The sequence below is a fragment of the Melospiza melodia genome, chromosome 6 (genome assembly GCF_035770615.1).
Source record: "Melospiza melodia melodia isolate bMelMel2 chromosome 6, bMelMel2.pri, whole genome shotgun sequence".
NCBI classification, from domain to species: Eukaryota; Metazoa; Chordata; class Aves; order Passeriformes; family Passerellidae; genus Melospiza; species Melospiza melodia.
In genome coordinates, this window is record NC_086199.1 from 65,669,811 (window position 1) to 65,792,857 (window position 123,047).

Here is a 123,047-nt window from a genome sequence, read left to right on the forward strand (position 1 = left end):
CCTACTGGCTCAGCATCAGTCACATTGTTAGCCTAATGCTGAAATTAGATCTTGTCTGTCACTGACATTTGTTTTCCTATCTGCACCATCTCTGTACTGCAGTACTTCCTGGCTCAATTCATGTGGGACCAACAATCCCAGTTATGTCGATACAGACACAGCAGAAAGCTTTTACTGAGCACTCCCTGCAGACAAGGCAAACCATCAAAGTGAGTGTTTCAATATGCCATTGCTCTCTTGTGTAAAATAAGAGCAACTCCTCACTACAACTTGGGGTCTTATTCCCATCCAACACCCTGCACTGGTCACAAACAAGCAATCAATAATAAAAGTATCATAGAATCATATCCCTTATTGCCCTGGGTTTGGCTGGGATAGAGTTAATTTTCTCTGGAGTAGCTGGCATGGGACTGTGTTTGGATTTGTGGTGGAAACAGTGTTGACAACACAGGGATGTTTTCCTTGCTGATGAGCAGTGTTTACAAGGAGTCCAGGCCTTTTCTGCTCCTCATGCATCCCACCAGTGAGGAGTCTGGAGGGGGCACAAGGAGCCTTGAGGGGACAGCTGACCCCAGCTGAGCACAGGGATGTTCCAGACCACAGGACCTCACGCTCAGCACATGAAGCTGGGGAAGCAGAAGGAAGGGGGTACATTCAGAGTGATGGTGTTTGTCTTCCCAAGGCACTGTTACGGGTGACAGAGCCCTGCTTTCCTGGGGATAGCTGAACAGCTGCCCATGGAAAGTGGTGAAGGAATTATTTCTTTTGCTTTGCTGTGTGCATGGCTTTTGCTTTACACATAGAACTTTATCTCAACACAGAAATTTTCTCACTTTTACCCTTCTGATTGTCTCCCCCACCCACCAAGGGAGAGTGAGTGAGTGGCTGCATGGAGCTGAGCTGTTGGCTGAGGTTAAACCGCAATACATGTCTAAATCCATTCCATACCTGTGTCTATGCTGTGTGCAGTCAAGCTGAGATGACTGAGCTGCTGGGACACAGTCATTCAGTTGCTGCTTCTCTTCCTCTAAAGGTTCCTCTCTAGGAAATAGAGATTCAGTCTTTCTGGCCCCTGCATCAGACTTGGGTCATACAGACTTTGGGCTGTGATCTTATATATTAAACACAATTTAGCCATTACATTTATCAGTTAGGAAGCATCCAAGTGATCAGAAGCAGTGGCAAGGAATGAAAGATGCACTTTGCTCAAATCAGGACTGCTAGAGCCACCACACTGAAAATGCTGCAGATACTGAAGTTTTCCTTTTTCCCAGAAAGGGAATGGACACAAAATTATATTTCATTAAAGGGTTCTTGCAATAACCAGTGAGTTTTTCATCCTTCAGAAAATTAGAGAAACCTGGACAATTTCCTGTGTGGGTCATAAATTTCTGCTGAGCCTCCCAGGGTGCAAACTTTTTTCTGTACTCACTACTGATGATTGTACCTCAGGGTGGGAGAAGGGATCTGAGCCCCAGTTTAAGCACACCCTCTTGCCCCAGGAGGTCTGCAGCTCACAGGGTGTTGGCTCTGCATCTGTATAAGCTCCAGACATTTCCAGTGCAGTTGTTTCCACTGGAGCCAGACATTGTGGGCTTCTTTCACATTTAATTGAGAGAACTAGGCATTTCTGGGGATTTAGCTCATCCTGAAGCAGACATTTAAAAGGCCAGATGAACCCTAGAAGTGCTTAAGAGGACTTTATTCAAGAACAGCTTGAGGAACATTAGCCATTGAAAAGACTGTATATTGGACAAAATCCAAATTTCAGATTATCATTTAAAAATCAAACCTTTTAAACGCACATTTTAATGTAAAAACCCCGTTCAACTTACTCTTGTTAGCAAACATAGAATTACTTAATTCACAGTTTTTAAATACCAGCCACGTTCTCAGTAGGAACTGCAAACACCATGTAGGTTATCTTCTTCTGACATCTTGTTGCCTTGTATTTCAGGAGAGCTTTGAAGAGATAAGATGCGTTCCTTCCTTCACTTCTTACCTTATCTCAAAGTAATTTTGTGGTCAAGACCATTTTGAAGGACTGATTTAGAACCTCAGGGTTCAATTCCAAAAGAATTAATTTAAGATCTGGCACTCAGAAAATTCAGTTTTAGCTTAGGGCTTATTTTCCTATGAAGTTTTTAGAATCCTGGCTACTCCATTGCCTCCCACCTTGTGTTTTTAATTACTTGCCTGCTTCTCGTTACCTTCCTTCTGCCCTGTATACAAAGGCATCAGTGTGAGATAGCACCAAATATTTTGTGAAAATATTTAGAAAAAGATTCCCACATATACGCTTAAAAGGCAGCTTTCATTATGTGATTCTTTTATGACCTGGAGCAAAAGACAGGCACTCTACTTCTAAAATAGGCATTAAACCAGAGGCAGACTTAAACTTTCAGACCTTCAGGTGACACAGACACCATGGGAGGTGTAACATTTTACGTTAGCAGGGGATTTACATGCATAATGTAGTTTTAGATCATTTTTGCTGCAAATTACAGCAAATTTTCATTACCTAGACAAATCAATTTGACTTTTATTATTTACTTGTTAGATGCTCTTTAAGGGACAGCTGGAGCCAAACTGCTAGGAGATATGCATTGATCCATTCACTTATTGATTAGCTACTTTACTTCCAAATAATCCTCCCTGTTTACTTGTCTTCATTTACTTTAGATTCTGGAAGCAGCCTGGAAATTTCACACACTGGCCATTACCTCAATGGAAAGTATTGATATGCTGATTGTCCAAAAGGTGATTGGAAGACTTGGTAACAGCATAATCATCTTCCTGCTCTACATGCTCTTTATGAATACTTCCTTTGAACATTGGCTGAAAATATTGACATGTTAGGTAATGACTAAAACTCTTATTTTGAATTAAACTCACCCATTTCCCCCTCAAGTGCAATGAATTTTTAATGAGTCCCTCCAGAAGACACAAGTACTCAGAAGACAAAGTGAAATAAAACTGTGACCTGAGTAGGGGAGAGGTGGGAGGTGAGGAGCTTGTAAACAAGAACTTTGTGTGGCTTTGTAGCTAGAGAACTGTAACTACAGAAATTCCTAACTGATCTCCATATTTATAAATAGGTGTCTTGATTTGACTGCAGACACCAGCCAAACCCCACACAGCCACTCACTCCCTTCCCTCCAGTGGGATGGGGGAAAGAATCAGAAGAGTAAATGTGGGAAAACTCATGGGTTGAGATAAAGACAGTTCAATAAGGAAAGCAAAAGCCACACACATGAGCAAAGCAAAACAAGGTTTTTATTCATCACTTCCCAAGAGCAGGCAGGAGTTCAGCCATCCCCAGGAGATGGGCCCCCTCACATGTAATGGTGACTTGAGAAGACAAATGCCATCACTGTGCATGTCCCCCTTCCACCGTCCCCAGCTTTTTTGCTCAGCATGATGTCATATGGTCTGGGCTACCCTGTGTCAGCTGGGTCAGCTGTTCCAGCTGAGCAACCTCAGCCTACTTGCTGGTGGGGCAATGCACTAAGCAGAAAAGGCCTTGACACTGTGCAAGCGCTGCTCAGAAATAATAAAAACATCTGTCTATTATTAATTATTTCAGTGCAAATCCAAGACATAGACCCATGCCAGCACTGTGAAGAAAATCACCTCCACCTCATCCAAAACCAGCACAACAGGTAAAAATAGAAAGGATGCAATAGTTTGGAAAGTGTCATTATTTTGCAATTGATTCTGCTAATGTAAGCCCCCCTGACACTCCGCAGAATAGGACTGAAAGATAAAACAGGTATCAGAACTTTCCACTAGCATTTCTGATTTTGAACACTGTCCTTTGTATCAGATTAGTTGGAATTGGGAATTTACTTGACTTGAGCAAGCAATGTGGAATAGACAGACCGGTGCTGGCAAGTATGGGGGTGTGTGTGTTTGTGGGTGGGCGGCTGGAAGAGGGAAAACTGCTCTGAAAATGACCCAGCTGAAATTTAACATAGCTCAGAGTAAAATAAAGATGAGGAGAAACAGCTGTGTGCCACCTGAGTGATAAAAATTAGGGGTGATATCCTGCACCTTTCTGTGATATCAGGGAACACAGAGACATCACCCAGTAATACTCCCAAGTTGCCATCACAAGTAGGCTGAGTTGTGAGCTAAGTCCCTTGGTTGCTGTCAGGAAATGCTGCTACTGCCAAGGATTCCAGCCTCCTACAATGGTAGTATGGGATAGCTCAAGAACAAAAGCGTTGCACTATCAGTCCTGCACTGCCCAGGTTATGGACAAATTGTCTTCACAAGACTTTTCATCTCTGGTTTCTGAGTCCCAAACAGGGAGCATTGTTAGAGCTGCAGCTCAGGCCAAACAGGAGCTGCACAGCAGAGAGCCCTTTGCAGACTGGGCAAAGAAAGAAATGAAAATGAATGGGCCAAAGCTTTGGGACCTCCCCTTTTCATAGCACTAGAGCAGAAAAGCCAATGGCTATTGAAAGCTATGAGTCTCTAACTTGCTGAGCCCAGAACCTGGCAGGAGAGGAGGAAGAGGGTTCCATACTTAAGATAACCTCATCCATACTAGAGAACATCACAGATTTGGTCCATCATAACATACATTTAATGAGCCTCTTTCTGGAGGCTCATTAAATCCCTTTTGTGTATACAAACTACAGAGTAGCTCACATCTCTAGAGACCAGTCCTAGAATTAACCATTTGCATGCCTGAGGAAGCAGTGATGAGTGTGCTCCTGAGAGGACAGAGGCAGGCCAAAGAGGTTGGGCCTGAATCCAAGGGTGGTACTGCTGGAGCTCAAGGGAAGATGCATGAGTTTGCCCAGATGCTTTGTGTCACTGCAGGCTCTGGAGCCCATGGTGCACAGGGGGCAGGAGAGGCCTGTCTCACTCTGAGCTCCATCCCAGTTCAATTTGCTTCCTTTCAGAAGGTTGCCAATGTATTTGCACATGTCTCAGAACTGTCCCTTGCTTTTGTTTTGATCCTTATGTTTTAAACAGGCACAGTGATGAGGACCATACCAATGCAAACAGTTACTAGCCCTTCACATGTCAAGATGAGAGAATCAAATGAGTCATTTCAGGGAATCTGAGTGCCTGGTATGACTCCTCCTTTAAAAACTGATCTCCAACCCTGTTTTGCAGAGAGAATATTGCTTCAACAGCCAGGAGAACTGGAGATCAGAACATTACAAAGCCATAATGAAGATGAATTCTCATGGATAGATGGATATAGGCTGATATGCTAATATACCTGTTTAACTTGATAGATGCTAATGCTGATGACAAGTTCATAAATATATTTGGATCCACATTTATACTTTTGCTGCAGTGTGTTAAAAATTTGATTATTATTATATTGAATCGTTCAAAAAGCTGTTGCTAATCACAGCTCCAAACTCCCAGGCTTGCTAAGTGGCAGTTCTGTCACATACAAAATATTGCAATACATTATAATAAATTTTTATCCTTAATTACAACAATCCTGACTTTTCATCATTATCAATCCTGTCACTGAGCATGACACATATAAACTACTAGTATTAATTTTGTTCAGAGTTCTATTTACAGATTGAAGTCAGCAAATTTAGATTGTACCTAGAGAGATTATTGCATTTTGCTCTTTTGCCTCAAACCAATGTCAGCTTCCTAAAAAATCAACTTCTACCTTGTAAGAATGATTGTGAAAATAAATATGGGTTGTATACTGAGCTGATTAGAAACAAGAAATGAAAAATTTGAGCTTCAGCTTACAACATGCTGAGAATTGGTATTTCCTAGAGAGGTCAGGTTCTCTTGGGGATGCAGATCCTCTGCAATGCACTTAGGAATAATCATTTGTCCCCCTAGATTAGAGCTGGCAGGTGTGCCAATGTGAGTTGTTGGAGACACTCCATGACCTGCAAAACCTAAAAAAGAACCATTTTAAACTCAGGCTTGCTGCCGCCACATCTGGAACACTGGGCTCCTCAGTACAAGAAGGCCGTGGAGCCCCTTGATCAGGTCCAGTGGAGGGCTACAAGGATGTTCTGGAGCATCTCTCTTAGAAGGGTTGGAGGAGGGAACTGGGCCTGTTCAGCCTGGAGAAGGCTGAGAGGATATTTCATCAATGTATCTGTACTTGCGTATCTGAAGGGGGTCACCAAGAGAATGGAGCCAGGCTCTCCTTGCTGGCTCCAAGCATTGGGATGAGAGGCAGAATCTGATGCACTGCAAGTTCCACTCGAATATATGGAAGCATTTTACTGTGTGGGTGTCTGAGTACTGAACAGATTTCCCAGAGAAGCTCAGGGGTCTCTCTCATGGCAGATACTCAAAAGCTGTCTGGACACAACCCCAAGTGTTGTGTTCTAGGGAAATCCTACTTGAGCAGAGAATTTGGACCATGTGGTCCCACCAGCGGTCCTTTTGAACCTTACCCATGTTGCGATTCTGTAATTCTGTGATCTTGTAGGAATACCAATGAGTCTTCTGTGATAAGCTTGTTTGAAGAAAATTTCCCTTTCTAGCCTTTAACCACAGTGCACACAGCTAAAAAATGTGGCTTTCTCATAATGGATCCTATGACAACTTGTCATTACTTCAGCATAATTTACTATGAAGCTAATCTCTTTTTCAGAGTATATTCCTTGTTTTTGCTGATTATAGGCTGCATTACTGGCAGCCATTCAGAATCTAGCCACATTCTGAGCAACGTGAAATTATTTATTTATCCTTTATCTTTGTGGTGTAGATGGCTGGTAGTTTCATTGAGAGTCAAAGCATGGGTTGACAAGAGGGACTTGCTTGTGGGCACACAATGTCTGCAGCAGAGCTGGGATCACATCTTGCTTTGAGGGACAAACCCAGAAATCTCCCCTGGTGAGAGAGGAGAAGGCAGTTCATGTAGGGATAAAGAGAATCAGAGTGTGTATTGTTGACCTGAGGCCTGTGTCTATTCACTTACACATACCCAGACTATTTGTTTGTTGGCTGATGTAGCTGGAAGTTCACTAATGTTCACACATATCCCCTCAGATGTGATAGTGCACCTACATGCAAGATAGCTGGAAACAGGATTTAATTAGAATATAAGATAGGCCGTGGTGATCAAACACAGGGCTCAGCTAGATCTGGCCAGCCCCCTTCATCCCCTTTTTCCTTTATTTTCCCACATTTTTTCCTCCTCAACTCACCTCATAGATTTCCTTCTCCCTTTCTGCATTCTTTGCCCTAAACATTGCACAGTAAATCTTGCAGGTTCCCAAAATACTGTTCCCATTGCATCCCTTCACGAATCCTATACCATAGGCAAAACTCACCTTTAGTATGCAAGGCATCTGGGAGACAGTTTCTTGGCAGACGTCTTTCTCACTAGCTACCAAGGTTTAATCAGTTTTATCTGATGTTCTTGGGAGCAGCCAGTGTTGTCTGGTCCATTTTCCCTGATGAAGTTACTGAGGTTTCTCTTCCTGTCTTTGTTCCCCCTGCATCTTTGTGTTAACAGGGATTACACTTTTAGTCACACAACCCAACATCCGAAAGGTAATGAGGAATCACACTGGACCTTTTATTCTGTGCTGGCTAAGAAACTGAGGTGTACAAAATGCTTTCACAGACAAAGAGCTTCCCACCTAATCTCAGCAAGCCAGAAGATCCTGCTTCTTGGGAGCTGCTAAGGAGGCTCCCATCCCCCTTGCTTTGCCTCTGAACCCCAGTTGCTGCATGTAGTCAGGGTGAGTTGGCAGGAGCCCACCAGGTGGTGAGATGGCCACACTGGGGTGCCACACGGACCCCGGGAAGGAAGGGCAGCAGCTGGAGATCTGTGTCCTGGCAGGCAGAGGAAATTCCCAGAGCCACATCCCTCAGGAGTCAGAAACCACTCCTCAGACCCCCTTCTGGAAACTAGTTTCCAAGCTGACTTCTACGTGGGAATTAGCTATCAGTGGTTAAAATACCACTGAAAAACTGACAGAAGCTACATCTAAGTATTCAAATAAAAGCCTTATTTTAAATAAAAAATTTAATTAATCTTTCCAAATGCTGTGAAACCCTTATCAGTAAATCTCCACAAGCTCCTCTGAGTATGTTAAACACGAATTGTAAGAATTCTGCTTGAAACATTATTATTGTGCAGATCAGCTGAGCACAGTTTTAGAAATAATTTGGCAGCTTCTTACTGCTATAAACTGGCTTTAATTCTTAGCTAAAATACCTTCGGCACTAAGCCTTCCTCTCCGGCTTTTAAATACATGCTGCAAGCTTTTTAGAGAGTTAAACTTTATTCTATACACATGCAGATCTACTTATGTACTTGACACTCACACAGGGGAATACTTTACAACCAAAAGGTACCACTTAATGAACTGCTCATGATTTTTGCACGAAAGCAGAATGGCACACAGTAACGTGGGTTTCTTCCTGGTCATCATATACTGAAAAATGTTGTTCCTTAAACAAGGCCCACTCCTGCTCCCACTGAAACCAAATAGGGTCAGGATTGGGCCCCTAGATTGAAAATGCAACAGAAATTTCCCAAATGCTGTGTCTCAGAGCCTTACTAGGATAGTAAACCCTACGGCTGGCTCTGATTTCCCTTTGTACTTGGCACTTCCCCCTGTCCTGGGCACTGGTGAGGTCAAACTTCGAGTATTGTGTCCAGTTCTGGGCCTCTCAATTCAGGAAGGACATTGAGGTGCTGGAGTGTGTCCAGAGAAGGGCAACAGGGGTGGGGAAGGGTCTGGAGCACAAGTCCTGTGAGCAGCTGAGGGAGCTGGGGCTGTTCAGCCTGGGGAAAAGGAGGCTCAGGGGTGACCTTATCACTCTCTACAACTGCCTGGGAGGAGGCTGGAGCAGGTGGGGCTTGGCCTCTTCTCCCAGCCAGCCAGTAACAGAATGAGAGGACATAGTCTTAAACTGAGTCAGGGGAGGTTTAGCTTGGATAGGAGGAATTTCTTCACAGAAAGGGTGATTAGATATTGAAATGAACTGCTCAGGGAGGTGCTAGAGTTACTGTCCCTGGAAGCGTTTAAGAAAAGACTGTACATGGCACTCAGTGCCAAGGTCTAGTTGACAAGGTAGTGTTTGGTCATAAGTTGGAGTTGATGATCTCAGAAGTGATTCTGACTGGCTATGGAAATACCTTGTCTTCTAGTTAGGGAATAAAGTTTAGAAGAGCATGCATCAGAAGATGTAAGGGGAGGCTTTTTGAAAGCAATAAACCCCTTGGTCATTGCAGAAGGTGTTGAGTGAGCACGTATGCCCCTGCAGGGGTGCAGCTCGGACGCAAACTCTTCCAGGTGTTCCTAAAGGGTTCCTGTCCGCCGCTGCACGGCAAGCGGAGAGTTTGTTGTAAGAAACGCCAATGCCACCGCAACCCGGCCGTCAAAACTGGCCGGAGGTGTCTGATGGGTAGCAGAGGTGAGGAAGATGAGGCGGCCCTTCAGCCTGGCGGACAGGGCGGCGGCGGCCGCGGGTGGGCACGGCCGCCCAGCGGGGCGGGGCGGGGCGGCGGCGCCACCCCGGGCCCTCCCCCGGGCCGGCCCCCGCACCGCCGCTCCCCGCCGCAGGCTCCGTCGGGCCGGACTGGCGGAGCAGCCCCGAAGTTTGCGGGGCGGCCGGCGCGGGGCCATGTGGCTGCTGTGGCTGCTGCTGGGCTCGGCGGGTGAGTGCGGGCGGGGGCGGTGCCCCGGGGCGCTGCCCGCCAGCGAGGGGGCGGCTCCGCTCGGCGGGGGAGGGCGCCGGGGCCTCCTCGGCACCCCCGCCTCCCTGGGCGGCTCGTGGCGGGCCGGGGGCGCCGCCGGCCGCTCCTCCCCGGGCTGCGCTCCCCGCGCTCCCCTCCCTTTCCGGCCGGGCGGGCCGGGATGCCCACGGCGGGGGTGCGGCGGGTGCGTGTCGGCCCCTCCGCCCCTCTGGGCGTGCTCGGGGTGGTCCCGGCCCCAGCGGGGGTGAGCGGGGCTGGCGTGGGGCGAGGCGCGTGGAGCGGGGCCGAACCGGGCATCGAAGTCTCCGCCGGGCCGAAGGGGCCGCGGCTCCGCTGGTGCATCCCGGTCCGGGCCCCCTTCTCCTTTGCGAGGCCGCCTCGGGGCCAGGGAGGCCGTGGCGGGTGCGGGCGACCCTGCGGCGGTGGGCCCGCGTTGGGATGTGGCCAAGTGAAGCGCTCGGGTCCTGCCTGGCTTTACTTGGGGTGCGGAAAGGGGATTTCATACTTATTGCTCATATTTGTCTGTACAGAAACTCTTTCTCCCCGCCTCGGTCGGCATATGCCTGTCAAAATTGGCGAGTTGGTGATGTTTTGTGCAGCTTTGCTGCAGGTGTGAATTATTTCTGCAACATGATCTTAGCGGGCACTTTTCCAGACAGTGTAAGTAGCCTGGCTGCATGCTGCTGTGTCTGTTTCCGAATCACGCCTTGGCGATGAAGTGATGACACACAGTGTGTAAAACTCAGATTATCAAGCTCAAATTATTTTCTTTTCTTGTCTTTTAACAGTATTTGTTGTCATGAAGAACTCGTAAGTTTCACAGCTTCTATGGTAAAAGTTTGGTGTAGACGGATAGGAAGGAGGAGAAGAGTGACAGGACTTGCACTGTTTTGAAATTAGACAACTGCAAACTTTGACTGTGACACTCATAAGTCTTTGGAGGTTTAGGTATCTTTGTAAAACTATTTCCGCTGTTCCATTTTTGGGAGGCGTCAGACGAAGCTTAAGTTTGTTTACCTGGATTGTGTTGCCTTCTTCCTTAATTATTTCCATTCTATTACTGCCAAAATTTCATCTAATTATTCACAGCAAGTTACATGTTTCCATGTGTTGAATATATTTGCTTTTAATACCACCCTTAGATTAACACGGAGGGATCCCATCTACAAGATACTGATCTTGACATCGGAAGGTTTCCCAGCCACCCACACCCCATATTCCTGCTCCACCTTGGCTTGGGGGCAGTGACAAAGACCTGTTTCTTGTGTGGAAGTTGGTACTTCAGCTTTTTGACTACTGGCTGTGGTTCTTGCACAACGTTCTTGCAGTTACTTAACCAGAGACTCTGGTTTACTTTGGGGCAGAATCAAAGAAATTTCTGAAACTTCTTTTTTCATGTGTTCTGTTTTTCTTTTGAAAAATAAAGTAGGGGGTCTTCAGGGATTTGTTTTTTAGATGTTGCTTCCTCTGTATATTTTGGCGTCCCTGCAAGCTTCCCACAGGGAGCATAAGTTTGTCTCTGCCTGGCCTTCACTCTGTTTTGAATTTTACTTCTGGTAACTCCTGATATAAAATATAAATACTTCTTTTCCTATTGAATCTTTTTTGGGTACAGATGGGAAACCTTGCAACCCTAGGGATGAATTTCAGTTAACAGAAGATAAACAGAGTATAGTGTCCCTGTCTAAACAGTCGTTCTGCTAGTGTGCAGAAGTAGTTGTTGACTTGCATTGGCAGTGAACCTTTGCAAGGCAAAGTTGATCTTTTATTTTTGTCCTTATTCATAATATTGTAGTTGTATCAAGTAGTGCTTTCCATCCTGAAAAAGCCTATCTGCATGGGAAAAGTTTTACTTTGTTATGATACTCGAGTTTGAACTTACACCAGGCTTGTTAATTTCAGTTGGTAACTAACTAGTAATTGATCAGAAAGAGACTATGGATCTGAAATTTCAGCCTCTGTTCTTTGCACAGGAGCTTCCTGGTTACCTTCCTTTCCTCTTCTAGTCCCCATCTCATGTAAGTCTCATCAAGCTCTTGGGCAGCTCACACACCACGCACCCAGTTCCTTTCATCTCTCGTGCTCTTGCCAGTATAAGCAGGTCAGGCTCAGCTCGGATCCCCTCCTGCTGCCCTGTACATGACATAGTGTGACCCAGTTTCCAGCACTTTGCTTTGGCTCAGTGTCTGCCCAGGAGTTCCTGGATGTAGGTTAGGTCCTGCAAGGATTCCTGTTTCCAGCTCAGACTGTAACAACATTATCAGGTTAAGTTAATATAGAAGGAGGTCTGTTAGAAAACAGACATCTGTGTTTATCTTCTACTGCTTGTATGAAGTAATGGAAGCTGATCTACACACAGTTACAGTGAGTTTTGGAAAGGATTGTTTCAGTGAATTGCAAGTACACTACAGCTGAAAACCCAATAAAATGTAAACAATCCCTAACAGAAAAATGAGTTCTGTAATCCTGACTGCCACTGTACTGTGTATTCAAGACAATTTTTTTAGTTTAAAGAAACCTAAATCCTACTGAACATGTTTTGAACATACCTTTGTGTATTTTTTTCTTTGACCTGTATATCATCCATTAAGAAGAAAAATGGCAGGAGTCAGAAACATTCAGGTAAATTAACTGCTTTTAGAAAGTGAGCAAAAAGGGACACTGTTTTTACTGACAATTACACACCTTTCTGTTTTAACTGAAGAAGGTTTTACAGTGTCAGTCTTTGACTGGAGAATCAAAATGCAGTGCACAGCTGGGATTTCTAAGTATCATCCCCAGGAGTCAGTTCAATATAAGGGCCTTTCTGATACATTAGTCAAATATATAATGTAGATATTATGCCTCTTAAAATATACTCACCTTGCTCTGTATTAAGGGAAGCTTCTGTGTCTTATTCCCTCCAGTATTTTGGTCTAAGATTGTTGGAATCAGGACCCATTCTACAGATAGCATAAACATGAAGGGCCACACGTGTGCTTTCATTACATTTTCCAACTTCACCTCAAAATCTTGCAAAAAACCAGAACATCCCTAAAATCAGGCAGGGATAGGAGCTATTTGAAGAGTCGTGTTACTTCGTTAGTCTGTATTGTGTAATATCTGCTAACTTAAAACTTCCACATGGTGTTAAGGAGATAGCCATTATTTCCTTACATGGGTCTTCATTTGTACTGACATTCAGAGGTATTGCTAATAGTAGAATTTCTTTGCTGAAGAGCTTATGTACTGCATGGCAGGAGTAATCAGCAGTACTGAGTGGTGGTCTCCACTGTTAGATAAGCAGAGAGAAAAAAGCCACTGTCTACTTGAATACTCATGTCTGTATTGTATATTCAGTAGGTCTATTCTGTGTTTTTCAGGCAGTCCTCTTGAAAACTCTTAAACTGAGTCTAGTGCTTCATAACCAGTGTTTGTCTTTCTTGGTACATAAGCCAGCTGTGAGCGTGGGTAGGACATCAGTGTGGGAGAGATGGAGGAAGATTCCTGGAGTTGGTAAGTCAAGAAACTTCCAGCTTGGGACAGTAATAAACAACAAGCACTGGATATTTGCTGAAGATATGAGTCTGCCAGTGGTCCTAATGAGAGCAGCCAGGGGTACTCACTCCAATGCAAAGCTCCCCAGCCATGCTGAGGAGAATGTGGGATTTGTCACAGGAGCCTGTGCCCACACACACAAGTTGTTTTGAATCAGTTTCTGGTTATTCGACATTTGATGTTTGAGGCTGTTGTCAGACTTTACTCTTGCAAGTACATTTTTTGAGCAGGGAGTGAAATAAGCAGAGGATGATTTGGGGGAGGTATGTCCTTGGCTAGATTTAAACAGATTTCTCTTACTCACTGAATGTGGGGAGTTGCGGGGCCCAGGAGCTTCCCAGCATCCCATCTTGCCTGGCACAATCCCTGCAAAGAATCTGCAGTTGCCAGGTTGAGAGGGAGGAAGTATGACTGCAATGTTGCAGTCACATGTTGTGACAGAAAATGAAGATTGTTATAAAGAAAATAGGTAGTAAAAATGCACCCTTTGTACAAATGTGAAATAAATTGTTACAAGCATGCAGTCAGTCTGTAGTGCTTGATATACTGAGACCAGCAAGCTCCATACCTCTTTAGAGAAAAAAGTTTCCTGGTGATACTATAATACATTTATTGTGACAATAGGAACCTGCATCCTGCTTTCGTTCTTATGCTGATTATCTACTGGGTGAGGAATAAAATGGTTCCCTTTGCTGTAAATCTGGTAGACTGTTACAGGGTTATGTTGATTTGTTAAGTAGCAGTGATGAATTGAGCTGAGATTCAAGCATCTCTGTGTTTCAGTGCAATGTGGGAAGGCCTAATTAAAAATTAATTTGTCACCTGGAGAAAGAATTTGTTTTGGTTTTTGTTTGTGTTATTTACGTTTTTTAAATTTTAATTTATTTTTCCAAACTGGTACATTTTACCAGAGTAGTGTCTGTCATATATCCTGTTCTGTGGTTACTCTTTCTGTCCATGTGAGCAGAAATGCAATAATGGAGAAGGCCTGAAAAATCTGTAGCTGAGATCTGCTGTGATGGTAGCCGTGCTCTCCATTTCAGTGTCTCATCTGTTGTAGAAGCTGATGAGTTTTATGAATTGCTAGAAAGCCTGGAAGGCTGTTCAGTTGTCCTGCTTGCTGCAGACTGGAGCTGTGGATATTCTGGCTTTGGTGCAAGACACTCTGTGATAACTATTTCAACTGACATTTTCAGGGTTTGAAAGGATTTGAAAACAGCTTCATTATCAGCTGGCAGGTTTCGAAGATGAGGAAGGAGAAACATCTTGGGTCTCAATAGTTGGTTTTTGGCATTTTTGTCTTTTAGGTATTAAAACAACTCTTCTGTCCTGGCAGGATCTCATAATGGGCTATATCTAAGATGCAGAAGGGAATATTTCAAGTTAAAACAGTTTTAATTATGTATTTTAAGGCAGCTCTCAAGTTAAACATAGAATGACAGATTGCCCTTTGCTTGAAATGTAAATAGATCATGGCTGGAAGTAATTGTATAGTCAGCCATTAGGATAATCAGTTTATCATACATTTACTGACTGCTATAGAATTTTTGAGGAGGAGCTCATATTTATTAAGAAACAAAAAAAAAAAAAAAAAAACAAACCCAAACCAACAACAAAATTGAAAATTAAACAAACATTTTAAGAAAAACAAGGAAACAAGGAAACAAAACACCATGGCAGAAAGCATTTGTCTAAATTAGTTACCTCTGATAGTGAAGTTTTGATTTATATGATCAATGGGATTTTGCATTTGCAAGGACTGTGTGTGTGTCCAGATTAATTGACATCTAGAAGCTTGTAAGCTGCAGTAACTTGATCAGATGTTTAGTTTCTTTCATACAGCCTCTTGTGCTAGTGAAACTGTCAGACTAAAAGGCATTTTAGGCCAACCTCACCTTGCATGCAGTGTTGTCTATCAGGACAGAAAAATCCTTTTAGGAGAGAAGATGGTGTAATAGTAGCTGGCTTGGTGTGTGGGTGTGTTTTAACTTGCACATGGGAAATGCTGAGGCAGTGAGATTTCTAAATGGAGCCCTTGGTCTCTTGTTGCTTATAGAGAGATCCCCACTTACCCACTTCTTGGTTGCAAAGGAACTTGTGGAATCACGTAATTATTTTAGTTGCAGCTTATACAGATGTGTACTCTTTGGAAGTTGGAGAGAAATAATAGGTAGCTCCTGTTAGTGTGAGAAATGTGTTGAAGAATTGGGGAATCATATGGGCGGATAATCAAAAGGCCCCAGAGGAACAAAATGAAAATGGAAGCAATTTGGGGGGGGTGGGGTGGCTGCTGATAATTTTTTCCTCTGTGTTTCTTAAGCCTTCTTCCAGCCGTGGGCTGGACAGCTGTGAACTTGTCACAATTAAAACATATCAAGCAAAGCTCCTCTTTGTCAATGTGTAAATGGTTGAGTAAGTTGCTGTGTCACATGTCAGAGTGAACAGGGAGCTGAGGTAATGAATGGAAGGTGATGTGGCTGTGAAACTGCTAAAATCTGGGATCATTTAGGATTGGGAGCTAATGAACTCCGAGGTCCTGATACTATGTCTTCTTAGCCAAAAAGTTTCTATTTTAAAATGGCTTTGGTATCTCTCAAGGAGCCTGAGACTTAACTTATTAAAGATTGGGAAGTCTATAAGTTTAATATGGTTGAAATATGCTGTTGTGTTATGAAATAGCTTTTTTCAATAGGGGCAAAAAAATACAGTTTTTCAGGTTGTAGTGCTATTTTTATTCTTTAGTAGGGATTCTGATTAGTTTTTTTCCTTTTAAATTAAAGGAGAAATCCCTAAGTACTGCACCTTGCCCTGGGTCTCTGGTGTTGTGTTATCTTTTATCTGCTTAGACAGATTCCAGATGGCTCCTAGGGAATGTGATCAGGAAGATTCCTGGTTCAGGATTCTCTTATTGAAAATTTTAGATGGAAACCAGTTACATCACATGAGGTATCCTGTGTTGGTCTATTTTGAAACTGTTGGGTTTGTTGGATGAAAAGTTAGATTTTAGGTAACATTTTCCTGTGAGGCTTTATCTCTGTTTTCACAACATGTAATAATCTTATGGCAGCAAGTAGGTTGTGGTTCTATTAAAAATTAATATGTGAATTCTGGCTATTAAGTATTTGTGTTCAAATTCCATCACTCCTTGGAGTAATTTCTCTTGCTTTATGTATTTTAGATGAATTTATCACTTCAATTGTTAATGAGTCAGATGATGCTTATAGCTCCAGACAGAACACCATCGCCAGCCATGTGTATATGTGTCAGCTAAAGACTAGTATTCTTCTGTGCAAAGCTGTTCACCGTTTTAGTGCTGCAGGATCTACAGGGGGATAGGATAGAAGAAAATAAAGGTAGTGTAGAAAGTAATCTTACCTCTAAGGAGTTGCAGCTGGGCCAATTAGCAAAGATTAGGAGCAGGCCTGACTTTGACAGGGCACAGCTGTAACCAGTGAGAAGAAGAGTGCTATAAAAGAGTGGGGTGCCTGGTTGAGAAGGGAACTGGAGTCAGTGGCTGCTTTGTGAAGGAGTTGGAGTCAGTGCTCTGAGGAGCTGCCCACGAGAAGCACCAAGACGGTATGGAACTTTTGTGATAAGGAGACAACAGTATGGAGCCCCTGCAATGAGATGACAACAGATCTATTCCAGGTTGTGTTGCTGATCAGGGTATGACTTTGGGCAAGATTTAATTCTTTCCTCACTATATTCACTCCTTTTTTATTTGTCTTTTTTTTTTTTTTTTTTTTTGACACCAGCTTTCCTGCTATCTTTCTTTGATGCTGTTAGTGCTACCCTAATTTTAGTCAAGAGCTATGTGCCACAAATATCAGGCATATGTTTTTACAGTTCAAAATAGTGGGTTTGGCATTTAAGAGATGTTTAGCCTTGCCTGGTGTGGATTTGATGTGAGATAAGTAGATTTTTCTTGATATGATAATTTTTAGTCATGTATTCCTGTTTTTTTCCTTTTCTTTTTTGTTGTTAGCGTAAAGGCATTAAGGTTCCTCAGACACAGGAGTGTTAGGTGTACAAAGATGTGAAGCATGATAGAGACACACAAATTAATGTACTTAGGAAAATCCATGTATTTGTCAAGTTGCACTTTCTCTCCCTTTTGTAAGGCAGGGCAGGAGCTAACAGCTTGAAGTACTGTTGCTTGTCTGGGGTGCTCTGCACAGGTAACCCATGGTTCAGGACCGTGTCAAACCTGCTAAATAGTGCTGCTTGACGGGGAATGCAGTTACTGCTTACATATGGCTACAGAAGGGAACACTTGAGCTTGCAATTTTGAGTTTCAAGGCTGCCAATTCAGTCTCAGGATGGTATTCTGCTCCTGTCTCCCAATGCAAGAAGTTATGTTAAGGGCTGTTAAATGTTTCTGCTTCTATTTGTATAAGCTTCGCTAAAATTCTGCAGCTAAAGATAGCCATTATTTCTCAGATTGTGAATCCCTTTCTTGTCAGATTTAAACTCCTTTCTTTTTCTTTCTTTGCTTGCATCCTTGTTCTCTTGTTGCGAAGCTGCATGCTGATGACTTAGTCTTTACATGTTTCTTTTCATAGATGATTTTTGCCACTTCCTTCCTCCTCTCAGTATCCTTTTCTCTTTTTTTCCTTCTTGCCTCATGACCTCACCAAAGTGTACCCATTGATGATGCATAGAGCTAGCCATGGATTTCCTCATCATATCTCTGTACTTAAAAAGAAAGATGCTGTTATGTATACTTACAATATCTATGCCAAACTTGTAGTTAGGAATTGTCATTTTTCCGTTGCCTCTATCTATTGCAGGTCTTCTGCTTCACTCTCCCACCAGTGCTGGGCTTGCTTTTCTTCTCCCTGTCTTCCCTGTCCATTGCTTAGCTTAGCTGTGCTAAGGCTCGCCTTTAGGCTGTGTTGGACTTTGCTGCTGTGTTTGGGAGGTGGAGTTTAGTAAGAGCAGACTACTTGGGACTTGGTCTTACTTAGTTTCTGGTACAATTTATAAGTGAAATGTGCATCTTAAGCAAATGAGCTCTTTCTCAGGGATCATTAATGAAGGATAGGTAATATTTATGTGACACGATGAAAGGCATGATTTATAAATCGCTAAATCATTTGTGAATGCATTGTTAAATATGTGCAGTCGTAGAGTTGCTTCACCTGCCAAAGTGCATCAGTTCTTCATAAATTAGTAGAGTCAGCATGTGTGACCTTCAAAGGAAACACACTGCAATCAATGAGTTTCAATGGCCAAATAAGTCCTAACCTGTTAGCCAGCCTCCTGCCAATGGCACAAGTTGCTCTTGTGGCTGGGTCCAAAACTGTGAAGTCTTAAAAGCTGGGTGGAACTGCACACTCCTAAACTGAATATATGGTTATATGGAGCCTGATGTGCATGGTTTTTGTCCTGAGGAGAATGGCTGTCCACCAAAAGAGTTTGAGGCTCTGATGGTGATCTTGAAGATACCAAACTAAATCTTCCATGATCTGATCAACAGTAAGAAATGCCTTCTCAAGGCCTTGGCATCATGTAAAATCTGAACATCTTTGCTTGTTTGTGTAACTGGAAAAGCCCAGTATAGATGCTGCAATCAAGATCTGCTCAGTGTGGTAGAAAGCAGCCTGCACTTGTGAAATCCTGGAGTCTGGAAGAACTTACTGCTCGATCGCTATTAAAAGACCAAGTCCTTGAACTAAGTAGGCATAATTCAGAATTGGCTAAGGAAGATCAGTGTTTGTGGTGATTGCTGTCTTTCAAACTCAAAAAAGGCTTTTTCCTTTCAGCAAGTTTTTTAAAAGGTAAAAAGAAGATGGAGAGGGGGAAAAACAATCCATATGGCTGAAGTTCAGTACTTGGTTGTGAGTGAAATGAGAGCATAAATGGACTTACAGGTAGAATTGTGAGAAAAACCAACCCAAAACACTGTGAACTTTTAAATGAGCAGATCATTTATTTTCCTATGTGACCAGGGTTCTAGATGTTAAACTTGACATTAATTGAATCGAGTCCTGTTGGAATTCTGATTTATGTTCTCTAAGAAGTGTTTGGTAGCCCTGTCTTAAAAGGGGAGATCTACATACTCTTTTTAGGCATTTTCAGTCCTGTGAATATACTGGCTTTGAATATCAGCAAGTGTGGAGGGAAAAGTACATCCCTGTGATATTTTTCAGCTTACACATTCTTAATCCAACCACAAGAATTTGTCCTTTTGCAGTCAGATGGAGGACTTCCCTCTCTTATCTGCAAGCAGTATTTAAGTTTCAGGAACCTATTCTTTTTATCTCCTCTGAAAATGGAGCTTCCACGTGCAGTATACAAATCAAGAATCTGCTTCTGTCCAAAGATCAAAGTGGTCTGTATAGAACATTAACAGAGTACTTGGAAGATAAAAAGGACATTGATAGTGGAGTTCCTAAGAGAATTTTTAAACAATATGAGTTGGCAGTACCAGTTGTACCCTGAAAATCTTCCATGAGGAATGTGAGCTTCTAAATTGCAAGTTTGAAGTAGAGTGTTGTCAGATTTTTTCCCTTATAGGGATTACTGTCAGTATCATGTTTTTTGGAGTGTTTTTCATTGCAACCTTTCTTTTCAAAAAAAGAGTCCAGAATAGCAGTGACCTTATTTTGTACTTGAATTATATGTCCAGTAAGGTTAAGAGCACAATAGGCATTTTTCTTCTTCAAATTTTCATAAAATGAGAGAGAAAATGTTTTTCAGTGTAATTTTGTATTTGCACTGCAATTTCAAGTGATTGAAATGCCTGCCCTTTTCAACAACTGAGATATTAGACATTTCATGGAATACTCCTGATTCAGAGGTCCTGCATGTATTCTTTTTTGAGGTAGCATGTAAGAGTGTGTCTCTCTTAGTTACATCAACAGAGTCCACCCAAAAGTGGTGCGTAGTTGATGACATTGGTTTGCACAGCTGCACCTTTTCATCAGTCTCAAGTTTTTCAATAGAGTACAGAAAGGGTTTGCCATCTTTATGCAAAATTGTGCGTGTTAGTTACACAGGAAAGGCCCAGTGTCTCTTCCTGCTGTGGCTTTGGTAATGTTCAGGCTTTCAAAGTTAAAGGCTCTTTACTTATTAATGGTTTCTACATGAGATAGACTTCAGCATCTAATCAGATTGAATATCCTTAAAATTTCTAATGGGATCCTTGAAAATCTGCCAATGGACTATATAGGTTTTCTGATGAATTGTTTTAATTGAGCTCTGCCTTGCTATTTGGTTAACAGTCTTCAGGGTAGCCTCAGGCTGCTTACTTTCCAATTTCCTTGTGTTATCTGTAGATAAATGTCCACCTCATTGGAGCTTAATGGCCAATTAGCTGAGTCAAATAAAATCTGGAAACACAAGAACCAGTGCTGATCATTGGCAGGATATTCATGTACTAACTGAGGTTGAATCCAGAGTTGCTGACCTGCTGACTGCCACTGCTCCTTGTGAGTAGTCTCAAGGGGAAACTGCTCAGCCACAGATTAGCTGGTTTTTCCCTGCAGTGTTGGTACTTTTGTTTCCTCATCAGTTGTTGCAAAATGAGGCAGATTTCTATTGTGAGCAAACTTTCCAGTTGGAGAAGCAATCAGTGTAACTTCCTTTGGGCCTGTATTGAAAGACCTCTGTAAGGCCCATTAGATCCTGTTAAAGTTAGGCCCACATACAGTCATAGACTCACCAAGGTTGGGAAAGCCTTTCAAGACTGGCTCCAGCCTTTGATTGAACACCAGCATGTCAACTAAACCATAGCACTAAGTGTCATGTCCAGTTGCTTCTTGAATACTTCCAGGGGTGGTGATGCCACCATCTCCCTGGGCATCCCATTCCAGTGCTCACCCTTTCAGTGAAAAAATTCTTCCTAATGTCCAGCCTCAACCTCCCCTGGTGCAGCTTGAGGCTGTCCTCTTGTCCTGTTGCTGGTTGCCTGTGAGAAGAGGCCAAACCCCACTTGGCTACAACCTCTTCTTGGGCATTTGTAGAGAGTGATGAGGTCCCCCGAGCCTCCTTTTCTCCAGGCTGAACACCCCCAGCTCCCTCAGGACCCATACTTCACCTTGTTGAGCCTCATACAACTGGCTTTGGCACATTGATCTGGCCTGCCCAGCAGGTCAGCACTCCTGCCCAACTTAGCACTGTCTGCAAACTGGCTGACAGGACACTTGGTCCTCTCAGTCAGTTTAATGCCTCATTGATAGAGGTATTAAACAGGACTGGACCCAACACTGAGCTCTGCAGAACACCACTTATAAGTGGCCACCAGCTGGATGTACATTCCCCAGTAGACCTGGCTATCCAGCCAGTTTTTAACCTAGCAAAGAGTGCATGATTTAGACTTCTAAAATATCAGGTGGTTATCTCCAGTTTGTAAAGGAAGCATGTCTGATATGGGATGTCTCAAATGAGCAGTGGCATTGAGGAAATAGAATGATCTTTGCACCTTTGCCAGTCTGGCCCTTGAAGATGGAATATGTTGGGTGTTTGCACACACAAGCCTTCCAAGCTACTTTGCACATTCCTGTAAGAAAACTAACTTAGCCCAGATTTAGTTACTGTTCCAACATTGTTTGCTTTGGTTTAGAAGGACTGTGTTGGCCTGTTGTGTTGGAAAAAATGCATTACTGAAATGCTGTAGTAAATGTTTTGGTTAGAGAACCATTTGAATGATCTTAACGGTCAAAATTAAACCCTAGGTGTAAGCAGCTACACCAAGAGTAAGTCATTGTATAGTTGCAGGGCAGAGTGATTTTTGGATACTTTGAAACATACAGATTTATAATCTGTTTTCAAACAAGCTTCCCAAGTTGTTCCCTTTTCCCACTAATCACATCCCAGCATTAAACAAAGTAAAGGGTATGTGCAAAAGGAAAACAGAAACTGAACCATACCAGGTGTTCTTGTTGAACCTGTAAGTGCAAATAAGAGGGCAGTTAATTTCTGTATCTAAAATGGTTTGAGTTTCTTAGGTCTAGGGGATCACTTATCTCTAGAGTTACTATGTGAACTGAATCTAGTTGGTAGTTGGAGCTGCAATTTCCCAAACTCCTTCCTGCTTATCTGTTACAGAGTGGTCCTTCCTATTTTAGTCAGAATCCAGGAACTGTGTATCAGCTGCATACCTGCATAACTCAAAGATTTTTGATTATAAAAATGTGTGTTTACTGCTGAGGAATCAATGGAGTTTGCAGACAATACCAGGCAGGGTGGGAATGTTGATCTGCTGGAGGGTAGGAAGGATCTGCAGAGGGATCTGGGCAGGCTGGATCAATGGGACAAAGCCAATTTTGTGAAGTTCAACAAGGCAAGGTGCCGAGTCCTGAGGCACTTGGATCACAGCAACCCAATGCAATACTGTAGGCTTGGGGGGAAGTGGCTGGAAAGATGTCCTGTGGAAAAGGACCTGGGGGTGCTGGTTGACTGGAGCTGAACATGAGAAGGCCAATGGCTTCCTAGCATAAATCAGTGTGGCCTGCAGGACCAGAACAGCGATTGCCCCCTGTACTCTGCACAGGTGAGGCCGCACCTTGAATCCTGTGTTCAGTCTTGGGCCCCTCACTGCAAGAAAGACATTGAGGTAGTGGAATGAGTCCAGAGTAGAGCACTGGAGCTAGTGAAGGGTCTGGAGCACAAGTCCTGTGGGGAGCAGCTGAAGGAGCTGGTGTAGTTTAACCTGCAGAAAAGGAGGCTTTTCTGGGGGGAAACCTTACTGCTGTCTACAACACCCTGAAAGAACATTGTGGTGAGCTGAGGTAGACAGAGTAACAAGCAATAGGACAAGAGGAAATGGCCTGAAGTTGTGCCAGGGCAAGTTTATATTAGGAATAAGGAAAAAATTCTTCACTGAAGGGGCGATCAGGCATTGGAACAGATTGCCCAGCAAATGGTGAAGTCTCAGTCCCTGGAAGTGTTCAAAAAACATGTAGATGTGGTCCTTAGGGATATGATGTAGTAGTGAACTTGTCAGTGCTGGGTTAATGCTTGGACTCAGTGATTATTGAGGCCTTTTCCCTCCTTAATGATGATATGATGCACAGATGGGCTTTAATATTAATAGTTTGCATTTTTTATGATATTTCTTTAAAAACAGTTTATATATTTGGCAGACAACTGATCAGTATATATCTCCAGGTACTCATCTTCTCAGCATCCAAGCAGGGTGGAAACATAAATTATGGATGCTGGCAGTATTCCCATGGGATAGGAGAGCATTAGTAGTCATTAACAGATAAGGAAAACTGAAGCCAAGGAAAGCAGAATAATATGATCATGTAAGACATCTGTGGCAGGGCTGAACCCTATCTCCAGTCATCTCAAATTCCATACAGAAAGCTGCCCTTCCCTGAAAGACATCCTGTCTGCAAGGCTGGACTACATGGCAGGTACTGACAGTCATCTTCTGCCTCCTGAAGCTTATGTCACCAGCATTCCTGTCAGAGAGCTGACTACAAGTCAGCACACTCGCATGGGTGTAGCCATTGTGGTGTTTGAAGGGGCATCGTGGTGCTTCACACCAGCTGGATGATGTATGGCCACTAATTTGTAAAGCTGCATCTGTGTCTGCCTCAGCTCTGGCAGCTGCTCTTGAGGGTGAAAGCTTTACAAGTGTGAGAGACTTACCTTTAAGTGCATGTAGACAATAGCCTGTCTGCTTGCTAAGTCTGATGAAAAATTGTGAAGGGGCAGGATAGATAATGTGCAGTGAATGCTCACATCCTCCTTTGTCTGTTTGGTTTTTAATGGTATAAATAGATAATGGCATCAGTTGGAAAGCTCAGTTGTGAAGTATGGTAGGAGTAGAGTGAGTTCTCTTTCCTAGATCACTTTTATGTGTTAGTGATAGGAAATGTTCCTGTATGGCATTACTGACAGCCTTGAGTGGCTGGCAAGAATGTTTTAAATCTGAGACTGAATTCTTGGCTTTCTTCTGAGTTTCTAGTTGAATATATTTGCATTGGCAAAATAAGTTGGCTGACTTAAACACATGTTAAGTACAGACTTAAAGTATCTTGAAATAGTAGAGCTTGAATACCTTCTTTGCTTTCTCAAGGGCAAATTCTGCCACTGAACATATGTTGTAGATCACATTTTAAAGTGGTTTTTCCTTGGCTTCAATATTGCTGTCCTTTATTTTGAGCAGCCTTTTTCTCCCCACCTCTGAAATGGTAGTAGGATGTGGTTACTGAAATTATTAATTCTGTACCTGGAGCATTCACTGTGCCTCTCTGAAGCAGGAGTGTGTTACAAATCAAGGTAATGTGTGACCATGTGCAAACAGAACTGAGATAACATGCTAGAGATAAATGATCCTCGGCAAGTCACAATGTCGCAGAATTGTTTGCTGTCTGCCTGGCTTTGTGCCATCTGCAAAATGGGGATAGCACTTACCCACCTCAGTTTCTTTAGTTTCATAAATGCTGGTAAGTGCTCAGTTCCCCAAAGTGAGTGTCATCAATAATTCATTATCACTTAATTGCTGGAGCTGATTTCTGATTGATTTGCTAAGTAAGACGCTAGGAAGTGGTAGCTGCCAGTGTCAGTTCCACTTCTCTGCTTTTCCCAATGTTTTATGTGGTTGCTGTGCTCATGCCTTTTCCCTTCTCCTCCATGAATGCTTTGCCCTCAAGCCCCAATAAAATTATAGTAGCTTATGAAAAGAATGGAACAAACCGCATCAGATGAGATGATGGATTTCTTTTTGCATCAGCAAAGCAGCAGGTGTAGGAAGGGCTGAAACTCAGACTGAACTTGGAGGACTCAGCCTTGCATGTGTCACTATCACTGTTTGTTACTTTTGCTTCTTTTCTTTGTCAAGTAGGCTACTTCTAGACTGCTCTCTTTTCCTCTTGCTGATGCTCAAAGTGCTTGCTTGTCTCTAAGCTTGTGTGAGAAGGCTGTTTCAGTTGTCCCTTTTAGATCCCTACTTTGAATCATATGTGAGTTATTTCTGATAGTTTTTCATTATAATCAGAATATGTAGGTTGGGAGTGGATAACAATTGTATATGTTTTGCTTTTTTACGTGAGGATTCATAGATGAGGACTTGGAGTTGTGCAGGTTCTCCTTCCAGTGCGTCCTGCTAGCAAGAAATTAGTGCCTCCAGTCTCCTAGGGTGGAGCATTGGCAGATTTCTTTTTGGATGCTAGAGAGGGGAACTTTAAAATAGATGTCCTGAAAAATATGTGGTGCTTATTTTTATTAGCATAGGGTAGTCTCTGTTCTGTGTAAGATGTGAACTAAAATATAGATGAGGAGGCAGGGCAGTATCCCAATCTCTGATATGTAGAAATGAGAGATGGAGAAGAAGTATTCGTTTATCTATGTAGCTTATCCCCTGGGACATTGCAAGGGTTTTTCATCTACTTTCCTGGATGAAGGTCCAAAGATAAATAGCTACAACTGGACTTTATTCATATGTTTTCTGATTACTTTCTTAAAATTTGGGACATTGCCTCACCTTGCAGAAACTGTTTAACACTTGTGCAGGGTTTGGCAGTGCCAAATGTTTTCAAACCCTGTGCTTCATCCTAAAAACCAGTGCTCAGTCTGTTGGAGCATGTCTTTCATCTGAGTGTGGTTTGCAAGGAGGCATTAAAGGAAAATATATGGTTTGTTTTTTGGGGTGGGTTATTTGTGTGTTTGTTTTTTTTGGTTTTTTTTTTTGTATTAACATACATAGCTTCCAGATTGATTCAGTTCTATCTTAAACACACATGAAGAATGATTTTGTTACTATTTTTATACATTCTTGAGAATTTGCATCACAATTCTTTAAAATAAAATAACCTCAATGGGTTTGTTTGAGTGCATTAACGTTCTGCCTTCAACTGCTGTGGGAATAAAAATGAATTGACATCTCAGTTCTCAGAGATGACAGAATATCCTGATTTGAAAGGAACCCACAGGCATCATCAAATCCAGATATTGGCCCTGCACAGGACACCCCCAAGAATCACACCCTATGCCTGAGAGCATTGTTCAGATGGTTCTTGAACTCTGTCAGGCTTGGAACTGTGACCACTTCCCTGGGGAGCCTCTTCCAGTGCCCAAGCACCCTTTGTTGGTTTTGTTTTAATGTGTTCTAATGTCTTTAAACTTCATTAAAGGGACCAGTCTGGAAAGAATATCCGTGTCAATCAGCTGCTTTGTGGGATTCCTTAGAGACCTACTGCAGTCTTGCTTCAGTTTCTGTTTACCAAGCTTCCTTTAAAAAGTGTTGGTTTCAAAATGAAATTTTGCACGATGATATTTCATTAAAATGAAAAAGTTAATCTTTTCAGCTTGCTGAACTTTGTTAGGTCTGTAGTCACTCTTGTCTGTCTTCAGGGAAAGAGGACACAAATGATGCTGCTGCTGCTTTGAGTAAATAGTTTTCCATGGATGAGTTGTCAAACTCAGAGTTTCACTTTAATGTGTTGCAGCTAGGATGTTTTGCACAACAATGTACCTGCCTCATGTTCCTAAATCTGTTCTTCTGTTTATTAACAGGAATATTTATTGTCAACCTTTCTAGGCAGCAAATTGAGAAAGGGAAAAGAGTAATTTTCAAGTCTGTACAATGGCTTAGAACATCACTTTCCACAAATAAGAGTAATCCTTGAATCAGTGCTTTTCTCAAGTGAGATTTTAACATCTTCAGTGGAGAAGCTCTGATATAAAGGTGCAGCAGAAGGAAGAATTAAGACTTGGGGAAGGAGTAATTAGTTTCCGGTTTCCAGTGGCACAATGAATTTTGTGCTTTTGGTTTGGGAATACATAGGGGAAGGAAACTCTTTCTGCCATACATTTGAAGTTTTTCTGTGGTTTTGGTCTTGCCGTAGAGATTTTTTCAGTGCTAAGTAAATGTTTGATCACAAAGCATCTCTGTCAGTGTGTGCTTGCTGCCAAGATGCTTCTGAAACACAGAAGGTATGTGGACATACTGGGAAAGTTGTGTCACCGCCCTTCTCTGGCAGTCGCTGTGACTGACGGTCCGTTGTGTCTGAGTGTGATGGAGAATGTCAGCCAGGTAGAGGGTGATCTGCAATACACTGAAAAATTCATAATGGCCACTCAAATGATGGCAGTGATGACACTGCAGAGTTACCTTGTGGTGGCTGTCTCTGAGAACGTCTTCCTGCTTTATGGATGAAGCTTCCAGACTGCTGAAGGATACTCTGTACCATTTCTGATCATATGAATGAACTTGGTGATCAGATAAGGTGAAAGGAAGCAAGAACTTACATCCTCATCCTCAGGATGTCTTTGTTAGGGGTGTTGTATTATAGGCATTTTCACATGACCTTGTCTTAAGTTCACACATGGAATAAATGGGTATTGTTTGATGGAGGTAACACTTCAGTTAAGTTTTTGTGTGCAGTCATCAGCTGTAATGCAGTCAATACGTAGTGTATTCTAAATTTATTTAGTGGAAAATCTGGAGAAAACACAGCCATAGTGCAAAGAGCTAATAGATAATATTGTTTCTGGTTGAGCCATATCATCTGCTTTGTGTGTGAAACACAACAATATGATCTAGGACACAGCTTGAACAAAGTTTCTTGGTCCTGGGTGAATCTTAGCACTCCATTATATTTCCTATGTTAGTTTTCCCTTTATACTTTGAGATTGTTCACAGAATATGGGTCAGTGTACATGGCCAAAAGGAATGTTATTTTTGTGTTAACCCCCTGAATCAGAAATATCTATACACAAAACTTGTAGCAAAGCAACAAGTGCATAAATATTTCCTATGTTATAGACTATATTGTGATTGAATATGTGAAAATTAATTGCCTAGGAGATGAGGAGAATGTGAAAGACTATAGTAATCACATTCAGCCTTTCTTGAGTGATTAAAAATGAAGTTAAATTAGTTCTATTTATTAGTTGAGCTTCATCCCTTTTTTTTCCCCCAAAGGGACTAACCCTTGAAATAAAGTGAAGCCCTGTTGCTTGAGTAGAAAGCAAACACAATTGAAGTGCTTTCAGCATAACAGAGTTATTTTTATACAGTTAATTTTTCCTGCAGCCACTCCAGTTACATGGCTGTTAGCAGTTAAATTATGAATGAGGTAGTCTGAAGGAAGCCTCTCCTGACTCTCAGCATCCTCTTTTGTTTGGGTTGGTCACCAGGGTCACAGGAGTCTCATTCCACATGGAGCAGTATGAGATGCAGACAGGCTTTCTTCCGGACTTGAGGAGAATGCGACTGAGTTGTCTGTCATTCACAAATCTCAGCTCTTCTGGGTCCTTAAACTCAAGGAGTTTAGGTTCTGGTGCAGTGAATGATGAGCATTCTCGTACAGACTGATGAACAAAGGCGTGTCTGGAATGATCCAGGCTGCGAGGTGCTTGCTTGGGGGTCTCTGAAAACAGATCAGCCTGATGTCTTGTATAATATACGAGTCACAGGTTAGCCAGTGATGTCACCATTCTCATCATGTTGCTTATCCTGTGTCCTAGACAGTATGGCTTATTGTCTTTTTGTGTTGTGTAATGTCTCCTGCCAAGAGGATGGCACAGCTTACTTGTTAAATTGAGCATTAGTGATAATAACAATGAAAACATCATTTTTTGGAAGCATCTTGACAGATAGTGACTTTTTTTGTGTGTAATAAAAAGAATATTGAAAGTGGTCCCAAGTTCATGGTCTTTGACATAAGCACAGGATTTGTCTTCTTGGCTAAATATTTTTTGCTTAGGTGCTGATCTCCACATACTTCAGTAAACTGCCAGTATTGGGAAGTAGAACTGAAGAGAAAATTTAGAGAAGATAATTGTGTTAAATGAAAGCCCCCTCCTACTTGTCTTGTAGGAAGAAAGTCTTCACTCTCTTTATTCATTTTTTTCCATTTGCTTTACATCTTGTCTGATGCAAAGTATGTGAAACCTTTCTGAAGTTTTAACTAATTTTCCAGTTATAGTAGAGTCTGTTACCTCAGAGCTTTGCACTTCACCTGTGAAGCCTGTTTTTCTGATGCTAATGGAGCAGCTTCAGAGAATAGGCAAAGCCTCACTGTATGGGTGGTTGGAGTTTACTGGGCTTTCCAGCAGTGGAGGTGGCAGCTGTGACTGTGACCCTTCAAAAGAAGATCTGAGCAGAATCTGTCACCTTGACTTTTAAGAAAATTACTGCAGTCAAAATTAGAGAAATGAGTCTCTGAAGAATCTCAGGTGCCTTTTTAAGAACTTTATCACTCCCAAGTGTCTTCAGTTCAGGTTTCCCCAGGAGAAAACTGAATTTTCAATGTTTGGCAAGACTCCTGTTCTTTTAAATACAGGCCTGTGTTTAAAGAGAGGGCATGTGTGACAGAGGCTCTGGTGCTGAAGGACTGAAAATCTCAGTAAGTCTGCTTAGGTATTTGGTTAGAAAATCCAACTCCAAATGAGCAGAAGCAAGTAAAGACTGTGAGTGGGTTGAGGTATTGTTCTGCCAAGGAAGAATCAGAGTTGTCATAACAGCAGTGATGCACTGCCACGCTGACTCTTGGAAATGCAAAGGCTGGAGGCTGCTTTGCTTTTGTTGCACTTTTCTGTTAAGTAGGAGAATTCTCGGCTAGTGTCTGTATGCATTACACTGGTGATCTCTTGATGGCAGTGGGTGTCAGTCTGGCACTGTGTATTACTTAACAAAGTGTCCTTAAAAATACCTATTATGTACAGTTTTCATTGTCTTTTGAGCTTCTTGTAATGAGTGAGAAGGACAGGAAGGTGCAAATGTGTATGTGAGTAGTGCTGGGAGAGCCACAATTAGAGCTAGCCAGTCGCTGATTTCTTGGGGCTGTGAAAGAAAATTGAATATTGTTGTTACAGAGAAAATATGTTCAGGTTGTCCTTGTATTCCAAAGGCATATCCTGCTGCTTGTTTTTTCTTACCAAGATTTGATAGCTGCTTGGCAGAAATCTTGGCATTGCTTGGCACTAGCAATTCTCTGCTCATCAACTTGAAAAGAATGATTGCTGAAACTCAGAAATGCACAGTTTTGAGCTGCACTGTTTTCATCACTATCAAGTCAATACAGTTTGATTTTTCTTACTTCTTTCTTTCCAGAGATTTGGGGAAAAACCAGAAAAGCTTTCATAAAGTCTGGTATCTTTCTTTTAATTCTCATTAATCAAATACAGTCTCCAGCAGTAAAAACATGATGTGAGACCCACTATGCTAAATTTACACCCTGCAATTTTCAAACATTAGTTGCCACTAAATTTGCAGAGGGACTGGAACCAAATATACCTGCTTTGTAATTATATCTGCTGGGTTGGTATTTATGGAAATAGCCAACCAAGCCAACAAGAGTCAAAATTAAAATTAACCCTTATGGCAGTATGCTGAAACTGCTGTTCATTATTGTGTCGAGCAGGGTGCTGAAGAACCTCTGTTCTGGCCAGCCTCAGGTGCCACTGCAGCGATAATGCTTGCTTTCCAAGAAGCTTGAAGAAAAGATTGGCAAACTTATGAGCTTAGTGCACGCCAAGTTCCAGCTTGGATTTTGTGTGGAAACAAATGTGTCCTGCCTTGGAACCAAGTCCTGTGCACTTTGCGAATCAAAGATTTATTACTATGTAGATTCCATGTCTTTTGTCTATGCATTTTGAGTTCTCTGGTTTACTGAGATATTAAGATTTTTGTTTAGTTGAAAATTTTCATGAGGTTCCTGAGATCTTGTGTGTTTCTTCTGATCCTAGTGTGTGCAGCTCTGTAGGTGATTCCCCAGCTCATGGGTTTTCCCTGCAGCCCTCAGTGTTTGCCTGTTTGGCGCACTCTGCCTGGACATGTCTTTGCCCCAGCTTCTACAGAATGAACACTTCGTAGCATACAGAAATACGATGGGTGCCAGAAGGAATGTGGACCTTTCAGTTTGTTTAGCCAGGAAAATCATATGTGGCATTATAGCATTGGGTTTTCGAGATCTCCTGAGTTTTGATTTGGCTCAGTGGAGAATACCTGTTAGAAAAAAAATGTTGAATGAAGTCATAAAAGGCAAGAATGGGTTTGTAGTTAACCGGAAATGTATTCATTTTTGTTAGCTGAGTTTGTGCCTGGGATTGACTCATCTGAATGAAACACATCCAGGTTTGGAAGCTGCAAAAGGGCTCAAGTGAGACACCCAAAATATTTGGATTAGGGGCTGAAATATGTAGTCTTTCTGAACTAGAGCCTACTGGGAAGCTTTCTTCTGAGGCTTTTTGTGTCATAGGCAGTTTGAGTAGGGTAGATAGGATATTTTTTTCTTTTGGGACCAGGTTATGTATCTAAAAAGCAGATGCCCCCTTTTTTTTTTTTTTTGAGAATTTTTTCAGAGGATTTTAGGAAATAAAGGAAACAGAACTGTCAGGAAGCAAAAAGTGGGGAAAGGAATAAAGTTAGTGCACTATGCACACTGAATCTTGGTCTTTTTGTTTTGTGGCCCTTTCCAGAGTCACTTGTCTACAGTTGCATCCGCTGCTCCTAGGGGAAGTTCATTTTTCTCACACTCTTATGAAAAGCTTTTCTGCTTTTTGCTAAATCTTTCTCTGTCTACTTTCATTCCAGTATTCGTCACTCTTTGCTCTGCTGTTAAATACAGCAGCTGTTGAAAGAGCCAAACTCCAAGATTATCTATGTTGCAGTGAACCCCCTGATTTTACTGCTAGCTCAAAAGCAGTTTGGGGTACGTGGTGTGTGGAACGGTGTCTTGCTGTGGCAGTATTGGCTGGAAAGAATTGGTCAGCAGTGCCTTGCAGGAAGATTGCACAGCCCCACTGTGCTCCCCATGTTAATGTCCTGTTGTGTGGAGGCACTGTGTACATTCCTCTACAGGAAACAACATCATTGCTCTTGGCTATGGCTTCTGGCACAATAAGTGAAAGACATAAGGTGAAACTAAACTCCAGTGAAAAGAATGAGACCCTCCCTTCAATATAATCCCTGCCATATATCTCCCTAACAGCACATTTCCTATTGACAAAATGCAAATTCTACTTATTTTTCTGGTTTTGATTTGCTTACAGAAAGCATCAGCAGTCTAATCCATGCAGCAAACACTGAGTAACTTTATCTTCTGGATAAATTTTTATTATTGCTGTATAAAGCACATCAAAGAGCTCAGTTTGAATGGGAGAAAATGGTACTTTAAGTAAGTGGTTATAAAAGCTGTTATTTCTCACTTGAAATTATTATTTTCTAGGTCTCTGGTAGTGATGATGGGATATTTCCAACTTCAAATAAATAACCATTGCTTGCGTATGTCTGTCATTCCTGAGCCCCATCTTCTGCCCCCACTTAACTCTGAGGCTTACCTAGTGGAGGCCATGTGACCAGAGGTAGGGGAAAAGGGCAAATACAGAGTCTTCTGTAAAAAGAGAAACCTCTCAACTCTAAAGTAATGACAAAATCTCTTCAAGCGGACCTGGAGCATGACATTTGAAGAGGCTTGTGTCCTGTGGTTAAATGAGACCAGTATGTTAGCAGGGGTCTCCAAAATACTGTGAGTGGTGAGAGCTCCTGGACTGTCTGAAGGATGTTGCTGTGACTGCCCCCTGGCTTATAGGGCTTATAGGGTAGATAAAAATCAGCTGATTATATCCCAGACTAGTGATGCTCTGAAATCAAAGCTCTGTTTTGCCTTGTCTTGTTAAAATTGGTTTTCTCTAACAGGGTCCAGTTCTGCATTCTGCAGCTGGTGAGCCTTTCTTCTTAAAGATTCAGGGATGTTCTAAGTTCACTTTGCATCATGTTTTATCACTCAGTACACATGGTCTTCATGTATGCCCTCTTTTCAGTCTCACTCCTACCTCTTTGTTGGATTTGCATGTACATGAAGAGGTTATAATGTATTTCCAGGTGATGCTTCTGTTTAGGAATACTATCCCATCTTCACTGTCTGTGTGCTGTCACTATCACGTAGTACAATCTGTCCCTTTTCTTATACTATTGCCTTTCCTTGACTCTGACTGTCTTCTAGTAGTTCTTCTACTACTTGTCCCTCTTCCAGATTTTTTAGGAGCCTCAGGAGGGAGGTTTCTGGTCTCCTTTTCTTTTCTTAGGGCAAGACTTCAAAGCAGGAGCTGAGTTGCCTTCCTAGGGTAGGGAAGTCTGCAGATCTGTCTCTTATCTAGATGCAAATCATGGTTATCTGTCCTCAATCTCCTCACACTTGGAAATTAGCTCAGTGTTGTTGAGTGAAGGGTATGAGTTTTTTCTTTATTGTTAAGGACAGTGTTGATGTTTTGTATTGTTACTCTGTCTTGCATCCTGGCTTTCCTTGGGCTTGGTTCCTCTTTGGAGCCTCACACGCATCTGTCTCTTCCAGGCCCTTTTTGAGGTGTGACCTTTTCGTGCAGTGTCAGAGCCCAAGTTCTCCCCTCATTACCAGTAGCACAGCTTATCTTCCCCTCCTGATGTGCTGTCACATCCTAAATGCAAACTCTGCACAGGAAAGGCCTCTCTGCCAATCTCTATTATCAGAAAGATAATAGTTTCCACAACTTCATCTTGGTTTGCCTTCACCATTATTTCACAGTGAGTTTGCTTTCAGAGCCCTGCACCTTTTGTCCCTAGCACACCTTTGAGATGGTCAGTGATCAGTGCTGAGGGATACACTTGGAGCAGGCGCTGAGTGTGCAGCTGCAGTGGGAGCTGCAGGTTGTGCCCTGCCTGGGAGAAATGCTGGGAGCCCCAGACAAGGAAGGGGCTGTGACTGGGTGCTGTCCCTTAGCACAGCAGAGGGCACAGGCACCTGTGGCACTGACCAAGTGACCTGACACTGGGACGCAGCAGGAATTAAGGACTCAGTTGGAAGACCCCAGACTTTTGGCAGCATAGACTGAGGCTATGAAAGCACAGGAATTCCTTTGCTCAGGCTCCCTCTCCAGAGGCACCAGCTCAAGCTGGTTTTGTGTTATGCACCATGATTAAATTACTTAAAGGAACCAGAGATTTGCGAGTGCACTACGGGAAACCAGGGTTAATGTGGTAAGGAGACCTTGTCTGATGGTGTGAGTATGGGGTGTTCAGAGAGTCAAGTGCACCCATTGGGTCACTGGAGCCACCCACTGTGTAGGGGTTTCAGTCCCAGCAGTGAGGAGTGTGATAGTAGGAGTGTGACTGCCAGACTGCCTCCTGGGTGGTTGGACAGGAAAGTTCCTGTGACACCAGTAAATGTCAGTGTGGGAGACCAGCCTTCGCCATTTACACTTATGCTGGGACGCAGTGGCATGTTTGGTTCTGACAGGCAGCTTTCCTTGCTGGAAAAGACTGATACACAGCTATCAAGAAGAAATTAGTGCTCTTGAAAACTTTGCTGCTTAAAGAAGCAATTGTGGCATAGTTGTTAAAGACAAGCAACTTTGTGAGACTAAGTGGTGTCTACTGCAGTTGAAAATGGCAGAAGCATTTGCTCTAGGTTACCTGACTTAGCCTGAGGAAAGGCTGCAGTCCTTGTTGTGTTCTTAATCATGCATGTTCCTTTCTCTCTGTTTTGTGGTGGCATAAGTTCTTGAAACTTTGTGGTGGTTGATTCAGGCAGCACTGGGACCTACAGGCTCTAGGTTATGTGTTTTTTAAAGCTTGCTGCTCACCTGTGGTGGAGTTTATGCAAGTGGATGGTAAGAGGAAGACAGGAATTTATGCCTGGGTTAAAAGAAAGATGGGGCTATTTGCTCTGATTTAAATCAGCTTAAACTCTTGAGGGCATGCACCTTTAGCTAATCAGCTATGTAGAGAAAGCAGCACAGAAAAGTTTGACATGGAGTTTCTGCCCCTGAGCAGCAATAGCATTCCATGCTGTCATCATTGGAGGGACTTGGACTCTGTGGGCTCTCTATAGGTGCAGAGGTTGTAATTTTGTATGGTTGGGATTTTCCTTGCTGGCTGAAACATTCTTTTGCCTTACCAGTTAATGATATCTGTTTGTTTGTTTTTCCTGTAACATGTAGCTCTTTCTTAAACTGCATTCACTTGCAAAGTGAATTTGATCACTTGATTCTATGTCTGATCTGTGTGCTGAGATGTGAGACTACAGAAATATTAAATATTGTTAGAAGTGCTGAGCAACTACTCACTGAAGAAGAGGAAAGATGATAACTTTGCTGAAGCACTCTTTCTCCCCTTCTGTGTTTTTGTACTGCTGCATCTTTGGGCATTGTTTTTGTATGCTGGGATGTAAAAGAGGGAGGCGTGTGTCCAGTGTCAGCTACCAATTCCAAAGGACTTCAGTGGTTTTTATGCTTGTAAGTTAGTGTACTTTAACCATTGCCATAGTAAAATGTTCCTAGAGCAACTGACATTATGGAATTGGGTTTTTTCCAGAGAATTAACACTTTTACAGCCTCACAGTTAACTTTTGCCAGTTCTTGTGATTACTTCTTATTGGAACAGCGCTTTAAGTGATTGCCATGTGACATAGCAGAACAGCTTGAAGCACCACTTGCTTTTGGGAAATAACCTAATAGTGAATTCAGTTGTTTTCTCCAGACAGAGCAACTGTGGGATTTTTCTTACATCGTGTGTAAGGCCTAAATGTATTTGCCCAGCTAGTAAGGCTGAACATCCCAGAATTTGCAGAGCTAACCATCTTCTCTGAGAGCCCCGAAATGCAGGTAATTCAACACATGTTTTTAAGCAAGAAAATGTGTTAACAGCCATCTATGAGCTCTTGCACCTGCACACTGCAAAAAAAGTCCTTGCAGAAATAAGTCTCAAAAGGCAATGAAAAGCTTTTGATCTTTGAAAGCTAATGTTCTAATTCTGATTGGGAAACTTAAACTTAGTTGTGGTAGGTAGGTTTTTTATTGGCATAGAATGTCATGTGAGGAAGTTTAAACCTAGTCCCTCCCAGCTGTTAGAAAAACAATAGAATGCCTATAGTGCTTCTTGGTAAACGGAAGGGGCTTTTTAATCACTTCTGTTGCTCTTCTGTTACTCCTTTAAATTTGATGATGAATGAATCTGACTCAGTCTTGCTGCTGTTGTATTTCAGGCATGATCTCAGTATTTTCTGGGCAGAATGTCGAGCTTGGCCTGTTTTTTGGGAAATTGGAGTAGTGTGATGGATCACATGAGCTTATTATCCACTTGTTTACCCCTACTCCCCATTTAATTTCTTATAGGCACATCTGTTTGATACAAAAACTGATGCCAAGTAATTACAAGTGCATTATTAAATGAAAGACAGGAATAATGAAATCTAAATTCTGTCATAAGATCTGTTGTAGGTTTTCTGCATAACTGTGCATAAATCCTTTAGTCTTTTGTTTTTGTGGAGACAAAAATAATGTTTTCCTCAGGGTGTTGTAGTAACATGCCATAGAATCATAGAACATGCTGAGTTGGAAGAGACCCATCAGGATCATCAAGTTTAACTCCTGGCCCAGCACAGGACACCCCAAGAATTCCACCCTGAGAGCATTATCCAAACACTTCTTGAGCTCTGTCAGGTTTGGTGCCGTGGCCACTTCCCTGGGGAGCCTGTTCCAGTGCCCAGCCACCTCTGGGTGAAATCTTTTTCTAATATCCAACCTAAGCCTGCTCTAACACAACTTCAGGCCATTCCCTTGGCTCTTGGCACTGGTCACCAGAGAGAAGAGACCTGCACCTGCCTTGCCTCTTCCCTTCAGGAGAGAAGTGCAGGCTGCAGTGAGGTCTCCCCTCAGTCTCCTCCATGCTGGACAGACCAAGTGACCTCAGCTGCTCCTCACACAGCTTCCCCTCAAGGCCCTTCACCATCCTCATGGCCCTCCTTTGGACCCTCTCTAACAGCTTCATGTCATTTTTATCACATTGTGGCACCCAAAACTGCCCCCAGCACTGGAGGTGAGGCTCCCCCAGTGCAGAGCAGGACAATCCCCTCCCTTTTCTGGCTGGTGATGCTGCCCCTGATGCCCCCAGGACAGGGTTGGCCCTTCTGGCTGCCAGGGCCCTGCTGGCTCAGATCCAGCTTCCCATAAACAGGACACCCAGGGCCCTTTCCATGGCACTGCTCTACAGCCTCTCATTTCCTATCTATACCCACAACCAGGGTTGTTGCCCTGTTCTGCAAGTGCAGAATCTGGCACTTGCCCTTGTTAGACTTCACATAGTTGGTGTCCCTCAAAGGTATTAAAAATAAAATGTTTTCATCTTTGCTGCCACTTAAAGGAAGCAGTGTGGGTAGCTCTAGCTTGGATAAGAGCAGCGTAAAATCTCCATTTGACCTTTTTGCTGGGGAATGCTTGTCTTTCGAGGTGCACCAAGTTCAGTAATCTAAACTATTCCTTCCTCCTTATTTATTTCTGCATCCTTTTTCTATTTAAACGTGTACTAGTTTGGAGCTGTGTTCACTCTACACTGTTAATGGCCCACAGCCTGTTTCCCTTCCATCATGATAAGTGTGCTGAGAGCCTGCAGACCTGGGGGATGTATTTTTGGTGTATACTCAAGCAGCTGCACTGCTGCTGAGACAAGCAAGTGGGTAAGCTTTAGTGAAATGCCCAGTCCCCCAAATATAGAATCCAGCCATGAAGGGTGCAGGATTAAAGTAAGCCTGTTCACCTCAGCTCACGTCCTGCACATGTTGTTGCAAGGAAAAAGCAAATGGTTGTTTAATAGGAAATGGTTTAGAAGATTATATTTAATTAAGGTGCTTCCATGGCTAAGTGCTGAAATGCAACCACCTACTACAGGGTGTGTCAATTGCTTCAACTAACATTGTAAGATATTTAAAAGAAGATACTCTGTTCTATGCAAATTGTGTTATTTAAGGTGGGGACCATGATGGATTAATTGATCTCCAGTTCAACAAAGTCAGGTTTTGCAGTGAGGAATTAATGGGTGAATGATGGACATTGGGTAGTAGTCAGAGTTCCTTGCTGCAGTAGTTTTTCTAAATGCCAAGAACCTATCCATTTTAGTGCTCTAAGAGGGATGGCTTTCCCACTGTCTTTGACTTGCCTCAGTAATATTTAGCATTTGATTTGAAGTTACCATAGGAGTTTCTGGTCTTTTGGCTAAGATTGATCCATGGTAAATCTTGAAAATGCCAGATACCAAATATACCTCATCTCATGGAAAACTGAAGGAGAGGAAGTTGAACCTAATCAATGAGCAGTTCCTTGAGTAATCACCAATTGCCTACTGCTTCAGTGAAGAAACATTTTTGAGCACTTGTACTGCAGTGGGACTGTCAATCTGCCCTTACAAATAACCCTCATAACTTCTAATATATCACGTGCACTGTAATCATCAGGCAGTTTAAATGAGGATAGGGGCGTATAGGGATTGGAACTACTCAAGGGGATTTAAGTGGCCAGATAGTTAGTGGCAGGTGTCCTTTACTTGTGGCAGATGGCTTAGGTGTTGTCAGGGGTTTCACTGCAGAGCAAGAGAGCGCTTGTCTTATTCTTTGGTTCCCAAAGCCAGCCTGAATGTGCACAGGCATGCTTTTCTTCTGTTCTGGCAAGGACCTTTGCAGCAGTGCATAGGAAAGCAGATTAAACTGAAGACTGGCATTTTTGCTGATTTACACGATACACTTATGAACACTGAGCTGCAAACAACTTTTTGGGTAATACCAAAGGTGTTTATTTGAGACATGGAACGTCAAGTTCACCCTCATTGATGTATTTTCCTTACCTTTTTGGTGCTGTTAATGAGCAATCTTTTTATACCCTAGGTGCTTGAATTCAGTATGGGTGCCTTCCTCTTCAAAACTAAACAAGGGGTGAAGTGCAATAGAGAGGTTGAACATGTTTGTCCCACTCTCTGGGTGACTGTGTAAGTCCTGACTTTCTCCCATAAGCACAAATTGTCTCTGCCCTCTGTTTCAGTGTAGTGAGCATTAATCCAAGTCTGCCTTAACGCTACTGGTGTTATCTTGCTGACAATATACTTCTATTGCCAGTGAAGTTTGTGCATGCACATGTTAAACTGCAGTTTATAGGCAAAGCACTTTCTTTGTGCTTAGCTTTTGAATTCCTCCTCTGAATGCATCACCTGCATTAGTTCTCTGTAAAGTGAACATGGAGTGAGTGACATGATTCATGTGAACATAAAGCGGTATGAAAAGAAACATCTGTCCTGTGGGGCTAAATTCACAGAAGCAACTGGAAGTAGTTTTTTGTTCTCTGAGGAATCAAATCTTGTAATAGCCTACCAGTCACTTGACTGTGCTTATTTGCAGTCTTCTAAGATGACAGAAGAAGATCAAATAATGTTTGTTCAAGTCTGCTAATATTGCTGGCTTTTCTTTATTTTCCATGTGTTTTGCTGGTGATCAAGTATTGGCAGGTATTGAAGGTATGTCTTTTGGATGCCATCTTGCTGCAAATTCCAGTTACTGACTTACTGTAGTCTCTCTCCATTTGTTTTCATAACATGTTGCAGATTTCCGTGGAGTTAAAACAGATTTCTAATGTGCTTAAATCAAACCTAGTGTGGATTTATACCTGGGAAAGGTTTAAGCAGAAATTAAAAATTAGTATGGAGTATAATATGTGCATGGTGTGACAGGAAAGTATCATCAGTAACCCTCAGCCTCACAGCTACATACCAATCTGATCAAAAGAATTCTCTTATGTAAAGAGAATTATATGTAAAGCTTTAAGCAGCAATCCATTGAAAATATTCTGTGAAGATCCCATGATTCCCACAAAATACATACCAAAGCTTTGGCGGGGAAGAGTTCATGCTTCATCCTTGGTGATGGGTCCCTCTTGCCACGAGGCTGACATTACTGGCATTGTTCTTAAGGGCAATGAACATATATGTGTCCTGTATTTCTTCCTCAAAACCTTCTTGGCCAAGCTGATTGCCTGCTCTTGCTGATTATACTTTCTGATACAGCACTGTGTGATCAGTAATGATCTGTTCCATAATGTCCACAATTCTCTGGAGTGCTTTCAGGTAAAGGTGGTTTTGTGAAGGATATCCTTGACTTACTTTCTTAATACAGTGTGAAGTGCTTGCTCAGTATGACTTTTCCTTTCATTTATTTTCCCCTGATTCTTTTTTGGGGAATATTAAATATTTAGATACCAACATTTTTGCAAGTGGCTGCTAAAACAGATTGATTTTCCTTACTCAGTCCCCTTCAGAGTGAAACACAAGTCCGGTTTTTTATATTCAGCCCAGATGGTATGCTGCTTGAAGTGAGCAATGTGTTGCAGTGAAAATGGACTACTTTCCCCTTCTTTCCTTCCTCCTTTCCTTAACTGAACACATCCATGTAGCTCCTATTTGGGTTGAATTCAAAATTAATCAAAGAGGCTGCAGGGTAAATATGTCAACTTTGGAATGCCAGCTCTGCCAGATTGAAGGAGTTTCTGCCCCTGCCAACAGGCAGTGCCACAAGTTGGCCACAGAAAGCCTGACATCTTTATGGACCTTGTTAGAAAAATGGACATGACGATGTGTTTTGGTCCTTTCCATGTCTGTACTGGGTATCTGTGACACTGCTCCTCCTTGTGCATGTGCTGTCCTGCATTGGGCTGTGTGCTGGGTGGGCAGGAACATCGCATTCCTGAGGGCTGGGAGCTGAGGACCACCCTGAGGATTTCTTTGAGAGGCTTTTTAAGATCCATGAGGGGAGACTTAAAAAGTGTGAGGAAAGCTGAAGGGGTAATACCATTTAAAGCAGTTCCACATGTGCCATTGTTTTGGCAGCTTTTTTATCCACCAATGGATTTTTTGGGCATGGAGTAATACACAAAACAAGCTTCTAGATGTGTGACTCTCAAATTGCTTTCTGTAACATGCAACTCTCCTAGGAGCTGATGAAGGTCCTAGGAAGTAAGAGAAGTATTGGTTGCTTTGAAACCAGATCGAGTCAGATTTCCCATGTTCCCATTCCTCAGCAAAGCTTGGGTAGGGCTGTCTGCAAGTATCTTGATCTGCCACTGTCTTTTGTTTGTTTGGTGAAAGGGTTAATAATACATCCTTTAAAAGAATATTGAGGATAAGGTTATTATATGACAGAGGAAATCCTGTAAATAACTTACTGGGTAACAAAATTTGATACCTGTTCCTGGAATGTTGCTTCAGTCTAATAGGGTAGAAGTATGGCATTTATTTAAAGGAGTTATTAAAAGGAACAGAGACTTGATAATGCTTTTTTAGGGAACTTGTTTTTTGTTCGTGCTTTTTGAAACTCTAAAAATTTCTAAAATGAGTTAGCTTGGTCTAATTTTTTTCATTAAAGGAATGTGGAGATCATGGCTGAAACTTTTCAGCAGGATAACAGTAGTAGATCTGATAGGAGCTGACATTTGGTTATTCTGCACAGAAGGTGTTACAGTGCTTGTGATATATCCAGTTATGTTTTTTCCTGGGAACACCAGGGTGCTTCATGGAGCAAAGGCAGTTCTGTAGCTGGGACAGGTGGCTGTGAAACCTGCTGCTGGTTCTTAGCTAGCAACTTGCCCAAGTCAAGAAGAAATCTCACTTAAGTGTTCACAGAAGGACTACTTATTTTAAATAACACCTATTTAAATAACACCAAGTCTTTGCTTCCATGTGGAAGGGGAGCAGGTTGGATGAGAGATATGAGGTTAGATAAGAAGGTAGTGCAGAACTATGGAGAGAGATGCCATGAGACTGGTGCCTTTTTCATGTTGCTGCCTAAATGTACTGCCTTAGTTTCTTAGGTTTTGAGAGAGTAAAAGTCTTGGTAATTTCTAGTTCTCATACCAAGTTTGAATAAGCTGTTTTATATGAGATTTATTCTTTGCCAGAACATTAGTTTTGTAGTATTGAGAACTTGTTAATTCTAGTGAAAGTTAAGAAGTTTCCCAGTAGCACCATACTGACCTGAAACTGCTTTTAGGGGTGACTGTGGAGAAGGGAATTAGTTAGATTCTACTGTTGAAGTTCTTACATGCCTTATAACTAGCTTGAGTACACTGACTGAACTTCTGCATTACAGAGAATACTGAGGTATCTCTTTCCTGTCTTGATCTGACAATGGCATCCTCTAATTTTGTGTTACTGAGGTAGGTTTTCTCCAGTGGCAGGCAGAGGTGGTGTTCATGCTCTGCGAGTGGCTTGCTAATAAAAGGTCGTGCAAATGCTGAGAGCATCACCCTGCAGCTCTTCAAGTTGGGCGATTTCTATTTGGTCGTTACTTAGCAGGTACATATCAGTGATACAAAGACTGAGCTGAATGTGTTTGGTTACTGTTCTAACAGGAAAAAAATGCCTTAAACAGCACCAAGGTCCTTGTTGTTTGAACACAGAAGTGCAGAACTCAGTTAAGGGGTGCTGTATGGCTGCCCTAGCCTGGGGGTGCTGGTTGGCAGCGTGGCATCTGTTCGGTGTTGCATGGCATGAGTAGCCAAGGACAAACTGTTGCCATTGCTGAGTTGAAGTTAGGGACTCAGGCATGAGGTGAAGTTTGGTGTAGCGTTTCCCCAGGAGCTGCTGGGAGCAGTGAGGGCCCTGCCTGACTGGGATAGAGATGAGTCTCTTCCAGTGTGTTGTAGGCTGTAACAGTGTGGAGAGCCAAACCTGCTGTTTCTCCCTGGGAAGAGCAGTGATCCAGGGAATCAAACTGAGGTTTGAATGACACTGCTAAAAGATGTCTAATTGCCAGCTGCATGCCTGGGCATGCTTTTTGGTTGGTGCTACATACAGTATGAGGGCTACAGGTGGCTCTGGAGACCTTATTTCCACCTTTTTTTCTGAACTACATTGTCTTCTAACAGCTCAGGGCAAATTTCCATTAGGGCATCTGCTCTGTGCTGGCAGATTCTTGAAACATCCCCTGGAAAGTCAGCCATTTGCAAGAGATAACATTTGAAAGGAAGTACATTGTTTGAGATGGACATAGGTTTAGACTGCCTCCCTGAAGCATTCCTCTGTATCTTTTGAAATAGTGATGTGAAACTTAGCAGTTTTGCCTGTGTCATGGATGGAGCATTGTGATACATTGAGGGGGAGGGAGAGAACACTCTACATTTAGCTGATTCAGAAATTTCTGCAATGCCTCATGCACTAATCATGCTATAAAACTTATTATTTTGGTAGATGTGTTCTCCAAAGGTGCCTGTACAAAGCAGATTCCTCCCTGGGGCTTCAGGAATGAGCTAGGAAGAGGGGCTTACCTGAAACTTCTTATGCTGGCAGTTGTGATCTGCTCTGTGCCCTGTGCAGCACTGAAGAATGGGGCACTTGCCATGTTGTGTTCATAATAGTTTTCCTTGCCCTTGCTGGTCAGGCCTTCCTGAGAGAGGAAAGAGTTGGACTCCCAAGAGCAACAGGAAGCAAGATGATGTAGGGATGGACAGTGGAGGGAGCCAACTACAGCTCTACCATTCCTCCAGAGTTCCAAAAATAATGTGGTTGTCCTCAAAATAGATAAATGATAGGTAAGTGGTTAAACTTAGTGTCAGCTTAATTTGTTCTTCCTGCTTCTGACCCATGAAGGTATGCAGATTGGCAGTGGGGACATGTTTTTAGGACATCGTTACCTGGGAAATTTTGTATTTCTAAGGTTTTTACTTACTCAAGTATATGTTGCCTGGGACTAGTCTGGAATATGACAGGAAGACGAGGGGAAGGATATTATTTTTCTCACTTTCTGCCTTGTCTTGCAGCTTCCTCCCAGCTCTGTGACAGGTTGTGCCATTTTGATGCTTATTAAAGCCATTGGGTGTCATTGTTCTTCCTTCATTGAAGTTCGTTCACGTTTCGGTTATATCTGCATTCTAAAAGAAAATGCACAAAATTAGAAAAATGGTAGATTAAAATGGCTGACTAATGCTGTGTCTAACCTTGACAGCAGATCTCTAGGTTTCTTTCTCTCACTGTTCTCTTGATATCCAGTATCCTGCTACTGTCCCCCCTGCACTTGGCAGACTCAGTGTGCCAGCTGCCTTACTAGCTGTGGACAAATTGTGCCAGGGGACTGTATTGACATGAAGAAGCTCAATTCTAACTTTGACCAGAAGCACTATATTTAAAACTTAATTGAAAATCCAGTATGAATTAGTCACTGTGTTACCTTGTGCATAGCCCTTGGCTAATAACAACAAAACATTCTGCAAGCTAAGTACTAATCTGACAAAAGCATGGGAGGATAGAGCTGAGTTTATGTAGCCTCGTTTTTTAAATTCTGTTTAGACTGACCCTGTGAAGAAGAGAGAATTTTTTAAAGTAAATATTGCTTTGACCAGGATAGAGGTTGCATGTGTGTTCCTAGAAAGAAAATAGCAAGAGGAAATCAGCAAAATAGTTTGTGAGAATGGAGAACAGATAAAATGAGAATTAAAGAAAAGGAAAGTGCTACCAAGTACCAGGCACAGGATACTGATAGGATAATGACAAAATAAGCAGGATCAGGGTCCATTTGTTTAATCTTCATTCAACCACTGATGAACAGCTTGCTCAGTGACAGCTTTTGCTGCCTTTGTTAAATCCTCAATGAACTTACCTCTCTTTCATTTCCTGCAGACAGCCAACTGTTGCCTGGGAATAACTTCACGAATGAATGCAACATTCCTGGAAACTTCATGTGCAGCAATGGACGCTGTATCCCGGGGGCCTGGCAGTGTGATGGGCTGCCAGACTGCTTTGATGACAGTGATGAGAAGGAATGCCGTAAGTGACCATTGCTGTGACCTTATCATGCTTTTTATCACAGGGCTTGGCTAGCTGGTGCTACTGCTGTGTTCTGTGTTAGAGAGGGAACAAAGCTGCTGCCACTTTGCTCATTTGGATCTTGCTGGAAAAAACACTTAGTGTTTCAGGTCTTTAATGTTCTTTAATACAGCACTTGGGGAGGTACCTGTAGTGATGGATAAATTGAGATGGACTTGGCTTACAATTCTTCCATGATGCTTTGTGATTTTTAGGTATCTTGTATGTACTGCTTCAGCACACTGGTGTAGTGCTGTAAGTTGACTTTCGCCACATCAAACCTAGTTCCTTCCATTTCAAAATTGTTGACTGTACCCTGTGATTTTTGTTATCTCCAATCAAAATGCAATTCTTAACTCTATGCAGTTTAACAATAACTTTATAAAAAGTGGGCTAAATTAACTTGCTAATTGGTATTTTTAAATTTTAATCCTTCCTAAAGAACTTCTAGTTCTAGAGAGCTAAAAAAGTTTGATCTGATTCTCATCTGTGATTTCATCTCTTTCTTAGTATTAAGCAAGATTTCGTTGATGTTACTCGGCCACAACATGAAAATTTCTAGCCTACATGTGTTAACCAGACACAAAATTATGCCGTATCATAATGCTGTGATTTGAAAAGCACTTAAGAGTGAAAAAAATCAAATTTCATGTGATTCTAGAGCAACTGAGAAATTTCTGAGACATTACTGGTTTTCATGTTGCAAATGTGGTTTCTCTATGTGCATACTTTACAGAGGTTTTTCTTACACTTAAACTGAATTTATAAGAAGCTTACCTTTCCCAGGACATTTCCAAGACAACATTAGCTTTGCTGATAGAGCAGAAGGGAAAAAGAGTAGCTTCTTTCAAATTACCTGACTAGAAATACTTGAATTGTTAAATGATCTTGTTTTTAAAAACTTGATTCCTCTTCTTTAACCCCAGTAATCTGTCCCTTTTAAATAATGGGGCCTTAATACCTGTGCTGTGCAAATCTCCATATGTAGTTTTGCTTTAGGCCAGTGAGTTTTGCTCCCTTTCTAAAGAATTAAAACTATCTGTATGAAGTATCTAATGCTTTGCAGTCTTTTAAGGCATCAGGCTTGTGTTGCAGCCTTGAAGACAGGTTAATTTAATTTTTTTTCACACTTAAATGTTGACATTAAAGGACAGGCCTGTTGCAAGGATTGATCAGTGTCATGCACATCTCTTTAAACCCTAGCAGAAAATTGTATCAGTGGGAGCTTTGGCAAGAATAAAAATATCTGAAGTTCAACCTGTACCTTTCAGTGAGATGTTCCTGATGACAACAGCTGTGTGACTCAGGTTCCTTATTACTTGGCTCCTGAATAGACTGCTGGCATGACTTTTGGTGTCCTGCTTCTACTTTTTAAAACAAGCTGAATGACAGTACTTCTTTGTGTTTATAGGATACACACCAGGAGTTTGTGTCTCTAAGAATGTTGTCGTTGTCTGGCTTGCATAAGTTTTTTCATTTGATATAATTAGATGATGTTTATGAAGATTTTCCTAATGAAGGCTGGACTGGGTATTTACTCAGGAATCAGTAAAAAGAAAATATGCTTTGTGACTCTGCTGAAAAATTTCCTTACCAAAATCAGTTGGGTCTGGTGAATTGCAGACAGTAATAAACATAGTAACTGACAATAAAATATAAATAGCTGTAAAATGGCAGTTCATAAAAGCTGTTCTTGTCACCACAGACTCGAATAAACCTCAGTGATGTAGGCTATGCTGTAGCTCTGAATTTTAAGTTGCTGCAGAACTGTCCTTCCTGGGGTTTTTTTTTTTCAAATACTTTTATCCGGCTTGATTGGCTGACAGTTTCCTGGATGAGCAATCTTTTGATCCTGCACAAATTGATGAAGATAATTAGACTGTTCTTTCCTCTTGCCATACATTTACCTGCTATTGGATCACCCTCACAAATGTAAAACTAGCATACAAAAGAGGCTTGCAGGGAGAGCAATTGATGTGAATCCTATGCTGGCCTGTTGTTAACAGGTCAGATAAGCCAAAACAGAATGCAGATAGTGCTCATTTGAATCTCCACATTTGTAGTGTTTCCAACCAGTCTTTTAGGTTATAAAGAAATCAGAGGTTGGATGGGCTTATACAGACCAAATCTGGTGTTAGATTTGTTCCTAGCTCAGAGATAAGGCATGGAAAAGCAGCCTTTTAGGTATTTTTTTTTTTTTTTGGCATTTTAGTCTACAGTTTTCTACTTTCCTTCCATCAGAACAGGGCTCTACTTCCTAAAACTTACCTTGCAGTGAAATTAGAGTTGTTTTCTACTGTGATTTTGCTTTGCAGTAGCTGAGCTGTTGATGGTGAGCACAAAGCCATAGGAGTTGCATTAGCAGCATGAGATGGCTGAGTTCCCAGTGTGTTACTACTCGCAGCTGTACTTTAAGCTGCTTTGTCTGTGATTCCTCATCAAGTAACTGTTTTGCACTGAAAAGTGTTAACCTTGCTTAAAAATGCCTCTGTGTGAGGAGGAGCTTGGTTACAGGGTCCATTTTTTGTGAAGATGAGTATGCTGTGTTGTGGCATGACCGTGAGGAAGTAGTCATGCAGACGTGTGTTGTGTGGAAAGTCTTTCTTTTCAGATTTGTCTTACAGTTGAATGTGGATGTCCAACAATATTTTATTAATTCCGTTGCTCTAGCATCTCATCCTGTCTGCCCCCCTTTAAACAGGAAAACTTTGAACTCTGGGTCTGGTTCTGGATTTCTGTGGCCAGCAAGTGGAAAAGTGATGGTCTGTGTGAGGGGGAAATGAGATGCAAAGCGGAATTACCTGCACATTGTTCATTCAAGTCTTAACTCTTCCCTCTCTTCCTTTTGTCCCTTTCCTGTTGTTTCTGCAGAATCATCTCTGTTAACCATGTCACTTTGCTTATGGCCTTTCCTTCATCTCCCACACTTGCCAGAACCCACACACTCACATACCATCTGTCATCTTCTGTGCTTCCTCTGTGCCCTTACCTGTCACCTTAACACATCCCATGCCAGCTGTCTTTGTGCTGTTTAGTGCACAGAACATTTCTCATACTCTTACCTTCTGAAAAATGTTACCTGGTTTTATCTAGGGTGGAGGGTTGAGGGAAAACATGAAAGGGAAGGAATAAGCTGAGACAGTGACTTCTCATTTTAGTACATAAAAACTACTTCTTGAAGAACAACCTTGCTTTGTTTCTTCCTCCAAGCAACTAATTGAGCTTGAAAAGGATTAATTTAACATATCAATGTGAATGTTTTGTGAGTACTTCCAGTTCTCTGTAGTTTGTGAGTAAACGGCTGTCAGCAGTGTGTCTCCCAGTGGAGAACTGTTTTGTAGTTCATTCCCATCTTCTGGTTCTCATCGCCTGGATTGCTCCTCAGCCAGTTGTCCAGTATCTGTCATGCATATTTCTTTGAAGTGTTGCTATTATTACTGCTTTTCACCTGTGTAGATGATTTATAAAGGAAGCTGAGGCTCTTCTTCACAAATGTAGAATCTTTACCAACAGGACTTTCCTGTGAAGCTTGGAGAGATTGATTGCACAGATTCTAAATCCTCCTCTGGTTGCACACCAGGCTTTATAGATACCTGGTGTTAGTGCTTGCCCTGGTCAAGGTTGGGAGCTGCATGCTGTCAGCACTCAGTTCTTTCTGTTACCAGGAATGGAGGATGCAAAATTTTGCAAAATAAAGAGCCTGAATGGAAGGAGCCTAGAAATGTGTGCTTGCATGCTTTGAAACATTTTGAGGTAAATGGATTATCTCTAGTGCTGAGTTTTATACCTACCTGCTGACCTATTCCTTTGGAGCCAAGACCTGTGTCTTGCTCTTGGAAGGTTTCTCATCTTGAGATTTAGGAGTGCATTAATATTCTTAGTTAAGCTCATAATTTACTCTGTCATCTCTGTTTCCTCCTTCCTTTGCCTCTTTGTACATCTTTGTATTAGATTATTACAGAGAGAACATTGTGAACACAGAATGGCTTTGTCACTAATGAGCAGCAGCTAGTGGGGAGATGGCATGTGCTGCCTTTGTCAGCTAACGAGCAGCAGATGGTGGGGATTCAGAGCATGGCACATCATCCACGCTAAGTGCCTGGCATGACAGCAGCCAGAATTAGAGACATACCAAATACCCAGGAGTCTAGATTTTCCTTTGTTGCTCTTCTGAGAGATGCCAAATTTGTATGTTTAGCTATGAGCAAATAGTGGCACACAGTGAAGCAGTGACTATCTGTGTTAATCCAAGGGCTGAAGAGTGTAGGCTGTGGGCTAGAAGAAAACTGTGTGCAAGGATATCCTGGAGGCAGTGTGTTCTCACTTGTTTCTGTTTCCAGTTGGTGCTGTTGCTCGTTCAACACAAACATAAAGGTACAGCAGATTTGAGTCAATGCTAAAAGCTGTGACTGGGTTGTATAGACGTCTGAACAATGGAGTATCATCCGTGTTTGTAAGGATGTGCTGCCAATGCGCTCCTGGGCTGGCTGGCAAGAGCAGGTCTGTAGGAACATCCGGAACTGTGGTAATAAAAAGCTCATTTCATCACCAGCAATCCATTGTCATCAAACCTTGATCTCTGATCGTCCTTCAGACAGAGCAAGTCTCCTCCATGGGGGAGAATGTCTTTATTAAATTAAGTGCTGCATGAAAATGGTCCATTATAATTAGGATTCCCCAGACAGGTATTGAAGCCACCTGCCAAGCAGGCTTCTGCTAAAGGTCAGTTCTGTCTCTCTGCCTGAGACACATGTGCTTGTAGGGAACCCAGTGCAATCAGAACTGAGGGTTTTGTAATACCTGCAGTCCTGGGTTGCTCTCAGCATGGTGTGGTGAGCCAAGCTTTTCTGCAGTTTCACAGCAGCAGGCTAACTCTCAAGGTCCTGAACACTGACTTGTATTTAGGCAATCTGAGAAACCAGTTTAATCCAAGTCTCTGGTAGATCCGGTAAGAACATTTCTGTTTGTGTCCGGAAATGTAAGCCCTTGGCACCCCTGCTGAAGCCAGGGTCTGGTGACAAACACTGTAGGAACTTCTACACCTGGTAGGCTGCATGCCATAGTGCAAGGATGAAGGTGGGAGGTGGGAATGTGTTCTGGTTACACTTGTGGCCATGCTTCTGTTGCTGGTTTTGCAAGAATGCAGAAGCATTTTCACCTGTCTTTGTCAGGTAAGTAGAATAACATTTGAGGTAGTCCTGTAATTACTTGTTAATATGTTAGCATATTAATCTTGATTTCATCTTCTCTTGTATGTCTCTTAACTATGTTCTTGCTTTTACCCTGTAGAGTTGGAACTGTGTGTTTATGTATAGTAAACATGACCTATTTTGTCACATTCCATTCTGTGTCTCTTTTCTATATTGAGTATGTTTGCATTTCCATTTAATCTATCTCAGTGCACACAGGGTTTTGTATAAATGCTTTATAGTCTCAGAAGATTTTATAGATCAGGTGTCATTGGGGTGTGGAGTGCTGGGGTGGGAGATGTGGCACGAGTAAGCCTGCATCATTCAAAGTGTTTGTATCTGCACGCTTGCTCTAAATCTTCATCGTCTCTGCACTGGTGAGGACTCACACTGGATTAGCAGTATATTGTAGTTTGAAAGTGCAACACATAGTAACCATTTTTAAGTTTCCCCGAGGTTTGCTGTACCTTATTTTCCTTGTTTTTTCCATCTCCAATATGAAGCTTTCTTACCAGACAAATGTTTACTGCTCCCTCTGGTGTTCACTTGCAACAGGTGTTGGAGCTCCCTACGCTGAGGAGCAGCGAGGCCACGGGTTCGTAATGATCAGCTACACACAGCCCTGGGAGAGAGAGAAAGAGTCTTTTCACAGGAATGCCGCATGAAACCCACGCTCTGCAATTAGTAGCCCGGGTTTCCTAGATCATGTGAAGAATATTTTACTGTGCTCTAAACCCTTTCATTTGGGAAACTGAAACTCTTGGAGAACAAAAGCAGATTAGCTAGTTTTTTTTCAGGTGAATTTTAACTGCCTTAATTGCATTCAGTTTCTACAAAGGAGGTATTTTTTAACAACTGCATCTGAGGGCTGGAAAGTATTTGAAAAAGAAAAAATCCCACTGGAACCAAAGTCAAGTCTGAGGAAGTTTGTCTGTCATTGGAGAAGCTCTTGAGTGCAAGAACTCCTACACTTGCTGGCACGGGCTGCGGTAGTAGAAAGAAGGTGGTTTGAGTGGGGGCTGCAACAGCTTCAAAGCCATGTCATATGCTTGGAAGCCTCAAATGAGGAGTGTCAGACTGCCTTGTCCTGCCCTCTGATGCAGGCTATATTTCAGGAGGTGGCCTTTAGATTTGTTGCTGTTTGCTGCTTTAAAAAAAAAACCACAAAGGTAAATAATGGAGTTTGCTCTCAATCAAGAGCATGCTTTGAGTCTGCTCTACAGGAAGTTCACAAGTTGATAGACTAAGGCACATTATGTGTGCTTTTGCCTTTCTAAGTCCCAAAATTACAATTTAGGCAAAGGCAAAATTTAGTATTAAATGGTCATTACTAACAACTCAAATCATTCTGGCAACAGTCTGAATTTAGATGTGTGTCATCACCTTGTTAAGGTTTGCTCTGAGAGCAGTCAAAATCGTGACTTTCACACTGCTAAGAATAAGTAACCAGCTTTAATAGCTACTTTTAAAGACACAGAAAAAAATCTTGTAAAGACAATGAGTGCTACAATCTTTATAAGGTATTTAATAAGTGCTTATTATGACAGTGCAGTTATTACAGCTGAAGACATTTTGCTTGGATTTAACCACTTAGCAGGGTCAGTCTAATGAATGGCTTTCATGTACAGGAACAAAGGGCACAAAGTAACTCTGGCTCCCATTCTTTTAAATACTAGGCTTTCAATTCAACAAGCAGAGCTCAGTGCACTGAAGAATGAGATGTGGTGTTTTGCTAGAAAAGAAAATAGAAATGTCTGCCTCATTCAGAAGGGATTGTCTAAACCAGTTGAGATCTAGAAATACAGCAGTGGGCCAGGATTTGGGCAGGATTAATCCTACCCATCAGTAAGGAATAGTGACTTTGAATTAATACTCAGTAGCCCCAGAAAATTATGCTTAAAGCATCAGTTAAAGCTAGGTGTAGACGAAGAGTAACTCTTGAGAAGAGGAGGGGCAGGGTTGATATTTAGAAGAGATGCTTTCAGATTCCTGGGATTAAGATCCAGCGTTGTGTACCTGCAACAAGTTTTTGGATTGCCCCATCATAAATAAAGTTGAAGGCATCTCAGCTGCTGCAGTCTGTAGTTGCTAGCCAGGTGTATCTTTTAGCCTTGAGAAGATACCGTTGCTGATAAGTTGTGTTCTGTCTAGCTAGTGAACAGCTTATAGCAGTGTGAGCTAAATAGCTGTGAAGTGGTCCTGTATCAAAGCTCACTCATTTTTAGAGAAGATAAATATTCATTTGTTTCTTATTTGCAAGTAAGCGATTTAGTGACCTGGCACTTAAAAAAAGTAAGCAAACCCCAAATATACTAAAAGGGAAACTCCAGCATTGAAATCACTTTTTCATATCTGAGGATTTTGTTACAACCTTATGATTGTAACACAATTCAAAAGTATTATAGCTAAACTTGTAGTCTTCAGTTCATTGAACCTCTGCCTGCTACTTTGGCAAGTGTGGAGTGTCTGTGATAAGGCTCAAAGTACTTACCAGAGGATTAGGTGGCCATGAACTTTAGTCATTGTCTGTGTGTAGCTGATGACAAGCTGCTGCTGCAGATGGATGTGTACCAAGACAGACAAATGGTTGATACAAACTGGGCTTAACCCAAACCCTAAGAATCAGCCCAACCCTAGGTGAGGGGATACAAGGTGTATGGGGGTGAGGCTGGTGCCAAGCAGAAAGGTTGGGAAGGAGCCATGTCTTGGCAGTTCCGTGTTCCCCTTGGGATGCCTTTTGCAGCTGCAGTGTGCCTGGAGCTCTGGGCTTTGTGGTTTTCTAAACCCTAACCCTAGGCCTATCCCTAACCCTAAGTAGAGCAACAAAAGTTGCCTAGCTGTCAAATACTGATGCATTTTAAGTGATCTGTGATCCCCTGTGGGAATAATGGAGGTTTATACTGGCATAATGAACATGCTAAATTAGAAATACCTTAATGTAAAATTAGTATGTTAAAATAATTAGTAGAAATACAGGTGATGGAATATTCCATTGGCCTGAGTAGTGCTAACATCTGTGTGAAAGGTGGAAGTGTGAGGCTTGTGGCATTTGTTTGAGAGAGTGATCTGGGAGTTCAACTTTCCTTGTAAACAGGAGTTTACTAAGAGTCTACCTTTGTGGTTGCATGGTTTACTCTACATCTCTATCCCAGTGCATTTTACATGCTTCCAAAGGAAACAGGAGGAGTCACAGAATCTGTGTCATGAAAATGATTGGAATTGGAAGGGGTTTCTGAAGGTCATAGTCAAACTCCTCTGCTAAAGCAGGTATACCTGCAGCCAATTGCACAGGATCATGTTCATGCAGCTTTTCAGTATCTCCAGAGGAGGAGACTATAGAACTTCTGTGAGCAGCACTAGCTCTGGACAGAATCCTTCCAACTCAGCCTCACCAAGGCAAGGTAGAGCGGCCTTGGCTCTCATCTAGTGCTCAGGTACCTCTCTTGTTCTCCATGATCTTTCAGAGGTGATAGAGAATGGCTTAGCAGTAGCATCTTTCCACACATCTCGGTGCATCCCATTGGGGTCCATGGATTTGTGGGTGTCAGGTTTGCCTGATCTCCTACCTGTTCTTCCTCAGCCAAGGGAAAGCCAGACTTTCTCTCTTGCCTCCATGGTTTAGGATTCCCAAGGGTTGCCCTCAGCAAAGACTAAGGCAAAGAAGGCATTCAGTATCTCAGCCTTCTCTGTATTCTTTGTCACCAGGGCACCTACCTCATTCCCAAATGGATGGACCCAAATTTTCCCTGTTCTTCCTTTTGCTATTGATGTACTTAAAGAAGCCCTTCTTGGTGTCCTTGACATCCATTGCCCATTAATTCTAAATGGACCTTAGCTGTTCTTATAGCTTTTCCTGTCTACTCTGATAGTGTTCCTGTGTTCCTCCCAAGTGACTTGTCCCTTTTTTCACTTTCAATACTATTTCTTTTTGTTTGATGTTTGCCAGAATCTCCTTGCTTATTCATGCAGGTCTTTTGTCCTCTTCACTTGATTTCTTACTCATAGGGATGCACCTGCCCCCTTTGGTGCATCCCTATGAATAAGAAATTAAACAATCTGGAGGTTGGAGGAAGCACTACTTGAGTATTAACCAGTTCTCTTGGACCTTCCCACCTTTAGGGCCATGACTCATAGGATTTGCCTCTGGATTCCTTTGGCCTTGAGAATGCCAAAGTTAGCTCTCATGTAGTCCAGGCTGTAATTGCAGTTATTGCCTGGCTTTCTTCACATCCCCAGCCAGTCCTTCCTTGTTTGTCACTACAAGGTCCAGCAGCACACCTCTCCTCAATGGCTCCTCCACCACCTGTGTCAAAACCTGTGTTACCATCAGTGCTCTGCAGGGGCCTCCTGGGCTCCTCTCTGCCCACAAGTTTTCTCCAGCAGAGATCAGGGTGGCTGAAGTTCCCCATGAGCACCAGAGCCTGTGACTGTGAGGCTCCTTCCAGCTGACTGGAGAATTCCTCATTGACTTCCCCTTCCTGACAGGGTGGCCTATAACAAACACCCGCAGAATCTGTGTCACCCATGTTGTCCCTTACGTGTTGACTTCCTACCTGTGAGCTCTTGTCTGGTTCTTCACCCAGCCCGAGGCAGAGCTCCATACATCCCAGCTGCTTTCTCACATAAAGAGCAGTTCCAGCACCTCACATTGCTGGCCTGTCTTTCCTAGAAAGGATGTAGCCATCCATGACAGCACTCCAGTCACGTGAGCCATCCCGCCACATCTCTGTAACTGCAGAGGATGTGCACACAGATCTCTAATTCTGCCTGGTTTTTCCCTGTGCTGTGTGTTGGTGTACTGGCATTTCAGAGAGGTAATGGTTCCTGCAGGTTTTGCTGGAGGAAGGGGATGCAGGAGGATCTGCCAAAGCCATGGACACCCTTGAGATAGTTTTCCTTCTGGATCTCATCTTGGTAGTCAGATCAGGAACATTTGTTGTTGCTATGGTTGGCCTGGCTCATTTGCCAGCTGGATGTGATGTAGTAAATGTTGTCGCTTTGGACCTCATGCTTCAGTTTAATGCCTGCTCACTGAGTTGGCCAGTCTTGGCCAAAGTCTTGCCTTTTATAAACAGCTGGATCCCTTACAGGATGGTATATAGGTGTGGATATTCTCAGTTCGGTTGAAGAAAGAATAGATATAATTTCTCACAGGCTGAGCCTGGGAAACTTAGAGGAAAGAATGAAAATAATTCTCTCTTTCTGTAACTGTTGTTTAGAGATATGATTCTCCAGTGTGCTATTCATAGTTCACCAATAGTGTGAGAGAAGATTCCTAAAGGCCAATCAGGTCTCAAGTCCACCACTGCTTCTCTAAGAACTATAGATTTCTAATAATAAAGTATCTTTTCGTGCCTTCTAATGATGGAGTTTCTGTATCACCTTCATCTGTCCCCAATACCCCTCCAGTGATAAATAGGCATTATTTTTTATATTGACAACTTTTGGTGGGGAGTGTGTTAGTATATGGAAGGAGAAAATCTAACAGCAGGACCTGAACTTAGGAAGAGAGAAATATTCTACAAGAATCAGCATCCTGAAAGGGTCATGGCAATGAAAAGCTGTTGTCAGTAGATTTTGTGTATTAATGTTAATAAGGATTGTCATATGCTAGAATTCCAGCAAACCAATCTTTAGATGTCTCTTCTTATTTAGAACCCAGTAATAATTTGTGTAAAAATCTAATGACATTAACAGTCTTTTTCTAGATAACTAGAATACATAGTAGAAAGCTAGGAATTTCTCAATGAAGGTAGTTGTATGTTGTGTAGTAGATGCACATATACACATGGAAGACCTCTGGACTTCTAGTTGCATATCAAAATCAGTAAGTGCTTTTAAGTCTCTTCCTGCTTCCTGTCATCTCCAGGTTGACCTGGAATATTTCTTGCAGGTAGGTAAAAAAGTCAGAATTCTTAAGCAAAGCTGGATATTAAACAATGCATGAAATGAGCATCAGCATTAATTGGGAAGATGCTGTAAGGCAGCTGCTGATTTTTTTGCCACTTACTCAGATGGCTCTCAAACTTGGAATATCAAACTGGAATTAGCTCTTGCTTTTACTCATGATTAAGCAACCAAATACTTAGTAGTTATAATAAGATTTGTAATTAAGTGACCATGGTGAATGTTTCATTTGAAGCTCAATTACACATGAGTAGGGGCAAGTGCAATAGCTGCTTATGTTTGATAGCATTTTATGCAGGGAGATCAAAAGGGTTTGTGGTGCTAATTATTTAATCCTCTTGATGGAGGTCAGTAAATAGCCTGATTGGAGAGCTTGGAATTGGACAGGTTTAACAGTTGGATGGAATCAGTGGTACAACTGAAAGAAAAAGAACAGGTAGGTAGTATCCCAGAATAGAGTGAGGGATTGTAGCCTATCAGGCACACAGTTGTTCCTGAGGAATACTGCTACTGGAGTGCTTAAGGGTGGTGTTCTGTCCTGCCTGTTTGCATCCTGAGCAAGTTAACATCTCTGAAACTGTGCTTACTTTGTCCTTTGGTATGATGTTGTTGTTCAGGTTGTTTAGTGAGTAGTAACTTCTAAAATACTTCTCTTAGTGAGAAACTGGTTTACTGAATGTGTGAAAACCAAGGTTTTTGTCCATGCTCTCCATGCTCTGACATCTCTGCTTTGTGGTGATTTTGAAGGACTAAACGTAGACTCCTAGACCATGAAGGATTACTTTAAGGCCTTACTGTCTGGCAAGAATCAAAGGCCACCGACTCATAGTAATTCAGCTCTGAAGTGCTTTCTTTTTTTGCTCTTTTAGAAGGAAGCCATATACTTTTCATGGCAGCAGACTCCCTTGGTTTTTTGTTTTTTTTTTTTTTTTTTTTTTGCTTTAGCATTGTCCTTTCTCTCTTACTGCTAACTACAGTGTAAACATTACTCATGTAAGTGGCTGATAGTTTACCATATTGGAGGCAACCTCTGATGCTTCCTGCTGGGCTAATTTCACTACTTAAAAACCCATTAAATTGCTTCCTTTAAAATAAAGCACACCTTAGGCTCTTTTTCTCTATGTTTGCATTAGCCGTTTAAGAATAGCAATTCTTTCACTGGCCTTGTTAAACAGGGAGCAAAAGCAAGAGTGACCCAAGGGCTTTTTATAGGTGCAGTGAATGCTCTGCAGTTTGGCTGTGTTTTGTATCATAACTCAGTAACTTTATTAGTTGTTTAGTTTTGAACTGGAGAAGTTCTGACATAGTGGACTATTGAGTGCATTTTATACTGGCAATATTACTCAAGTGCTAGCTTTTTTTTCTAGATAGGAAAAAGCAAGCAGAGGAAGTGCAACTTCTGTGTTGTTCTGCAAGACAGCCCTGTTCCAGAGCTCTGTGAACCAACACATGATGCATTTGCCTCCAGTGGTTTTCCCATTGGGAACAGGTAGCAGTGGCTTCCCCATTGGGAACGGAACTGAAAATACTGCAGGGTCCAAACAGCAGTTAACTGATGCAAAATAACTAAGTGTTAACAGGGTTTATATCAGTTCTTGGGGTGAAAGGAATCAGATCCTGGTGCCATCCAGCTTGTTACATGTTGTCAAATCAGTCCTTCTTTGTAAATTAAATTTGCAACCCTTATCTCCCTCATGTAAAGCCTTTACTGAAATGCTGCATCTCACCATGCATTCATCAAAAGAATCTGGTTTTACAGTGCTGTCTGATGTGGCTGTAACATCCCTTACCGAAATTACCCACAACAGAATTTAAGGTGGTTTATTATCAAAGTCAGGAAAATACTGATGTCTGTGCAATAATGCAGCATCTGCATGCAGTGGTTTCTGTCTGGAGAGTTGCTCTTGTCGCATGCAAGTAATCAAGTTTTGATTAGCTAAACAAATCATTATCTGTTGCTGAGTTGAGATGCATAGCTGTGAAGCAGCATAAAGTTACTTGATTGCTGCTTGGAGAGGTTCTAAGGCAACAATTTAGTTCAAAGATGCTCTGGTTCTGTGTAGCTTACTTCTGTCTGTACGTTCTATCTGCTGCATCCTGTTTCCTCACTTCAGATTACAAAATAATTGAGAAACATTTTAAAACTGAAATGTTTGTAAAGTTAAAAGGAAATAAGCTTGTCTACTGGCCACATGTATGGGGTGCCTGCTGTGTGCTCTTTGCATGTTGTACGAGTAATTAGTGCCCGGTTCACTATAACTACCTGTGAAATGCTTGAGGCCTAGATAAGCTGGCTCAACTGCAACAGTCATAGAATCACGGAACGGTTCTGGTTGGAAAGGATCTTAAAGATCTTCTAGTTCCAGTCCTCCTGTCCGTGTGCAGGGATGCCTTTCTCTAGACCAGATTGCTCAGAACCCCATCCAACATGGCCTTGAACACTTCCAGGGGTGAGGCATCTGCAGCTTCTCCGAGCAGCCTGTTCCAGTGCCTCACAATCCTCACATTAAATAATTTATTCCTTATATCCAATCTAAATTTACTACTCCCTTTCAGCTTAAGTCCTGTCACCACATGGTCTTGTAAATAGTCCCTCTCCAGCTTTCTTGTAGATCCCCTTCAGCTACAGAAAGGTCACAGTAAAGTCACCCCAGAGCCTTCTCTTCACCAGGCTGAGCAACTCCAAGTCTCTCAGCCTGGTCTCATAGGAGGAGGTGCTCCAGTTCTGTGATCCATTCTCTGGCCTCCCTCTAACAGGTCAATGTCCCTCCTGTCCTGAGAACCCCAGAGCTGGATGCAGTACTCCAGGGGTCTCACAAGGACAGAGTAAAGAGGTGGAATGCCCTCCGTTGTCCTGCTGGCCACACTGCTTTGGATGCTGCCCAGCATACATTTGACTTTCTGGGCCACATGTGCATATTGCTGGGTCATGTACAGTCTTGTCCACCAGAATCCCCAAGTCCTCTTGGCAGAGCTGCTCTCAGTCCATTCACCCTCCAGCCTGTTTACACATCAGGGTTTCCTTGACCCAGGTGCAGCACTTTGTACTTGATTTTGTTAAACTTACAGTTAATACTGTTAATTATAAAATGCATTTGATGTCTTTGCTGCTTTATGTGTGAAAAGAAAAATCACCTGCCCATTGCAGATCAGTTGTAACCTTCTAATCAGGTTCCAAGTCATCGTAGCCATGAGTACCAAAATTGCTTTTATTCAAGAGTGTTATCTATATACTGCATAAGGTTTTACACAGTATTGCCAAATCTGATTTCTTTTTCTCTCCTATTGTGCATCTCTGCTGAGAAATAATAAAATGGATCACACTTTTTTAAAAATAGTACAGTTTCACACTTGAGATCCTAAAGATAGCAAAATGTTTTTCTGTTACTGCTGTAGAGCTGTGCCTGCAAACTGTCACATTGTCAGTGGAGTGTACTACTGGTCCTGATGGGAAGTTAGTATTTTTTTAGAGTTTGAAAGTAGAGGGTGGGAGGATTAGGTTCTGTGTAGCATAAGGAGCGACTTCACACATCACATGTACAACTGCCAAAATTAGTTTTTTTTTAACTTAAGCGAAGCAACCTGGAGGGAGCATTTGGCAAACTTGTACTGTGGCCAGCAACCCTCTGCCACCATCTTCACCATTTCCTTCATGTTTCAATTTTAAGACGTGAAAAGAGTATTTTAGTGAAGAGCCATTTCTTCTCATGGGTGATGGAGTCATAGAAGGCTCCTCAGGTTCATGGTAGTTCACGGATGCCTCTTTTTAAATACTATGGCAATTCCCTTTTGTGTAATGTAAATACAGATTCACATTCATCTTCCAGTCCTGGGTCGCTTTTGCCATGAACAGGTAAAAGAAATAAAGAGTGGAACTGGAGTGAATTGATTCTTTTTTGACTTAGGCTCACAAATTGGTTGAATGGCAGGTTTTTTGGGGTGTATTTTGTACTTGCTATATTGAATCCAGAGTGACAGTTTTGTAAGTTGCTCTGTGGTTTCTTGCTGTCCAGTGTGTGGTCTTTTGGTTTCTTTCTTTCTGGAGACATGGATTCAAGGGCACTTGCCTGCAAGTTCCTTTAAAAGCAACCAACTTCCTCCCTTTCCTTTAGCTGGTTGTAATACCTTGGATAAATAAGGTCAAGCAATCCACATGTGCCTGTTCATTTTCTCACTTCTCTTCTGTCATTTCCAGATCTCCCTGTAATTCTTGATTATCCTGAGCCTGTTTCAACCAAGCATAGCAGAGAAGAATATAGATGGCAAAGACAATGTTGTTCTTGAAAGCTTATTGAGGCTAAAATCACTGAAATAGCCAAATAGATAGCTGCTGTTAGATCAATATAAAGCTTCTCACATACAGATCTGCCTGAAAACTCTTAACCTGTGCAGTAGGAGGCACAATGATGAGCAAAGGAGAAGAAAACTCTTTTTGTAACAGTCACGTAATGGGAGCTGGAATTGCAGAGGAATGCTGGGATAGTGCAGCACATGACTTGAATGTGCTATAGGCTGTCATGGTCCTGGTATATGTATCTGTTACTTGTTAGGGTGCCAGACCTGAAGAAAATTATAGCCCTTTGTGTTTAGAGTATTTCCAGAGATCCTGCAGAATGGGAAGGTAGGTTTCTACTCTGGAAGAAATTATTGTCCTTTCCATAGGAACTTTATGAGCAGTGAGCAAAAAACACTTGAAAACCTTGGGAAAACTATGCCAGGGGACAAGAAGGATGTCAAATTGAAAATAAAGCTGAAAATCTTCAGTGGAGTTCTCCAGAGTCAGGGGACGTGACTTGGACTTAGCCTTTACTGGTTTCTAATTTTTTCTGCATTTGTGTACAGCATATGAAAAATGCATTTTGTGTCTGGAATTGGAACTTGGAAAACTAAGTTCTCTTTGGGAGCAAGACATGTGTCTAGTAAGCGACTGACTGACTCGTGAATCACCTAGGTGGTTGAAATGCTCTTTTATATTCCTACGGTCTCTAGTATGAGTTTGAACTGGGATTGGTTTATATATCTTGTCTGTTGCAAGTATAGTGAATTAAATTTGAGTTTTGTTTGTTATTTTTTCCTTCTCTCCAGTTAAAAAAAAAATAAAATCAGTGGACTATCAAAAAGGGAAACTTAGAGATAATTTGAAGGTGTTTAGTTCCTTGTTTGTTTTTGGTCTGTGGTTACTAGTATGTGGGTTTTTTTATGAACAGTTATTGTAAAACAGAATTTTCTTGTGCTCTGTCTGCTGTCTCTGGAGGAGGAGGAGAAGATAGAAAGATGTCTGGGGATAAAATATTTGCCTAAACATTATATAACTATCTAAGTAATACATTAGATAATTGTCCTGAACGGTTTCTCCCTCTTTTTTGGTGGGATATCTGTATGCTTTGTAGAGAAGAAGGAATTCTTAACTTTGTTTCTGGTTATTCCAGCATGATTTTCTTCCAGGTGTGTCCAAACATTAAATATTACTTATGGCTTTACTGTGGTAGCTCAAGGCAATGTCCCAGATGTGCTTTGTACCCTTTGGGGCCAGAGCAGCCGAGGATGTTGTGACCTGTGCCTGTCATGCCTGAAACGGGGCTCGTGCACAGCTCACCGCATGTTCACTCTGCTTAGGAGTGTGCAGCCACATCACCTCTTCAGAGGGCCAGAGGCTCTGGTTTTGACAATTCACGGTCTGAAATCTGTCAGGAAGAACAGGCTACAAGAGTAAGAGAATGGTCCATGCTAGAAATGTTAAAAGTAAATAATTTTGAAGCCTTAATTTGTCAAGATTTTCAAAGAGGACAAAGAGCATCGTTGAGTATGGCTTGCCAGAAGGTTGATAGTCTCTGAATTCAGACTCCAAGTGACAAAAGTAAACCTGCTTGGAGAAATGGGTAACAGTAAATGTTAACAGAGGCAAAAGCACAGTTGCTTCCCTCTTGCCTTATTTCTTCTCCTTCTTGAAACTCTTGGAACTTCTTCCTTTTGTCCCCTCTGGAACCGTTCTGGCTCAAAATGCGTCTCTAAATTAAGTTGTCCAGAAGCACTTGGAGTGTGTTCACTGTAGGGTTTCAGAAAGATGTTAACTCTTATAGAAAGATAAACAGCAACAAAAGCACAACATGTGAAACATTGAGCACCTCTTCACGTGTGTGTGCTATTATCACTCTCTTCCAGCAGCATCTTGGCTGGCTTGTTAGTGCATTAGTACGGACTGTTTGCTTTGATGACACTGAATCTGTTGCTGAGGTTGTTTTGCTGCCTTTGTTTAAAGATTTTTGGGGGTATGATGTTGCCTCACACCTCGAGGTTATTAAATTATTTAGCTGAGATCTGTCTGTCCTAGAATTCTAACACAGAAGCTGCTCTTTGAAGTTGTGTGAAGAATTGCAGGGGTTTCAAATGTCTCTGCTGATGGTTTTCTATTGCCAGAGGTGTGAAGCACAGTGGCTACTTCAGGGTAATTTATCATCTTTTTCTGCAAAGTAATGGCTCGCTTTCTTTTCCCCAAGTGGACCTTGGATAGTCTTCAGAAAAAGTGGTAGTTGAATATATGAAATTTAGTGATACATCTTATTTTACTTCATCATAATTACTTCATGATTCTAATTGAAAACTACTAATAAAATGAAGAAAAACACGTAAGAGAGGAACTGCAAGAATTTGATTTCAGAGGACACTAAAGCAAGTGAGAATTACTGTAGTTGTGGTTTAAAACAATTTATATGCGCTCCGTTGAGTGATGGACATAGCTAATCCTGGAAGAGAGGATTCCTTCCAAATTAATGCTGTTTATCCCTGTTAGATATACTTTTTTTTTGGTCTGTACACTGATAGGACCTGACTTTGTCCTGGCTTTGTAAAACTGGGCAGCTTGGTGTATTGATGTGCCTTAGGGCCACATTAAAAATCTTGCCCCTTGCTGTGGTACCTGTGAGTTGTAAGCATGTCTTAGATTTGGTGTAGGAGTAGGAAACATTTGCTTAAAAGGCCAACAAGCTCTGGATCTTGCTTCTTCCCTGATGTTCTCCCATCAGTGGTGTTACCACATTGCAGCATACACACCTTCCTGCAGGGACTGCCTTTGCTTTAGAGCGGACTGTCCAAAGTCTTCAGTGTCCTGTGGTGTGGTCTATCAAGTAATAAGATAATTTAAAAAAGCAAAAATGTAACCATTTGTCTTGTAAAACTGCTTTTTTTGTTGGGAGTTGTTTTGTTCTCAGCTGGTGATATGATACCACAGTACTTAACTGGTGCTTGCCTTGAGCATCATGGTGGAACCTGTCTGCATTACTATGGCTGAGGGCAGTGTTTCTTGCTATGAAAAGTGGCTGTGAAGTAAAGTGAAAAATGCGTAACAAGTGATTACAGCATCTCACAATGATGAGTAAAAAAATCTCATCATTGTGAGATGCTGTAATCACGTGTTAAACACATTTTGATGCTATTGTTAGTATTTAATGTTTTATAAATAGCTCTGCTGTGCAGCATGAGATACAGTGGTTGTTTTGCACCCAGTTTTATATCAATCACGTTGAATAAAGGCAGTGTTATTTGTGTTTGCAGCCTGAAAAATTTTTTTATGAGGGTCTCTTGTTTTTCTTAGTTGCACAAAGACACTAATTTGCTTGTAAGGCACCTAACATCGGTGCCAACAGCACTACATAGAGCACCCTTAACTGTACTGCTACAATAGGATCTCTAGCCATTGTAAATTGTTTTCCTCACCTCTGCCCACTTCTGTCTCTTCTCACAGCAAAAGCCAAATCCAAATGTGGTGCCACGTTCTTCCCCTGTGCCAGCGGGATCCACTGCATCATTGGCCGCTTCCGGTGCAACGGCTTCGAGGACTGTCCCGACGGCAGCGATGAGGAGAACTGCAGTAAGTGGGAGCCTGCTTGCAAGTGAGGGCACTGCTGCTTATTTCAACTAATTGATGCTACTTAGAAAGGAAACAGTAGCCTTCCATTTCCGAGTCAAATATTCTCCCTGTCATTTACGACCCAGACAATCCTTGGTTTTTCACTTCATGAAAATGAGTCTGCCTTTTTTTGTTTTTTTCAGGTCCATCTCAGTCTTGCTTTGTATATGATGCCTGTGTGTTACTCCAAGCCCCTGAAATTAGTTTTAAGCTGCATGTTTGCTTTGAACACGTTCTCTGTACTCAGATGTAACTCAGATTGGACAAATATTAAATATAATTTGAGTTGTTCCATTTTATTTGCCTGTTTCATGTCACTGAAGAATATGATGTATTTGGTCATCAGTGCATCTGGGCTTCTCTGTTTATGCGTGTTCTCAAGCAACAAAAAAAGCAAATAATGGTATATTTAGTGAAACAGGTTCTTGGAAGGAGAGGCAGATTCTTGAAGCCAGACATGCCTGCCAATGTGCAGCAGCAGGGAAGTTGTAGCAGAGAGATGATCTGAAGTACTGCTTGTTTTGGGCTAAACCCTCTGCATGTGGCTACACAGATCCATTTGTATCTGTAAGTCTAGCAGGGATATAGCAGAGCAGTAGGGAAACGTTATGTTGAATCCAGCAGCTCTGCTGTTACTATCAAGAGCTGGTAAAAGCATGGGTCTCTAGGTGAAAGCTTGCAGCAAAATACTTGCTCATTCTCCTGTCAGAGGCATGCTGAGGTTTTGTTTTCAATGACTTTTAAAGGTCAGGAGGAGGACAACAGACAGCAGCTTTCAAAGATAACAAAAGGGGCAATCTTTAGCATGATCTGTCACTGTCTGCTTGTGGAGGACTTGCCTTTCTGGTTGGTGTGCTTCCACAGTGTGACCCTCTCGAGGTGGCATCTGTTGGTGTCCTGGAGAGTCTGGTTTGGGCCCTTCAAGGACTGTGTGGCTGTGGCAAAGAGTCAGTATTTCTGAGGAAAAAGTGAAGCCAGAGAAGCATTGAAGGCTAAAGAAATTACTCTTGGTTACGTTTGAACACGTGGACTAAAAATAAAATTTGGCAAAAGTGCTTTGACTATCCTTAAGGTGGTGGACTGACAAGTGGCAGGTCTCAACTGAAAGTGCACCAGCTTATGGAGTTCATTAGGAATGACACAATTTCCTTTGAGCTTGTAATGTGTAGCTCTAATGGGACCTTAAAGCTGATGATAACATGCTACTGATCTCTCCATTATTCTATGCCAGTGAGGCACTTGGTGTTTTTTAGCATGTCTAAATGTCTAGTTACTGCTTATGAAGAGGATCAACCATTTAGGTTCTGAGGTGACTTCAGAAATCAATGTGGTATGCAAGCGTGCAGGAGTTTCAAACCAAAGGAGTTTTAGCATGTTTGTGCTGAACAAGCTTTTGGGGAACTGGAGAAATTGGGAGTGTTTGTTATTTTTTCCTGCAGATTATATGCAGGACAGATTTTAAAGTTGTATTTATTTATTTATTTTTTTAAAACTCTTTAAATTTAGCTTTTACTTTAAAGCCAAAAAAGTGGAAGCCAGTTAGTATTTGGAAACAAATCCCCTTTGTTGTTGTGGTAAAGAAGCCGCTTGAAGTAAACAGGGCATCTAAGCAGCCTTTTTAAAATTTTCAGTTGAAAAGTTGCATTCTATTTCAGTCACCCCATTACCAAAAAATGTTTGGAGTTCAGAGAAGAGTGCCAAAAAGTATTAAAGGACAGAGATTGATTTATGAGTAGATATTAAAACCAGCTAAATTATGCATATCTCAGCTAAGTGATGACTGTGTTGAAGGATATGGTTATATATGACATATATGAGGGGTGTAGGCATTGTTCCTTAAAAAGGAGTTGAAATTTAAGCAGTGAGAGGCTGAGAGATTTCAGTATCGCTGTTATATCAATTCAAAATAGTGAGGAGAATGGGGAAGAGAATCAGAGGTAAATAAACCACTGCCTGGCAGTTCTCAGTCAAAATTGTTGTCTTAAAATAGGAAACTTCAGCTAAACTGAGCCTTCTGTAATGAGAATCAACAGGCAGTGTTTATGGTAGGCAGTTCTACCCTCCATATGTCTTCAGTGTGAGCAAATGTGGAACAGTGATCATGATTGGGCTCTCATGAAAATGAACAGAAGGCTTATCACAACTGTGGGTGGGCTAAATCTCTGCTAATTGTGATGAATCTTGCATAATTTAGAAGTTTCAGCTCACCCTGGTTAGAGAGCCAGGGCTGGTTTGATTGCCAAGTTACTCCCACATACCCATGGAATTGACCAGCTGTTGAGTTGTGACCTGTGGCTGATGCTTATCAGCTATTTAACTGCCTGAGCAAGAGAATTCCTAATGAAAGGTCTCACTTTCTCTTTTTGCAGCAGCAAATCCCTTGCTTTGCTCTACTGCCCGATTCCACTGTAAAAATGGTCTTTGCATTGATAAAAGCTTTGTGTGCGACAGTCAAAATAACTGCCAAGACAACAGCGATGAAGAAAGCTGTGAAAGCCCTCAAGGTAGGTACAGGGGTTTTATTCTCCTCTGCAATATTATACCAGCTCAACACAGAACAGGCTCAGCAGCAGATACGATTCTATTGTCTTGCTCTGTGTTGGCTAGCACTGCAGATAGTGAGAGAGAAATGTGTAGAGAGTGTGCACATGCATACATTGCATTCTCAGTGCTCAGACGAGTGGTATCTTTCTCAGGTAGTAAAAATACACTTTTGCAGGAAGCACTTGTAATCTGTGATCCAGTGCTCACTGAAGTTGCTGGGAATCCATTTAGTCCTTCTGGCAGATGGATTGGACCTGGGGGGAGGTTGATAGTAAAACCTGAGTTGGAAGTGAATCTGTCTGTTTACCAGATGAGTAAATCTTGTGTATGCTTAAAGCTTTAGATCTTCATTGCTCAGTTACCCTCTGGAAGATGTTTAATTGCAGGACATGTCTACAATGAAAGCATTTATTCTTACCCTTCTCCGGAAGACAGGGAAGCAAATTTTTATTTGAAAATTTTTGTGTATTGAGTCTTGGGAGAATCTTAAAACACAGTGACATTTTTATTCTTTTTAACCTATCATATAAGTCTACAGGTAGTGTTTCCCAGTTTTGTTTTCTGTAACTTCATACCACAGTATTTTATAAAACAAGAAGTATGTATGAATGACTTGAGGTTAACAAACAGTGTATATTGGGCATCTTTTGCTAAACATTTTAATGTGTGAGTTACTAGCAAGAAGCCGGAGTAGAAAAAATGCCAGAGATGGTGAATATTTTCAGGGGAGATGTGGGGTGCTTCAGCCTGTAGAAAGCAGGACAGATGAAGAGAGATAAAGCAGCATATGAAGGAAGTTGTAATTAGTGAAATTGAAGGACAATTGCTATCTACTTGCACTGATGTATTAGTCCTTTGTGGAAAATAAAATAATCCTGAGCTTAAGATGCTGATAAAAAATAATTCTGAGCTGACAAATATTCTTGACAACTCACAGAGGAAGAGGAAAAACATACAAAAGCAATGCTAACAAAACGGGGGTTTATAGCAGTGGTGTGTGACAGACTCTTCTGTGTCACACCTCTGCTTAACCTGTGAGCTCTTTTCTTGGCTCCACATGTAAAGGTTGGAGGGGTCACCTTGCTAACTCTTCTGGGTGCTGAGCTACATCACAGCCTGGGAATGTAGCTGTGCTGGGAGCAGAGCCTTGGAGAGGGGCTGGCCTGCCCCTGCTCTGTCAGGAGCGGGATGAAAGGGCTGCCAAGGGCCTAGCACGTGCCCAGGACTGGGCTGTTCTTCACTACAGGTCTAAGGCAGCCTAATCACATTCATGTGGGTGGTCAGGTTTCTTTTGCTTTCTCTTTTTATTTTTTTTTATTTTGGCTTCTGAAGCTTAAAACAGCAGTGCTATTCTCTTAGATTGGGATGACTGCTTCCTCTGCAGATTAATTGGCTGGATTGCCTCCAGGTTGTTTGTTGTCATGACAATCTGCTTTTGGAACTGACAGTCAGGCTTAAGAGAAGAAAAGAGCTGTATTTCATGAAGCTGTTACTTTTGTCTTCATATTTGGTCCTTCTGGAAATGTTAGACTAGTAAGAGGGTAAGCAAAATAATTCTTTCTGATTATATGTGTGAAAGAGACCCAAACAAGGAAGAAAAAACTCTCTCCATTAGGACAAGAACAGCCATGGTTGTGGGCTAGTTTAAAAAACAAATGGTCAAAGTATGGGGTTGGGAATGAGGCGTTCCCAAAGTGAAATGCTGGCTGTGGGGAACCTGTGTAATTGGCTTTTCCCTTTGGCAGCTCAGCCTCCCTGAATTGCTGTTTCACCATCTGTAAGTGGACAATGTGTGGGTACCTGTCTTTCAAAGCTAGGATTAAAACAGTGTGATGTGTTCAACTTTCCATCTGAATATAAATGATGATTCCCTCTGGAGCTTGCAGCTATGGGTATGTCTGTCCTGGCTTGCAAACACAGCAACTACTTTATGTTAATTGGGAATTAGATGCTACTGTGGACAGTCCTTAATTTCTCACAATTCTTTCTACAGCAGATCTAATTACTGTAATTGCAATGTGTTCATGTTCACACAGTACTGAAGTATCGTGGTCATTAACTAGAACTCAATTGCCGTGGGTACTTAGGGACAGAGCAAGGCAAATCTGTAGGGTGTTATTAAATGAAGATAGAGGGGTTTCTTCCCACTGACTGTGTTATGTCAAATGTGGTAGCTTTAGTTCAGTGTAATTGAGTGTAATCTGACATATGAGATTGTCCTTGTGTGCTGTTTTTCTATCTGTAAATGTGTTGATTTAGAAGTCACTAAGCTTCTGAACCACTGCATGATAGTGTTGTTATCACCATTTAACAGATGGGGAAGAGAGGGCATAGATCAGCTAAAGGAAATGCTCCTGGAGTGCCATCCTGGCTGGTAGGAATAGAGCTTCAGCCGTGCTTGTCTGCTTCAGGGGCATGCCATTAGACTTAATCAATGTTTGCAAACTGTTTTGAGATACTATGACAACATGGGAAATAGAAGTGTGAATTATTAATTGCTACTTTGCTCTCCTTCTGCTCTTGGGTATACTGACAAGCTTTTTAAATTATCACCTCTTCCTGCTCCTCCATGAACTTCAAAGGCTCCTTTATCCTGCTGTCATTAGCAGAGCTCCAGTAGTGTATCAGTTTGGTTTGTGTCAGATACTCCTCCATGCGTAAGGATCCTTTCAGTCAAGAAGGGTCACTCTGCAGACAAGGAAAACAGGAATGTGGCCTCCTACTGAAAAAGTACTGACCCAGCTTTGACATGGAACACTTCAAAAATGTGCCATCCTCGATGAATAACAGCTTTGCTAACATGCTGCAATTTGAGATGAACCTGAAGACGTGCATTTATAAAGATTAATTTTAGTCACAAATAAGAGCAGATTCATTTGACAGGAGGGAGGGCCCCATGATTTAGTTGTGAAAATGAGAAGATCAAATTTTGGAGGATGTTGCTGTCCTCCTTTCTCCTTAACACTTGTAGCTGAGTGTTGTGTATTTTACAAAGGTCTGTGTGTCATGAGGAACGTGTCAGATTAAAAAGTGCCAATTTAGCAGCAAGTCAAAGAATTCTTGTCTAATTCCTCACAGAAGTTATCTGTAGCTCTTGTCACTGTCATGATGAACTTCAGAGCAATTCTTTTAATCACTCCAGCTCATCTCAGTTTTCCTGCAGTGAAGTAGCATAGCACAATATTTCCCTTAATCTGGAATGTGATATATTCATCAAAGCATGTGCTTGAGTTTTGGGATTGGATGGAAGTTATAATTGCTTGGATTATCCACACCAATCAAATACATGAATTACTTTAGAACTGTTCTTTCTAGGGCTTTACTCCAGGTTTAACAAAACCAGCAGTGATTAGAAATTTCTGCTCCTGTTCTGTGGTTTTTTTATCTCAATTCAGAGGAAAGTTTCTCTCCCTGACACACTTTTCTCCTATGCCTCTATTTAGCTGACAGTGTTAATCATTCATAGCATCTACTCTGGGTGTACTCCTTAGGCCTACCTGTTGCTGGGGGGATTTCCTGTTCTGTGACAGGCATCCACTCAATCTGGAAGGAATTACTCTTTTTCAGTATCTTCCAAAAACCATATAAATTTGTTCAGCTCTAGGACTGTGTTTAATTTATTCTCTTAATTAGTTTGGGGTTTTTTAAATCTAAATGTGTCCTCACGGTGGTTCTTTTCCTCCTTTTTGTAGTTTTAGTTTAGAAGACTTCAATGCTAACAAAAGCATACTGGGTAGTTTAATTCAAACCCATTTTTCTTTCACAGCCCTTCTTTTTTCTCCATCTAAGTTGCTAAATACCTTTACTAGCTTTAACCCCGTTGCCTAGGAAAGGGAGTTTTATTGCTGCTAGTCTGTATTCACTTTGTCTGCTGCTCTAAAGAGAGGCTCTTAAGTTATATTCCTGAAATTCTAGCTCTGCAGTTGTTTGTAAACAGTACTATTGTGGTCAACTTATAAACCAAATGTTTTGCAAGTGTTCAGAAGTTAATTCTTGTTCTATTTCGTAATGTCCACTGCTGTCCATGTGGATATCTCCTATTTTTATTTTTTGTGTATCTTTTCATTGAATTTGCATTATGATTTTTATATACCCCAGTATTCTAAAACAGATTTAGAAGCATACACAGTTTTAGAAGTCTGTTCTTTTCACTGGGGCATTTATAAATAAATTGCTTATATAAAACCTGTAGTAAAAAGTAAAAAATCTGACCCTGTGTCGAATAAGAGGAAAATGATAACTTCCTAAAATGAATCTTTAAGTGATAATATGAATTCTGTGATGATAATTTCTGTGGATTAAGTTATAGGCAAAGCTGGAAGTGGACTGGCTGTAGAAGTAAACCCCAAGGCCATTACAACTGTTTGCATGATTTAGTCACAATGCAAAGTGGGTTTTAGAACTGACAGCTGAGTGGAATACATGTACTCTAAATTTCAATGAAATACCACAAAACATAGTTTATGAAGCACAGATAGCTCCCAGAACATCCTGCTCTGTATGGAGCTTGTAAACAGCCCTTTGCACATGATAAATTGAAATTCTGAAATTCCCAAATGCTATGGCATCACTTAGACATCCCAAGGCTTTGTAGTCTGATCCTGTCTGTATACAGAGTTTTATTGAGTCTCTGACTCATTATTGTCTCATTCTGTAAACTGAAGCTCAAGTTGCAATTATTGTGCATAATCTTAGCCCAGATTCAGCCTGCAGCAGGAATTTAATACTCAGAGGCAGACTGAATAGAAGCAGAAGCATAAAGAAGGACACAAATAAAATGTCACCAAATGTTTTATTAAATGGAGGCTTTGCCTGACCATATTTAGCTCTCTAATATCCTTCTTTTGTAATACTTACTAATAGAAATGGTTTTGTTAGCTGTGACTTTTTTCTTTCCTATGTTTCTCCATTCCCTGAATCCATGCTTCCTCTTCTTTCCCTTTTTTTTCTCCTCAAAATATTATTTATTTGAGAGGGTTCTTGTCATGGAAAAAATGTATCCATCTATTTGGGATGAACATGGGGTCTAACAGGTAGGGTGAGCTATTGGAGGCAGGTGTTCATGTGGCTGGTACTGACCTTTCAGGTGATGGGTGAGTTCATCTCTGTTAATTTTGACTGCATGTGGACTCTGTGGTCTGTGCTGCCTCCCAGGGCAGGCCGTCATTTGTAAAATGGATTGTTGATCACTTGATAAGAACAGCTGATAATAACCAACTGTAGATGGGCCCAGACTCATTCAGAAACATGGTATCTTCTGAGTTGGATTGAGAGAGGAACTCTTACTTCTCTGTGCATGGAGGCTTTGGAATTAAAGCAGTTTAAAATAGATGTGGGGGCCTCAGGGAGAGGTTCCACTGGTACAAGTGGATTTGAGTTTCTATGCCTCTCAGCTCCCTGAGCTTGTGAGTATGACAAGGTTTTGTTGCAGAACAGGCAAATGTAGATGAGGAATAGTCTCCTTGTAGGCCAGCATGTTGCTTCTACAGGCCTGTCATTTTGGCAGAGTAATAAAAGACATGCTGCCAAAATGTTATGCTGCCCCTGCTTGGAGCACAGATGTTCTATTAAGGGCAACTGTAATGTGATGATAGACAAGCAATGACTTCAAGTCTTCAAATGGGCAACAAACTTAGTTTAAAAGGTGTTTCTAGATCTGGGAGGTGTCCAGACTCTCTACTTAATCTCCTGCTCAGCTCACCTTTGATGACTTCAAGTCAGATTTACCAGCAGATGATGACTTGGCTACTGTAAAAATCAGTTTTATGATCTAGATCAAATCTTGGATGGGTTGTTGTGTCACTGGGAGTCACCATGTTTACCAACAGCTTTATCAGAGAGAATGGGGAAGAAGAATAGGATCTGGCAACAATCACCTTGACCTGAAAGCAATTCCTTGAAGATAGTAAGGATGGAGAAGTACCATGGCGCTTCCAGCTTGTGTTAAGTATGTTCTTTAGACAGGTATACTTCAAAATGCCTTCCCTCAAGGCACACCTTACTCCCATCATGGAAGTGCTGGTCTCACTGGAATGCCTCACTGGACTTCTAGTGTAATACCATGATTTTTAATTTTGGTTGGTTGGGTTTTTTGTTGCTGGAATTGAAATTGCAGTTCTCAGGCTACTTGCAAAAACAGGAGGTGCAGGGATACTTCTCTTTCATCAAGTGGCTGATGAGAAGACCTGGGAACTGACTCTGGAAAGGCATGGGGTCTTCTCACCTGTGCAGAGATGAAATGTGAGCTCTGAATGCTTGTGTCCAGATATTCTTACCTTCACTTTGTGGCATTTATGTCTAATTAAAAGTTCCCAAAAGAGGTGATGACATGGATATCCAGTTTCATTGCCTGTGCTTCAAAACTTCAAAAACAGGCTATAAAATGTTACACTTGAGGAAGACCAGTGTGAAATAAAGGACATTCTTTTTCCCCATTGATCTTGAGGTTCATTAAATTCTCTTGAGATCTCGTTAGTAAAAATAAATAAATTCCTGTGAAATACATTTTCCACAAGTTTATAACATTATGTTGGTGTTTGAAATACACTGTATGTATTGGCATGTCATGCCATGCCCTGGCTGCTGAATTGCATTAACTTTTCATTATGTCAATGTGATCTAATGGTGCAAAAGGCTCCTGTTGCTGGACTCTAGGTGCCAGACCCAAGTCTTTTTGCTGCCACTGGGGGAAATCCAAATAAAAGGCACAGATGTTAATCTTTGACTTGCTGTGAAACAAAATCAGTTCCAAAATCACCAGGTAAGGTGACCAAATGTGTTTTCTATAGTTGCTGTAGAAAATGATTATAGCATTTGTATTTAAAATGAAACCTTCTGTTGTTGCAGTTTCAGTACAGGGGCAACCTGTTTTTTGTTGGAAAATGGGAGTTGTCATAGCAAACATTTGTCATGGAAGAGCCTCCACAAAGGTTTCCTGGGTTAAGTACTGGAGAGACACTCTCAGTAGCAGAGTGGGATTTGGCTTGGCTGTGTCTTCTGTTTCATGTTCTAACCCTCATTCATCACTGGCCTGCCCCAGCCTGTAATTCTACTTTCAAGCCCAGCTGGGAGCTGCTCTGCATGGCTCTCCCACCAGGTCTGGCCCCATCAACCTTGCACTTTTAGTAAAACCTTGCTGTTTAGCCTGATTAGTGGCATTAATCTCTGGTAGTAATAATGCTTTAGCCTAAATCTAGCTTTGAGACCTGAGTGCATTAACCAGGTCAGCAGAAAGTGTGAGGTTAATTTATGCTTAAGTGCCCTTGTTAATCTTGGTCTGGCATTGTCATGCGTGTAACCACTGGTTAGAAATGATTTCCCAAGATGAACTACTGAGGAAGGTGGCTGCATTCAGCAGTTTGCACTGGGACTTAGGCAGAGAGTACCACTGTCCCTTTCTTTCTTTTTACAAGTTGGACTGTGTTCTTTCTGCAGCAATTTTTTTCTGGAATTGGCAAGAAGACCAGTTCTGTTGCATATACCTGGGAGGGAGGGGTGGGGAACAGATCTCAGCTACTTGAGTGTGTCCAACTTTGGGGTAGTTTTTAGGTTTTGGTTGGTTTTTTCCACCTGCAGCTGCCAACAGTAAAGTTGGAAGATGTGGCTCCTAAAATGTCAGGCTACAACTCTATCCCCAGCAGTAACTAGTTTTGCATGTGGTTAAAATCTGTATATTTTCACTAATTCAGTTATATCTAGGAATAATTTCTGGCATATGAGCTCTGGCAGAGCTTGTAGTTTTGTTCTTACACAAAGCTAAAGCCACAAGCAGAGCCAACATGGCCAGAGTAAAAGGGTCTCCATTCCAACTGTGTAGCAGTTTAGTACATAGCCAATTATGTGATTGCCCTAAAGCAATATGTTTTCAGTGTAGACAATCCCCTAGAGCAGGGTTACCAGGCTCTGCTGAGAAGTTTTACTGACATTTGCTCAACAACAAGGTCAGTGGCTCCAGGTTAGCCAGATTCCTTTAGCTGAAATCTGTGCTGCTGCAATGCATTTGGTTTGTAGGGAGGAGAGGAGGTAGAAATGCAGAATTGTCCCTAGAAGTGCAGGTGATCCTATGAGTGCAGGACCTCAACAGACCTTGGCAGTTTATGTCTATTACTTTGAGAAATCCTTGTTTAGGGTGGTTCCTGTTTTTCTCTAAGTGGCTTCACTTCACTGTGCTAGCATAGCTGCGGTTTTATTCTGCCTTACAGAAAATATGATTTTATATGATCCTATAGGAGAAATAAAGGTATGGAAAACTGAATTGGGGGGGATACCAAATCACTGAGGTGATATTAATGTCAAAGTGTATCTACCAGGTCTTACCAATCTTCATGCCCACTCCTTCCACGTGCTGGTCCCAGACAGGTGAATGGAAGCAGCTGAAGGCATTTGTTTCTTTATTGTAGATCACACTTAAGTTGCCATGCCAGTGTGCTGTATTCACTGGAGCACGCATTGCTTGAGGATGGCTTTAAAGCCCAAGCCAGTTGCCAGCCAAGGTTCCAGAAAAACTGGAAATATTCATACTGGCTGATCTAAAACTAAATGAAACTTGAGGAGTATGTGGATTATCATGAAAAAGGAAGTTTCTTGCCAGGCTTTAGATTAAGCTGAGATTCATCCTCAGCCAAACATTTCAGTACCTGTAAATGTGTGAAGGATGAGGCTGTCGAATTCTAGGTTTTCCTTCTCTGTTGCTCTTGCATTCAGTCTTGTGTCCCAGACTCTGATCAGGCTTCCTTGCAAAGCTGGGAACTGCAGTGGCTTTTCTTCAGCCTGCTGAAAATTGTGAAGTGATGAGAGACATCACACCAGTATTTAATGTTCATGTTGCTCCCTGAGCTTGGCAAAGTAACTCATGCTCCCATCTCACGTTACCAGATTTTTGGTGCTAATTTGCTGTAAAGCATTGTGTTTAAAAATCCATATTTATGAGGGATGTTAAAACATAAAGTAATTATATGGTTTTCAATTACATAAACATCAACATGCAATGCAAATTAGAAGCTGAATAATTTTCTGTTTATTTCTAATATAGAGTCTATGCAAACGGTAAAACCTGGAGAATGAGCAGGGGGACAAGTATGAAGAGTATGGTGCCATAAAGTGCTTTTAGAGTCTCTGTTCAGTTCAGATGTCAAAACAGGTATGGGCTATTAAGGGAGGTCACAACCTGGTGAGTGGCAGCATTGGGTTCAGAACTCCTGTTGATACATATGCCCCATTGTAGGGACACACTTTGTGGTAATTGGAGTGGGGCTGTGACTGAGCCTCATCCCTAATGGGCACAGCTGTGAGGAGCAGGTGAGCAGCACTGACAGCAACGAGCCATGGAGTGCCCAGGGGCACTGACCAACCACCAAAGGGAACAGAGGGCACACAGGTGCAGTGCGTGAACATGAGGGGTATAAAGGCTGGGCTAAAGAACAAGAGAAGCAGATGCTTGCAGCCTTCTGAAGTAAGTTTGCTCTGTATGAATAGATGCCTGAAGCCTTCTGATGTGGTACGGTGTTATTCTGTATGAGTTGAAGCTTTCTGAAATTGTATCGTGATACTCTGTGTACTGTGGCTGTCTCAACTGTGACATATGCTGTGGCATCTTATGATTAAATAGTGCTTCCATTAATGTGGCTGAAGGCAGGGACACTTGGCAGTGCCTGTTCTCATGTCCTGAGCATCTCTGATGCTCACTGCTACTGGTGTGGTAAATAACCTTGGGCAGTTTGGGTTGTATGCCTCATCTCTATTTTGCATGGGAAAAATACCAAACTTTCAACTTTTAAAAGGTGTGCAAAATATTATTAAGCCGTTTGAAGAAAATAAATTATTCATAGTTTCTGAATATTGTCGATCAGCTGCAGTACACCAGCCAGTCACTGTTCGGTCTGGTCATTGGTGCTGAAGTACATCCTCTGGGGCTTCAAAGCAGAGGCTTTCAAAGCTTCTAAAAGCATTAATGCACTACAGTAAATGCAATTATTATCGAGCTCTTAAGTGGACATAATTTTGAGGATCTGGTGTTTTTTGTTAAGGGGTAGAAAATGTGTTACCTGTGGGAATTAAAAACTAACTCGTTCCATTTGTTTAAGGGTTTTTTGCAGATTGTAATTTCCCTCTGCCTCCTTCATGCTGAATAGTAAACAAACACCAGCCTTGATTTAGTGATGGCTGTTAGGAAAATGCTTTAAAACTTTTTGAGCTGTTTTTTTTCACTGCAAATAGTGTTTATGGTTTTCTACAGAAGACTATGAACTGTGCTGCAGCACAAGTTCTAGACCTCAGAGGTTTTCTGAACTAAAATTTGAACTGTTTTGTCAGTCACCTTCAAAGTCCATACTGGCTGGAGCCTGGCTGACTGGTTTGTGAGGATGTGGTTTGGAGTTAGTTTGAGGGAAAGGGAACGTTATGTGCAATTAAAATGAAAGCTCTGCAAGGTAACTTGTGCTTATACTTGTAAGAATCAATAATTGTGGGAATACTGCAAGGGAATATTGTATGGGTCCTTACAGTAAGTCACCATCAAATTTAATTTTTTTATTTCATACTGTAGAATTAGAAAACAATAAGTATGTGACTTCAGGAATGCAGTGCTGTGAGGGAAGTTGTGTCCTTGCTTAGAAACTGGTCAACTGTGATCAACCACAAAAAGGGGAATGAGAAGACCATATGTTCCATTCAAAACTGAACAAATTCGAGGTTGATTTTCTTTGTTGTTTTTACTTGCTATTAAAGCAGAATTTTTCTGTTCAGATTGGAACAGGTGCATTTGGGATAGATTTGATAGCAAGGTTCTTCAGAGATGGGCTCAGACAGGGAGGGTGCAGCAGGAATGAGAGGATGGAAGCAGCTGTTGTGATAAAGGATGAGGCCTGGTGGCAGAGAGCAGAGCTTACTGTGCAAATAGTACTGCACAGCTGTACATCACAGGTAGAGGCTTAAGCCATGCTCCTCCTTTTTTCTTTTTTTTTTTTTTCTAATTACATTTTATGAAAGGCTCAGTTTGCCACGGTCTTGTCAATTGCTGTTGTGTGAGAGGCAGCTCCTATAATTAAGACTGAGGTGGTAGTAACATGCTGTTCATCTGCACACACGATCAGTTGATCAGTTTTGTGATGAATTAGCTGCCAAGGTTTACAATCCTGAGCCCAAATTCTTGCTTTTTTTCATTGAAGTCACAGCAGTGTGATTGAATCACTCAGTGTTTGTGGAAGCCACTGCTGGCCTCTTCCTTGTTTTCCAGACTACCTTTTGAACCTCTTGATATGTAAATCCCAGTTGATGGTTAGTTGGCAGCCATATGAGATCAGGGTCTAGCTATGACTGATAATTGCAAGAAAATATTCAGGGAGTGCCTTCCTGGCCAAGGTGGATGTAATTCAAGACTCTGTATGTGAAGGAGTGCTGGCTGGAAGTGCCTGAGGAAACGTGCAGATGTGGTGTTGTGAGCCCATATTTTGGAGACAGATCCCAGCAGATGCCTCTGCAAGCTGTATGGCCTGTCTGAGGTGGAAACCAAGCACCTGGAAAACCACTGTGCAATGAGTTAACCTTTGAATAATGCATTTCCCAGCAAGGTACCCGAATGCTTTTGGTTTGTGTCCCTCTTATCTGTACATCAGCAATATGGTCAATCTTTCCAGAAAGCCTGATGTAAATACAGGGTAGAGGAAACATACTGAACCTGTTTCTCCTGTTTCTGTGCTTTCATTCATCATTTCACTTTCGCCATATTCTCTACTTTCTTTTGTTGGAAAAACTCTTCAAGTAAAGAAATTAAGTCAAACTTGTGCTGCTCCCCCCCATCTTTTTTTTTTTTTTTTTTTTTTTTTTTTTTTTTTTTTTAATTGCCTTCTTTCCTGTAAAATCAGGGGCTTTTCCCCATTTGTTTCTGTTTGTTTGCTTTGGTTTCTTTCTGTCTTCAAATTTTGCATCTTGCTTTTTTGTCGCACATTTGTTTTTGCCTTTTCTGAATGTGTTAACAAGGGGAACTCTGCACTAAGCCATATCCAGACTTCTCTATCATCTCTAGTTAAAACATCACAAAGTTTTGTTGCTCTGTACAGGTAAATCTCTCCTATGTAATAATTGTCCTCCTATTTTAGTGTCACTTTGGAGGAGTAGGAGATCATCTAGGCTTAAAATATAAACAAATATAAGAAACCCCTCAAAACCCAAAGGCAGGAGCAATCACACATCTCCCTGAGAAGACTGGGTATAAGTTCTTTTCTTTTCCATCTCTGGACCGCATCTCTTCTCTCCAGTGAGATTGCCAGACAGTGGCCCTCCACAAGAACATTGCCCCCCCCCGGCAGTATTCATAGCAGTTGTGTGTTTCTTTCAGCAGAGATTTAGTGTAAGTTTAGTGGTGTCTGCAGTTCACAATCAGGTGAGAAAAGGAGTCAATTTCTGCTCTGGTTGTGCTATAGCTGTTAGAGCTGGAATTTCCTTTCTGCCTTTTTTACCATATCATTTGTACTGCTTGTATTTTATGGCCATGATTTATAGCATATGTCATGAGTTTCTCTGATGCTGCTAGCAGTTCCCTGCCTGTGGTTTGCTAGGTGGGGGCAGTGTCCTGATGCTTTTGACATGAGGTGTGTTTGTTGGCTGCAGTACCTTCCCTTTGGACACCAGAACCAAGCCCTTGCACTGGAAGGAGGTGATGGGGGGAATGTCTTGAAAGAAGCTACTGCGTTAAACATCTGCTGGAGGAGGAAGTTTCCACAAGAACTGGGTTAATAGTCTGCTTCTGGAGTGTAAGCTGGGGCAGGCCTTTGGCCAACCCCAGTCACATGCAGCACACAGCAGCAAACGTGGCTTTGCAGAGATTGGGGTGCAGAGCAGGAACTCACACATTAAAAGGGAGGAGGGGGAAGATGCCTTTGCAGCTGGCCTGAGTGCAGGCTCCTGCCAGCAGTTGTCCAGAAGCATCCCTCACTGCCCTGAGTTCTGAGAGTGGTGCTTCAGAGAAAAATCTCCCTGGGCTTTTTTCAACCACAAGTCTTTGTCATGCATAACAGGGTGGAGTTCTCTGCTGTGCTCTTCCCCAGGTTTTTCAGTTGTGGGAGATATGGGAGGGGGAAAAAATTATTCAGACTTCTTAAATTTGTTCTGTTCCAGGGGTTGCAGGACTGCTCCTCCAAAACCATTATTTTACATTATGGCAGTTGTCTCTGGAATTGCAATCGCATCATATTCTGTCTCTTCTCCGGATAATTTCAACAGACTTCTTTAGCTTTTGGCTTTTTCTTTCTTTTCTTTTCCATACCCTTTTCCCTTCTACTTTTACTATGCAGTGAGAAAGCCAAGGAAATTAAGAGGGTGCTGCACACCTCTGCCCTTTTCACATTGAGAAAGGAATGTGTCTCTTTTATGTGTGCTATGGCTCTGTCCCAACAAGAAAGCCAAAACTTATGAAGTGTTTTTTTTTTTTCCAAAACATATGTTTAGATGCACAAGTAAGGTCAGCTTCTAGTAGGTTCTGTACTCCTAGGCAAATTTGAAAAGATCACCCTTTTATATAATGTCAATATGGGTTTTCTTTAAAGAAGGTAAACAATGAAGCACCAAAGATAACTTAATACAAGCAAGGCTTCTCCCTGCTTGAAAGAATGCTGACTGGAGCAGATATCACAGAGTCCTTCTTTCCACTTATTTCCTTGTTAGAGGCTTCAAGAAGGATCACCATACCTTGACAATTCAGTTTGCCCTATCCTGTACGCTGTGCTGTGCTTTGTTCAGTCTAAATTTCAAGGCCTCAGGCTGTGAGGATTTAATTACTGTTTCTAGGGGATTATTGTAACTGCAGCTCTCATATGTTTTTCTGTTCTAACCTCACCTCTGCTCTAAAGCCAAGGAAAACTCAAGTGTTACATAGCCTATGTGGTTTCAAAGCCTCTGCAAGCCTGTAGTGTAGAATGACTCTTAACATTTACCTTTCCTTGTCTTTTGCATCCAGAATAAACTTTCTAGATCGTTGATTTATCCTGAATGGGATATTCAATTTATCTCAGTTGTTTTGGATGAAAACTGATGCTGAGATAAGTGAGGTTTCCCCTTCACTGGGCTGCTTCCACTCTTTCTGTGAACTATACATTAAATGTGCTTCCTGTTTTTAATGAACACTCAATCCCAGCTGCATTTTTTTAATTAAGGTCTTGTGGACCAGTTCTTGCTGAGTCTTGCTAAATTACTCTTGCAAGAAGATTCGCATTGGCTAGAGGTAGGATGAGCTTGTCCTTTAGCTTGTTGCTTTTCCAGTGGTTAGATCAGCTGCATTTAGGTCCATTTTGTCATTAGGAAGTTATGAAATTGCTGCTCTGTGGCTTCATCTTCAAACATCAACCTTTCTGTTGACATTTTGTGCATGGTTCAACCTGGCCTGATCTCATTCTGTCCTCTACAAGTCTCATGTGTTTGCATAGGTGCTTCATTTCAGAGGAGTACAGGAGGGATACAGATGTTATGACTTCATTTTTATTATTTATTATGCTGTTTGGGCTTTTTTGATCTCTGGAACTCACAACAATGATCAAACAAGGATTCTCTTTCATTTTTCTTGGCATTAGTTTCTCTCTCCATGGATGTAAGTGACTGAGGTCAGTTTTCAGAGTCAGTGACTGGTAAATCACATTAATCCATCCTCAGTCCAGCTGAATTTATTGCCTATTTGTGTTTTTTGCTGGATCTCAATTTCTAAACCTTGCTTTTGCCCTACATAGTTTACACTTCCAGTTTGGAACACTAAATGTATCTTGTGATCCTGGCAGTAAATGCTTGGTGTTTCCTCCTCCCTGTTTAGCTGCTTCCTTGGGCAAGATCCAGTTCCAGGCCCTTGTCCCCTGCCTGGCCCAGGGAATGGCCAGGGTTTGTTGCAGGGAGGGAGCTCTGCCTGGTGTCCAGCTGCTGTGGGTAGAGGTAGCTCTGCTGCAGCCTCAGAAAGTGCTCAACAGCATCTGTTTTCTTAGGCACTCTCAGGCTGCATGAAAATTATTTCAAGCAGCAGAAAAGCATTTGTACTAGCCAAGTATTGCATGAAAGATCCAGAAAACAGATCTGGCTAGGAGACCTTCCATGGGAGGGTAGAAAGAGAAGAAGAAGTAAATAAGAGAAACTTTCAGAGGGAATTCAGTGAGGTAGAAAGGAAGATCTCTTTGGCCATAATAGTGAAGTTTGAGTCCTACTTTTCCTTTCTTCTGCCCCACCAGTATCTCTTAAAACTTCTAATTGTTGCTGCTGCATGTTAAAAGGTGTTTCCCTTCTGTCATTCTTTGCTTCATCTCACATTGATTCACTGGCAATGCTGTACCAGCCCCGTCTCACCCATGCTGGTGAAAATCCTTTCCTTTGCCCTTTGGGCAGAGAGTCTGAAAGTGCAGGTGGATGTTCAGTGCTCTTCATTTGCTGAGACACAGGGATGCTCTGCTGAAATGAGGGAGTATGTCACCCAGTGCAGAACACAAAAAGGAGTGGTTATTGCTTGTGATGGTTATTCTGAGGGCTTGACTCTCTTCTCTAACTGGGAAAAATTCTCTGGTGTCTTCTACACCAGCTTATTTGTAATTTTCTGATGAATCTGAAAGGGATGCTGACTGTTGCAAGTGTCTCTTAGCGACATGAGAAGCTCTAGGTTTTTCTGCTGGGCCTTGTGGGCTTGGCAGTTTGGTGTCACCTTCCCCTGGGCAGTTTTCCCCCTCTGGTGATAAATGGTGTATGGTATGGCTGTGGTTTGGCTGATGTGGTTTTCGTTCTGTTGGTGGAGAAGAAGTGGGAAAGGTGCAAAAGTAGATGTAAGTGGGAGACAAGGTCCTTTACCACTATGCAGTCTAAGAAAGGAGAGGGAGAGGTTTGTTCTCTGACAGTAATGTGTGAGTAGGAGCATTTTCAGAAGAGATTATCAACCTGTTTTTTCCCTCTTGATTTCATGCTGCACCTTAGCCATCTGTTCTGTCAGCCCTGGAGAAAGCTGCTGCTTTCCCTAGTTTCACTTGCTTACCCAAGGTTGTGAAAGTTTATTCCTTGCAAGGACAAAGCTCTTGTCTGTTGTCATTTAAAAGCATTTGCTATTATGAGTTATGATGCCCCCTATGTTCTGCCCAAGTGGGCTTTAAATGAAGCACAGGTTTGGTTCATCGAAGTACAGCTGTCACTGCAGCAGGAGTCCTTAGTGTTGGTGTAGTTCTCATTCCTACAGGAGAGAGAGAATTTCCCACTCTACAGATTCACCATCATTTTTTACAACTTACTACTACATCTTTAAAATGCTTCCAAATGGGCTTCCAAAGCTCAAGCTTTTCAGTCTGTCTTCAGTTAGGTACATCCTAATATCAGTTTTTCCTTGCAAACTATCAGTAGCTAAATTCATTACACAAGCTTGCTCGGAGGAGACATGTTCATAGAAGTCCAGAAGGCAAAGTGAGAGTCCTGAGAGCTCACACAGAAGAACTGCTTTGCTCTCTGTGAACACTCAGTGCTGTGGTAGTGCCAGCTCTGGGGTTTGTTTTGCTTTCCAGAGAAATTGCAGTGAGAGTGATGGGGCACAGCCTAAGGGAAGTTGTAATCTGGGTCCTGTGAAAAGTGCCAATAAACTGCAAATCAGGTATTGACACTTAAATGCAGGACTATAATTCAATGAGGATCTTGTGCTTTCATCTGAGACAAAACCTTGAATATTGTGACTCTTTTGGCATGATGGTGTGGCAGTATTCCTGATGAAAGTGAATTCCTATTTCTGCTGTTGGCAGTAGCTTTTTGATTCCCTTTTTTCCTGTCTTGCACTGTCACAAGTGACATCTCAGGAAAGTCATTTACCCTAATCCTGTGTTTGACTCATGAGACCCGATGAGCTAGTAGCTTGAGAATAAATTGCTGTAGAAATTGCATTCATAAATATCATGAACAGCCTCCTTAAAGTGGTGTTTGATTACTTGAGACAAAGCTTTCAAAACATTAAAACAGTTTAAAATAATCACTTGGCTAAAGCAATAACATTCTGTGGATGCATTTCATTTTTCACAACCCTCTATTTCCCTTTTCAGAAAATGGACAAGAAGCCTGTATTAAAAAGCAATTAAATCTGCAACCCAAGCAAGACACAGAAAATTCAAAATTTAATGCTAATGCACTTTTTGCAGATGATTGTTGCCCACTCACATGCACACAAGTATGCACATCATTAACATTGACAAAGAGCTGACTGTTAACTTTGAGATTTTTGGTTTCCAAGAGTTTATTACACAATCCTATTATGTAAATGTGGTTTTGTTAACTTGTGCAGTTGCCAGGAGAATTAGTGTCTGTCTATACAGCTGCATGAGATGCATCCGCAAAAGCTGGGTAGGACTCTCTGTTTTGTTGAAAAAGAGTCATGTTGCTTTGATTTATAACTAATCTTTAAAAGTTTAAAGAATCCTGACAATATAAACCAAACAAATCTAACAGTGTGATGGCAGCGTTTGGCAAATGAGACCATGTCCTGCATGGTATTGTGTGTATTCCACTAAAGCTTGGGGGGTTACTGCTGCATATTTGCTGACTTTCTTTAAGGAAAGGCATGTGTTGTGAGGCTGTGTGAAAATACATAGAACAAAAACTTCTGGCTATTTGGCTAAAAAAAAAATAAATTAGTGTTGGGTCCCTAATTTTTTCTAGTACATTACAGGAAGTGTTTGTCAGGGGAGTGAGGTTTGACAAAGCCTTATTCCTGTTACACTTGGAGACCTGATGTATTTGTTCTTGATTGTATGTCTGATCCAACATGAGAACACCACATGAAACATCCTACTGCTTGGAACTTTCCTGGCTGGAGGGCAGCTCTGGGAGTTCCCATGTCAGGTAGTTCACCTACCAGAAAATAGAATTAGAAGGCTTATTAAAGTCTAGTTGTGGGTGTTAGTCATGTACAGGCAGAAGCTGGTAGGGACAGGTGATGTGCATGGGAGGATTTATTTACCCTGGGAGAATACTGTCCTTCTGTGAAGGTGCAATGTGTGGTACATGGTACCAAAACTACTTTTTGTGAGCGCTGTCAAGTGCCATTGGAAGTGGCATTCACAAATTGTCCCATCCTCCTGTGAAAACAAATTCCTTCTAGCTCTCAGGGTTGGGAGGGGGGATTCAATAGGCAGATTGTTCAAGACCATACTTAGTTGACCTTAAAAGGTTGTCAGTTTATGAATTCTGACTTTGAAGCTTGCAATGGATGAAGTTGGGATTGCTGTTCAGGGTGGAAGAGAATTTGACCTGTTAAATTGAGAGGTTTGTGTTTGGCAAAGAACTTTACTCCACAGGTCTGCGTTATGCTGAGAACATGGACAGTGCAGCTTCTTAGCACTTCTAAACTTGTAGTTTGATTGTTGCACAATATTTAATGAATTATATATATAGCTAGAGGTCAGGGTCAATTTTTTTAAGTATTAAATCTGATCACTTCCATGTGGTTTTAAGCTTAGAGTGAAAAGCAGTAACTTGATAATTACTCAGTATATCCTTTGTAATGTCTTTACAGCACAGTCTGGTTTGAACATTGCTCTTCCTCCTCACACCAGCAAGATAAATCAGTTGCATTTTTTGTTGTCCTGGCATCTGCAGCCAGACAGGGATGGAGATAAGGCTTCATTGTGAAGCAGTGAACCATCACAGGTTCGTCACATCCCAAGTGCTGTCTCGCTGGCAGGGGAGGCTCCTGAGCTGCAGTGTGAATGTTCAGTGGTGAAACCTGCCACCTTCTGTAAGAGCGTGGCCTTATCTTCCAGAGAGCAGCAGATCCAGAGCATCTCTGCTACTGGTGGGCTCATTTTCCATGATCTGGTTCATGAATATTCAACTCCTGACTATGGGCTTTAACAGTCAAAGCTTTTCGTTTGTCCTTGTCCAATAGAGATTGATTTGAAAGCTGAAATAATGTTGGCGTGCTTCCCATATTTTGCCCCAGATATTTTGCTATGGATATTCCTGTTTCATCACATTTTTATGACTTGAAAATAGGCCACTTCAGACACCTTCCTGTGTAAAAATTGAGCTAGACCTTTTTCAAGATGAACCTTTAAAATTAGAAACTTCACACTTGAATGTCAGAGTTGTGTATAATTTCCTGTGCTGACAGCTACATTGCCTCTGTCAAGGATGAGTGAAATGTCTTGAGCTATTGCTAAGTAAGTTTGTGCCTGTTTCAAGAGCTGCTATGCCTCTGTGGCACAGATAAAGAAGTTATCTCTAGGTTGTGTTGTGGCTGAGCTTTTCTGGTGTGTTACAGTCTCTCTGCAGGGATTATCAGCCTTTCAAATAATTATGCCATGCCAGGGTTATGCTAGTTATATTTTAGTTTCTGTTTTGCTGTTAATGGTGTCATGTAAGTGCTGAGTTTTTGTGTTTAAAATTGTTAGAGCAAAAGGAAGATATTTTTTCTCTGGGCTGCACATAGAAAACTCTGGAATAACATGTTTGATTTTCTATCAGAATAGCTTGCCATAGCCTCTGTTACTCCAGTGGGTAATGTTTTCCCTTCTGGTTCCCATTACTATAATTAAATGCATTCAGAGCATTCTGTTTCTGTCTATTAACATGTAATCATGTGATTGATTCTTGTATGCCAAGTAGATATTTTTTCCAAAGGAAATATTTATTTACATCAGTTTTCAGATCAGCTATGTAGTCAAGTGCTTATGAGTGGCATTTTCATGTGCAGCTTGAACACTGGTATTTCCAACTTCTGTCCTCTGCACTTCTCCCTCATGTGCCTCCGCAGCTTTCTGCTGCTTTAATTGTTAATTCCCTCACTACCATGCTTAGTCAGATGTTCAAAGCACTGGTTATTTAACTTGCCAAGAGAAGATGTTACTGTATCCTGTGGATTTTTTTATTGATCAGGATTTAGTGGGAGGCTGACTTGCCTCTCTGAACAGATCGCTTGTGTCAAGGAAAGCTGCTGACCAAGGATATTTTAGACATTGTTAATGATCCAGAGAATGTACTGTCAAATATTTTCTTTTCAGTCTGTTTTATTTTTTGGCATCACATCAGGTTAACATTAAGCTTTTTGTGTTTGCATCCTTTCATACTATAAATTATTTGCCTTCTTTGTTATAACTGTCTGTGCCAACCTTGTGACTCTGTTTCTCTGCTCTCAATTACTTTTGTTCCCTGATCCATGGGAATAATATTGCCTCTGAACTATAGTAGAATTTCTAAAAGTGGCCAGTAACTGTAAAAATGAACAAATCTAAAGCATTCATACAAACACCCTATTTTTCTACCCCAAAGAATTAAAATGTATGCCCATGGATAAGGCATTGATGATCAATACTGTTTTCCTTCAATCTGCCTTGTGTCAGAGGATAGGATCGGTACGAGACCATAGTTCCAGAATTGTTAATCCTGGGAATGTTTGCTGTTCTGTCAGTCAGAGGTACAGATTTGGCCATGTTTTTGTTGTTAACTGCAGCATTGAGTTTAGGTCAGTTGAAGAAAGACTGGTGATGTCTATCCAGCACAATGTTTTCAGATGCAGGCATTTTTTTAAAAATTTCTTAACCCAAAGTAGCACTTTGCATCATGGCCCAGGCATTTTTGGTTTCAGACTGCAGACTTGTGCTGGGGATGCAGTGGCTCAGCAGAATGTCACTAATCTAGGAAAGGTATTGAAGCCCCATCTGTGAGTAGATACTCATTGCATGCTTCATTTACTGCCATCCTATGCTGACTAGATTTCACCTAAAAGCAGGAGCTGTCTTAATCTTCAGAGATGTAAAGAAGTAATTTCTTTATGCTGAATTTTCCAGTCCACTGTGGCTCCAGAATTTATTGTTGTTTGTACTTCAGACCAATTGCAGAGTAAATGGGAACATCCCAGCTGTTTGTGCTGGTGTAGCCATGGCTGCATTGACAGACTCGGGAGCAGAGTATTGCTGATAAGTCTTGTGGTCCTAATCTGCTGTTTTATTGATATTGTAATGATTCTAATGATTCCTCTCTACAGAGCATCTTCCTAGGGAAGAAGAATTTTCTAGGTGTATTTGTGGAGCTTAGCTTTTTGAATGCATCCTCCAGAGAAGGAAGAGAGCTGCTGGAGGGAGTCTGGCATTTAGTCATGCATTTGACAGTGCAATTGAGTGCTTACTTGCTGAATATGTGAAGGTATTCCCTGCTCTTGATCCCTCTCAGTGTTACTAAAGGGATCTGCATTGTTGGCAACTGGTTTTGCAAATCAAAAAATATGTTGTTTTTATTTTTAAAAATACTTTCTATTCCTACTCTGCTTTTAGCTAGAGGAGAAATACAGGAATGATCTGTCAGAAGGCTTCCTGGCACACTGGAATCATCACCAGAGATCATAAAGATTAAACAAGGCATCCTTGACATTTGGGCCATCTAATCAAAGAATTGAGAGAATAAATTTAATTCCTTGATCATCTGTGATCCTACTATGTGACTTACAGCAAGTTTCTGTTGAGATAATTTTTCCCCCAACTTTTAAAGTTAGCAGTTGCACTTCCTTTATCTTCAAAGGGTATAGTTAGAGATTTATGTAAACTATTTGTTGATTGCTTACTTAATCATGGAATCATTAACACCAGTTTGGGTTGGGGCGTCAAAGATCATCTAGTTCCAAGCTCTCTGCCAGGGGCAGGGACACTTTCTGCTGGATCAGTTTGCTCAGAGCCTCACCCAGCCTAGCCTTGAACAGGGTGGTGCATCCATGACTTCTCCGGACAGCTTCTTCCAGTGCCTCACCTCCCTCACTGTAAAGAATTTCTACCTAATACATAATCTGAATCTGCTCCCAGTTGAGAGCCACCCCCTTTGTCCTGTCACTATATGCCCTTGTAAAAAGACATTAAAAAGACAGTAAGCATTAGTATCTTGTCTCTTGTATCCAGCAGGACAGAAACATACTGTCACAAGTTCACTTGATGACATTGCTCAGGAAGAAGTTGTGAGTGCGTTTCTCCTTTGGACATGCCCTTGGAAAGGTTAGGAGTAGATGCAGTTTCCCCAGGCATCTCTGACAAGGTGTTTGGGAGTAGGGTGATCTTGACTGGATCCTGCTGTATGTTTGCAGTTCAATTCAAATCATGTTTCTCTCAGTAGATTATTTCACTTCTAGCAATGAGGTGCTCCTGTTTGTGGAGTTTCCCAAAAAAGCTTTTAATACTTCATTATGCTGACACACAGAACTGTTGTTTGGCTTCTGCATGGGTGAAATGGGCATTTTTCAGCTTGTGGAATATACTTGTATCAATCAGCAATTTGAAGGGCAACAGGGAAAATATTGTTGCCCTGCTGATCAATAGAGTCTGATTGTAGACATTAGTCTTTGTTTTCTAGTGTGACTCTTTTTATGCCTTGTTAATCCTCTTGAGCAGCAAGAAGAGTCTAATACTGAAGATCCATTTCACCTAGGAATTCTTATAAGAACACTTTAGAGTTGTATAAAAAATAATGTCACAAGAGGATATTTGCAAAATAAGTATTTACATTATGATCTCAAAATACTTACTCTGGCCTCTAAATCTATCAAATGTTTTTATCTCTTTTCATATATTTACATTTCCATTTGAAATTAGTCCAGTGATTAAATGGAAGTATCAGAACACCAGAATACGATTAAGTCACACTTTTGCTTTGTCTGTGTAAGTAAATAATGATGAATCAAAGTTTATAATTTGGCTCTTACTATCTGTTTTGTTTTGGGACTTTTTATTAGGTGGGGTTTTTTTTGCTTACACAGGTAATTTATGTCTCCTGGATAGCCTTTTTCCTTTTTGCAGTCTTGACATATAATTCTAATGACTATAGGTATATTATCCCTGCTTCTGTTTTTTTGTAGGTTTTCTTTTCATTAAGCTTGGTGTGCATTAGAAAGTCAGATTTTAGTTCTTTTGAAAGACTGTCCTTATTAATTAAATCCACTAATTATCAGGAAGAGGTTAATATTTTCTCACTAAAACAGTGCAATTAAAAGTGTTTCCAGGGTGTGCTTCCTCAAAAGATAAGTTTATGCTCATTCAGATCTGCTCTTCTTGGAAATAGAGGAGGAATTTTTGTTGCAAATCAGTGATAAAGGCCAAAAGATGAAATAAACATGAGAACAGGGAAGGCAGTGAGGCCTTTTTTTCTATTACAGAGGTGGGGGAGAATTTTTGCTAATTAACCACAGGAAGAAACATCTGGTGTTCTATTGAGGCTTTTTACTTGGAAAGTAATTTCTTTGTTGGCATCTTCATAATGATCATGCTCACACAGTCAGTGTATGTGGTGGCCTCTGTTCCCCTGAAGTTACAACGTACAAGCCCCATGGAGTCTGGGGGATGACACAAGTGCTGTGGAGGTCCTAGGGAAATGAAACTCATTGCTTCTTGATTTATTGGCAATCCAAACCTGGCACACTCCCGTGCCCCCTCAACTCAGCAAAGAACAGCTCTTGTTTGTTAATTGCTTATAATCATTATCTGAGAAGACACTGTTTTGTTTTGGCATCTTCGGAAGTGGAGTCTGAAAGGAAACTTCTAACCCATTAAAATTTAAACCCATTTACCATTCTGAAGACAATTCTGAATTTTATATGATTCTGTACATACTGAAAAGAATTAATATAAACTCTACATCATGTAAAATATTATGTATGTTATGCAGTTCATTGATGTGAATTCTGTGTTCAGTGCTGCTCATTCAGCTGCTTCTGTTCAGTTTCTCTGCATAGCTAAGTGCAACAGTCCTCAGGTTACCGAAATTTAAAAGATAATATTAATTCTGTCACAAATAAATGTGATAGAAATACAGTGTCTACCACTTTAAATCACCAGTTCAAAGAAATGACCAGTCAAGCTGAAAATCCAGCGAATGGGGTCAGTATGTTGTGTGAGGCAAAAACATCGTTCCCTTAAAGAGTATGAAAGCAGCAAGAAGAATAGAGGCTGTGGAACAGTTATTAACATTTATAGTAGTCAATGAGCAATAAAACAGTTTTCTATTTTCCTAACAAGTATGGTGCATGTATTGTATGCACAGCTGTATAATACTGAGCTAAGCAAAAATTAGAGCAATGCAATAATCAGCTCTGAGGAGATCGGATGCTGGTGGTGACAGTGGTTTTTCACTTTCCTATTTGGGTGCTGAGGGATGCCATCCTGAGTTCCTCTGGGTTGTGTGGTCTCAGAATTGTCCCTTTTGCTTGAAAAAGAGTATATTATTACAACTTTTGTACCAAGATAAATATTGGGACTTGTATAAATAAGATTTTGATTTTTTTTCACATCTGTAGAGGTGTGGGAGAAGGGAAGGAGAAAAAGAAGTGCAAGAAAAAATTAATTTATTTAAAGCCTCCTGAATGCCAAATTTTGAGTAATTGTCTTTCTAAGGAGATCTGCAGTGTATGTCATTATCCACCCATTTCCTTTTAACACAATTCAAAGAAATGCATGCCTTGTGCTTTAAGGGGAAATGTGCTAAGAGGAAGATTCTTGGTGTTACTCCTCTCACAGGCCAGGTGAATTTTATAATAGTGTAGAGAAGACCTGGCTAACTGTTTTCCTTATCTTATAAAATGAAGTATTGATAATTTAAAGATAGAAACAGCTGTTGGCCGTAAATGAAGCCAAGCGATGAAGGAAGATGAAGCTGTACAGGTTTATGTGTGTGAAGACATGCCCAGCAATACATTGGTACTGACATGGTACTTTAAACTCAGCCATACATTTATGTGCACCTCAGTTTCATATTCAGCTGACAGCTCTGGGATCACTTGGGCTCAGCAGGAGGGGAGGAGGCTGGGCCCCTGCCATTGTCTAGGTAGATTTCTACCAAGGATACCTGTGCACATGTCCTATCTGGAAGCTGTTGGCTAACCTGCAGTCCACAGGACTGGTTTCTCACTGAGATGAAGGCTGTCTAACGTCAGCAGCACAGCACGTTAAAAAATTTGCATTTGCATCAGTGCGAAAACTAAAATGTGTCTGTTGTTTCAAGCCTCAGCAAGTGCTTGGAAGTACCATACTAATATTGGAGCATGAAAATGTTAGCAAGTACTGATCAAATTTGTTGTGAATGCTTGACAGCCAGTCTTTAAATTTTGTGGGTGGTGTTGTTTAAAACAAAAAAATTGAAATAATGGCTTTGTCGATGTCCTTAGAGGAATTCTGCAAGACTAGATGCCGTGAGGGAATCAATATTAAGATTGTCAAAATGTTAAGGACCTAATCTGAGTATAACATACTCCATTTTAAATGAGTAGTAAGTCATCTGGTATTGTAGCAATTAATCTGGTGTAAATGAGATTAAAATCAATATCAGATTAGGGGCTAATGGGACCCACTGATTGGTGTGGGTGTGATTTCAGGGACTGGGGAGAAATTCCTATGGCCTATTCTGCTGTGCAAACTTTCCTTTGTTCTTTCCCCTGTTTTCTACTGTACTTTTTCTCTGTGCCTGAATTTGCAAATTCTCATAATTTATAATTACAATTTAAGAGCTCTCCTTAGGAGGGAGCATTTCAAAATTGCCTTGTAATCTCTGCTAGGAAAGATAAACCTGAAATCAGAACAGATGGGGAAATTTTATATTTATTAAATAGATGTTACAAACTCAAATCTTTCTGCCTGATATTGATGCAGTTGGCTTATATTCTTACTGGTTTTTGTTGAGCCCCAGTTCTGTCTGATTTTCTCACACTCTTGCTTTATTGTTCCATGTTCCTTGCATTCAGGTTGCAGTGCAGCTGGCTGACAGATGAGGGGGAATTGCATTTGTTTTTCTTTGAACAAACTGTATTAATTATAATGCCTCCCACTGGGCTTGCAGTTTGCTTTAAGTAGCACATATCATTAGCTTTTAAAAACTGACAGGATCATAAACTTCATATTATTTTATCTTAAATGGTGTATGATTTAAATGCACAGTATAACCACGAGGCAGAACAGCAAACCTGCGCTCACAATTCTGTGTGCTACAGAAAAAAAGTGTTTTTCTTCCTGAGGAGAAAGCATCTGTATTAACTAGAAGGGATAGAAAGTTTGGGGGTTTTTTTCAGTCCACAGTGCAGGTTAATTTTTAACTGTCTGTCCAGAGCAATCAAAATTGAACATTAATACAGTCTTAACAGATGTGTTCTTTTTCATATACATGTACATATATTATTGTAGAACAGGTTCCTGGCATGTTTTCTTCCTGCCAAAAAGCTTTTGGTAATGAACAACAGACTTCATCCATGGACATGTTGTGACTTGAATAGTGGAGGTCTGTATGTTCTGTTTCTTGATTTTCAGCCTAGTTCAAAATATTCTTCTCGACAGATGAAAGCACTTGCTTGCATCTTTGTCTGATATTTTAATGATCAGGAGTTTGTCAGAGCAGAGGGGTGAAAGGAAAATTCCAGAATACCTGGTTTACTATAGGGTACCAAGAAAAATAGTTAGGAGCATGTGCTATGTGCTTTATAAGGGTGTCATTAGTTACAGGAGAAAGTCAGAACCTTGGGCTACGTTCATACAATTCAGTCTGAGTTGGGGTTTATTTAAGTCACCTCTTGAAGTGTTAAAAATTCAGGTGTAGGATGGAGAGGAGCTGGAAAAGAAGGAATTTCCATAAAGTATTTAAGATGTTTATCACACACCATGTGTTGCCATGCAAATACTTATGCTTTGTGGCATGCATTCAGCAAGTATAAGTAAATAGAACCAATGAAGTTGGTCTGTGGGCTTCAGATGAAAGCAAATTTTCCTTGTTTAAGAAAGTGTTTGCCTTGTATGATGTAAGGCAGCAGATTTTTCACTTGGTCCCTTATTTAAAAATAGTGCAGTATAAAGGATTGTTAAATAAGGATGCACAGTTCATTGAGTGAAATGCTGTATATCCTGTTAGCAGTGGAACAACAAACAACTAGTGAGCAAATGAATTAGTTTCATTAGAGTTTCAATAAAGAAACTATGCCAAAGACATAGTCAGAAAGAAAGTTTGTTGCTAATCTTTCTACAATACGCTGATGATAATGGTGGAGATAACTGAATGAGAAGGATGTGGTTTTGAAAGGTCTGTGCCACTGTATAGCAAGCAGTTAGTCCAAAGAGGCACCTGGATTAATGCCGCTGAAGTGTTCTGCATCTGCTTCCATTTGGGTGGAGCAAAGCAGTTTGGCTTTGGTTTCACGCACGTCTCTGACTGAGATGCTCTCAGCTGGAGTTCATTTATCAAAGACTCCCAAGGTGAAGGGCTCACGTGCACAAACAGGATTAATTTCCACCAGAAATGTAACATTTGCATTCACTTACCTCAGAAATACTCAGGATAAGCTGAATTTCCCTTTCATCCTCTGTCAGGGTTAGTTAAATCTTTGTTGGAGAATGGAACACCTTGCTGCCCTCATCCTAAAATGTTTATGAGCAAAAGACCTTAAGAGAGAACCTTGAACTCTACAGCTTCAGGGTATATGGGTGGAAACACTCTTTTTATATCATTTTATTGCTTTGTAGGAGGGAATTGGAGAGTCCTTGGGTCGGTAAGGGAGAGAAAGAGGGAGGATGATCCAAAAGAGGTGTGGGAGGAGGCAGCTCTGTGTTCCATTCTCCATAAGTAGGGTTCATGTATTTATATGTATAGGAAAGCATAAGCAGTCCTTGCAGAAGAGATGAGAGTTGGCATCTCCTGTTTCCTGGGTGAACTCTGTAATTGTTTGGCCTCAACCTAGACGGTACGTTCAGTAACTTGGGGAGATGAAAGAATCACAGCCCCAATTGCCTTTGTTATCAGATGCTAGTGAAGAAAGAGAATGGAAGAATACTGATTTTGTGTTGAATGTCATAATGCTGCAGTTCTGTTACAGAATTAGCATGCAATGAGGAACATGCATAATATTTGGTCTGTACAATGAGTGTCAAGTTTGGAGTGTTTGTGTAAGATGCAGCATTAAAAAGAGGGTGTGCAGCATAGAATGTCATTGTTTTCTCCTTGATCTCTACAGGTCCTATTACTTCAAAACTGGTTCAGTTATTTTCCTGGATATGATCTCTTGGTACTCATACTTAAAGCATCATGGGTTTGTTCCCAAGGGCAGAAAACCTTTCCTTTACTGAAATTTGGCAAGTCACTTTCAAAAGAATGCAATTTTTCTGAGTCTGAAAACCTGATTTATTGCTGAATCCCCACAGAGGATATAGAAAGTGTCATATGTTATACATTCTATGGTGTTTTTGTCTAGACAGAGTATTAGAGTAGGGTCGCAAAGATACTCAGGAACATCTGCAATTTTTAAATGCAAGAGGACTCTATTACTAAGTACCTTCTCGGCTGCCAGTTGCTTTTCACTGCATACTTAGGTTTTTAATAAATACAAACGTCTGTAGTTGCCTCCTACTAAACAGCTTTGCCCTGTTTTCACCTACTCAGATCTGTCACTAAGCGGGTAATTGCCCTCATTGCTTGAGGTTTGCCCAGAACCAGAATCACTGTCTGCATCTGACATAGAGCCTTTAGGATTCTTGGTCAAAAATCTCAGTGCAGAAAAAGGATGAAGGTATACACAAATAGTCCTCCAAAGAGGTCTGGAAATCAGTGGGTGGGTTTCAGATTGCTGACAGCTATCCCAGAAGTCCCCGCAGGACGTAACTCAGGAGACAACAGAACTTCTTACCATCATTGTGGTGGGTGTGTTCTTGGTCTCTTTCAATCCCCTGGTGTGAACAGGACAAGACTCTGCTCAAGGTGACAAGCCTCACTCTCATGTCTGATGGGAGCTGCTTTGAACTGATATCATGTGGCCTGAAAGACTCCTCTTTTCTTTCCCCTTTCCTGTACCACCCATTGTCCCCAAGAGAGCTCTGACCATTCCACTTGAAGTGACCTGACCCTGACTCCCACACTGAGATGGCTGAAATGGTCACAGTGATGAGTCAGAGGAGAAAAGTATCAATCAGACATGAAGAAGTCTGGGGACTTCTGCATCAGGTCCACTTTATTGGGCTGACAAAGTTAATGCTGAATAGGCTGTTTCCCTAAAAGAGATTGATTTATTTCCTTCAAATATTCAGTTGCCATAGACCTCAGGTATGTTTGGATTAAACTTGTAAAGCCAGTACTTCTTTGTGAGCATTGTATTACTGAGAATGATATTTAAACTGTGCCATAAGGGACAAATTTGTGTCCAGCATCCTGCCAGACTGAGGATTTTCCATTATACTGAGGTCATCCTGCTAACCTTCACTGGCTTCAAGGGAAAATAAGCTCATTTTAAACCACAGCAGTAATTAAATCTGCATGCCTACTTGACTGATTTAATGTTTAATTAAAGCAGAAGTATTGTGGTGGGGTAGTTGAAATAAATGACTGTCAACATGTGTAACACTGACAGAATTTTTTTTCCTTGTTCTTTTTAGGTTTTAAAAATGCTTTTTAGTGTAGTATGTAGGTATGCACTGAGAAATCCTTAGAACATCTGAACTAGCATGAAATTTTTGAACTCTGTTTTCTGAGGCTCAAATAAGAGCATAGAAGACTTTCATCAGATAAAGGTGCAGAGTACAAAATATCATGAATTTCACACCAAATCATTCATTGTATTTTTGTGTATACATCTGTGTAACACTTGCTACCAGAATGAAGTTTCTTTGGTTAAGAAAACGTGAGACTGATTTACAAAAAGCTTTGCAATTTTATGTGGGTAGAAGTATTGAACTATAGTCAGTCTATGAAAATGCGCGAGTGAATTCGTGTTTTGCTTCAACTTTTAAACTGGACATAATAAACAAGTAGGGTTTTTCCTCATTGAAATGCAAATTATCTGTAAAACTGAAATCATTGCTTTCTGACACTGTACCAGTCTAGTTTATTCAGAGCCTCATAGCTAATAACACGCATGTGGCTCACAGGTTCACAGCTACTCACTGGCAGCTCTTAGTCTACTGGGACAGAACAAATATTGTATTCATTTACTGGTAAGGGATCCCTTGTCATAGATCTTTGACACTTGCTGAAAGAGCTTTCTTGGCATTCTTGGACTCTTGACTTTCAGTGATTTTTCTTATTCATTACCTTTTTAATTACTCCCCAACCACCCTGATTTTTGTTGCAACAAGATATTGAACTAATCTACAGAAATTTAAATATTTCTACAGAATTGAAAGATTCTACAGAAATTGAAAACAAAAGATTGTAAGGGAAAAATTACCCATGGAGTCATTGGCTTATGGCGATTTATAGTGAAGGAGTGAGGAACAAGTGCTCTCCTAGCAAAGTTCTCTTATGCTTTTGAAAGTCTTCTATCTGATTAGAAATTTGCAAGATTTCTTGACAGACGGAAAAAAATAAACACAGCAACATTGAAGCTTTGAAGTTAAGATTGAAAAGGTGTTTAAAATAAAGACGTTGTTTTGTTTAAAACAATGAATTATTTGGGTGGGCAAAACCCACTAATATTGCCACTATTATAAAATCCTAAGGACATGGGTTTAAATGAAAATAATACTGAAATAATAAAAATAGTGGGCTGAGTTACATGGGACTATATGGTGTTGGCCCCTGAAATGTCCCCTGGTTTGCTGAGATGTGTCACTGGTCCTCTTTGAGTGCCAGTTGTGTTTTGGAAATTGCTGGGATCCCCATCCAGGGGTTCTGCATCTTCTGTCTGTTGTCACAGCATGGCATCAAGATACTTCCTTAGTTGATAGGAAGATTTTGTGTTGTTCTTCATTAAAGGCACTCCCAAATCAGTAAATCACAATTGAGTGCAGAGACTACCTAGAAAACGAGGACACTGTGTGCTTCCGGGGCTAAGTCAAAACTTTTTGGGCAATTATTTTTCTAGACCGAGTCAAATCTTGGCTCTTCCCCTCTTCCCATACCTCTTAAGGGAGGAAATGTTCATTACTTTTTCAAAATCAGTTGTAGAACTGGACATCCAAAATCAATAGTCACCCTTAAAATATTAGCACAATGCTTAAACCATAGTCAAATGAAATTCCATTTGAGCTTTATCTAAGCTAAGTGTGGCTGATAAGCAGTGTCTGCCTCAAGGGATGACATGCTAATGCACTGCACCAGAGGCCAAGGGCCACTGGGCAGGCTGAAAATTCTATGGAAAGTGTAGCACTACCAAGCATATGGTACATATGCATTAGAGCAATCCTCTCTTATTTTAAATGATAACATTTACACTACTCCCCTCTGCTGTATTACTAAAAGCCATTAAAATAGCATTTTGGTTATGGCACCATCTGAGGTAAAAGCACCATGCTTTCAAGAATGACTGGTTTGAAAAATTTTAATTTTCAATTAAGCTTGAAAGGACAAAGTGCAAAATTAACTAACTTGCAATTAATTTCAGTAGTAATTATGTAAAAAATTCCAGGCATACAGAAGATGAGAAGCATGGCATAATTAGTTGTGGAGGTTTTTACTGCTGTAATTACAGTGATAAATATGTATGAGGCTGTTTGGGGAAGGGAAGCACAGCAAGCAATTGTATTTAATTAAACTTTTAGCTGGCTTAGTTATGGAGACTGCTCTTTGTTTTAATCCCTTCAAAACTGCAGTGACACTCCCAAGGCAGGATAGTTACACCCCAGTGTGTGAAAATTGCATTTTAGGTTTTATTTTTCCTAGGTAGAGGTCTCCCAGGTCATCTGTCACTTTATGAATTACAGGTAACCACTATGTTCCAATTTTACAGCTCTTGAAACTTTAGTGAAAAGCCTGATGAAAGCAAATTGCACAATTTGTTGTTTGTGTATTTAAAATTCAAAATAAGGATGTAGAATTGCACAGGTGAGCATGATGCAGAGGAACCATCAAGCGCAAGGTAAGAGTGACTGCTAAATAGTTATGTTAGAATCAGTCAGGCCTTCAGCATCCAGAGGTCTTTGTTTATGGGGTGTTTATCTACAGCTACAAAATCTGCTGAAAAATTAACACTGTTTGTAAAGGGAGGAAGGAGTCATGCAGACCAGTGTGTGTCTGTGGTTTGTTATGCATTTTTATTCAGTAATTTTTAGATAGTTAATTTGTTCCACTTAGACTAGAATCCAGTGTGATTTGGTCTTTTTTTTTCTTCTTCTTTTAATTTTCTTTCCTAATTTGAGTTTAAACAAGTTTTTAAGCTGAGACATAGGCATATTAAATCAGCCTCCATCTTTAACGTGTGAACACTGTATATAGACAGCTTGTTAAAATACCACAGAGTGCTGGGGAGGACAGGACTGGGTTGCTCAAGGATAATTAAATGCACCTTAAGAGTAAAGCAATAAAGCTGCCTCCTCTTTGATAGTAAAGAAAAAGTAAATAATTCATTAAAGTCTTTGTGTGTGTGGAGAGCAGGGTATGGTTGATGGAAGCTGAGAATTCCCAGTTTCTGATCCTGGCTGACAATCTTTAGCTCTGCAACTTGAAGTGACTTATTTTATTAATTTAAGTCTTGCTTTTTAGGTATGGAATAGGTTTATCTATCTTGTTGGATTACTGTAACATTTATGTGATTTGTCTTTAAATACTTAAAGGAATAGTGCTAAAAAATACTGTAGTTGGTCATTTGTATCTGTACTATAAAGTAGTAGTAGTAAAGGATTTTGTTTCTTCCTCTTTCAAATTAGATAAACTCTTAACCTTTGTTAAGAGTGATTTTTAAAATTGCAGCAGATGCTTGTGTGTGTGTAAGTGGAAACATGTCTCAACTATTACAAGTTATGCTCCCTAGAAGCTTTTACCCAGCCCACACAGTCCCCCAGCTTTTGTTTAAATTTAGTCATGAAGCATCATTTTACCTATTTTCTCTTCTTCCTGAGAAGTGTTTCATTAAATTTGTATTGCATCTTTTCCCTTTTACCCTCGTTCACCTTTAGTTCTGATCTGTCCAATAATCTAAGAATTAGTCATTGAGCTTATTTTTTATAACCAGAGGCTATTATAAATACCTCAGTCATATCTCCTCTTAGTAATATTTTCTCAATACTAAATAAAGCATGCTTTTTTCTCTCTTGATATTTAAGCCCTGTTTCCCCCATTCATCATCTTTGTTTCTCAGGCTGCACTCTCCATCAACCTAATTCTGTCTTCAAGTAAGCTGGCCAAAGTAGGCTGCCAGTGTTCAAACATGGTTTCATTGGGGTTTTGCAGAATCATGCCATAATGCAGTTAATATCCTTTCCTTGTGATAAGCCAGTTTTCTATTAACCTTCTTTACCACTGCTATGCATTAGCTGAAGTTTCTGTCAATAAAGGTTCATTCTCATGTGACACATTAGCTAATTCAGTGCCTTTTAAACTATGCTAAGCTGTACTAATCATTATTATTTGCCTCCAGTCTTTTCAGGCAGAACAAGAACTATAAGTATGCCACCAAAAATCTCTTCATTTGCCCTTGCATACAGTAATTATCTTGACATAGTGATTAATAATTATGATTCTTGCCTCTTAATACAAATTTTAAAATACATTTTTCTTTCTTGCATTGTACACATGCTTTTCATATCAAGAATTGCACAATTCAGTATGACTAGTTTAGTCAGTCAGCCAGGGTCAAAGGGAAAATAAACGTTTCCACAATCTCTCTGGAAACAAAAAGCAAGACTACATCTTCAGCAATAATAAAATCTGGCACTCTCACATTCATTAGGCTGCATTTGTCAGTGCTGAATAAACAGCCTTTCATCAAGTGCAGCAATTTTCTCTGTTCTGTAATTAAAGATATTTTTTTGCTTAATTTATTTATATGAAAACTTGCTGAAGTGAGACCAAAATTTTTATAATGCATATTTCAAAAAAAAAAGGTTCTGGATCAAGTCCCAGGTACTATAATATCTTGATTTACTGTCTGAAATATTATACTAAGTCCATTCACAGGGTAAAGGTGTCCAAGCGTCCTCTGCACTCTAAAGGAGGGGCTGAGCTCCTCCTTCCGTTCTGAACGCATGGTTAGCTTCTAAGGCTTACAGAATTTATTGATTTGTCAATGAAGTATGAACTCCTACTGAACTTGGAAGAATAATGGGATCATGTAACAAGTGATATAAAGCTCTTTACAAGAGGGCCACCATCCTCATTGTTAGAAGGTGTTTTTCGTATTTTTTCTGTGCATCTGAAGACAGGTTTGGTGAGACAAACACAGGTGTGTCAGCTCACCAGGAGAAATAACCCAAATTTAGGTTCTGTGAGGTGTTTTGGGTTATTTGATTGGCGGGGTGAAAGTGTTGTTATTTCTGACTGCAGGCCAGTGTAAGCACTCAGGACTGTCAGAGGTCTCAGGGTATTTCCAAAGCACAGCTAGACCATTGCTAGCTCAAGGGGATCTGTTCCAGTGCTGCATTCTCCTTGCCACTTTCCAAGTTGCACCTCACACCAGAGCTACCTATGTAGGTAGTAAGTTACTGTGGTGCCTTCCCTTTGGAGGTCAGTGGTTCAAATTCAGCCTGGATTGTACATACTTTAAATTTATAGGAATTTTTTTTTTTATATTCATCAGAAAAACTTTAAGAAACTCTCCTGAGGACTTACGGGAATGATCGTCCCTATGGAGTGATCAGTGTAACTGGAAATCTAGGCATGTAGGCACATGGTGCTACTAGTGTTCATTCACTGACAGAGGTGACAGCTCTAATCAATTAGATGTGTGAAATAAAGCTATGATTTCTCACATTAGTAATTTGGGACACTTCAGTGTTTGTTCAAACACTGCAGTGTTTGAAAGCCCTGCGCTTACATTGTTAGAGCAGGCATGGTTTTGATTCTCATTAATTTCAAACTTCTGTATTTTAACATATTATAGGCTTCCCTGCAATGTTTTCTTCAGCCTAAACAATCCCTTCTTGGTAGTTAGTGTCTATGTGGGCATCTTCATGTTGTTCTCCATCAAGCTATGTTTCACCTTTGCTCTTTTTTTTAAAGTGTGATGTCCTGAGCTGGATATATGCTTGAGCACACACCTTGCTAGAGCTAGATTCTGTTGAGTTTGTATTTTTCACTGCCAGTGAACATACCGTTTCCTGCTGACACCTGACTGCACGTGATCCCTGACCATTTCTGCTATTTTAAAATAAGTTTTAAATTTGATCTCATCTAGCTGGGTTGATGTGCCTAACAGCAAGCTGAATAATCATTCTCTGTCATTCAGGTAATTACTGAATAGTTTCAGATTCAGAGCAGAGCCTTTTGGACCCCCCTGAAAGGCTTTCAGTTTTCTAATGAGCCACAGCAGCCACAGCCTTTGAATGTTTCCCTCCCATTCCCTATTTTCAGTGTCATCTCTTCTGATCAAGTGAGATTTTTATCAGAGGGTGAAAAGCACATGTTTATCTTCTTCCTGGTGTTAATGCCTTCCAGATGCTTGTTAGTGTCCCATTTGTGTACACTAGCTTTCAAATGCAGCTTTTTTCTTTTTCTTCTCTTTGCCTCATTTGCTTCTCTGTTCTTTCTTCCTCCCTCTCTCTTTCTCTGGCATTTGACAGTCTGGGTCTTGTGATCAGGAAGGCCAAAAAGGGTGGTGCAAGAGCTGCTTTCACAGCCAATTGCTCTCCTCTCTGCTGTTGTGTTTTGCCTTTTTTTTTTCCCTGTTGTATGTATGTGCATATAATATGTAAGGAAATATTTAGAATTTGGTTTGCAGCCAGGTGCAATGTTTCTTAAGACCTTCCTGGAACCTGAACAGTGAAGCTACTGAGGCCACTGTTTGGCAGGAGTTTCTTGAGTTTACAAAACTTGTGCCTAAGGGAAACATTAGTTTGTATGTCAAACAAATGTAATGCAAAGTCAAGATAATTTTAAGAGGGAAAGCATCTCAGAATGTAACTTCACACAGGTGCACTGTCTGTTGGAGCCAAGCACTGAGCTAATCTTGCTTTGGACTCAGTGTCTACCCACATTGCTCAGTTGTTGTAGTCTTTCCTTTCCTCTCCAGTCTCCTTTTGATTCGTCGGGCCAGAGGGTGGCCTGCAGGCTCTTGCTGGAGTGCATTTGCTGCTGGTTTCTTCTGTGGCATCCCGGAGGCAGTCATTGAAGGGGCATTGAGTAGGTATGAATGAATGGCTGATGGAAAGGGATTAGGTGACCTGGAAGGTATTCTCTGTCTCTGCAGATTTGTCTCTTTTTTTATTTGGGATCACTACCTGCTCATGGTTTCTAGATTGTTAGTAGCTTCTTGAACAGGTGAAACTATGTGTACTGTGTGTCTGGCAACATCTCCACAATTCTGGAAAATAAGTAGGATTGACAATATTAATATGTAAAATAGGACATGGATGTTGTACTAATACTTTTTCAAAAATCAGAGCCATTAAAATACAGTTCTTGAACGATTAGACTAAATTTATAAACTGATTATAAACTTACTCTAAAATAGATTTAAATCACATTTAAGCAGTATTTCTTGCCATGTATACCTGACTGCAGGCTCCATAAATCCTGCACTGTATTTCTTCAAGCCTTATTATCCTTCTTATGCTCCAGCTGTTCATAGCACTAATCAGCACCCAGGAAAAAGTTAATGTGCACATTCTAGCTGAGCACTGTGTGTCTCTTCTTGCCAGCCTCCAGAATAAACACTATAAAAATGCAATTCAGCTGTCCTGCACAGCATCCCACATTCAGCTTTTCCCAGACATTCTGCTGAAATAACATGCATTTTTTCAGGCATATAGATCACTCAGGATGAATTGGTAACAGTTTTGCAATGGGTGTAATTTCTTTTCACAGTTGATAGATGATAAAAACACAAGCATTTCATCCACAAATTTTCATTTTAATTAGTTTAATTTCTGTTTTTATTTGTTGGGTTTTTCTGCCTCCTAGATATTCACATGATTCCAAGGAATATTAGTGGAGTATGTCATGGAAACTTGGATTCTAAACACTTAGAGAATAGGAAAGGCAGAGCCACCCACGGCCTTTGCCAAACCTGTTTTCCATCACACTTTTGGCTTAGAATTGTACTGATGACCTTTCAAAATTAATCAAGGTTGGGCATGCCTTTGCACTGGCAGGGAGCTGATACAATGTCCAGGTTCTTTCCTGGCTCAGAGCTCCAATTAACCTTTGCAGAAGACAGCACAGTGCACTTGCACATACATTTGCCAGTGATGCCGAGGGGTTTTGGTAGAAAATAGTATGCTTTAGTTAAAGTGAAGATGAAGCTGATATTACAGAATCAAAGAATCACTAGGGCTGGAAGTGACCTCTTGAATGTCTCCAGAGACAGATGACATAATTTGCTTGGACAACCTATTCCAGTGTTCTGCCACCCTCAATGTAAAGGAATTCTTTTTCATGATGAGGTGGAACTTGTATTCTAGTGTATGTCCATTACTCCTTAAGTATTGGAGACTGAGTATGCTTGGGTCTTGCTGGTTGGGTTTTATAGCTCTGTTAACATCCCCATTAAAACATTATATTGTTTTAACTTTCAAGACTGTCCTATACTACTCACTAATGGTACACAAGAGATTACACAGCAGCCAAAGACCCCAAACCTGGACTTTTTATGCACTTGGAGAATACTGTGTGAGACTGGAATATCTCTTGGGAGATTGGAGGAAGGACCAGGCTATGCTTTAGGATCAGTGGCTGTTATCTTCAGCTTAGGCACCTTGTTTGAAATGGCACTAGAGCCTGGGAGATGTGTAGTTGTCATGTCATGCTCAGCAAGAGCACCAGAGCATGTTTATGCTAGGAAGATAATACTGTTTTTCTTTCTTTGAAGCAGATTCTTGATTTATTTTATAACTTGGTCTACTAAAGAGCCTTCTGGTGGGTGCAGTTAGAGATTTTCTTTCTGCAGAGCAGGTTTCATTTAGTGCTTGGAGGGGCCAATAGTAGCACAAGCCCTTAAAGCTTTCAGTGCCCCATACTCTTCCTGAGTGGCATCTTCCTGTCCTAAAATGTTACCAGAACTCTATAGTAACTAATTTCATGGTAGCCTTGTTAATGGTGACCCTACATTTACTAACCAGAAAGAGGAGACTTACAGGACAAAGTTCCTTATGTTTTACCCCTCTTTTGGGCTGGGTTTTTTTAGTGGCTGATTTAATCAAAGTACACCACTATCCTATCATGTGTCCAGGAACTGCTGCATAGATCAGTGCTGGAGTAATTCTAAATTACTTCTGAGTAACACTTTAATTTCCTCCTTGGGCTCCCTCCAGCTGCCAAGCCTGGACCTTTTGTTTCTGTGCTTTATGGCAGGTTTTGGCTTTGCAGGTTTTTACATTGCTGCCAAGTTAATTTTAGAACTTTGGTTGCTATGACTACTGCTAAGTATTTCTTAGTTCTCCACTTATTTGCTCAGTTTGCTGCTTTTCTTTGTGTGTGTGAAGTGCATGGAGTAATTATCCTGCCCTGCAGAAGATAAAGGATGGCATGTGAGAGGTGAGGCTCTTGATCTTCAGGCTGACTCAGCTGCTCATTTAGAGCAGCTGCAAAGACTTGAAAGCACAGCTCTTGCAGCGTGTGGTCAGGAGGAGGATTTAAGTCTGGGGAGGAAGGCACTGGTAATGCACCCATTCTGGTGCACTGAATGAGACATGCTGGCACTGCTTCTGATTCTGCTGACTGCTACTGTCCTTAGGTTTATCTGTGTCTTGCTAGCTACTTTTATAACTATATATAGTTCCAAGTCTTACACTTAGCTTTACATTCTTGGGAGCAGTAACCATTATTTTGCTCAGAGCCTCTAAAGTGCATTATACAGAGAAATTCTGTTTCATTGCTCTGAGCTGAGGTTGCTATACTAATACCAATAGTGATGTAAATATATAAATATATATGTACAGCTAACTAGTTCTTCATATCAAGAGGTCCTGCTGTGTTTGTGCAGGCTTTCAGATGTCTTTCCAGTCATCTGAAAGAATAGGTAAAGACAGAGCATCCAATGGTATTTAAGACTTTTGACTGATATTTGAAACACTTTTCAGGAAAATGTAGTTCTTGTCAGTATGAAACAGCTTTGGAGAATGTCCTGGGAACGTCACTATCTAGTTTTCAGGTGAGGCTAGCCAGGCAGAGGTGGAGAAAATTACCTGATGGGCAACTTCAAGAGCTGGGAATAGATCCACCCTTTGCTCCAACTTCTTGGATGAAGGGCTGTTCTGTTTGCTGTGGTTCTGGGCTGTGGGCATTTGGGACACTTGTGATTAGCAGGGAGTTAAGCACAGGATAACCTTGGTGCTGTTTGAAGCCACGACATCTGTGCAGGTGCCTGTTGTCTGTCTGTGCAGCCATAACTTACAGCCATACCTGAAAGGAGCTTCATCCTGATGCCTTCCCAGAAATCTTACCCATTTACCAAGTACCTGTCAAGCAAAAATGTAATCATATTGTATTCCTTTGGCCAATTCCCATAGATAAGATCTGTTTAGTATGTGTAACACTTCAATTAGTGAATCTCTATTCTGTGCCTGAAACAGAGAAAGCCATAGCAGGGCAAAAACACGCTTTGAATGCAGTTGAAAACAAATCCTTGTCTCTGGTGTCTATGGGAACTGTGAAGCTGTTCAGGAGGGGAACAGTGGTAACCTAGCAGGAGGCTTCATGAGGTCAAGGTGCTGTGTTGTCTGAGAGAAATCTTGTTTGTAACACTGAGAAGGGTAATAGGGAAAAAAGATAAGTCAGTTAGAAAAACATCACTAGAATAAAGAACATTCTGAGAGTTCAGTGCACAAAAATCTATGAAAGGCTCATTTAATGGTGCATAAAATCATCAAGGATGAAAAATTTAATAAGAGTTTTGAGAGACTTAGCTGGATGCCCTAAGAACTCCAAACACAAAAAGTAAATAATGTGCAGAGGCTCTGCCTGTCTGCATATGAGTTTTGTTCTTTAACCTTCCAAGCTGCAGCTCTGCACTTTAACCAGTTGGAATTTAAATGTGTTGTTACAGTAGCATCTTTGTTGGAGATGGACCGTGACTCGTGCTCATTAAGGCTACAGATGTCTGCTCAGATTATGTATTTCAAAAGCTTTTTCTCCAATGAACTGTGAAAAGCCAGGCTTGAGCAGAGGATTGTGAAAGATAAAATAATAGCCTCTCATCCCTGTGTCTGGCAGACTTAATGCAGTTACTCTCAGATCTTTTTTAAACTTTGAGACAGCAAATTTGTTCAGTCAATAAAATAGACTTTTAAGCACAACCTGCTATGTTTCCTTTATCAGTATTTTCCTAAATTGTTCACAAGGCTTTTTACACTCCAAAAATCTTTAATCTGTGAATTTGGCATTTCCCAGATACTGGGGTTTAATAGGCATAAGTGGCATTGATAAACTGTTTATATGTGGCATGATAGAAAATGGATCTTCTTAAGGGGAAAAAAAGGCACAAAATAGTAAATACTCCATGAATTTAAATGAAATTTGTTTGCCCACTCACTGTTTTTCATACATTTGCGCTTAGTAGCAGAATAGACAGAGCTTTTTAAACCTACCTGGATAATGCCTGCTTCTCCTGGGAGACGATAACTGAATTACCAAGAAATTCAGTTAAATGACTTCTGTGATGTGTAAACATTTGCTGAAAGTTATTAGAGCAGAGCTAAAGAGTCATGGATTTTGTTTCCTTAAGTAGTCATGCATGTCCTACAGACAGTTTTCAGGTGCTCTCTTTATCTCACCTTCTCCCTTTTACATCGAGTGCCAGATGGATAGAGGTTCATCAGGCAGTCTCAGCTCAGTACCCCTCATTCCCTTCCAAACCTCTGAATATTCACCAGGCTCTACAAAAAAAACCAGAATGTTATCAAGGAATTCTAAAAAGTTACTTATTTAACATGATTAGGTACATAGGAAGACAAAGCAAAAACTTGATGCAAAAGTCTCCTGTATGCAAACCTGTCTCATAGTTCTCTACTATGTTTTGTTTTAGCTATGCCATAGAGCAATGTTCTTGTCAAACATTAATTTGGAAGACCATTAAGGGCAGTTCACCTCTCTAGGACTGCAAGCCAAGCAGTGCTGATGGGCTCAGGTAATGTTACTTTCATCCTTTGCAGGCTTGGATTTACTGGCCTTGCTAGAAAAGAGAGATTAGGTACAGGTTGGTCTTTGTGGAATAAATTATATCACAGCAAAAGTGAAGTGCCACTGGACTTCACTTGTGAGTGTGGATTGCTAAGGGACCTTAAGGTTATGTCTTCCTGGCCCAGAAAATCCACCAATAAGGTAAGAGTAATGTTGTTTTTGTGGTGAAAAAATATTTAGTTTCAGTGGTAGCTGAAGCTTCCTGGTTAGAACTCCATTTCAGGTACAATGTGTTCCTGGACAGGTATAAAGACTATGCATGTCTAGGGAGCTGGATCCTTTGTGTGGGGAGGGTGTCTCTGTGCAAATCCTCAGCTCTGCCTGGGGTGCAAGAAAGAGCACTTGATAAATGAACCACATTCTTTCCTCTTCACAGGATATATCTGTACTCCTCTGTGCTGCTTCATGTTGGACACACATGGGCTAGAATTAGCTGAACTGATGGAGATGCTAATTCCAGTCCCAAATGCAATATTGGTGCTTTGGCTGGTTCAAAGGTTGCACCAGACAGCACTTTCAAAGCAGCACCCTAATACCTCTGCTTCTGGTTCAGAGACATCTACAAAGATCTGTAGGCATGCCCTTAGATTGCTCTGGGTTTCAGAAAGACAATTAATTAAATGGGAATACGAGAAACAGATCTGAACACCCAAAAAGGAATAGAGTTACTGGTAAATAAATGTTGCATTAGCCACAGTAATCCCAAATCTCCAAAACAGCGTGTTCGCTGCAAAGTTATCCCAAATCTCTGCAAAATGTCTTTGGTTGTTGTATGAAAAGGACTGTAAAATCAGATAAGAGATGTTTTGTTTCACACTGTTCTGAAGCTGGTCATCAGATCCCATCTGACTTTTGACAAAGCAGTTTTTCTTCAGCAGTCTAGTTAACTTGTTTGGATTTATAGAACTGGTTCTTGTAGGACCTAGAAGATGTTATCCTAAACAAGTGGATAACTTTAAAAGTTTGGGAAAAAAAGTTGATGGATAATTCCCTTCTCATTTTTCTCCCCTTCTTAGTAAGATGGAGATTATACAGAGAAGAGTCTGTGCTGCTGCAGAATGACCCCATGGTAACTAGCTAGGTCTCATCAGGTCTGCAAAGGCATCCTGTTTTCAGCCTTATGCCAATGTACTGTAACCAGTGAGCCAAGTTGAGTGAGAGTCTTATGGTGTTTTACTGGGATGTCATAATAGATTTACCTTCCTTGCACTTGCTGCAGGTATTAGTATTCATCCATGGGTCAGTCCTTGCAAATAAACTTCATGATACTTGCATAAAAATGATCTGCTTGTCATTATATTCCCTGCACTGGCCCTTGTCTGCAATGCGTGACATGAATTCATTTCTCAGCTGTTGAATTTAGGGAGTGTATTAAAGGAGCCAGAGTAATATGTGATGAGCTGTAATTAAAATTACTAATGCATGTCAATTCCTTTCCTTCCTTCTGTTCTCATTTACATTCCTCATGCAGACTTCGTTCACTTTGCCGAGTGAGCCAGAGACCAACTGTTGACTGGAAACGGTGATTTCTGCTTTCTCTAGCACGGCTGCACAGGGAAATAAAGTTAGCAAAGATCCTCCCTGAGGTGTTACACTAAGTATCAGGAAAAGTCTGGCTTGCATCTGTCCTGCAAAGCTTTGGTCTGTGGTTGCAGTGGCATCGTCAGTGGAACAGCTCTGTCTGAGTGGTAGTTTTCGTAGTTGGTAGCAGGATCAGTAATCACAGAATGGCTTGGGTTGGAATGAACCATAAAGACCTTCTTGTTCCAGCCCCCCTGCTGGGAGCAGGGAAGCCTTTCACTAGGCCAGGTTGCTCAGAGCCCCATCCAGCCTGGCCTCACTTCTTGGGATGGGGCATCCACAGCTTCTGAGCAACCTGTTCCAGTGCCTCACTACTCTCATGATGAAGAGATCATGGTTTCTTCGTTCTGTTATAGTCTTTTTTTTCCATCTCATCTCTTCTTATGAAAGTATGCTTTAAAATGGAGATGTTTAAAGGATTAGCCATTTTATGTTGTATTGTTTTACTGACAAATGCACAAGCTGTTTTTACTGATGCTGGAAATTGTGGTTTGGTGTTTAACCATGGAAGTGAACTACCAAAATGAAATAGAGAGAGATACCTAAAGCATCTTGGATGAAAACAATGAGTGCTTGAGTAAATATCTTCCATTATGCTGGGCACAGTGTATATTTCATTATCTGTTGTTAGAGAAATATGTTAGTGGTTCTGTTGCAATTCTGAATGACTGAAAAGCAGTTTTGCTTGATAAGGAAAAGAGAGGAAAATCACATGCCAAGACTTAACTGTGCCAGCCTTCTGCAGTAGGAAATTTAGAATTTGGATGGATCATCCACAATTGTGTGGATTTTGAGGTTCTGTTTGGTTTGATTTTTACTCAGCCTCATATTTTTCTTGAGGTAGATGAATGTCAGAATAGCCTGTTTGAGGCTATAAGGAATTACAGGCTGCACAGAAAGAGAAATTCCTGCCCAAAAATATATTGCTCAATGGCTGCATGACTTTGTGGATGTGGGGCTTAAATAGTGTCAGGGGAATGTAAAGTAAAAAAAAAAAGACAGCCAAAACATGTTGCACCTTCTATATGTCTGGTTCTAGTGAGCTTTGCTGAGTGCAGCTGAAGTATTGTGCTTATGGCTTGGAACTGGGTATCTCACCTCTGGAAACCAAGGCTGTGACTGTTAGGTATGGGTGGGGGAGATACTCCCATGATAATGCTCATGCTTCCTACTACAATGTGTATTTTCCTCTTTCTCAGCTTGTCTCTCCCTAGTAATTTACATGCTGGCACTACTGTGGATGAGGATGGACTGAGGGATACTTTACCATCTCCAATTTGCATGCACATGCTTTTAATGAGCTCATTTTTCACAATCTGAAACAAAAGGGAAAAACTTTCTTTGCCACACAGCGTGTTAGCAGAAAACACAGCGTAGGACAAAATCAATTTTATATTGAAACCAATCTCAGGCTTCCTTTTCCTTTTGTCTTGCAGAGGCAGGGAGCGGCCAGGATTACGTGACCTCTGAAAATCAGCTGCTTTACTACCCGAGCATTACCTACGCCATCATTGGCAGCTCTGTCATTTTCGTGCTCGTGGTGGCCTTCCTGGCCTTGGTGCTGCACCACCAGCGCAAGCGCAACAATCTGATGACGCTGCCGGTGCATCGGCTGCAGCACCCGGTGCTGCTGTCCCGCCTCGTGGTCCTCGACCACCCGCACCACTGCAGCGTCACCTACAACGTCAACAACGGCATCCAGTACGTGGCCAGCCAGCCCTACCCCAGGCCAGTGGAGCTGGACTCCCCACCGTCCTACTCGGAGGCTGTGCTCGACCAAAGGTATGTGCAGGAGCTGAGTGTGGCCTCCCCAAAGCATCCCTCTGCTGGTGGTAACCTGTGCTGCTGCTCCCCGCTTACTGCTGCTGTTGACAGAAGTCCAGTGCTGTGCTTCTCTCACCTGCACAGAGTCAAGCTTCAGTAAATCTGAGCTCATTCTGTGTGTGAAAAATTCTTGGTCCTCAGGTTGGTTTACTGTTACTGATATTAAAAGGGATTTGAGGTCAAGTCTCTTAGCACATATTGGTAGTAAGATTTTAAGAATGGCAGGAGAATGTATCATTTGTCTAGTAGTGATAACCTGTGCCAGTCTGAAATCAAAATGTGAAAGCTGAATTTGGAGTTTCACCAAAAAAACACCAGATAAGTTGTAGGTCATAGCACTGAAAAAAATACAGCCTTGTTCATTTATGATAAGTATATAAAGGTATAAAGGTGACAGCATTCGTCAGTTCTTTTATAAAGAGCTGTATCATTCTTCTGCTTTGCACTGTTTTACCTTTTACCAAGAGAAGAAAAGAACAGAACTCTGAAAAGGACTCTTCCTAATTTAAATAGCTGAAAGTGCTTTGAAGTTTGGTGTGGGTGTGGCTTGTATGTGATGCTTTTGGAGTTATGTAGTTATGACACTGGTTTAATTTGTAGATAATTAACCTTCATTTTAACCTCTGTCTGTAAAGTCTTTCCAAACAAAACTTGTAAGCAGACATCCCCTGTACCTAAAAAGGATATGGTACAAACTTTAACAATTCAGATTGTTCACTATCACCCTGTTGGTATTTACATGCAAACTATGGGATTTAAGAATAATTGTAAATTCCTATTCTCTGCTGCTTTTGGCTGCAGGTCCCTTGTCTTAATGTTGACTTTCATAATTATGATATATTTTCATTATTAAGGACAACTAAATGAGCAGGTGTCCAGATTGTAATCACTTTTCACCTGAGCTGATAAAACCATCAGCAGTTTTGGAGCTAATTGCTCCCAGTGCCTGTTACCAATCTGCTCAACCCTTACTTGCTTGCTATCAGAACAATGCAGTGCTGAATGCAGTGCTCATCTTGCCTGTGCCTGCTTAACAGTTGTTCTGCGTGTGATCTCATGACAGCCAAAGTGATTTGTCAGTGTGGAGAATTCAGTTTGTTATTTATTTGTAGACTGTAAGCCATTAATCTCTGTCACTTAGTGAAAGTTTCCTTGGAGCTTTCTTCTGCTGGCATCATCATCTGTAGGTGTAAATTCACCACTTAATGTGACTTCTTTTAGTGTTTTCTCTGGAGTAAATGTTAAACAGAAAAGTTTTTTGCCTCTTGCACAGCTGTCTTTGAGCCAGCTTTGTTGGCAGTTCACAGCCATCTAACTCAGCGTGTGGATTGTTAAATTGGTTGGCTGTAATTACTATATTGCACCTTGGCCAGAAACCTTGCTTCCTAGTGGTGGTGTGGATATTTTGAAATTACCTGAATAATGTGAGCAGGTCTGAGATCTCTTGATCTATGTCATAACTGAAAAGCTGAGAAATACTGTTTGTCTTTTTCATCATTGGAGTACTGTGTACAATCTCCTGTCCCACTGTTTTCAGTAACTTCTTACTCTGTTGTGTGTCTTACAGCAGACCACCTTGGTTTGACCTTCCTCCACCACCTTACTGTTCTGAATCTGAACCCCCTAATCAGGCAGACCTTCCTCCTTACCGCTCTCGGTCGGGGAGCTTGGCCAGCACTGACAGCCCCGTGGCAGAAAGCCCTGTGGGCACATCTGACAGCTGGACAAGAGACGTCCATGGCAGCGTGGATGGGCACAGAACTCTGCTGGAGAGGACAGTAGATCAGAGTGATCCTCTGATCAGCCACACTGCTGAAAGAGAAGTGTAACTGCTCCAGTAGTTGAGGTGGCCAGAAGGCATTTACTGTCTGGGTATATCTGCTGTGGCTAATGGGTTTCAGGGGGACGTGTGCCTGCCTGAATGATGGCTTGTTTTGAGTTCACACTGAGTTAATATTTGAATTCAGCATTTTGGGCTCATCAAAGGCAGAGCAAGGAGACCTAAATGTAGAGTCGCATCATCTCTCCAGAGTATTTCTGTGAGCAAGTTCTGGTTCAGAAGAGAAACATCAGTGCTTTGTCAAAAGAACTGATGTGGTGTATTTATTGGACTGCTTACTGTATATGAATGTATATATGTGTTTGTATAATATTTACTGAAGTTGCACAGGAGAACTGTGCCAGAAGGACTCATTTTCAGACTGCCTTCCATCCTCTCAATGTGGGAGCTGTTTCTTGTTACTGTCTGGTGCCAACTGGTGGTGACTGAAGCGCATGAGAGGCACTCATGCTGCTTGGAGATCTGGAGCCCAATGCCAGTCTCCTGGCAGTGCCCAAACTGCAGAAAATCTCCTATTGACCCATCTCTGCGTGGCCTGGAATGTTCTCACTGTGAAGGAGGTTTAAGCTTGTGAGGATGCAGCAACTCTAAGTCAGGTTTTTTTCCCTCAGATGCCAGTATCTAGGCCAAATTTGCATGGATTGTCTCAGCAACACCACAAAGGTTGGCTTGTCTGTCAAATGTCAAGGCTGAGTACAGAGGCACTGAAGCTTCTCAAAACAACAGGGCAGGGCTTCTTTTCCTGTGTGGCATAACATTACTCCATGTATTCCCTTTTAAAAAACCCACAACTGAACAACAAAACAAGCCCCCAAATTGTTCCAGCAAAAGCTTCAACACCGAAACTGCTTTGAGGCAAACACCCAGCACAGAAAGCTTTAATGTAGCTTGCTACATTAGTAGTTTGCTATATTTGTAAAATACCTGAAAGCAGGTCATGCAGTGAAAGGTGTGGGCTTGGCATCCCATCTACAGCATGTGTGTGAACAGACATGGATACCTGCCTGTGTGTAGGTATGTACAGAGTGTATCACTTGGGTTTAGTTCTGCTACACCACAAGAACTCTGATGTCAAAGTTGGTTTTGATAAGCTAATTGCTTTTCACAGGGTTTGCGTTATTCACGTTCATTTGGTTGAAATTGTAGCTTCTGCAGCAGAACTGTTTATGTCTGTTCTGTCATAAGTCTTGTAATGGTCTCCTGTCAAAAGTGTTTCAGTGCACCTTGGTGAATCACCATGTGAAAGCACCTCTGAGGTTAAAGGTAATTAGAGAGGCAAGAGGGAAGAAGCTGTGAAATTAAATGTCGCTGCAGTGCTGTACTTATGCTCAGTATACAGAACACAGTGCAGTGTCTTCCTCTTGTCTGGAGGGAAATTTGCCTTGAAAAATTATTTGTGTTTGTTTATCCCACGTTTCCCGCTCTTTCTATGTAAAAAAGAATAGTGTCATTAAACAGACTCTGCTTTTTAAAGTGAAGTGAAGGAAGCTGACTGCCCACACCTTCTGCTTTCTTCCTCCCCATCTTTGCAAGGTAGATTCTTTTGCCCAAAGGTTACATGCTCAGAACCCAAGAATTTGGAGTGTAGGTGAGGCAACAGCTCAAGTTCAGTCTCAGTTCTTACAAATACACCTGATTTTTCAGGGAGGGAGTTAGGGTGTTGTTTATTGGGTTGGTGTTTTTTGGGTTTTTTTTTTCATTTCCAGCTTTGGAGTCTGTTGCCACAATATGCAAGAGGCAGGGACCAGATAGGTTTACAAGCACAGGTCATTCCAGGACTGAGGACATGGTGGGGAGTCCTGGAGAATTCTAATGCTGATGGGCTAGACTGACTTTGGAAGCAGATTAAGGGCAGCTTTCATTAAAGGCTTAGGCAGCCTGTGGTGAAGTGCATTGGTGGAGATGCTCCTAGGTCCTTGCAAAGTAATGTATAAGAGTGGCTCAGATTTCATCCTTGCTGAGAACTCAAGCAATGTAATTATGCTGTCCTGCACAAAGCAGGATTTAGCTTTATTACTGACTGACCAAGGTCATAGGCAGGCTGTTGTCATTGCACAGAGCAGACAGCTATTCTTTATTTTACAGGTAGATCAGACTCAAGTATGTGAATGAGTTAATGGTACAGATGGGTGCAGGGACATCTCCTGTGATCACTGGACCCTGCCGTCCCTCTTGCCTTTCAATGAGGTTCTGCTTGGCCTCCGTAAGAGAGCTGTGTTATGCTGTGTTAACCTTAATGGTTTTCTGTTACAGTTTTATAAACTTTGTATTTGCCTTGAAAAGACACCATTGAAGAGTTTGCAGTAGTTTCATTGTAATTAGGTATCTTTTTTATTTTAAAGTTGCCTAAAGCTGTACTAGTGAAACGAAAGCTTTGTGTCTACTACCCCTCAAACAAGCCTTCCACAGCGGATTGCATTTCACCATGTGTATTCTAAGACCCCAGAGGGTGTGCAGCCCAAATACTGTGTGCCTATGGCATTTGAAAAGTGTTGCCTCACATTGCTAAGAAGTAGGAAAAGAATGAATATAGCCTGTTTCTTCTGTCTTGTGTCAGTCACTGTCATATATGTACATATATATATTAAAAATTAAAGGATACTCTTTCAGGATGTATATATTCATGTAACTTTTGCATTAAGATAATCCATTTGGACTTTACCAAAAAATAAGAAAAAATGTTCTTAATGGTGTGATGTTTTCCCTTCCAGCTAAGGGTATATTTATCTTTGTATAGGAATTGTCTAGTTTTTGACAACACAACTTAAAAGGAGATTGTGCCTTTCTGTTTGAATGTTGTTTGGAAAAGCTGTTACCTGCATTTCTGGGTGTTACGTGTCATTGTGTAGAGATCCAGAAAGAGCAACAAGTCTTGTCTTCCTCTTCCTTGTTACTTGTGGGGACCGCTGAACTTTAAGGACTACAGCAATTCAGTGTTTGCTCAAAAAAGGTGTGCTAAAAGTTGGGGTGGCTCATCTTGCTCCAGTTTTCTGGTTTGTAGAACAGGTTTGCTAGGCTATTTTCTTTAAAATTGCTGAAATTACACAGAAATTGTTTATGGTGTATCACTTCTAGTATGTTAATACAGCATTACGCTGCATTATTCAGTGGGATCTTTGGGAAAAGTGCTGATGAAATTAAATATTTCATTGAAAATCCCGCAGCTTGTAGGGCTGAAGTTAAATGTTCATCCAATACCATGTGGTAGGGGTTTTTTTCGCTAGCAGATAAAACTGGAATTGATCATCCTGTTTGCAATTGTTCTTAACCTTTTAGTTTGATCTTAGTCATCCAAGAGCTTTCCTTTCTACTTAATATTTAAACAAATGGATGTTATTTCACAGACTTATTCATACAAAAGTAAATTTAATTAAAGTTCTCTTCAAGAGCCAAATTCTGTTTCCACATCTGTACTGAATGGTGACCACTGTATTGAGTAGTTCTCAGTGCAGCTATTAATGTATTTGAACAAAAGAGTTTGAAGAAATGATTACTTGAAGTAAATAAAGGCATTTAAATGAAAGGTCATTTAAATATAAACAAATAAATAAAATTCAGGAGCTTCAACTGTAACCTCTGCTGAAATCAGCGTGCTGTGTATTTAAAATGAAGCCATTAGTGATTCTGCTTGATAGTAATCTGAAGTTCCTTGTAAGGTAAATTGCCATTTACCTCTCTGGTATTGGAAATGGAAAACTGGCACTGATGCTTTTAAAAGAGAGCCTGTGAATAATTTTCTTGGCTCTTGTCTGCAGTGGCATACAAAAACACTGACTGCATTGCAAGTTTTAAATAACTGCATTCCTTCTTCTCTACTTTTAAGCCAAATCAGTTTTATTTACACCACTTCACTTTGATACAGCTAATAGGGCCCTTGTGATAGATTTAGAAACTGAGTGGAAGAAAGAGATGACTCTCACTTTAATTAATGCTGCAGCTTGTTAATCTTGTGCTCTTTCCTTTTAGACATCGTAGCAAAGACAAATGGTTTTAGTAGATAAGGAAAACTATTAACGATGAAAAGGATGGAGGGACACTGATTCTGATTTTTAATGAATCTTTAAAATTGTATAAATGAAGAAAAAATTGAATGCTGTGTTTTTTTCATGTGGTGATCAAATGACAAGTACTGTTTTTAACTGTTGCTTATTGGAAGCTACCTTGCATATAATGCCTGGAAATAAAATTGTAAGACAAGGGCTTTTCTTGCAGTTCTTAGTAGATCTGCAGTATTTTTTTTATTAACACAAGGTTATATTACACCCATGGACTAAAATATGGACTGCAGGAAGAATTTCAATACTGTGCTGGATTTTGTCTGAATGTATCCCAGTACAGGACTGTGGCCTTCATTTGTCTTTTTTTTTCTTTCTTTGAGGGGTTTTGTCAATTTGAAATGGAGATGTTACTTAAATGGTTTAAAAGAGGTTGTATGTCGAAAGCCAGCCTTGTCTTAAACTTTTGTAAACTGGAAATCTTCAAAAATGTATTCTGTATTCCTGAATAAAATTGATGTTTTAGTACTGTTCACAAGTGGGCATGTCCCCTGTCTCATAAAGTCTCAGTTGTTCTGGTTTTATAACATCCTGCATGAGGCTTCTTACAATTTCTTTTACATTCCATGTTAAGTTTTGTTAATTCTTTTGGGTTTTAAATATATTTTTAAAATGAAGTTATATTGGAAATCACATGTACCTGTATGTATAAAAATCTACTGATCCATATTTATACAAATGAAAATTTCTTAATATTATAATTTCTCATTTTGCTGTCAAAGACAAGGTGTCAGAACCAGTTTTGTCTGCTTTGTTGCAAAGCTCTGGAGGCTGCAGCAGAGGTTGTGCTCTGTGCTGGCTGCTGTGTATGGATTGACCAGCAGAGCTCAGGGCTGTCAGCACTGGCCTCATGCTCCCCCTTTCTGCCTGCCACTTCCCACCCCTCATGTTCCCAGCACAGTGTCCCTGTTTGTCTCACAGTGTCTCCTGTGGTCTGGCATCCACGTGCCGGGTGTGTGAGCCCGGTTTGAGTGCAGATGCTCCACGGAGGCCGCGTGTCTGCCCGTGCTCCTGAGTCAGGGCTCTGCCCCTGGCAGATGCCCCGTGCAGGCACCACCACTGTCAGGGGAACCATCCAGACCCACAAAGTCCTGTCACTCAAAGGATTGCTGTAAGAAGTACCCCAACGTTACAAAGTTATTTTCCCAGACTAAGGAGAACTAATTCAAATGTTGTGTCTAAATTGTTGAATCTCTGTAAGTATCCAGAAGTTGACATATTCCACTTCTGTGATTCTTTTCCTCTTGCTAACTTCACAAAGGTGTGCCAGTTTTATTGTTATCCTCATTAATTAAATCACATGCCCTGACTCAGATTCTCAGATGGAAGTCTTTGTTTGGTGCTGGCAAACTGCCCCAAAATAGCTGTGGATCCAGAATTCTCCCCAGCAGCACAAGGGAGATGGAGCTGTTGAGGCTGCCACAGCGGGCTCTCTGCAGGAGAGGGAATACTGGGCTCTCAGGGCTGACTCATTCAGTCACACCCAGCAAAAGCTGTGTTTGAGAAATGTTGATAATAAATACTATAGTCTCCAGCTAAGCTCCTAATTAGTCTTTTTTATTCTCTCTGCTTTGATTTGTTTAAAGATCCTAATTTTTACACCTTAAAAATTAAATGGGCAGCAGTGATTTCTGAGTGCAACATCTTTTCTTGCTGGTTTGCAAGCAGTCTATTAATCAGTCAGCCTCAGTTATCTGTTGGAGAGAGAACTAAGCAGCTTTTCACTGTTTGGGGAGCTGTAGTCCAAAATGATGTGCTGTTATTAATTGAAGCAAAGACATCTTCATGTGGAAATTCACAGCTCTTCTTTGCTTTTCAAAGCAAAGTTGAGGGTATGCATATTGCATAAAGCACTTTGGAAGAGTACTGGATGGATCTCTCTAGGGAATTATTTTTTCTGTTTATCTGCCAAACATACTATGAATAGATAAACTGAAACATGATTCTCTGCTCCCCAAAATCCCAGTAGTATTCCTTACAGCCTTATTGCAGGGACCACTGGAGAAGAAGAGGTAGGGCAGTTTTGGGGCTGATCTGACCCTTAGCATTTCTGTGGGAATGGGGACAAAGTGTTTCAGTAGGTGCAGTTGCTTTGATGCTGGATACTGTGCAGAAGACCCCCATTCACTGAGAATTGATTTGGGACCATCACTTCCTATATTCTTCTCAACAGCCACTGTACAAGTGCCTTTTTTTTTCCCCTGGTCTCTTACCCAAGGTTAATTCCTATCAGTTACCCTGAGGTAAAACCTTTCATCTGTCGTTATTTGATACCACAGCCTGTAACCCCTTCAGATTTAAACCACTGTCATTTTTCAGCACACAAAAGTACAATAACCTTCACCTGTGCAGGAACAACAGGAGTAACAGCCCAGCTTCACCCAAACCTCTCACTTCTCCAGGAGCACTCTGGCAGCATCATTTTGACTGAATGAATCCAAGTCTCTTACATTTATTTGCAACACCTGCTATTTCCTTGACAGATGTGGGTCCTGTAGTGGCACAGTGATGAAGAAGTATGATCTTGTGTTTGACAGAGTAGATTTTTCTTCTCATTTGTTGGTGAGAGAGTTTATTTCAGAAAATGCTCCAAATGCTTCTTGCCCAATGCTGCATCCAAAGCAGCACTATCTCACAGAGGTGGGAGCAAGGGGAGGACAGTAAGGTTGGCTGTTTAATGTGTATTTATATATATATATATATAACTGCTTTGGAGATTTCTTACGTGTTCCAGCTCTTGTACCTAAATAAGAAATATTTAAGTGCTGCACAGTAAGTGAATTTGCAGACTAAGGAAGTATGGTTGATACTTGGCTGCTCTTTTGCTAATTTCTGTTTACTCAAATATGATGCATAGTCAAGAGCAAAAATTCTCCATGCCTCTGTTGCTGTGTTTATTGTTCTCCCTTGGCAATCTGTGCAAAGCAGAGGAGTTAGCAGAACCAATGAATTACCTGAAGTGGATTTGGAGAGTGCTTTGCTTCAGAAATAAAGGAGCTGGCTTACATATCCACTTGCAAGGTGTCATGTTAGATCTGCTGGTTGAGACATGAATTACATAAAATAAAATCGTACCTGAGCTTCTACAGGAAAAAAAAAGGCAGCAAACTTGTGAATCTGAGAGATGCAGCAGCTCTTCATCAGCAAGGCCAGTCTGGGAGCTGGCTGCAGGTCAGGGTTAGAAATTCCTGCTCTGTAACCCTTTGTGAAGCTGTAAGTGCAGCACTCAGAGGAAAAACCAATGGTTGTTTCAGGTTTGGCAGCATGAGTTAGTCTCTCTAGTATCTGATACCTGAACTATGTGAAAATCACTCCAGACCAATTGTCAGCTTCCTTCAGGAAGCTACATGGAAATCGTTTGGTTGCTTTGTTTTCATCATGTTTCTCAACTAACCACACTCTCTTCCTTTTTATCCATTGCAGGGATGGCAGGAAGATTTGCACTGTTTAAGTAGGGACAGCTGAGGCAGGGAGAGACATCAAAATGAGTTTCAAGAATAACAGAACTTGCATCTTCCAAGATCCAGCTTCCTGACCACTGTATAGTGTTGTCTAATTCATGTATTTGAAATCTTTTAAATCCATTCCATTTAAAAGAAGATTTTTTTTCCCTCCTTTATGGAGGGAAAATAAAAAAAGAGGTAAGTTTGGAGATGCAGGTAACTGTTTTAAGTTCTTTTTCTTTTTGTGAAAATTCTTGTAGTGATCAAAAAAAATATGAAAAAATGTTTGAGTTCCTTATTTTCTTCTATCTTCTAGGTATCTGTTAGCCCTGTTATTTCTGCAGACTCATTGAAACAGTTACTCTGTATAGCTCTTCACATGGAGGGAAGATCTTGCTCTAGAATAAGATTCCAGGCTGGGTCTTACCCTAGAGTAGGTATTTCTGTAGGTTTCCACAAAGGAATAACAAATAACAAATATGTGGACTCCAGAAGGGAGCTGGGGGAGTGTACTGGAAATGGTTTGCTGTAAATAATGCTGGTTTAAAGATGCACACTGGAATTACAGAGTGTGGGGGGAGGGCCACAGGTACTACAGGCCCTTTAGGAACACTTTGTCAGGTGGCTGGCATCAACATTTTCTGCTTTATGGAACAGGGGAAAGGAGGGGGAGCAGGTGGGAGGGAGAAATGTAATTTTGACCCTGAGTTTATAGGTAGCCCAAAGAGATACAAGGAACTACAGAGAGAAGAGTGTGACCTGGCTGCCTTTCATGCTGACATTTGAAAAATTAGCTCAAGATAGTGCTTTGAAGGGTAATATTATTAAAAAAATAAAAGAAGTCCCCACTTTCTTTTCTTGATACTGATATCAAGAATGAGATGGCTAACGTAGGCGAGAGTGATTCAAAATGATTTTTGGATGGCTTTTTTTCCCTTCCTTTGAAAATTTAGGTGAAGTTAATTATGGAATGGCAGCAGCATCCTAACTAAAGTGAGTGCTTTCATCTCACCTCCTGCTTTTAAAATAGCTGTGCTCTTATCTCTGCTTTGAGAAAGGGGGTGTGGGGGGAGAGCACCCTGGTGCTCTTGTAGCCTGACAGTCACCAGATGAATGAAAGGCCTGAGGCCATTAAAACCTGCCAGCAAAGATATTAAGAGCCTGCCAATGTGCTGATAGCATGTTTTGTGTTAATCTGATGAAGTAAGCAGAGGAGCTGTTTTCAGCACAGGCCAGGTGCAGTGTAGGGAAGCATTTGCTGTGCTCAGTGGGATGGGCTTTGAGCTGCTCTGGGCTGGGAAGGGAAGGTGTGCTGTGACACCAGGACAGAGGACCAAATGCAAAAACCCTAAGAGGATGAGGCTGTGGCTGAAAAGGCAGACAGGGACTTGGAGTGCTAATAGCATTGCTGCCTGCTAACCCCATCAGGGCAGCCCCTGCTCTTGGCTTTTCCCCTGGGGGTGTATGTACATGCCACGTGCCTGGTGAAATCCCAGGTCAGGTGAGAGCTGAGGGCAATACAACCGTGTCAGGGTGAGCCTCCCTTCAGCTGCTGGGTAATGAGCCTTATAACCCCATTGTGAGCAGAGGCTAATCCTGCCTCATGGTGGGCTGGTAGCACCAGCAGCTCCAGGGGCTATTCATTACCTCTTAGTGCACAGGGCATGCCTGCACAGGCACATCGAGGGTTTCACATTCCTTTGAAGAAACAAGCACTTATTTCAGTGGATGCAGTGTGATCTGGCATTCTGCAATCACCTGCAGCCAATGGTTCTGGGATCCATGTGAGGAGAGATCTTGGATTGCTAATTATGCTCAATACAAGGGCTTTGGACTTCAGCCCTCCTACGGTGACTGAGGACAGTAGCTGAACCTCTGTGGCAGCCCCAGGACTAAGTCTGTCTGAAAGCCCTTAAACTACATTATGGGATCCAAGTATCTCCTAAACAAAGCTCCACAGATCATTTTTGCCAAATAGGCTCTGACAGGTCTGAAGGCAAAGGGGAGGAAGGGGGCATAAGAATATGAACTGTCATCTGGAAATAGGTTTGTGCTGTACTCTTTGGCAAGTGATTTCACACCATCAGTCACCTATGAAGGATCCCTGATACCAGGGGAGGCTTCCCCTCACCACTACCACCTGTTAGGAAAATGCCAGAGGATCTGTCTGGCGTTATCTCTGTTCAGTCTGAGAGTTTATTAAGATGCCTTGAAGAATTTTGGATTTTATTTGTGTCTGTGGTTAGATCTCCTTTGTCAGCTTGGCATTACATGTCCATTTAGTGGAGGTTTGGTGCTCCTGTGCATGCTCTGTCTGAGGGTTGCCTTCTGCCCTTGCTTTCTCTTCAGCTTACATGACTGCTTTACAGTGCCCTGCTGATGAAATGTAATTCAAGGAATTAAAGTAACCTCTGAGCTTTTACTGGATATTTTCACAGCCCAACATTCACCTGATATCCAATCTAAACCTCTTCAGCACAACTTGAGGCCATTTCCTCTCATCCATGTCACTTGTTAGCTGGGAGAAAAGGCCAGCCCCCAGCTCTGGCTACAATCTCCTTTCAGGCAGTCATAGAGAATGATACGGTCCCCCTTGACCCTCCTTTTCCCCAGGCTAAACAATCCCAGCTCTCTCAGCTGCTCCTCACAGGACTTGTGCTCCAGACCCTCCTGTTGCCCTTCTCTGGACACACTCCAGCACCTCAATATCTTTGTTGCAGTGGGGGTCCAGAACTGGACACAGCACTTGAGGTTTGACCTCACCAGTGTATTCACCAGTACAGGGGGACAGTCACTGCCCTGGCCCAGCTGGCCGCACTATTGCTGAAACTATTCCTGATATTTTTGTCCCAGAGCTTGCCAGCATGGAGGTCTGGCTGCACTGTTGTGGCTTGACCAACTGCTTGAATGTCTGCTCGCTGTCTTTAGGAGCCAGTGGGAAGAAGCAGCTAAGCATCCCTCTTCTGAAGTGGCAGTTCGGGAAAGCCTCTCCCTAGCAGCACTCTGCTGCTGGCTTGGTAACTCGAGACATGCCTGGCAT

At 41.3% G+C, this 123,047-nt stretch overlaps 1 protein-coding gene across 3 annotated transcripts; it reads left to right on the forward strand.

Annotated features, from left to right (window-relative positions):
* The first annotated feature begins 9,549 nt into the window (after positions 1-9,549).
* LDLRAD3 (low density lipoprotein receptor class A domain containing 3) lies at positions 9,550-117,042 on the forward strand. Of its 3 annotated transcripts, none has more exons than XM_063158795.1 (6): positions 9,550-9,628; positions 44,568-44,714; positions 63,591-63,716; positions 66,125-66,259; positions 110,282-110,627; positions 112,237-117,042. In XM_063158795.1, the coding sequence occupies exons 1-6, from the start codon at positions 9,595-9,597 to the stop codon at positions 112,496-112,498; spliced, it is 1,050 nt and encodes a 349-aa protein (XP_063014865.1). In that variant the 5' UTR covers positions 9,550-9,594; the 3' UTR covers positions 112,499-117,042. The 3 variants fall into 3 exon arrangements, with proteins under 3 accessions (XP_063014865.1, XP_063014866.1, XP_063014867.1); XM_063158796.1 differs by having other exon boundaries at positions 112,240-117,042; XM_063158797.1 differs by lacking the exon at positions 9,550-9,628 and adding an exon at positions 43,352-43,483.
* The last annotated feature ends 6,005 nt before the right edge of the window (positions 117,043-123,047 follow it).

Bases quoted from the DNA above. Each gene is read 5' to 3' on its own strand.
- LDLRAD3 (XM_063158795.1), top strand. From the start codon at position 9,595: ATGTGGCTGCTGTGGCTGCTGCTGGGCTCGGCGG. The intron at 66,260-110,281 runs GTAGGTACAGGG...TTTGTCTTGCAG, and splicing joins AAGCTGTGAAAGCCCTCAAG to AGGCAGGGAGCGGCCAGGAT. The intron at 110,628-112,236 runs GTATGTGCAGGA...TGTGTCTTACAG, and splicing joins GAGGCTGTGCTCGACCAAAG to CAGACCACCTTGGTTTGACC.